Raw genomic sequence first — 125,000 nt, forward strand, 5'->3', positions numbered from 1 at the left:
TGGTTGATCTTTAGGGGAGAGGCAATGGGACGGTTTTGGATCCCATGCAAGTACCACATTGGCATTTCACAGTGGAATATTATTATACCATGAAGCTTAATACCTACAAAACATTACAAAATTTTCCCTACTTTTCGGAGGGAAGGGCACTCCCTCAATTGATCATTATTTTAAATATGAACACAATTTAGCAAAAGTTTCAATTGAAGAACTTGGAAAAAGTAAAATTGTGTGTATTCTTTATCATGTTTCACATAAATAGTTTCATATTTACATGAGGTAATAATAAATAATTTCATGTTAATAATAATAATCCTTGCATTTGATATAGCGCCTTATCAAGTCGTCGAGAGGGGGTTGAGCGACAGAAGGCAAGAGTGAGTGAGGGAGAGAAAGAGAGGGAGCGAGGGAGGTAATGTAAATGGGAATGTAAAGCTTAACATGGGAGTGTATGTTATTTGGTTGTCTGTGCGGGAGAGAGTTTCAATTATAATAAGACACTTTAGTTACTACTCTATCACCTTTAAAAACTTTTACCAATCCAACCCAGAAAGTAAGCGTTTCGCCCACAAAATATAGAATCAATTCACTTTACATTATATTCTGTGAAGCGCTTTGAGACATCTCAAAAATGTGAGACATCTCAAAGACCTGATTAAGGCACTATATCATATGCATGGATTATTATAAGATTAAAACTGCATTTCCACATTTTACTTTCCGATGATTTCTTTGGATTGTTGGAATTTGAACTAAACTAGATTTACTTTACCTCGTTGTCTGTTTGCAATATGCCTGAAAAACTGAACGCAACTATACTGAACGTGATCGCTGGGTTCTATCTAAAGGCTGTATTATCCATTTCATATCTGGGTATAACGTGTGTCTTGTAGCAGCTATTCAAAACTAAAGATAAAATCTAGAACTGAACAGATGTAGGGCCAAGTCACCTTTTGTAACATGTGCACAAAAACAAAGCATAATAACTAGTTTTTCTGGATACTGATAGATGCTGAAGCATAATATGCAGGTCTAATAGCAAAAAATCTTAGCAGACAAAGTACAAACAAAATGTGCTCAGCTGTAATAGATAGTTTTACTTTACAAAATCAACATTCATAACCCTTGTTGCGTGTTCCTTTTTTAATGTATTTTGAGGAAAATATACAGTCATATTTAGTTGATTTTCATGTTAATCAGAGTCCTCACTGCTGAAGTATGAGCTATCGCAGCACTCAACCGTGTGAAGAAATTTGTGGTTTGAAGGGGTCAGCTTTGGAATCCAATGCCTTGGCACCAAGAATGTTGCAAGGTTGAACAGATCGCCAAATACCTTGTATCGATCACTATATTGTTCATTTAAAAATAAGTCAAATTAATAAATATTCATACTGTGTTATTATTACAAATATTATTATAATAAATATTCATACTTGGTTAACCTCCTACCCCTACCCTCCATCGCTCCTGATCCCATCCCCTGGCTCAGGTCAAAAGCCTTGACTGTCCAGCGCCTTGGAACGTCCTCCCAACATGAAAAGAGTGATACAAATGGAATTTGGTGTTGTCATTTATTAAAATTAAACTTAAAGGATGCTGAACTCATTTATGAAGCAGTTTGATAACTAATAGGAGAACGGTAGTGCGGGTATTCCGGAAGGACGAGATCTAGTTGTCCAAAGGACAATTTATAAATTGCCAAACTTTTCTTGTGATTTTGTAAAATGAAAGGCCAGGTTTTTTTTTCGAAGTTACTCCCACCTCCAAATTGAATGGGTACCAAGAGACAGAGGAAGACAGGTATCAACAGCAACAATGCTTTGAATTTGTATCTGCCTTTCACGTCAGGAGGACATACCAAGGCGCTGGTATGGTAAGGATAACATCTCGAAAGATAAAAGGTTAGACTGGATAGGTTTCATTGGTAAAACTCTCACATGCTATAATAAACTTCTCAGAAGCTTTGATCATCACAAAGACAACAACAACACGTCCTTTTGAATCTGAAATAGGAATTGTCCTTTAATCCTACCTCATGGTAGAACGCAAATACTGATAGCCAGAGGATCCACCAGTGCCAAGCTTACTTCCAATCATCCTCTGCACCATGCACACATGGTTGTCTGGAAGAAAAGGGAAAGAAATCTTTTCTTTTAAATGGTTACAGAAGTCTTATTTAAGTGTTTCAAGGTATCTGATCTCCCTGTCTTCTAAACTCTTCAAAATCCCTACCTCTATGGCCATGCCTTTGATCATGTGTTTTACATCATTTCTGTAAAGCACTTTGTGATTTTTGCTTACATGACAGATGTTATAAAAGTATAAGTTGTTGTTGTTGATTCAAGGTTAAACTTACATCTCCATTTAGTTATGAGGGTATCGATATCCATGAGAGAATTCAGTAACTGGAATGGTATCTGGAAGCGTGGTTCTTCTCTGGCAATTAAAAACGCAAAGCAAATTAAACAATAAAATACTATTCCCGGCCAAGTTAATAGACATGTTCCCAGAACTCTGCCAATGCCTGGCTGAGCTGGTAGCACTCTTGATTCAGGGTCAGAAGATGTGGGTTCAAGCCCCATAACAGGACTTTGAGCTCATATTCTAGGCTGACATTCCAATGCAGTGATAGTAGGAGAGATGGATTGTCAGAGGTTCATTTGGACAGCATCTGATCTGCCTGTTCAGGTGGATGTTAAAGATCACAAGGTACTATTCATAAAAGAGAAATGAATTTCTCCCTGTGTCATTATAAAAAATATGATTTACCTCATAGATGTTTGCAGACATTGTTATATTGTTGGTTGCCACATTTACCTACAAATGCACAGGATCTGCACAGAAACCTCTGTGAATCACATTGAGACTTTTTGACATGCTAAAGTTCTATTTCAAAACGGTTCATATAAAAAGCAGTTGGTGATCAATGCAAGGAGCTATGCAGGAGCATTGAGATAAACAGATAACAGCCTGACTGAGATTGGCAACTCAATGTGGTGATAAATTTCAGATTTAAAATGATGTCTGAAACATAAGAAGATTATTTGTTGAACATAATCCCATACTCCTAATACTTCCTTTGTCCTAGCAGAAGAACTAACTAATAGTAAATTCCACCAGATAAAATTGGTCATTCAGTTCATGGCTGTTTGTGGGACATTGTTGTGTCCAAATTGGCTGCCACGTTCACCTACAAATACACAGTCACTACACTTAACAGTAGTGCTCCTGTGAAGAGTTTCAAGATTTTTTCTACAAAGTAATAAGGCCCTATATCAAGTGCAAGAATTATTATTGAAATTGCAAGAATTACTTCCTGGAAATTGACCCCTATGATATCCGAGAAACAGGAAACAGCACCATTTAGATAAAACGTTCATCCCATCAGTCTGGGTAGGAATGAAATCCAGACCCCGAAGGTGAAAGATCACAATGTTCTCAAATAAGTCTCCTCAATGTATTCTCTTGACTCTACTGACCTGTAAAAGTAGATCATAAGAGCTCCCTTCAGTGCCTTATAAGACAGTCTTCGATCACCTGAAGATAAAAAGCACAGCACAAGCAGCCACTGCCAATGAATGAACATGATTGTCAGGGGAATGATGAGGAAAACAGTGCAATTAATCTTGTGTTCATCCTAGCTATTTATTTTTTAACATTTTCTTCCTGAAATAATAACTGCTGGAACTCACTGAATACAGGGCAGGCTTGGGCTGAAATTTCACCTCAGTCTCGATTTATTCTGTTAATATAAAAGTGTATATAATCTGTAAAGTGTTTTGAGACATCCTCCTGATGTGAAAGGCACTATATCTAATGTGAGAATTATTATTACTTTTTTTAATTTCAGTGTACAGAATTTGGTAAATTGTTGAATTTATTTTAACTTTGAAGCCTGTTTCAATAATAATCACTGCATTTGGTATAAGATCTTTCATATCAGGAGGACATTTTTTGTAGTTGCAGCTTAAAAATGCACGATTTGGCCATCTCAGACAGCAAGACTACAGGACAGCAGATGTAAGAAAAGGAAGTATCACGTTGGTGAAGTAGCATTGGGAGTTCCTCTGAGATTGGGGCTGAGCTATATTGTTGAGGACCAGATCAGGAGTAGATTACATGGTTTAGTAAGGGTGGCATATTGCTGATTCTCATTCAGTAAAAGACCACCACTTTTTCAATTCTAATAAAAGTGCAGGATTTGGTGCAGCCCTGATGGTGTAGTGCGGAGTGATCCAACCTATTGGCTGCTGAGGGCCAGGTGACCTATTTGAGAAAAGTCTGCGAGCTGCATAAGCAATATTTTTGTGTTTCCTTTCCAGAAACATAACATGTATTGGTTTATGGAGGGAGTGGGTGGTCCAGATGAAATGGAGGTGGGGGTGGGGTGGTTGGATGCGGCTGCCAGTTGGACCTAACTGGTGTATTGGAGAGAGTTGCAATTGATGGACCAGGAACTCACTAGTTCAAATCCCGGTCCATGCTAAGTTTGTTGATTTGGGGTTTGCATGGAGAAGCTGAATTTGAGCAGGCTTCCCAGGGATAGGGGAGGCTAAAATCAGACAAGGTTACTGCTCCTCATCCCTCTTCAGCACACTCTACTCTTAGTTGTACATGTGTGGCAGCCGGATGACAAGAACTCAGACTTGACTGATGCTTTCTACAGTCAAATGTTCTGCCATCTCTCGGGGCTGAGGCTCACACATGAATAGCCGCTTGAGCCAGATACCAGAGGACAACACGTGCCTATGGAATTGCACTCCAGGAAGAGGAGGCTAAACCAGGAGTAGAGAGGAATTTGCTAATGGAAGAAAGTGACAAAGGATGGTGGGACAGGATACTTTTTTTTAGGATTGGATTTTAACTGATTAAACAAAATAAAAACTGGCCATTGCTACCATTTGCACACAGAAGATACATATTGGCCAACCACTGTGGGTTAATAATTTACTGCCCTTTACGTTAGAGACATGACAGAGATAGTGTCATAATAAGTGAAACTAAATTAATTTGTGTCTTGGTCAGTTTAATAAAGGGATTCACAAACCTTTTAAAACCTCAAAGTTAGTTTCTAGCTACAGTTCTTAACACTTTAGAGCGATTAGGATATGTCATCAAGAATTTGTTTTCCAAATTGAGATTCTTGTTTGCAAATATTTCCTCAAGTCACAAAGTACATTGACATTGATGATGCACAGTATTAGATAGTGATCTTCCAGACTACTATTTGTTCACATGATGAATATTACCAGTCACAGTAATGTAAGGAACTTTGGGTCAAAGTATGACTTTGAATTGTTAATTACAATAGCAGCAGTTGAAATCCATCAAATTCCATATTATAGATTGTCTCAAAGAGTGCTAAATGTGCACATTTCAATCGAACTTAAGTGAAAATTACGATTTGCATTTTCACAATACTCAGGCTCATTCCAAGTTAAGAGTTATTGATTGGGTAAATATTTACAATGTTCTATTCCACTGCCAATGTTAGCTGAAAACAATATGGCTCTTTTACAAATATTTTGTAACTTAGTATTGCATGTAAATCTGCATATTATTGCAGATTTCAATCTTCCCTTCCCCATTCCCTCTATGGAATAACAAAGCCATTCCAATTATGTTACACTTGATCTCTATTACAGCAATATTAGTTATAAACCTTCAGCAAGGGTGAGCCCTTTGCTCAAACCTCACAAGAATGGAAATTCAAGCAGTTGTCCCCTAAACAATATTGAGCCAGGTCTTGCCCCCCCAAAAAACTACAGTAGAAATGAAGTAAGCTAATGTAAAGTCGCGGAGCTGGAGGAAAGCAGAGCAGGTCATGGCACAGATGTCAGGTAGAAAGGACAGTTGAGGTGTCAAACAAGATGCCAAGGTTCCAGACTGGCTCAGTGAGGTGGAGTGTGCATCCCTGGATCGTGATGCTGTCTACCTCTAGCCCCCACAGCCTCCTGCACTAATGTCCCACTAATCCACTGCCTCTCATCTTAGCGTGCGCATCTTGGCTGCCGCCCCTGACCCGAGCTGGCTCTCCCTCAAAATGCCCCCCTCCCTCAACTCTCCCGCTCTGTCCTGCTCTCTCTCCGCCCTCCTCACCTCCTATCTCTGCTTGACCCCCCACTGCCTCCCTCTACACCAGCCTGGGAATCCTCATCCGGGCTCATCGTGGCACTCAGTGTTGGCTGTCCAGCAGCAGCTACATCGGCTGCCCCACTCCCCACTACCGCTGCAAACCACCCCGGACCCAGACCCCAGGGGCTAACCTCTTCTCCCTCATCCGCATCACCACCCTCCCTGCCAACCAATCCACTACACCTTCCCATCTTATACACCCCCCTGCTTACTGTCCACTCCGCATTGGCCTTCAAAACGTCCGCTCCATCTGCAATAAGATCCTGACTATATTTAAGACATTTAAGATTCTGCCAGTTTTTTTAAATGATTTTTCATAAAGTTGAACTTTACTCAGCAAAATCTTATAAAATGAGAATCATGATTAACCTTCACTTTTCTCTTAAAAGTAAAAAATTAAACTGCACACAATTGGGTATCAATGTCTGCAAGATTCATTACCATACAAAACAGAAAAATTGTTAATATTGCCAAATACCAATGTTTATGTTTATAATGTTTATGGCGCTCGTGGAAACCTGGACCACCCCAGGTGACACCTTCCCCCTCACTGAGGCCACACCAACCCGTTACACCTACCACCATGCCCCACACCCCAACTGTTGTGTTGGTGGTGTGGCCCACCTCTCCAAGGCTTCACTTGCCCTATCCCTCTACTCCACCAGCTCATTACGCTGTTTTGAACACCTTACACTCTACCATCCCTCCCACCTCTCACTAAAAATTCTCCTAATTTACCGCGCCCAAAATCCTCCCCCACCTTCATCTCTGACATCTCCACCTTCCTTGCTTCCCTCTGCCTCTGCTCCTAGGTGATTTCAACTTCCACTTCATCCCCCCTTGCTCCACCTCCTCAGACTTCTCCTCTCTCCTCACTTCTCTCAAACTCTCCTTCCACATCCACTCTGCTACCCACACCCACGGTCACCCGCTCAACTTGGTGATTACTCGGGGCCTCAGTGTCTCGGAAGTCACTATCACTGACAAGGCCATCTCTGAGCACCATTTCATCTCCCTCAACTCCTATATCCCTCTCCCCACTGCCTCGAAACCTATCATCATCTTCTACTGTGGAAGAAGATCTCCCCCGCAATCCCTCTCCGTTGCCCTCGAGTTCTCTGAACTCCTCCCCCTCTGGCCCACCTCTCGCACTAACCCACTCGCTGCGCTTACTCTTCTCCACAGCACCCTCTCCACCACACTCACCGCCCTTGCCCCCCTCACCTCCCAAACTGCCTCCTATTCCCAATCCTCATCTTGGTTCACAAGGGCCTGGTGCGGTCAGCCGAACGTACTTGGCTCAAATCTGGCCTAACGGTCCACCGGCACATCTGGCTGGACCTCATCAAAACCTATTGCTCCGCTCTCGCCTCAGCCAAATCATCCTTCTATTCCAGGTTAATCCTGGAGTCGAAGGGCAACCTCAGGCTCCTGTTCTCCACCACCAATCGGATCCTCTGCCCTCCCTGCCATGCCTCGCAGATTTTTTCCGCCGACTCCCACTTCGAGGAAATGCTGGACTTCCTCGAGTCCAAAATCGAGGAAATCCGCTCAGCTGCCATTGCTCTTCCAACTTCCACCCCCTCCCTACCCCCCTCACATCGACCACTACCCATCACTCCTTCCACACTTTTGAACCTGTCACCCCCTCCTCTATCATCACCACCATATCCTCCATGAAGCCCATCACCGGTTCCCTCGACCCCATCCCCACCCTTCTCCTTAAATAATAATAATAATAATAATCCTTGCATTTGATATAGCGCTTTTCACGTCGGGAGGACGTCCCAAAGCGCTTCACAAAACACACTGTAAAGTGAATTGACTGAATATTTGTGGGCGAACGCGGCAGCCAATTGCGCACAGCAATGTCCCACAAACAGTCGTAGATTTAAAATGACCAATTTATTATTTTTTGGGGGGTTTTGGAGGGATTATTATTAGGCGTGTGGAGTAAGGAAACTTGCCCAAGGTTTCGCACTGCCGGGAATTGAACTCAGGTCTCTCGCTTGCAAAGCGAGTGCTCTAACCACTGAGCTACAGGACTCCACTGTAGCTCCACCTCCTTGCCCCACTACTCGCTGACATCATCAACCTCTCCTGTCATCTGGCACTGTTCCTTCCCCCTTCAAAACAGTTACTATCACCCCCACCTTGAAGAAACCTTCCCTTGACCCATCACAGCTATCCAGCTACCGGCTCATCTCCCACCTCCCTTTTCTGGTTGAGGTCCTTGAGAGAGCCGTTCCCTCCCAGCTTCGCTCTTTCCTCTCCTCCCACTCCCTCCATGAGCCCCTCCAATTGGGTTTCCATGCTGCCCATAGTACGGAAACTGCTCTGGTCAAGGTCACAAATGACATCCTGACCATGTGTGACCAGGGTTCCCTCTGCCTCCTCGTCCTCTTTGACACCGTGGACCACTCAATCCTCATCCATCGCCTCTCCTCCCACCTCAACCTTCAAGGTTCTGTCCTTGACTGGTTCAGGTCCTATCTTTCACACCGCCTCCATTTCGTCTCTGCAAACGGCTTCTCTTCCAGCCCCCGCAGCGTCTCGTGCGGTGTTCCTCAGGGCTCTGTCCTCAGTCCCCTCCTCTTCACCCTCTACATGCTCCCCTATGGTGACATCATCCGCAGACATGGGATAAATTTCCACATGTATGCGGATGACACCCAACTCTATCTCTCTGCCTTTACCCTGAACTCCAGGACTACTGGTGCCCTGACTGACTGCCTATCCGACATCACTGGATGAGGAACAACTTTCTCCAACTGAACGTCAGTAAGATTAAGGCTCTTCTGATTGGCTCGTGCCAGCACTTCCGCACCTCGGACGCTGGCAGCATCAGCCTCCATGGCTGCACACTCAACCTCACTAAGCCAGTCAGGAACCTGGGTGTCTTGTTTGACCCTGAAATGTCCTTTCTCCCCCACATCCGCACCATGACCGGCACTGTCTACCACCACCTCCACAACATTGCCAGACTCCGCCACTGCCTCAACCCTCAGGTTGCTGAAACCCACCTACGGATTCGTCACATCAAGTCTCGATTATGGAAACTCCTTCCTCAACGGCCTTCCCAGCTCTTCCCTTCACAAGATGCAGATCATCCAAAACTCTGCAGCTCATGTACTCTCACGCACCAGGTTCCATGACCCCATCAATCCCACCCTCTCCCGACTCCACTGGCTCCCCATCCCTCAGAGGATCAAATTCAAGATCCTCGTCCTCACTTTCAAGGCATCCATGGCCTTGCCCCTTCCTACCTCTCTAACCTGCTGACTCTCTACCAACCTGCACACTCCCTCTGTTCTGCAGGCTCTGGCCTGCTCCATGTCTCCTGCCCAACCATCGGTGGCCGGGCTTTTAGCCTCTCTGCCCCCATGATCTGGAACTCCATCCCATAGTCCCTTCTCCTTGCTTCCTCCCTTGTTTCCTTCAAGGCTGTTATCAAAACCCTCCTCTTCGATTATGCCTTCAGATGCCCTCCCACCTCTCTGCCTTCCTTCAACCCTCCCCCACCCCTCCCCCATGCTCGGATCTTGACCTCTGACTGTCCAGTGCAGTCAACAAAATGTAATTTTGTTGTTGTTGTGTTGCTGTGAGCGCCTGAGTTGTGGAGGTGCTAATGGGAGCAAATCAGGAGGGCCTTCGTCTTGTTGATGTTCAACTGTAGAAAGTTAGCTATCATCTAGGATGATGTCTGTCAGACATTGTGTCAGGACTGCGGTGGTCCTAGAGTCTGGAGTGAACAGAGTCCATTGCACATGGTCAGCAAACCTTCATGTAATATGAAGTAAAAAAGTCAAGTCATTCTTGAAGCAAGAATGCACTGGCAAAGTTCCACCACTCTGGTCTTAAACTATTCATTTCACTACACTGCTCTTATTAACAAGTTCCAAAATAAGCACAGTTGACTCATTTTTATAAAATGGAGACTTGTGTACCTTTACTCAGTAGATGTTCATGGCGTTTCTCATCAAACAGAGCTGTAAGCACTTCTTTTTTTCTGTTGAGTTCCTCCAACTGCTCTTCCTTCTCCTCAGAATCAGGCTTTGACTATGGAAAACCAAAGAGATTGCATTGCTAATTTCTTTGCTGGTTGAACTCTGAATATCTTTTACAACTTTCAAAATAGTTTCTCTTCAAATACCTGCAAATCCAATTTCAAAGCAAATTTTCTATCACAATGACTCCCCAAAACAGTGTTTTTTTACTTTTCTTCCCATTAGTATGGATTCCTATTTCTGGCCTGACTTCTTGTTGTTGGAGTTTGATTTCACGGGGTGTTAGTTTCCCTTCAGTACAATGCTAAGTGGCCATTATCCATGTATGAGCCTTGACAGTGAGTGTCAGCAGGCCATTCACCAGCTGACTGAGACCAGCAAACTTAACCATTGACTAGGATTCAAATCAGCGAGTCCCAATTCATAAGCTACAGCTCGATTTACTATACCACCCTCGCACTTCACCAAAATAAGTTACAATAAAAATACAACACAAAATTACATTTGTATAGTGCCCTTCACATAGGGAGGATGTCCCAAGGCACTGGAAATTCTTTCAAATAAATACATTTTATTTACTCAGTTATGTTATCTTGTTTGCACTAAATGCTGTTTCACACAGCCCAATGATTCAATTAATCAAATGTCTACTCAGTGTAAAATTGAGCCTTGGCTGGGGCAAGGCAGCAGAATAGAAAGCCATAGGTTTAAATATGCAAAGTGCCATTTCATGACAGACACAGGTACTATTTCTTTATCCAGAGATTAATTAGCAACTGGAACAGGTTATTAGGAAGGGTGGTTGATAAGAGCTCATTTCTGTAATGAGAGAATAGAGTGGGTAAGATCATAGGGCCTTCTTAATCCAAACCAATCTTGTGATTGTATGACTAGGGAGCAGAATGCATTTAGGAATACCATATTTTTCTATGTTAAAGGTGAATACGTTAACATGTGACAATGCTGCTCTATGATATGTCTTCAGATGGTGATGTGTACCTGAACTTCAGCATAATTTCCCCTCAGGCCAATGTCAATGTTGGTATTCAGTTTACCCCAGAAATCAAATCCATCAGGCTCAAGTCCAGGCGTTCGTTCCAGCCATTGCTTTAAAATATTACAACAAAAACAAGATTACATTTGTATAGCGCCTTTCACGTCGGGAGGACATCCCAAGGCATTAAGAATTAAAATATGATTGAAAACTAAGTGAAGCAACATTTAAAAAAAATCCCCAAACTAGGTAGGAAAGCAAGAAGTTACATTGAAACTTGAACATTGCTGGGGTGAAATGGTGATCTGTGATGTGTTAACCAAAACATTGTTGGCAATACGACTCGACTTTGCTGTTCAAGGATCACATAGTGTTAGGTCCAATGTTGTCCCAAAGTGCACATTGGACTTGCTAGCCCATGGATTTGGACTGTTGGGTAATGTGATATGAGTGTCAGTCAATAGTATGTAAATGATTACAGTCCAGAACCATAATAATTCTGCAGACTGATAGATTAATCTGATGCATGACGTGTGCTTCAGTCCAATCCATGTGACAGACTTGGAGAGCCGGTGACATTGGGCTTAACACAACATATATTGATAACATAGCTTACGAATAGGGAAACTTTATTTCTTTTAAAAAGAGAATCCCATGTCCTTCACTGCAAAATGATAATTTAGCTCCATGACAACTTTGTAAAGAATCCACAGCTTCAAGCCCAGACTCTGCTGCTCACTAAACTGACATTATCTTATTCGTTGTCTTGTACTCAAAATCTGTAACAGAAAGGCTTTTTATCACAGTTACTAAGCTGAATACTATTTAAGGGGTCATGTCAGGTACCTCGACAAGCTGTACTAGTGTTGGTTCTTGCTCAGATAAAAGGAGCAGTTCATTCTCCTTCCCTTTGAAGTTGTCCCTGTAGTGCTTTCTACTGTAAGGAACTCGCAAGCTCTCAAGAACTCCAATCTTATTCTCCATCAAGCGAAACTGCATACTCTGAAATCCGGATGCAGGGACTAAATAATTCCTTTACAATTGAGGTAATAGGAAACAATTAGTTTTGAAAGCAGCCAACTTCAGTCATCTAGTTCTGTTACACATATATTTCTGAGCAAATTATATTTCAGAATTAAGATGCATCGTTCATACTTCCAGGACAGTATATGTTTAAAGTACAGAAGGAGGCCATTTACTCCACTGTGCCTTTGCGAGTCCCCTCCCCATTAGAGCTATTCTAATAGGGATATTAGGGGAATATTCATATTCCCTTTCATTTCCCCCTTCCCTTTATTATTTTCCACAATATTTATCCACTACCATTTTGGTGAGGCCTCTGTGTATAGTGGCTTCGAACCCTCTCCCTTTTTTGACCCAGTAAAAAGAACCCATCATCCAAACCATCATCCAAATTAAAACTGAATTTACACATTTTCTCCAATGTAATGCAATCTTAAATGTTAAGACAAAATGGTCTTATCAGTAAGGTTGCCAGTTTTGGATTTGTTGGCTAATTTTGATGGATAGTATTTTTTTTATTTCTTAGTGATCTTTCCGACTACAAAATACTTATATTAAGAAGTTGCAAGATTGCCAGGATATCAATTCCTGTGTGAAGCATGTGAGTGCAAGGCACAGAATAGTATCTCCAATGTCAGCACGCAGGAAGTGACAGCTGAAAACCTTATGACCAGGAAGTCAGCTTTCTTTGTAGTTTAAGCAATTAAAAAAATGCTAAAGAAATCCAATGGGAATTACATTTCCTTGAATTGGAGAAAATTATTTTTACCGATTAAAAATTGGAAACCAGCAAGCCTACTTATAGGACTTGTAGACTACCTGTAGACTAAATAGAACTCGGGGCTTTTTGTATGTCAGCTTCCTCTCCTGAAGTTTTCCTCACCTGAAATCAAAGAAATCCAATGCCGTCATTGTTTCCATAACCGCAAACTGGTCCACCAAGAGTTTAAGGATTACAGCAATGCGATGGATTCTCGAAACCACTTTCAACATATTTCTTTCATCTCTCACCTGCAACACAATGTTTCACAGTTTGGGAGTTGACCAGATTGCCTACATATACTCACTCACTATACTTTACATTAAAAGTCCTGTAGCTCAGTGATTAGAGCACTCTCCAGCAGCCGAGGGGACCTGGGTTCGATTCCCAGACAGGGCGTTTCCTTACTCCACATGCCTCTGTTTATATAGCAGTAAGTAGGAGGAACCCTGTTGTTAGTCGATTGGCGGATAGCTTTTCCATGTGTAATAATCCCTTAAAAATATAACAGTAATAATTAGGTCATGCAATCCACGAATGCTTATGGGATACAGCTGTGTGCAATTAGTTGCCTCCTTTCACCCACAAAATGTAGTCAATTCACTTTGGAGTACATTCTGTGAAGCGCTTTGAGATGTCTCGAAGATGTGATAAAGCAATATAACAAATGCAAGGATAATTATTGTTATTATAAATGCATGGCTAAAAATAGCAATCCTTTTCTCTATGTCTTTATGAAGGCATTTCCCATTATATATATTTAGTGTAAATAATCACTGTTTTTAATGATTACTAGACCCCATTATAGGTTCTACAGAAAAATTATTGAAGTAGGTAGTTAACAACTGGAACAGGTTACCAAGAAGGGTAGTTGAGGCTGGGACACTGTCGGCGTTTAAAAAACAGCTTGATGCTGTGATGGGGGAGTTGATAGGGTGGATATTCTGGAAAATTGAGAACAGATGGGTCAAAGGACCTTCTTCATCCAAATCGGTTTTGTGATCTTGTAATCTATTTTGGAATACAACAACAACAACAACAACAAGATTCCATTTATAGAGCGCCTTTCACGTCAGGAGGACGTCCCAAGGCGCTGCACAGTTGGGTCATGACCCGAGCAGGGGGGAAATGGTCAGGGTGAGGGGAGGGAAGGGAGGGAGAGAGGAGGGGGGAAATGGTCAGGGTGAGGGGAGGGAAGGGAGGGAGCGAGGAGGAGGAAGAGAGTCGAGAGGGGAGCTGAAGGCACGGTCAAAGAGAAAGGTTTTGAGACCGGCCTTGAAGGAGGAAAGGGAGGAAGCAAGGCGAAGGCACTGGGGGATGGAGTTCCAGAGCCTCGGGGCTGAGAGGCTGAAGGCCCGACCACCGATAGTAGGGCGGTTGGGGCAGGGGACGTGGAGCAGACCGGAGCCAGAGGAACGGAGGGTACGGGCAGGTAGGTAGGGGGATAGTAGGTTGGAGAGGTAGGAGGGAGCAAGGCCGTGAATGGCCTTGTAGGTGAGGATGAGGATCTTGAAATCAATCCTCTGGGGGATGGGGAGCCAGTGGAGGCGAGCGAGGGTGGGAGTGATGTGGTCCCGAAGCCTGGTGCGGGACAGTACACGAGCTGCAGAGTTCTGAATATACTTGGCTGGACACAGTGCTTTATCTGCCTGGGTGGCATATACTATGTATGATATCTCATTGGACCAATTGTTACTTCTCACACCTTTTTTTGCTAGAAAATATTTTTTTTCTCAATGAAATCGTAGGTATAAAGCTTTGGGCTAAAATGACAAAAAAATTGTGTATATCAGAACAGCGCAAATGGTTCCGGATTTGCATTTGCCTTGGCTGCCTATCCCAGAGAAAATCGATTTCAAGATCCTCACCCTTGTATTCAAGTCCCTGCACTCCTCTGCACCCCCGTACCTCTCTGACCTCCTCTCTCCTCAAAACAGTACCCATTGCCTTTATTCCTCCGGATCTGGCCTCCTCCTCGTCGTCCGAGTCCTCCGCTCCACCCTCAGTGGCTGTGCCTTCAGCCACTATGCCCCGAGGCTCTGGAACCGCCTTCCTCACTTCCTTTGTCTCGCTCCCTCCCTTCCCATTTTCAGGTCTCTGCTGAAGATCTTTCTTTTCGACCGCGCCTTTGGTCACCTCCCTCCCCCTCCCCCTGGCTCGGTCCCGGGATCCGTTACTATAAAGCACTCTGAGACTCCGTCCGGCGTGGAGGGTGGTATATAAATCCAAGTTGTTGTTGGTGGTGGTATTTTATTCTTGTCTTCATTATGCAGTAATTAACTGCTGTAACACACGTTATGTAAAAGCGCACTATTTATTAATAAATTAGAAATTAATAAATGAGGAGAAATTTCACCTTGGTCTGAATTAATTCTTATTCATTTTAATAATATTCTTTACATGTGTTACAGCACCTTTCACAGCGGGAGAACATCTCAAAGTGCTTCACAAGCTTTAATGTCAAGTGCAGGGAATGTGCACTTTGCAGGCAAATGTGGCAGCAATTTGTACAAAGCAATGTCCACAAATAGCATGAAGTAAATGACCAATTTTGACTCTATTTTCTTAACATTTCAGACAGTCTAGAATTTGGCAAATTGTATAATTCAGTCCTCTTTATACTAAAATCAAACATAACACTGATCCAATTTAAACAGGCTGAAGGGAAAAATTCCATGCTGGTGGTGAGGGGCAAAGGCATAAAATGATTATAGTGTGCTAATTATTACTGGAGATAATTATCAGAATGGATGCCACAATTTACCCTAATGTATAGGTGCTGGGGGTTCACCCACTTGAAGTACAAGGGTGCTGTGCACCTGCTGGTGGTGCAATTGGCTACTCACAGCACCCAGGGCAAGTGCAAACACAAACAGTGAGGGGGCCGGGCTGGCACACAGTGAGGGGGCCGGACTGGCACGGACACAGTGAAGGGGCCGGTCTTGCACACAGTGAGGGGGCCGGGCTTGCACACAGTGAGGGGGCCGGGCTGGCATGAACACAGTGAGAGGGCCGGGCTGGCATGGACACAGTGAGGGGGCCGGGCTGGCATGGACACAGTGAGGGGGCTGGGCTGGCATGAACACAGTGAGAGGGCCGGGCTGGCATGGACACAGTGAGGGGGCCGGGCTGGCACGGACACAGTGAGGGGGCCGGGCTGGCATGGACATAGTGAGGGGGCCGGGCTGGCATGGACACAGTGAGGGGGCTGGGCTGGCATGAACACAGTGAGAGGGCCGGGCTGGCATGGACACAGTGAGGGGGCCGGGCTGGCACGGACACAGTGAGGGGGCCGGGCTGGCATGGACATAGTGAGAGGGCCGGACTTGCACACAGTGAGGGGGCTGGGCTGCCATGGATACAGTGAGAGGGCCAGGCTGGCATGGACACAGTGAGGGGGCCGGGCTGGCACGGACACAGTGAGGGGGCCGGGCTGGCATGGACATAGTGAGAGGACCGGGCTGGCATGGACACAGTGAGGGGACCAAGCTTGCACACAGTGAGGGGCTGGGTTGGCACACAGGGGCAATGAGGGTCGGAAGAGCAGGGCTCGGGATTCTGGCATGAGAAGAGGAGAACAGAAGAGCGTGACCCGAGGTACTGGCACAGAGGGACACAGCCCCTCCCCCAGCATCCTCTTGTCTCCCCCAAACAACACCCCCTAGCCAGCGTCACAGATACCCACTCAGCCATCACCCATCCAACAGCCCCTGTCATACCTCCCAGCCATGCCCCACACTGTCATACCTCCCACTCCCCGCACTATTACTCCCTCCCACCTATTACCACCGCCATAGTCAGAAGCTGGCGTGATAATAAATAATTTATCATTCAGCACCACTACACAAGTTGTTCCAGCATCATTGCCCCCATTGCTTATTAATACAAATAACAAAATAAATGTACAATATTTCCATGTGTTTGTTATGCAACGATGGACTGCTTTATACATACAAAGCTCCTGTGCATATTACAGTGTATTATGGCACTAATCTTGCTTACTTAGGGATTAATAATAATCCCTTCAAAAACCAAAAACAATAATTAAATTGGTCATTTTCAATCTACGACTGTTTGTGGGACATTTCTGTGCGCAATTGGCTGCCGCATTCGTCCACAAATATACAGTCAATTCACTTTACAGTGTGGTCTGTGAAGCGCTTTGGGACATCCTCCCGACGTGAAAAGCGCTATATCAAATGCAAGGATTATTATTATTATTATTATTATTACTCCTCTATCTCAGCATTTAAGTGTCTTAAATTAGAACTCATAGCAGTGATCTTTAATAAAATGCAGTACCCACCTGCCCATACTGGAATATTTCTCGAACTGAATCCAGTTCCCAAAGAATCTGCTTGAACCACAATTCATAAGCTGCCATTTATGTAAAAAAAAGTAATTTCTTCAATTAATCTGCATGAATAATTTGTTCAATCAGTAACACACGTTTCTCCCAACCATGATACTGCTAAATGTCGAATTATTTTCTGTTATTTATCCAGCAATCTCACCTTGGTGGGTAATGATGAAAAGATGTTCATCGTGTACCATATTTCCTTTCTTCACACTTTCTAGTTCCTGTGCATTGATTATTTTATCCAGCTTTAAAAGAGAAAGCATGTAAGTTACATTGGAGCTTGGAGCCATAACTTGTCTATTTTCCCATTGCAAATATTCACATCATCCTATTGCCTATTCTTCATTAGAGTGGTCAGTGGTACATTGCACTATACTGTTATAAGTCTGTTAGCCTGGCTCAATGGTGGCGCTCTCACCTCTGAGTCAGAGGGCTATGGGTTCAGGCCTCATGTCGGGACTTGCAATCATGTAGTTTGAGCTGAGACTCTGGTGCATTACTGGGAGGTGTTGCCTTGTTGGGGTGTCATTTTTCGGATGGGACATTAGACCGAGGTCTTGTCTGATTGTTCGGGTGGACATTGAGGATCTTGTGTTACTGTCTGAAAAAAAGAAGGGAGGTTTCCCGGTGTCCTGGCCAACAAATCCCCAAAAGAGTTGGCCGCTAACTGCATGGCTGTTTGTGGGATATTGCCATGCACAGCTGTCTGTTGGTTTTCGACCACTGAATGAACAGTCAATCCACAGTACATCCTGTGAAGTGCTTTGAGATGTTTCGACAATGTGGTAAATCTATATCAAATCCAACGATTATTATTATTATTATTATTATTATTATTATTATTATATCAAGTACAAATATTATCTTATTCTTAGATTCAACAGCCTCCTGTAGCAAATTATTTCCATGTGCCTTTAGGATGTTAACATTTGAAGATAATTCTTTGGAGTTAAAAAAGAACAGGTAGCCATCAGATCAAAGCCCAGAACTTACCTGCAGATATTCCCCATATAATATTCCTCTCTTACTGGCTTTGTTTGTTCCAGCTTGTGATGCATCACCTTTATCACCTGATGGAGATTTGTGTCTGAAAGAAAAGTCCATTGATTTAGAACAGATGTAACAGATGTACAGCAAGAAAGCATAATTCTTTCCATCGTGGCTGTGGTTTCAGCAAAATAGTTATATCCAAGAATTTCTCCCCTCAGATGCTGTTCCCAATTGTGGGGATCAGCATTTGAGTGAGGCTAAAAATAGGAGAGTGACTTAACTCATTTGAGTGATAGGGGTATCAAAGTGAACAGCCAACCACTTTTCCAATAAATGTAGAAATGTATTGAAGACTACAAATGATATCACAGTATAACTGATCAATCCATTGGTGGGTAAGTATGAAGGTAACACTGAACAACTATATAGAGTACACATAGCCAAAAGCAAACAAAATGGTAGTTCCCAGGTAGGGTGTATGACTCTGTGTTCCAGGCTTCTTAAGATATTTTGTGTAGGTGTGTTAGAATATACACTTTTTGTATACTGCTAGAATCATAATAGATGTTGTGAATGGGTTAACTTTTAAGTTAAGTGTGGGGGACAACTGGACTGACAGTCATGGGATAGAACACATCTGGTTTTCTCTGTTTTTGAAAGAATAACGGACAGTAGCAGGGGGTCACCTCTTATCAGTAAATGACAACAAGCCCACAGAGGTAATGGTCCAAGGTACCAGTTGACACAGGATCTCGACTGAGCAATAAGTCGCTAGATTCTGACAGGGCCAACCGACAGAAGGCAACCCTCAAGAATAGCAACTAATGAGCAAGTTGCTTAAACTAGAGGACCTTGGTACCATCCCGGGATACTGATAAGAAATAACCAGTCACTTAAAAGGAATGTACTAATGATTCCGCACCACAAAACAATGAGCACCAGATACAGCCTTAAACTAATCAATCCTCTATCTTAGACAATTAGATCAGATAACAGGGATCTTAAGGACAATGTGTATGTGTGCTGAGGCACGTATACCTAGCATGATTTCGACCAGGTGATCTAATGTCCGCACCATGATTGGATGAACGTTGGTATAAGAGTTCCAATAACTTTGTGTATGGGGCTGTCCCTGGTCGCGGAGACAAGGATACGGGAGATGGGGCCATCCTGGGCTGCGGAGACAAGGGTACGGAGATGGAAGACTGAGAGCTGGAAACACTAAGACCAAGGATATCAGATGGAAGATTGAAAGCTGTAAGCAAGAAGACTGAAAGCATGAAGAATCAAGCTTGTGTGCTGTAAAGACACAGTGTTGAGCTTGAGATATCTACGGTGGTATTATTCAGTTATAAGATCTGTTGATTGTACCGGCCTTTGGTCTGACCCATCGGGATATTGGGGAATAATGAACGAATAATAATAAAACAGTCTGATATCTGGTTAAAAGAATTAGCGTTATTTCCTTACAGATTTGGCTGATTTTATTTTCTAACAGGTGTTTCCTAGACGCCTGGACTTTATTGACCTGCCAACTGTGCGTCAATCTACATTCCATATTGGATCCTTTGGTTGCAAACAAAGCTGCAATGGGTACAGCTAGTGTCTGATATAACGCCTTAACACATCATTGAAATGTCTCAAAGCGTTTCACAAGAATTGTGCTCTGGTGGGTATTTGTAGACAAACACTGTGGCATATTAATAAGATTATTAATTGATTAATCAGCGCTTTGGGACGTCCTCCCGATGTGAAAGGTGCTAAACAAATGTCATTTTGCATTGTATTGGAATATAGAGAATCTTTGCACATCACACTGATATTTCCTACCACGCTGATTTTCAGGATATTTACAGTATTTACTCACTAGCATGCAGAACCAAGAAATAACTAATGCTGTAAATGTGTGTGCAAATACTTTAGGTTTCTGAAATTAAAAATCTCAAGAAGTCAAGTTTGAAAATAAATGACTTACAAGAATTTTCTTCCTGAGAACGGACAGCCACTCATGGTTTTCTCAGTATCTTCAGTCCCACGTTGAATTTCTGGTGCTTGTCTTATTTCTCCACAGTTTCTTTGCCACTGGTTGAAAACTATCTCTTTTAAAAAGCTTTTCTTTCATCTGTGCCGACCAATCAGCTGTGCTCTGGATACACATGAGGTACATGCGTCAAGATAAATCTGCAATTCAAATAAGAAAAGAGTAAAATTTATAAACCAGTTGCACAACACCAGAAAAGTTCCCCGAATTGTCTATTTATGATTCACAGGTGCTTTACAACTCACTGAAGAAGAGCCAGTCAGTCTAAAAAAAACACATTTTTGTACTTTTATAATTTAAATTGATTATATCATTGGAAGAAAAAATTGTTTTTTACCATCATGAATCCTTATAAGAATTTAATGATTAGAAACACTGCTGCAACATTTTGGAGTTTCAAACACATTGAGATGCAATGAGATCTGGACAAATAACATATTGGTAGGCAAATAATATTGCCAATGCTAAAAACGGAACAGTGCAAGACACCGATGTTTGGCGGAAGGTAATCTTGTCAGAATGGAGAATAGCCTTGTGACGCCTTAGTGTCATTAGTAACTATACTCTTGGAAGGTGGACGGGGGGTGGTAAGTGGGTTCTCCTTGAAGCTGAACTGGCTCCAGGGTGACATGAACTTGCCATCTGTAGCAGTCTAGGTGATCCAGTTCCTGAGCCAGGCACTGTTAATGACTGCACAGGCAGACTGGCACATTGGCAGGACTTGGAGGGCAGACCAGTCACTGGGGCATAGACCCAATTTGGGTCTATATTCTCTAGAATATAGAAGAATTATAAAAACCTATAAGATCATCAAAGGGCATGATTGAGTAGATAGTGGGAGATTGTTTCCCCTGGCTGGAGAAACTAAAACCAGGGGTCACAACCTTAAAATCAGAGGCCAACCCTTTCGCACTGAGTTGAGGAAGAACTTCTTCACTCAAAGGATGGTGAATGTATGGAACTCACTACCCCAAAGGGCTGTTGACGCTCAGTCCTTGAACATATTCAAGACTGAGATAGATAGATTTCTTATTCCAAAAGGGATTAAGGGATATGGGGATAAGGCAGGGTTATGGTATTAGCTAAAGTTAGACTAGAAGATCAGCCATGATTGAATAGCGGGGCAGGCTCGAAGGGCCGAAGGCCTACTCCTGCTCCTACATGTTATGTTATGTTATGTTCTTATGTCCAATGTATTGGTACAAATTCAATTACTTCTTCATTCCATACATACTTGACATTTCAAAGCTTCCCGACTTTGCAAAGAGCTCTGCCTTCTTTGCAGAGATACTGTTGCTGTTATGTATCAGTAAATAAGCAGGGTTTTATGATGAATAGATACTTCATTTTGGAAAGTTACCAACTTTGTTTTACTAAGATATTGAAAGACTTGAGATGTCTTTAAACTGTGTGAATGGTTCTGCTAGTATCACAGAAGAAACTTCTCTGTCATATGTTATGCTGTAGTTAGCATTCTTTCCAACTGTTTTCACTCAAGATTTCAGTGTTGGGACTTTTAACACCTTCAGTGCTCCCAGGTCAGCAACAGCACAGGCTAGAGACGCAGTAAAGCTCCCTTTACACTGTCCTCCCGCACTCCCAAGTCAGGGTTAGAGGTACAGTAAAGCTCCCTCTACATTGTCCATCCACACTACCAGGTCAGGGTTAGAGACACATTAAAGCTTCTTCTATATTGTCCACCCACATTCCCAGGTCAGGGTTAGAGACAGAGTAAGGCTCCCAGGTGACGAGCGATATTTTTTTATTTAATGAAGGGGTCAGCACTGAGGGGAAACACAGTGAGAACTGCACGGAACTTCAAAGATCAGTAAGAATATTTTATTTTGTAAAGCAAACAGATTACAGACACATTGAGACAATGGGTAAGCTATGCGGTTTTGCTGGTTAGACTCCAGAAGTTACCCCAACTCACATTCTGGGCTCTCGCCAAACTGGGCCTATTACTCTCTGGAATTAGATAAGTTGATGCGTACCTCCAGGGGAGGGAGACAGAGAGAGCGCACAGCAGTGTCCCACAACCAGGAAGGGAGAGGGAGGGAGGGAGGGAGTGAGTGAGTGAGTGAGTGAGTGAGTGAGTGAGTGAGTGAGTGAGTGAGTGAGTGAGTGAGTGAGTGAGTGAGTGAGTGAGTGAGTGAGTGAGTGAGTGAGTGAGTGAGTGAGTGAGTGAGTGAGTGAGTGGAGGAGTGTGGGAGAGAGACTCCTTTCTCTTTTCCCAATTTCTGCCTTGCCTCAACAGGCCACTTGGGCTTGCTGTCAGGGATTGTGGACCAGTATCTCAGTGTGGGTCAGTGGCATCAGGTCAACAGGCCAGAGGATTGTAGTGGGAAAGAAAGTGGAACCAGTGTGAGAGATTGGATCTGAACCATTCAAGGTTAAGTTCAAGGTTGAACCTTGAAGGTTAAAGTGTGAGGAGAGGCGGTGGAGGAGAATAGAGTGGTCCACAGTGTCAAAGGTAGGAGAGAGGTCGAGGAGGATGAGAAGGCAGAGGGAGCCCTAGTCACAGATGAACAGATTGTCATTTGTCACCTTGGCATTTACTATGTCCAATGTATTGGCAGAAACTCAATAATTTTAACCTGGGTTCAATTCCAGGCAGCGCGAAACCTTGAGCAAGTTTCCTTATTCCATACATTTAATAATAATCCCTCCAAAACAAAAACAATAATGAAGTGGTCATTTTCAGTCCACGACTGTTTGTGGGACACTGCTGTGCTGCGTTTTGCCGACAAATATACAGTCAATTCACTTTACAGCATATTTTGTGAAGCGCTTTGAGACGTTCTAGAAGACGTGAAAAGCACTATATCAAATGCAAGGATTATTATATTCTCTGATTTGATTCCCCAGCTCGTATTGCATCATGTCTGTGCTGGTGCTTGTAATGTAAAGGTCCTTCTAAAGTGTTAGCCCAGCACTCTCAGGTCAGCATTAGAAACATGGTAAAGTTGTTCAGGTGTATATTAAACATTTCATGCACTAAAGAAGAGAATGGAGTTTCTCCTCGTGTCCTGGCCAACAACCCTCCAAGTAAAATTAATCATTCACTTCATGGCTATTAGTAGGACAGAGCTGTGTGCAAATTAGCTGCCACATTTACCTACAAAAACAGTCATTACACTTTACAGAAAACTCTGTGAAGCACTTTCAAATGTCTAATACTTCAGGCACCTTTATGTTCTAGGCACTTTATCAAAGTCCAGGATTAATTATTATCCCATTAGATTCAAATTTACCAACCTGTGGAGAATCACAGGACTGCAATTAATCTACTCTTAGCCTGAAATAAACATTTTGTCTTAAAATATAAGATATACGATGGCACAGAATTGTGGAAAATTTGTAAAATGGTTCAATTTGGTTCTTTTCAAGAAGCTGCTCACCTGTCAAGATCAGTAAATCTATTGTCAATTGGAGGATCATCCAAATCAAGTTTCATAACTTTATTATTTATCTATCTCATATTTCTTGTTGTGGACATTCATTTAATCATATGTATTTTCAACTTTGATACTGCACACATTCACAGTCTAGGTTGACACCAATGCGGTTTGCTGCACTGTTAGAGGTGAGACTTTAAAACCAAGGTCCTGTCTGCCTGTTGAGGTGGAAATTAAAGATCCCATTCAAAAGGAGAATGGAGTTACTTCTCATGTCCTGACTAATAATCCTCCAGATAAAATTGGCGTGTGGAGTAAGAAAACTTGCCCAAGGTTTCGCCCTGCCTGGAATTGAACCCTGGTGTCTCGCTTGCAAGGTGAGTGCTCTAACCACTGATTTACAGGACTGAGCTACTTCCTAGATGAAGTACTTTAGTTTATCTGTATTGAACTTTATTTTCCAGTTATCAGACTGTGCATACTTCATAAAACTTTCTTTCTATGTGCTTAGCTGTCTTTTCTGATTCCACACCGCTCCCCAACTTTGTGTCAGGTATGAAAATCACAAAAAACATCCACTTGAACAAAAAGTGCACAGTGTCCAGCTCCAACCCTTTAAACCATTCTAATTCTTAAAAGAATAAACATTGTGGCCAGTAAATTAAACCTACATTGCTCTTAATAATCATCCTTAATAACCCTTAATAATCCTTGCATTTGGTACAGTAACTTTCACATTAAAGCACTTTGCATGGTATGCTATAAAACTTACAGCACTATTTTAGGTGAACGCAACAGCCCATTTGCACATACCAATATCACAAAGTGAATTGCAAAGTGAATGATCAGTTTTATTCGGGCAATTATTGGTCAGGACAACAGGAGAAACTCCCTTCTTTTTTTGAATTGCGCTTGGGAACTTTAACATCTACCCGAACAGGCAAGTGAGACGTTGATTTATTGTCTCATCTGAAGGACGGCACCTCTAAAAATGCAGCACACACGGCCAGCAATGCATTGGAGTGGCAGCCTAGACTATCTGAGTTCAAATTCCTAATGTGGGGCTTGAACCCATAAACTTCTGTTGTTGTTGTCAATGTTTTTAGTGTCTTTTGCAATCTTAACACTTGCCTTGCAAGCAAGTGGACCTGGGTTTGATTCCCGGGCAGGGCAAAACGTTGGGCAAGTTTCCTTATTCCATATGCCTGTGTTTACCTAGCAGTAAGTAGGAACTCGATTGTTAGGCGATTGGTGGATTGCTTTTGCAGGAGTAATAATCCCTTTAAAAAAAAATAATAATAGTAACTTGGTCACTCAATCCACAACTGTTTGTGGGACACTGCCGTGTGCAATTGGCTGCCGCGATCCGCCCACACAATATACAGCTAATTCACTTCACAGTATAGACTGTGAAGCACTTTGAAATGTCTCAAAAATGTGATAAGGCAAGGATTATTCTTATTTTTATTTCAACTGTTTCAAACGTAATTGCAATCCCCACAAATGTGTCTCCATATGTTTCCTGATGAATTTTAACAACATGTAACTGTTTCAAGTTTCATAAGATCCCTAAATTGGAAAGTCTCATTTAGAGATTATCTTTCAGATGATCTTCTGACACCTTATCAATCTTTCACTCCCTGAATCCTTGGGAAACCAAAGATCAAGTTTTCTTTTTCTGTGGTAGCTTTTTCCACAGCAGTTGTATCTTTGTGTTTCAGAGACAACTGAGTGGTTACCTATTCAATGGACCACAGAACAGCAAACTGCCTGACTCCTTCTAATTTTTTTTGATAATAATCTCACTTTACATTTTAAACTGCAATGCCCAATACTGAAATTGCAACGATACAAACAATCTAAATTCTCGTGTTCAAACATTTGCATGTAAATATTTGTTCAATGCTTCAACCTGACTAAAATGCCCTTGAATTGCAAAATATCATGTTTTGTAACAAATGTGACGTCCCCAACTTATGTACCTTTGGACTGTGCATTTGTAAATTGATTGTTATATTAACCTGAAAATCATTTTGAGTTGTTTTAAACACACGAGTAAAACATATAGCACAAACAAATTGTAATAGCATTTCTAAAAAAATGATTTAAAATACAGGAGGTTTATTTTGTGCTCACGAAACAAAATTAACAAGCAGTTAACTCAGCAGCAAAAGCAACCAATAAACCAACTGAACTGTATAAACATGGAGGAGTCTCACAAAGGCAGGGGTGGAGTTTGTTATTTGAAATGAAAATATGTGAATGACAAATTTGCAAAAGTTTTTTTTGTGAGGAGTTTGCAACCTTGGTCGACCAAGGCTTGTGATGTTTGTGTTGAGATAGTCAGTCACAACTCAACAAACAGGTTATTACAATCTGCTGTAATGTTGTACTGCAAGAAATTCTATAAGGAGTATAAGACTTCATGTACAGTAACTGAAGACACTCTAATATTAGGAGCTTCATGCATAGCAGCTACAGTCAGATTGATATTGGTCAGTCGCTCCATGGCTGTTTGTGAGACATTGTTAGGTACAAATTGATTGCTGCATTCACCTACAAAACACACAATCACTACATTTTACAGTATATCCTGTGAAACACTCTGAGACAGCATCCCCACGTGAAAGGCCTATACCAAATGTAAGGAATATTATTATTATTATTGATATTGGGAGTTGCATATATGGTAGCTAAAATTACAATTATATTGAAAGATCCATGTTTAATTCATAAGAATTGTACTTCATTAATATTCAGTATCTGACTTCCCTTGACAATTATGTTTTGTTATAACAAGCTTTGTGCTGTACAACAAAAACATAAGTTTTGCTCTTCTCCTGTTTTCACAATCAAACTTTTCCCAAACCAAAGAAACAATGCTATTTAGTTCCACAGCGTATTTATTTGTTTGAAATTGACAAATGACATCAACTGAAATAAATCAAGGCATTGAAAATGTAAACTAAGGCATACAGCCTTCATACTAGACTATTTACAAGCCTGTTGACCTATAGCCCTCAGCCTTGAGAGTGATAGAATTATATAATTTTATTTGAGTACAGGCTCTGCACTTAGTCCTGCATTCGTCAATAGGCTGGTAAACATGTCTGCATGACTGCAATGGTACACTAACAGAGTGGCTAATGATAATCCCTGGTATTCTAGGTATGCTGTACAGCTCCTTTCATACAGGTGAACAAAAATATGACTGGTGTTTTAAACTTTATCACTAAGATTATGAATGCAGATAACTGAATAGCACCTGTAATATTTGTGTAGAAAACTAAAATGGCCACAAAGGTAGAAAGAATTTTTTTGGATTAATAATAGTTAATGAATTATAATTAATAATATTAATCCTTCCTTTTTGTATACAACAACATATTACATTTGTATGGTGGCTTTCACATAGGGAGGACGTCCAAAGGTGCTTCACAGGATATACGGTAAAGTTGAGTGACTGTGTGTTTTGTGAGCAACTTCATCTGAAGAAGACAGCTAAAAGCAGTGTATCACCCTATGAAACTGTTGGGAAGAATCTGACAGCCTTAGTATAAAGAGCATTTTTTTCTGATCTCTGCATTGGGAAATGGGCTGGTATCTGTCATATCTCCCACAGTGAACTGAAGTGAACTATCCACCAAAAATGTACAATATTAGCCAATTTTACAGCCAGTGTTCCGATGCATACTATAGATTGGTCCCGCACATCGTTATCAAAGATTTAGATTAACTAGTACAACTTCCCTGGTCATTATCTGCTGGTGTAAGAGGAAGGTTTTAAAACGATGGAGTTCCAAAGGTTGGGGCAGAAAGGCTGAAGAATTGACTGGGGAGGGAGCAGACTGGTCAATAGGGCATTTGCAGGTCACTGAGGAAGGATCAAGGCCGTGGAGGTCTTTGAAGATGAGAACGAGGATTTTGAACTCTATCTTCTGAGGGATGGGGAGCCAGTGGAGCCGGGCGAGGATGGGGGTGATAGGTTCATGGAGCCTCGTGCAAGAGAGAACTGCAGAATTCTGAATAATCTGCAGTTTATGGAGGTAAGAGTTGTGAAGACAAAGTAGAGAGAGTTCTCTTGACATAATTAAAAATGGTTCTTGACCTATTTTACCAGATGGAATTCAGTAGCACCTAGTCCAACCTATTAATTATTATTTAAGTAAACAGTTATTTAAAAACTTGTGTTTACTGAATTATTAGACCCTCTTCTGCCATTCATGAGGGGTACTTCTGGCTCGTTTATCTCTTTCTCTGCTTCCTATGGTTAGATGTGTCCTTCCAGCACTTATCATCAATTTCTGCAATGGTTTGTACAGTGAAGAAGAACACCCCAAATCAATTGCCAGACACCTGCACTTAAACAAAAGCCCATCAGCAATACCAGCAAAGATGCTACACTTTATAGTGTATCAATTCTTCATCTGATTAATATTGGAGCAATCTGTGCATCAATGACATCTGGACAAACATGATTATTAATGCAAAACATTGAAATGATTCCATTTCAGATGGTAGAGGATAAGGACAAATTAAATAGATAACATGCAGGACTAGCTCAATGTAGCAGGGGGTTATCACCAATAGTAGTATTTTTTATTAAAAAAATGTGGCTATCTTTATTGATCAGCATATACTAATAATAATCCTCACATTTGATATAACGTCCTATCGTGTCACTGAGATGTCTCAAAGCGCTTCACAGAAAATATTGCAAAGTAAGATTGTCTGTGTATTGTCTTATATTAGAGATCTTTAGATCTGCCACAGTATAGCATACAGACCATATAATTCTGTCCAAAAATGGTCACTAAATAGATAGTGATATTGGTAGATATTCTCAAGTTTCACGGAATCCAGCTGAAACCCAGACAACTTTTAAATTAAATAAATGTTCTCTAATCCTTTTTTTAACAAAAATTATGCAAAAGCAAACAGGCACTGTCTAATTCCAGACCAAAACAAAGCATCTATTTTTATGCTTCTGCCCAAGCAATGAGAATTTCCCAATTCCTTTAATTCTTCTGACCACAAGGCAAGTAACAACAACAACAACTTGGATTTATATAGCGCCCTCCACGCCGGACGGCGTCTCAGAGCGCTTTACAGTAACAGATCCCGGAACCGAGCCAGGGGGAGGGGGAAGGAGGTGACCAAAGGCGCGGTCAAAAGAAAGGTTTTTGGAAAGGCCTGAAAATGGGAAGGGAGGGAACGAGACGAAGGGAGTGAGGAAGGCAGTTCCAGAGCCTCGGGGCATAGTGGCTGAAGGCACAGCCACCGAGGGTGAAGCGGGGGATTTGGGGGACGAGGAGGAGGCCAGACCCGGAGAAATGAAGGGGTACTGTTTTGAGGAGAGAGGAGGTCAGAGATGTAGGGGCTGCAGAGGAGTGCAGGGACTTGAATACAAGGGTGCGGATCTTGAAATCGATTCTCTCTGGGATAGGCAGCCAGTGCAGTCTGGCAAGGACTGAGGTGATCGGGGAGCAGAGTTTGGTGCGGATGGGAATGCAGGTGGCAGAGTTTTGAATTATCTGGATTTTATGGATGGTAGTGGAGGGGAGGCCGGTGAGGAAAATGTCAGAAAAAGCAGAGTGGGAAAATGTCACCAAACCACAACCCATGATTTCAGTTTAGCAAAGTTTTTTTTTATTAATTGAGCAATTGAGTTTTTGTTCAGAAATTATGGTTTCTAACTTACCTTATCCGAAGAAAACATCTGTGACTAAATAACTGAAAATTGTGATCTTTTCACATTTTCAGAGAATTCCTCCTGAGGTGATTTATCAACTTCTTCCCCAAATGCTCAGCGAGGTTATTGTGTTGAATTGTGTTTAATGACTTTTCACGCCTGTCTTTGTCTTCTTATTTATAAAGTCTGGACTGGCACTGAGGTTTTCCCAGCGTCCTGGCCTTAGATGTTTCCAATAAAATTGTTCATTCATTTCTTGACTGATTGTGGGACATTGGCTGTTTAATTCACCCATGACATGCACAGTCACTCCACTTTGTAGCATATCCTGTGAAGTGCTTTGAGACATCCTCTCATCCTGAAAGGAGCTATATCAAATGTAAGGATTATAAAATAAGGGTTAGATTTGTAAAATCCACTAGAATATTAGCTGCAAATTGCTTGAAAATTTAGTATCTTTCTTTAGGAAGAGTGAAGTTGACCTTGATTTTGTGCATCCCTCCCACTTAAGCTGATTGTTGATTGGTCCTTGGCTTTATTTTGAAGGCTAGTATTGACTATTTGATGTTAAAATGTTGCAAAAACATGAACTTACTGGCAAATCACATTGGGAATTATGTTGTTATGTGATCACAGGGTTAGAATTCTTACCAGTCATAGGTCTCTGATAATCCAACGATAGCTTTATTAATTTACTTACATAGAATTACATAGAATTACACAGAATAAACTACATAGAAAAAGCCCAACTAATTTGCTCATTTGTGTTTATACTCCACATCAGCTTCCATCCTGTCTCATCTCATCTTCTCCCTTATGCCTCTCTATTTCCTCTCCCTCATGTTTGAATAAACTTTCTTAAATACGTTAATGCTCTCTGCATCAACCACAGCTTGCGGCAGCGAGTCCCACGTTCTGAACACTCACTGCATGAAGACATTCTTCCTAAAATCCCTTTTAGCTCCACAAGTGGCGAGTTTATGCTGTTTGTGGGACATGACTGGTGCAATAACTCACAAAACACATAGTCACTGGATTCTTCAGCATATCCTCTGAAGCACTGTGGGATGTCCTCCTGATGTGAAAAACACTATATCAAATATAAGGATTATTATTATATTCTTGTCCCCTTGTTTTGGAACCACTAACAAGTGGAAACAGTCTATTCCTATCAATGTTCACCTTATCAAAACCTTCATTATAATACATATAATGGTGTTATATAAAATGGTGTCACCTGAGAGGTAAGGCTCATTCTTTTTAAGAGTAGAATGTAAAAATGCAGTGATGAATGATGGAAATTTAGTGCACAGCCCATATGCGCATCTTTTGCATGCATTGGTGAATTACTGATTATTACCTGCATCAGGCTAAGATGCCCCCATTTCTACCCTGAGATTCCTGGTGGTTGATCCTTGTGAGTGGTTTGGTCTCAAAGAGGCCACCATCAGCTGTCTGTCTGTCTTCATGCCTTTTCCCTTATTTTCCTCTGAAAGAATGAGTAGAGTCATTTTTTATCGAGGGGCTATGTTCAGCCACCTTACCCGTCCACAGCCACCCCCACATCACCTCTCCCTCATGACTCACTCCCCATCCATCCCCCCCTATACTCCTTCGACCCTATCTCTCCCTCCTCCCTCACCACAACTGTCCGCAAACTCAAACCTACTACCTGTTCCCTCAATCCCATTCCCACATTTCTCCTCATCTCCCAGCTCCACCTTCTGGCCACTCTCCTGTCCGAAGTCATCAACCTCTCCTTGTCAACTGGTTCAGTTCCAACCCCTCTAAAAACAGCCGTCATCATCTCCATCTTGAAAAAAACCTTCCCTGGACATATCCCTTCTCTTCAGCTACCACCCCATCTCTAACCTGCCATTCCTCTCCAAGGCCCTGGAAGGAGTCATCGTATTCCAGCTCCGCTCCTTTTTTCTTGCCATTCCGTCTTTGAACCCCTCCAATCCGGCTTCTGCGCTGCCCACAGCATGGAAACAGCCCTGGTCAAAGTCACAAATGACATTCTGAACATCTGTGATCAGGGCTCCCTCTGCCTCCTTGTCCTCCTCGACCTCTCTGCCCCCTTCGACGCTGTCGACCACTCCATCTTCATACACCGCCTCTCTGCTTTACTTAACCTTCGCGGGCTTGCCCGGTTCGATTCCTATCTCTCTAACCGTCTCCACTTTGTTGCCTCTAACGGTTTCTCCTCCAGCCCCTGCACTGTCACAATTGGCGTCCCACAGGGCTTTGTCCTTGGTCCTCTTCTCTTTACTATCTACATGCTCCCCCTTGGTGACATCGTCCGCAGACATGGGGTCAACTTCCACATGTATGCAGATGACACCCGACTTTATCTTTCTGCCTCCACCCTCAACTCCAGGACCACTGCTGTCCTGACAGACATCAAGTCCTGCATGAGGGCAAACTTCCTACAGTTGAATGTAAACAAGACTGAGGCCCTCCTTATTGGCTCGCGCCAGCACCTCTGCACCTCAGGCTCTGGCAGCATCAACCTCCATGGTTGCACACTACAACTCACCAAGCCAGTCAGGAACCTAGGTGTCTTGTTCAACCCTCAACTGTCTTTTCTTCCCGCATTCAAGACATGACACGCTCTGCCTTCCCTCACCTCCGTAACATCGCCTGACTCCGCCACTACCTCACCCCTCAGGCCACTGAAACGCTTATTCATGTCTTCTTCACCTCCAGGCTCGACTATGCAAATGCTCTGCTTGTCGGCCTTCCCAACTCCTCCTTCCACAGACTGCAGATAATCCAGAACTCTGCAGTCCATGTCCTCTACATCACCAAACTCCATGACCCCATCTCCCCCACTCTCGCCCGACTCCATTGGCTCCCTATCCTTCAGACCTTGTTTGCAAACCTTAGATCTCAATGAATGTCAGAAGGCTAACGAATCATGGAAACTGCCTCAGCAGAGCTGCAAAATGTCCCCAGCTTAGATCATGTGAATTTCACGTGGAGGTCACTTGCCCATGGTCAAGAACAAGATCAAGATCAGACTGATTTCCACCCTCCCTCATTCAGTGCAGTGGAGACCAAATGTAACCCTTGCTTCCTGCCACCCAAGCTGTGATCGGCTCATTCACTGAACAATGATAATAATAATCCCTCAAGTAAAAACAAACAATAATAATTTGGTCACTCGATCCACGACTATTTGGGGGACACTGCTGTGCGCAATTAGCTGCCATGTTTTGCCCACAAAATTTACAGTCAATTCACTTTATATTATATTCGGTGAAGCGCTTTGTGACGTCTGGAAGTCGTGAAAAGCGCTATAACAAATGCAAGGATTATTATTATCATTACTATAGTGATCTTTGGGAGTATTAGGTCTGCATAGTACATTTAATCATTGATCCATTGGAGTAACTTGACTTGCCAGGGGCAGGGGGTTGAAGAAAAACTTGAATGAGAAAATTGCAGTGTAAATCCTGTAAATTGTCTCAGGACATAAAGTGCATCTCATGCAGAGAACCTCACATACATCACACCAACTAGCTAGTGAGAACTTTGTACTGAACTAAGCTCCTCCCTTGGAGAAGAGTTCTCACAAGTACATTTTGCTTCATTTGTTTCCCAGACCAGGTACTGAGAATTATAATTTGCAAATCTAATTGTTATTTTTAACAAATATATTCAACTATTGGTTGGGAGCAAAACTAAAATTGTGCTTTTCCTCTTTATCTTCTAGATTTCATAGAGAAAGAGGGACTCTGCAAAGCAGGTCCATACAGATCCAACTGCCCCGCTCCGTGTCAGACCCTGTCTGTCAGACATCAAGTCCTGGATGAGGGCAAACTTCCTACAGTTGAATGTGAACAAGACTGAGGCCCTCCTGATTGGCTCGCGCCAGCGCCTCAGCACTTCAGGCTCTGGCAGCATCAACCTCCATGGTTGCACACTACAACTCACCAAGCCAGTCAGAACCTAGATGTCTTGTTCAAGCCTCAACTGTCTTTTCTTCCCCACATCCAAGCCATGACCCAGTTTTCCTTCCCTCACTTCCGTAACATCATCCGACTCTGCCACTACCTCACCCCTCAGGCCGCTGAAACTCTTGTTCATGCCTTCATCACCTCCAGGCACAACTATGCAAATGCCCTGCTTGTTGGCCTTCCCAACTCCTCCCTCCACAGGCAGCAGATAATCCAGTACTCTGCAGCCCGTGTCCTCTCCCGCACCAAACTCCATGACCCAATCTCCCCCATTCTCGGCCGACACCATTGGCTCCCTATCCTTCAGGGAATGGCGGGGCAGGCTTGAGGGGCCGAATGGCCTACTCCTGCTCCTAATTCTTATGTTCTTATGTTCAGAGGATCCTGTTCAAGATCCTGCTCCTCACCTTCAAAATCTCTCCATGGCCTCGCCCCACCCTACCTCTGTGACCTTCTAACCCCCTACCAACCCACCCGCTCCCTCGCTCAGCCGGCTCCGGCCTGCTCCATGTCCCCAACTCACCCGCCCCACCATTGGCGGGAGACCCTTCAGCCACTCTGCCCCCAACCTCTGGAATTCCATCCCCAATCACTCCGCCTCGCCCCCTCCTTAGCCTCCTTTAAGTCCCGTCGCAAGACCCTCCTCTCCGACCATGTCATCGACCACCCCCCTTCCCCTCCCATCCCTTCTCCTCCCTTGACCCCAGCTCAGGTCTGAAATGCTGTACACTGTCTAGCGCCTTGGGACGTCCTCCTGACGTGAAAGGCGCTATACAAATGTAATCTTGTTGTTGTTGTTGTTGTAGAGTCAATGTACTTCCCTGATATCCATTTGGTGAGATCCTCAACCCATCCTTTGGCTGAATGCTTGCTCAAGTGAAGAAACCAGTTTGTCCATGTAAACAAAAGCACACCAGTTGATTTTTATTAAATAAAAAAATTGACTGTGCCTTTGCCCTCCCTTTCAAATCATTGCACTTTTTGTATATATACAACCATAGAATTTAATGCAGACTCATACATGCAAAGTGATACATGTTGGGAGGAGGAGTGAGGATAGGCAATATAAGATAAAAGGTACAATTCTAAAGGGAGTGCAGGAACAGAGAGAGTTGGAGGTTCACATATACAAATTCTTTGAAGGTGGCAAGACAAGTTGACATAGCAGTTAAAAAAAGTATATGGGATCCTTGGCTTTATAAATGGAGGCATAGGGTATATGAGCAAGGAAGTTATGTTGAACCTTTACAAATCACTGTTTAGGCCTCAGCTGGAGTATTGTATCCTACCTACACCACACCTTAAGAAGGATGTCAGGGCCTTGGAGAGGATACAAAGAAGATTTACAAGAATGATACTAGGGATGAGGAACTATAATTATGTGGAGAGACTGGGATTATTCTCCTGAGAGCCGAGAAGGTTTCGGGGAGATTTAACAGAGGTGTTCAAAATTCTGAGCGGTTTTGATAGAGTAGATAGGCAGAAATTGTTTCCTCTAGTGGTTGGATCAGTAACCAGAGGATACAGATGTAAGATAATTGGCAAAAGAACCAGAGGGGACACGAGGAGAATTTTTTTTATCCAGAGAGTTTTTATGGTATGTTATGCATTGCCTGAAAGGGTGGTGGAAGCAGAATCAATAATAGTTTTCAAAAGAGAATTAGATAGGTACTTAAAAAGGAATAATTTGCAGAGCTGTGGGATAAGAGCGGGGGAGTCGGACTAGTTAGCAGCTCTTTCAAAGAGCCAACACAGGCACGATGGGCCGAATGGCCTTCTTCACATGTCCTGCCCTACCCAGCGTAAAATTCAATGATTTTATGATTCTATGTCCTTTCATTAATGCTAACTGCATTGGCTTTTGTTGTAATTTACTTGCATCCAACCCAATAACAACAATAATTGCATTTATATAATGCTTTTCACATCACTCCCAAGGTGCTGAACAGTCAAAGGTTTGCACTCAAACTGGTGATTGGATTCGGGAGGGGTGGAGCCAAGGAGGATGGGGTGGGAAGATAAGCAATGGCACAGTCAAAGAGGAAGGTCATGAGACAGACCTTGAAGGAGGCGAAGCAAAAGGGCGAGGTGAAGGGACTCTGGAATGGAGATCCAGAGAATGGGTGCAGAAAGGCTGAAGTTTCGACCACTGATGTTGGGGCGGGTAGGGCAGGGTATGTGAAGCAAGCCAGTACCTGCGAGTGGAGGGAGCGAGCAGGTTGGTAGCATAATCCACCTTAACTTTGTAGCTCATTTCCTACACTATTACATGTACAATTTATTCCGCTATGTACTTAGCGATAACAGTATGAAACAGCAGTCATATTTTTCTTCCCCAATGATCACCGATAAGCAATAGAAGGGAAAAGGGAAAGGGATTGTATCACATTCCTGATATACTGGGGATTATTATTAACTGCTCCATCATGCAGATATGCATGTCAGGCATCAAAGCTAAACTTGGAGCCTGTATATGTATAAAGTTATATATTTCTGTCACCTCCAAAGCATGAACTTTAATAGTACTAGGATACTGACAGATTCCTACTTTGAAATAGTGAAGCAACATTTGAGGTTGCCAAAGTGAGAGGATGGAGGGAGTATCTTGCTCTCTGGATTTTGTCACATTTTGGCAGCTTTTGGAGATTGTATTTGACACATTGTATCTTTTTGTGAATATGGAACATTAGCCTCCATGGCTACTTTTCATTACTTTTCTTAAGGTTCAAACAGACATAAATATCACTCGTCTTAATCCTTTCCGCTCAGTTAGCTTGGCTCTTCATTTTACGCAATGCCATTTCTTTGTGACCATTAATATTAAAATATAGATTTTATTTAATACTTTATTGCCTTGCTACGCACTTCAGGCAGTAAGGATAAATACCAGACCAGTTCTGGTGCCCTTGAAAGGCCAGAATATCTGAAAAATCTTATATTGTGTTATTAACTTCAGGTTCAAATTAAATCTTTAGAGACACTTTTTTCTCCACAGTAAACCACGGAAACAAAATTGACTATAAAGCCTATGTCAGTACAGTTCATGGTTCTAATTCCGTGTGTTAGTTTGGCTCAGTTGGTAATATTTCACCTCTGAGTCATAAAGCTATGGATTTATCTACTTATCAGGATTTTGAGCTCATAGTCTACTGAAGGCTCGATGGGGCAGAACAGTCAAGAGATCCTACACTTCTATGTGGAACTAGCTATCAATCACTGAGCTAACTGCTGTTAAAGGGAAACGCTTGAATACAAGATTAAGCCCCCTTCCAGTCCCCCAATTTAGGTGAGGAGTTTTATATGGAATTGTGGTATACTCTGGGTATCTTTGGATGTTAGTATAATTGAAAAATCTTATTGCACAACTCTGATGTATCATCAAAACAGACACATGCTAATACTGGATAAAAGTATTTGACACATTTATAGAAACAATCCAAAATAACCCCTCTATGATTTTGTATGCAAACCTTTCCCTTGTTTAGTAATTACAGTGAAAAGAGGGTAATTATAGTGAAATCTCATCCCCTATATTGTAATGAACTCATGAGGTGCATATATGTTTGAACAGCAGCAAGTGCTGCCAGGAATCTGAAATATGTGCTGATATAAAACAGCTCCCAGGCCACTGTAATCTACCTGTACTAACAAGCATTCTCTTCCTCCAGTTATTCAGTCACATCAGTGTTTCTTCTCCTTTGCTCAGCACAACAACTCAGTAAAACACTGTTAGGAGAATTGCTTTATACCCTTCAATGATTTTGTACTACAGCTTAAAGCAAGAGGTAAGTGAAACATTTCTCTGTAATCTATGCATGTTACTAACATTTGTTAAGCTAATGAGTTTTACACTATTCAAATCTCCTCCCTATCCGTTTGAAACACTGGATCATTTAAAAACATATATTTTCCCCAAATACTGTACAATAAATTGAGAAATATCGAGGTGAAACCATTATGAAACATGACAAATTTCACTCTACTTTTGCTCTTTTATAATACTGTTAAGTAGAAAAATGTAGTATCTGAGTTGCGCGAAAGATATATTTAGAGTTTATGTTTTGTTTAACAACAATAAAAATCAATCCTCTAAGCCTAGAGTTAACAGAAACTATCAAATTACTAGCCCTTTTGAGATTAACCAGTTAAAGCTATTCATATTTTTCAATGAGCTGTGGAAGGACTATTGGTTTTGGTGGGGGGAGGGGGAAGGGGTTATGATGTGCCATTTAAGCATGGGATAAGATATTCTTCCTGGGTTTAGATTTTTCCAGTCTTGATATGAACTTGTTTCAGAAGTAGGACAGCTCCACAAGAGTAATGGTATATTGTTGATAAATTGAAACATAACCTCATCAAACATATGATTGAAATTCCACAAACTTGTGTACATTTACATAACTGAATGGCAGAGCATGTTACAATTAGAATGGGTCAGAAGGCAAAATTCCCAACTGATTTGCATAGGATTCATCTGCCCAGAGCCAGAGGTGCATTACACTGACCTAATTACAGGGAGATCAGAGATAGATCTTGTCAGAGCTGTAAAATTCACCCAACACACTTCTTGTTATTAGATAGATTAAATATTGCTAAATCCAGATACAAATGTCATATTTTTGGCCCCGGTATCTGTGATTCATTCAACATTCATTTAATTGTTTTGATGATGCCTGGAGAGAAATATTAGTTTAAGGAAGGTAGATTCTGCTTATAACAAAATAATCTTTGCATTTGTTAATATAATGCCATGCCTCAATCCTTCCATTTTGCCCACTATTCACCTGTCTTCAAATCACACCTGCAAACTTTCCTCTTTGACTGTGCCTTCAGTCACCTCCCCTCTCTTTCCACCTTGGCGTCAAACTACACCGCTGTTAAGAGCTCCAAGATACTATTTACATGAGGGGCGCCATTTATTGTTGTTGTAGAGCCTTTCACGTGGAGATAATGTCTCAAAAAGTGCTCCATAGGATTTGTTATAAAGTGTAATGACTGTGGATTGTGTAGGTGAATAGTAACTTCTTATATTAATTATAATATATTAATATATATGTTAATTAAATATATAATTATGTATTGTATGAAACACAAATACTATATTATGTATTGAATATGTTATATATATTTGTCAGATATTAATCTAATATTGCCTACATAGAGTATTACTTGATTTTACAGTGGATCCAGTGAACCACTTTGAGACATCCTCAAGATTGTAAAGGCACTATAGCAGATACAGTGATTATTACTTATTAGTAGTAAATACAGCAGCACCATGAAAAATTAATGTGTCTCATTCTATAAGACAATTATTCCAATGCATTTAGACTGATTTGACAAAAACAAATCTTTGACTCATATTATACATTGTTAATAGAAAAGATGATTAAAAAATCTTTATTTGTATATGTTACAGCAAAATTGTGAAACCAGGGATTTTGCAAAATTCCTGAAGTTTTCATTAAAATTATGAAACCATGAAATCACTCAAATTAGAAATCAGGGATTTTGTGAAAAAGTGATCATTTCATCATGTTGATAACCTTGCCTTGACAGTTGTTAGCATTAACAGCAAATAAATAACACATTATGAAAATTAATATTTTATTCATCATATACTTCATGTGACATTTTATTCACTGATGAGTCAAATGTTAATTTTATCTTTGCATTCAAACATTTACAATGGTTAGTCTGAAATTTCTTCTGACCGTAGTTACACTTCGTAAAGTCTTGTCCACCACACAAAGTCTGTGCAAAGCTAAAATGTAACTCCTAGTGTCATGGAAGCCTCAATTGTGTTAACAATCCCTTATTGAAAATATCAGGGACGTCCAAAATCCCTGGTTTCACAACTTTACTGTAACATATATGTGTTACAGGCTCTGTGAAACAATAACAATTGGTTCTAAATTGCCAAACATATTAGTATTTGATTTTAAATTAGTTATCAATGTTTACCCCAATCTTGGTATATAATTTGCTCAATATTTATTATCTCATATGATTTAAGATTTGTATAAAATAGCAAGATATGAATGGATAAGGTCAGAGCATGTGGAGTCAGGGGAAAAGTAGTAGAATGGATAGCAAGCTGGCTACAAGACAGAAAACAGAGAGTAGGGGTAAAGGGTAGCTACTCAAACTGGCAGAGGGTGGGAAGTGGCGTTCCACAAGGATCAGTATTGGGACCACTGTTGTTCACAATTCACATTAATGATTTGGACTCAGGGATCGAAAGTACAATTTCAAAATTTGCAGATGACACCAAATTGGGAGCTGTAAATAATACTGAGGAGGACTGCAGCAAATTACAGCAAGACGTTAATAAACTTGCTGAATGGGCATTTAATTTGCAAATTAATTTCAATATAGATAAGTGTGAGGTGGTACATTTTGTAAGAGGAATAAAGAGGTCACAAACTGCCTGGAAAATAAGAATCTAAATGGGGTAGAGGAGCAAAGGGATCTAGGGATACAAATACACAAATCGCTAAAAATAGCGATGCAGGTTAATAAGGCGATTAAAAAAAGCAAACCAAGCATTGGGGTTCATTTATAGAGGGATAGAAATGAAAAGCAGGGAAGTTATGCTAAACCTATATCGAACCTTGGTTAGACCACACTTGGAGTACTGTGTACAGTTCTGGTCCCCACATTATAGAAAGGATATAGAGGCACTGGAGAAGGTGCAAAGCAGATTTAGAAGGATGATACCGGAACTGCAAACTATCACGAAAGGCTGAACAAGCTTCGATTCTTTTCTCTTGAAAAGAGAAGGGTGAGGGATGACCCAATAGAGGTCTTTAAAATGATGAAAAGGTTTAAGGGCCATAAATATAAAATACTCACCAATAAATCAAATAGGGAAGTCAGAAGAAACTTTATCCAGAGAGTGGTGGGAATGTGGAACTTGCTACCACAACGAGTAGTTGAGGCGAACAGCATAGGTGCATTTAAGGGGAAGCTAGATAAGTATATGAGGGAGAAAGGAATAGAAGGTTTTGCTGATAGGTTTAGTTGATGAAGGGCCGGAGGAAGCCCATGTGGAGCATAAATGCCGGCATAGACCAGTTGGGCCAAATGGCCTTTTCTGTGTTGTATATTCTAAGTATTACTATGTAATGAACTGTATTATTGTAGTAAACTTGAAACGCTCTTCACATGTCAAAGCTGCCGTTATTTAAAACCATAAATTCACTGATAGTGTTATTTTCTTTCGGTTGTATCTTTTCAGGAGCATTAAAAAAAGTTTGGTCTTTTGTGGAAAAGCAGTTACATCTATGGAGAACATAAGACACATTGACTATGATTTTGCAACCTCAACCTCTCTCCATGGTTTGCACAATGCACTGCAGAGCAAACCCAGAATCCGCAGAGTCCTCTGGATAGTGATTGTCTCACTTTCTGTAATTGGAGTTTCTTCCCAGATTACCCAACTCTTTATTAATTATTTCACTTGGCCAACATCCACGTCTCTCACCATCAAGTATGTTGAAGATATTGAATTTCCTGCCGTTACATTCTGCAATTTAAACAGGTATTCCAGGTCTCATGTTTAAGATTTAATTCTAACTGCTGTAAAATCAAAGAAATTCCATAAGTGGTGTGATTTTAACAATTAATTAATTTTAACTAAGATATATTTTTTTCTTAAAATGCCATGAAAGTCAAACATAGAATTAAAGTTTCTAAAAAAAAACGAGGATTATCTTTGCTTTGTGACTACAAGATGAATTTTTTTTCCGAGATCATTGCATAGATTTTTTATCAAACTTAATTAATGACAAGCTACATTTTATCCATCAATTGGCTTTCTTAACACTTTTGTTTAAACTCACCAGTGGAGCAAATGCTATATACATTTTCACTATTTAGTTTTCATGCATGTTTCGTCTCACTAATTAAAGTGAAGACAGTCCCAGGTAAATAAACATCAGATCAAAGACCCTATCGTTAATGGAATGAAAAGCCTCCATCAAGATCATAAGAGAGGTTTGGATGAAGAATGTTCTTTGACTCATTTGATCTCATTCTGCCAGAATATCCACCCTATAATCCTCACATTAAAACATCAAGCTTTTTTCTTAAATGAGTCCAGCATTTGCCTCAACCACGCTTCGTAGTCAGTTGTTAATTAACCTCTGTGAAAAGAAATACTTCCTAGTTTCTGTCTTAAAATGATCTTTTGCAACTCTAAACCTGTGCTCTCTTGTTCTCAGCATTTGTGCATTCCACTCTCTTCTGTCAGTTTACACTCTGATTTCACTATGAAGCATTTTGAGACGTCTCTGCGAAGTGAAATTTGGTGTACAAGTATAAATTATATTTTAAATTGTATTGTATCTGAAAGTATTGCTCTGGCTTTACTTTTTTAATCACGTTTAAAATCTCACATATCTATATAAGATCCCCCTCTGAGGCATCTCTTCTCGAGACTGAAGATAATTCAATCTTCAAAGCTTATTTGTCTATAAACAGGTATCTAATGCCCTGTTTATTTGCCTGGCAGCCTCCTATGTCAAGTTGATTCTGACTGAGTCTAAACAACAACAACAACTTGTATTTATATAGCGCCCTCCATGTCGGATGGCATCTCAGAGTGCTTCACAGTAACGGATCCTGGGGCCGAGTCAGGGGGAGGGGGAGGAAGGTGACAAAAGGCGCAGTCGAAAAGAAAGTTCTTCAGCAGAGTCCTGAAAATAGGAAGAGAGGGGGTGAGGCAAAGGGAGTGAGGAAGGGAGTTCCAGAGCCTCGGAGCATAGTGGCTGAAGGTACGGCCGCCGAGGGTGGAGCGGAGGACTCGGGGGACAAGGAGGAGGCCAGACCCGGAGGAACAAAGGCAATGGGCACTGTTTTGAGGAGCGAGGAGGTCGGAGAGGTAGGGGATTGCAGAGGAATAGAGGGATTTGAAGACAAGGGTGAGGATCTTGAAGTCGATCACTTCAAACTAAAACAATCCATACCTTTAAGGATATATTTTCTTGGCGGGACTTGTTGAAACTCCCTTCTCTTTTTGAATAGTGAGATGGGATCTTGAACATCATCCACCTGAACAGGAAAATGGGACATTGGTTTAACATTTCATCCAAAGAATGGCAAAAAAGATGTAAGGGACCATAAACATTAGCAGTCTCTGTGTGCATGAGCAATAAATGCCCTTTCGAAAAGACCACAGATGCACTGCTGTTGGATCTCTTGATTTTGTGTTAGGAACAATTCATTCTGTAATTCGTTCAAATCCTTTAACCATTTGGCATTTGTCTGGAAGTCATGCATTCTCATACAAAGCTGATCATATAACCCATCTGTTTTAGCCTGCAATTTAGTACATAATTGGTCAGTATATTAGCTTTAGTATACCTACATTTTTGGCATCTCTACTGAAACATTTGAAATATGATGCACCATTGATATGTTTTGATACTTTATCTCTACATTTTCTCTACATGTGCTTGCTGCATGATTTATCCAGCTTCCACCTGTCAGTTCCACCAATGTCATTTAAGTTGTTAGATTTCTTGTATTTCTGATTTTGTTATGGCTGAGTTTCATAGTTGATTCACACTATGAGTTTTACAAATCTTATTCCAGGTTTTTGGGGACTAAATTTTGATATATCGTAACAGATTTTTTACTACAACATTTCCCCATATACATTTCTATAGCATCAAATGTACTATGGAAAGTTCATTAGATTCATTACATGCAAAAGAATTACACAATTCATATTATGAAATTTGCGAAGAAATAACCCCTCACAAAATTGGATCCCAGAACAGTTAAGGAAGCCCTCAATTACTATGCCTTGACTTGAATTAATACTACATGTGTACTGCTTGAAACAAAACTGTACAAACTGTACAAATGTGGAAAATAACTAATTGAACACAACTGCTATTTTTATTTTAGCCCAAGTGCATAAATGTGATTCACCGCATGCTATTTGTTACAATATATAAACGGAGTATGTTTCTGTGTGTATGAAAGAGAGGAGAAATCTAACAATTTACAACAGATAGAAATGACAAGTAAAAGATTGGCTCCACATTTAGTGGCGATGGATTTTGGATCATGGAGTCACTTATACAAATGTCCTTATTAAGTTTTCAAATGGTAAGATGGTGATTGTGTTTTGTTCTCTACAGATACCAAGAAAAAGCAGTGGCCAACGTGAGCATAATATATTTATTATGGAAAATTGTGTCTGCAGTTCTGAGCATTGATGCTGGTGATGGAAACAACATTCCCGAAAGTGTCAATAACTTTCTTCAAGGCAATGAAAGTTTCAGCATCAGGAATTTCACCAAAGAGCACGGTTACCAGCTTGATAACAGCACTCTATTACAATGTGATTTCTCTGGAGAGCCCTGCTATCCAAATGTAAATCAAATGAAACTTATCTATCTTGTTTAAGAGGTAAACCTCCTGACAAAGTATTCTAAAGAGAATATGTCTTAATGGCAAAGAGTAAGGAATGGGAATTTACTGTGGAAATAACTAAGTGCAGATGAATTTAAATTACTATTGATTTTAAAAGTTTTATATACATAAATAACATTTTGTGGATTGATCGAAGTCTGGATCCCCTATCCATATCATCCACAATTAATACACTTACTACAGAATTACCTACCTAAAGTGCAGTGAGTTTTGAACAGTCTGAGTATCTGCATATTTATCATAACATTTTTGGGACTCTCAAAATCTACAAGATAAGTAAGTCTAATTTGACTCTTTCCTGCAATGCCCTTTTCAGGATTTTGAGCACGTGTTTACTGAGTATGGCAATTGCTATACGTTCAATCATCAGAATCTGAAAAGCAAACGACGAGTGAAAACATCAGGAAGGGGACTAAGAGTGCTATTTGATATCAAGCAGGTTTGTGTTTCATCTAAAAGTGAAAAAGAAATTTCTCCAGTTTTGAAAATAATTGAATGAATAAAGTCATTTTAGATTTCTCCAATTACAACGTTTGTTTTATATTTTGAGTGATTAATAAAGAAGACTTGACTAAAACTGGAAAACGCTTAAAATTGGAGTAAGTTGATCAGTATCCTGAAAGAAAGGTCTAAGACTTTCACCAGAACTGCAGATTACTTCATTTCTATTTCTTCCTTATGTCTTTGTCTCTATATCAGTTAAGAAGGGTCAGATTTAACTTGAAATGTTACTCTATCTCCTACTTGCCGTCTTTCGGATGAGAATTTAAAACGAGACCCAAAACACTATTTGAAAAGAGGAGGGAGATTTTCCCAGTGTCCTGATCAACAATACAGCTCTAAAAATGTTCCACAACTGTTATCAAATAAAACATTGGGTTAAGTTTGTGGTATTTAATAATGTGTTCCTTGTGTTCATTATGAAATGCTTAAAACTTTACTCCATTTTTATGACCCCTGCCCCCCTCCTCCATTTTCCCCAGTGCAAATTTCTATGCTGCAAGCTACTTTTGCAAGGAAATGTCTACTTTGGATCCAATTATAACCTTTCAGCTAAATTTTCCTTTTTGTTGAATTTACAGTCAGAGATGACAGACAATCCTGCCCTTGGTTATACCGATGCTGGGATGAACTTTGTGATCCATTCTCCCAATGAACTACCACAGGTTGAGACCATGGGCCTGTCTGTGGGAGTTGGTATGCATGCCTATGCTGTAATACGGCAACTGAAGGTAAGCAAAAAAAATTAAACCAACAACATACGGCTATCAACAGAATAAGACTTGGAGTCCTTTGTAATTTTTTCTGACAAGATAAGTAAAATTAACTAAGGAACCCAGATAGTGTAGTGGATAGAGCTGTAATTTACAGAGTGGGCTTTACAACAACAATAGAAACTTGTATTTATAAAATACCCTTCAGCCGGGCTAGCATCCTGGAGTGCTCAACAGTGATGGAACTTGATACCGAGCCGAGGAGAAAGAGATGATCGTAGGCATGGTTGAAGAGGAAGTTCTTCAGGTAAGATCTGAAGACGGGGAATGAGGTGGAAGGCGGAGGGATTAAGGAAGAGAGTTCTATAGTTTTGTGGTGTAGTGACCTAAGGTACGACCGACAATGGTAGAGTGGAAGGGACAAGGGACATGCAAGAGCCCGGAACCAGCTGAGAGGAGGCAACAGGTAGTGGAGTGGGGTGTAAGGAAGTCAGAGACGTTGAGTGGTGCCAGAGCATGAAGTGAGATACAAATGATTATGAAGATCTTGAGATCAATCCATTCTATGACAGGCAGCCAGTGGAGTCTGGCAAGGACTGGGGTGATGGGGCTATGGAGATTGGTACTGGTGAGGATAAAGGAGTGCGGTTCCACAGGCACTGGTTGTGCTTTGATACTCCACCTATTGTTCCTGTGTGCGCCATGGCAATCTATAGTTCAAATCTCCGACTGTCCTAAATGCCTGTTTTCAGCTGGGATCTGTGTTTCTTTACTATAGACAATAAACCAGGAATACCCATGGGGAGAATGTAACCCTCACATAAGCCTGGAATATCACGACACCTATACAACATACAGATGTTTGCAGGAGTGTAAATCAAAGTATATCAAACAACACTGTGGCTGCTTTCCTTTCCTGTTGCCTGGTTAGTACATTTATAATTTTCTGTTAAAAGCAACTAACGGGTTTATGGTCATCAGTGAAAACAATACTTCAAAGTTGTATGTGTCTAACAGTTTATTACGGTGACAATAAGGAAGCTTTGAATATTTGCTATATTTCCTCTTACGGATAGGAATGATGACAGCGTTTTTTAAAGGGGTAGGAACAGTACCAGAGGACAGGCATCCCCAGACCCTAAATTCTACACTAAATTTAATTTATTTAGGAATAATACAAATGTTGCTCCTATAAAAATGTCAAGGTCCCTGCATTTGTTAACATGTCAAGTTAGTACTTTAAACCTGGGTTAATCTGACACTCTGTTGGTGGAGAGTAGAGGCATCAACAACATCAACGGATTTTCTTACAGTCAGGGAAGATGGTGGATAATTGTAATAACTTTCACAACTTCCAAAGCAGGAGTTAAGATGAAAAAAAAGCCTAAGTATTTCAATAAATATAGCAGAGCATTGCTTTCAAATGACTTTAGAAGAGAGGGAGTTCAAATTTACATACAACAACAACAAAATTACATTTATAGAGCGCCTTTCACATCAGGAGGACATCCCAAGGCCCTGGATAGTCAGGAGTCAGGAATCGAGCAAGGGGGAGGGATGGAGTAGGAGTGATGGAAGGCAGAGAGGTGGGAGGGTGACCGAAGGCACAATCGAAAAGGAGGGTCTTGAGACCGGCCTTGAAAGAGGCAAGGGGAAAGCAAGACGAAGGGACTGTGGGATGAAATTCCAGAGTGTGGGGGCAGAGAGGCTGAAAGCCCGGCCACTGATGGTAGGATAGGTCGAGCGGGAGACACAGAGGAGGCCGGAGCCCGATGAATGGAGGGAGCGGGCAGGTTGGTAGAGAATCAGCAGGTCAGAGAGGTAGGAGGGGCCAAGGACATCCCGCAGTCTCTCCACCTCACTCCCTCCCTTACCACCTTTAAGACCCATCTCAAGACCCTCCTCTTCGACCGTGCTTCCGATCTCCCTGCTTTCAATAATGCAACACACCCCGGTGAGGATGACGACAGAGTGGTCGATGGTGGCGAAGCCAGCAGAGGGTCAAGGAGGACGAGGAGGCAGAGGAAGCCCTGGTCCCAGATGGACAGGGTGTTTTCTGTGTTGTGGGCGGTACAGAAGCCCGATTGGAGGGTTTCGAGAAGGGAATGGCGGGAGAGGAAGGAGCGAAGCTGAGAAGCAACAACTTGTTCCAGGACCTTGGAGAGGAAGAGGAGGTTGGAGATGGGGCAGTAGTTAGGGAGTAGAGAAGGGTCTAGGGAGAGTTTTTTTTTTATGGATAAAAGTGATGACAGCGGTTTTTAAAGGGGTGGGAACAGTACCAGAGGACAGGCAGAGGTTAACAATGTCAGTGAGTAGAGGGATAAGGAGGTGGAGCTGGGAGGTAAGGAGTGGGGTAGGGATGGGGTCGAGGGAGCAGGTGGTGTGTATCATATGGGTTATGATGGTGCTGAGAGAGGAGGAGATGAGTTCAAAGATGTGGAGCGAGGGGTGGGTAGGGGCTGGGGTTAGAGGAGGAGTTGGGGAGGGGATTGCAGTTGCAGTGGCAGAGTCAGCTGAGTGGATTCCCTTGACTTTGAATTTGAGGAAGCCAGCATCGCCTCGCAGTTGGCATTTGAGGTGAAGATGGGTGAGGCCTGAGAGAGTGGACGGAGGAGTCAGTTCAGGAAGAGAGGGTAGCGAGGGAATCAAGAGTGGAGAATAGGGAGCTGTGGAGAAGAGTGACCAAGGAGGATAATAATAGTAATAATAATAATAATAATAATCTTTGCATTTGATATAGCGCTTTTCATATCGGGAGGACCGTCCCAAAGCGCTTGACAGAATACACTGTAAAGTTAATTGACTGTATATGTGTGGGTGAACGCGGCAGCCAATTGCGTACAGCAATGTCCCACAATCAGTCGTAGATTGAAAATGACCAATTTATTATTGTTGTTTGTTTTGGAGGGATTATTATTAGGCGTGTGGAGTAAGGAAACTTGCCCAAGGTTTCGCCCTGCCTGGAATTGAACTCAGGTCTCTTGCTTGCAAAGCGAGTGCTATATCCACTGAGCTACAGGACTCCACAAAGGATAGGTCATTGCAGGAGGATGCCCAGAGGGGAAAGAGTTTAGATGACTCCAAGGCAGCCGAGAGGGAGGGGGGGAGATTTTTTTCCAGGGGCAGGAGGAGGTGGAGGTGGGTTGGGTGGCGTTGGGAAGAGTGATTGAGGAGTTAAGGGAGATGAATTGATGGTCCGAGATCGCTTTGTCAATGATGGTGAGGTCCGAGATGGTGAAGCCCCGAGTGATCACCAAGTTGAGGGGCTGACCGTGGATGTGGGTGGTGGAGTGGATGTTGAGAGAGAGATTGAGGGAGAGGATAAGGGAGGAAAAGTCAGCGGAGTAGAACAGGTGGGGTTGAAGTGAAGGTTGAAATCGCCAAGGATGAGGAGGTGTTCGGAACAAAGGGAGAGGGAAGATAGAAGGGTGGAGATGTCAGGGATGAAGGTGGGGGAGGGCTTGGGGGGTTGATAGATCAGGAGAATTTTGAGGGTAAGGTTGGAGGGGTGATAGAGGGTAAGGTGCTCAAAGGAGGGGAAATTTCCAGAGGAGTAACGGGATAGGCTGATCAAGGAACAGGAGTTGAAAGCCACCCCGCCACCATGGCGGTTCAGTCGAGGGGTGGGCAAAGTGGAATCCATGGCTTTAAAAAGGGAATTAGACAAGTAGTTCAAAAGGATATATTTTAAATGACTATATGGAAAAGACAGGGCATTGGAATTAACTGGATAGCTCTGACAGAAAGACGGCAAAGGCAATATAGGTTGAAATAGCCTACAACAACAACTTGCAATGATATTGCATCCTTCACTTAAGATAATCGCTGAAACATGGCACGCTGAATAGACTAGTTCTGTGATGAAAGTCAGTGATTCTATGATACTGCATTATTGGCAACTCTGGGGCTGAAACAGATATTGGTATAATCAACGCATTAGTTATATCAATACAAGAGTGATGTAAAACTTGTCTGTATTAATCTATCCTAATGCCCTTTGTGCTGGCCACAATGAAATGCTTGTGTTGTCATTATTGAATGGGAGGAGGATCAACATAAATCCATACTTTGCTTAGCACTAAATTGCTTTGGCAACACAGATGCTAACGCAGTTTAATGGGTGCACAGGTTGCAATGTAACGTAGCCCTAAATCCCAGTCTATCTCAACTTGGCAAGGCAAATATTTGATATATTATTACGGCAAATGGCATGAGTGCTTACCAGGCGTGGAAGCTTTAATTTATTGAAATAGATTATTTGTCTTTCAAGGACATGGACCTGAATGTGAGCCAGGAAAGTACTACAACTGTGCGTATCCCTTGCTGTGTAAGTAACATCCTTAAATGTAGCATTTCATGGAAACAGCCCTGATCAAAGTCACAAATGACATTCTGAACATCTGTGATCAGGGCTCCCTCTGCCTCCTTGTCCTCCTCAACCTCTCTGCTGCCTTTAACACTGTCTAGCACTCCATCCTCATACACCGCCTCTCCTCCTTACTTAATCTTCACGGACCTGCCCTTGCCTGGTTCGATTCCTATCTTTCTCACCATCTCCACTTTGTTGCCTCTAACGGTTTCTCCTCCAGCTCCCGCACTGTTGCGTCTAGCATCCCCCAGGGCTCTGTCGTTGGCCCTCTCCTCTTTAATATTCACATGCTCCCCATTGGTGACATCATCCGCAGACATGGGGTCAACTTCCATATGTATGAGGATGACACCCAACTCTATCTTTCTGCCTCCACCCTCAACTCCAGGACCACTGCTGTCCTGACAGACATCAAGTCCTGGATGAGGGCAAACTTCCTACAGTTGAATGTAAACAAGACTGAGGCCCTCCTTATTGGCTCGCGCCAGCACCTCTACACCTCAGGCTCTGGCAGCATCAACCTCCATGGTTGCACACTACAACTCACCAAGCCAGTCAGGAACCTAGGTGTCTTGTTCAACCCCTCAACTGTCTTTTCTTCCCGCATCCAAGACATGACACGCTCTGCCTTCCCTCACCTCCGTAACATCCCCTGACTCCGCCACTACCTCACCCCTCAGGCCGCTGAAACGTTTATTCATGTCTTCTTCACCTCCAGGCTCGACTATGCAAATGCTCTGCTTGTCGGCCTTCCCAACTCCTCCTTCCACAGACTGCAGATAATCCAGAACTCTGCAGTCCATGTCCTCTCCATCACCAAACTCCATGACCCCATCTCCCCCACTCTCGCCCGACCCCATTGGCTCCCTATCCTTCAGACCTTGTTTGCAAACTTTAGATCTCAATGAATGTCAGAAGGCTAACGAATCATGGAAACTGCCTCAGCAGAGCTGCAAAATGTCCCCAGCTTAGATCATGTGAATTTCACGTGGAGGTCACTTGCCCATGGTCAAGAACAAGATCAAGATCAGACTGATTTCCACCCTCCCTCATTCAGTGCAGTGGAGACCAAATGTAAACCTTGTTTCCTGCCACCCAAGCTGTGATCGGCTCATTCACTGAACAATGATAATAATAATCCCTCAAGTAAAAACAAACAATAATAATTTGGTCACTCGATCCACGACTATTTGGGGGACACTGCTGTGCGCAATTAGCTGCCATGTTTTGCCCACAAAATTTACAGTCAATTCACTTTATATTATATTCTGTGAAGCGCTTTGTGACGTCTGGAAGTCGTGAAAAGCGCTATAACAAATGCAAGGATTATTATTATCATTACTATAATGATCTTTGGGAGTATTAGGTCTGCATAGTACATTTAATCATTGATCCATTGGAGTAACTTGACTTGCCAGGGGCAGGGGGTTGAAGAAAAACTTGAATGAGAAAATTGCAGTGTAAATCCTGTAAATTGTCTCAGGACATAAAGTGCATCTCATGCAGAGAACCTCACATACATCACACCAACTAGCTAGTGAGAACTTTGTACTGAACTAAGCTCCTCCCTTGGAGAAGAGTTCTCACAAGTACAATTTGCTTCATTTGTTTCCCAGACCAGGTACTGAGAATTATAATTTGCAAATCTAATTGTTATTTTTAACAAATATATTCAACTATTGGTTGGGAGCAAAACTAAAATTGTGCTTTTCCTCTTTATCTTCTAGATTTCATAGAGAAAGAGGGACTCTGCAAAGCAGGTCCATACAGATCCAACTGCCCCGCTCCGTGTCAAGAGACAAAATATGCCACTCGTGTCTCTTATTCCACTTTTCCAAGTAACAAAGGGTTGCATTTTTTTTCCACAAAATTTCAGAAAACCAAGGAGTATATCAGGTGAGTACTATCTGCAGGTTATCAGAGGGAAAGCTTCAAATGTTTGTATTTGTAGCTGTTAAATAAAATGACTAGATAGCATTCCTCAGTTCAAAAGTCACAGAGGTCACCTTCATTGGGTGCTGTTATATGTATGTTCTGAGTCAGATCAGGTTGTCTTATTTCTAATTCCGCATAACAACAACAAGAAGATTACATTTATATAGTGCCTTTCACGTCGGAAGGACGTCCCAAGGTCACTACACTATACAGAAATTGCTTGCAAAATGCTCTGAGACGCAACAATTTGACAAGCCCCTGTGAACATTCTTTCTTGCTTTCATCTTATGCAGAAGGTGGGATATCTCACCATTATTTCTGCAGATTATTACTATTTCATTTTATAGAGTCAGACCCTATAATAACACAATGGTTCGGGCACATAAAACAAGCCCGCTGTCGTAACAGAATGGTTAAAAAATGGCTACTGCTCAGTACTCCTCAGACATCTCTTCAGGTTGTATATTACTATTATTTATTATTATTAAATGTGCTGTATGCAGAGAGGCAGTTAGTCAGCAGCCAAACTCAATTCGGACATTTAGCTTTCAATATAGCATGTACTTGTCAGTACTTGACAGAAAGATAATAAGTCTTGAAGTGTTAGATATTCAGTAACCAAGGAACTTTCTGTTTACTGTATCCATTATTTACACATGATTTCTCAAAGCTTGTAACCATTATTAATCAAACATCCTGGTTATCTTGAGTACAAAAAAATACAAAATGATCAACATGAGCTGTTAATCCACTGATGAAAAGTGCAAATAACCTCTCAGACTTAACCATGCAAAATATAGGAACCAAAATATGTTGCTTGTTTTTTTATGTCAGTACGTAATTATCCTCCCTTATCGGATTTACAAATAGCCAAACATTGCTTACATTGGTGTGATAAATAATCATTAGTCCAGATCATATGGAGAAATCAAACTTCCTCTCAACCTGTGTAAGTCTCCATCTCTCCTGCACACTGCATTCAAAATGTTAGACCAGTCTTCTCAGTGTTATTAACATTTCAATTGAACAAACAAATGGAGAGCAAAAAGAAAGAAAATGACTGAGATTTATAGCTGGAAATAATAATAAAAATCCTTGCATTTTCTATAGAGCTTTATCACGTATTTGAAATATATCAAAGCACTTCACAGGACTTTACTTTAAGGTGCAGTGACTATTTTTTATGTGAACTCAGCATTCATTTTGCACACAGCAATGTCTCACAAACAGCCATCATGTAAATAATAATAATTCTTGCATTTGATATAGCACCTTATCACGTCTTTGAGACGTCTAAAGCGCTTCACAGAATATATTGTAAACTGAATTGACTGTATATTTTGTGGGTCAAACGCAGCAGCCAATTGCACACAGCAGTTTGTGGGACACTCCAATGCAGCACAGGAGTGTGTTTTATTATTGAAGGTACCACCATTTAGATGAGACATTAAACTGAGGTCCTGCCTGCCTATTCACATGGACTTGAAAGATCCCATAGCACTATTTAAAAAGAGAAGGGAGCTTGTCCCAGAGTCCTAGTCAATAATTCCCCAAATTAAATTGGTCATTTACTTCATGGCTGTTCATGCGACATTGCTGTGTTCAAATTGACTGCCGCATTCACCTACAGGGAACATTGTCTGTGAAGCGCTTTAAGTCATCATCCTGATGTGAAAGGCCTTATAAATGCATTATATCAAATACAAAGATTATTATTATTTTTATGACTGAGATCTACAATTGCTTACTAGCTCAGATGTCCTGAATTCACTAGGCAGTGTGCTCGCACCACGTTTTTCAGACTTTGTTGACTTCGGACGGTAGATTCACCATCAAACATGCGCAAAACAGAACTAGTTTGATTTGGCAATGCAAATTTTTAAATTTGAACCAGTTTCAAAATTTAACTAACGTTTTGTCTTATTTATTCTCAAGGGAAAACTTTGTTTGCATTGATATCGCTTACGAAGATCTCAACTCCGAATTAACTCAGCAGCAGAAGAAACTGCCAATATCCGAACTTATTGGTGAGTTGGGCTGCCACTTAAGTAGTCGTTTTGTTTCAGTGTCCAGTGTGGAAGCAAACTCTTTGATGCAGTGATTCCATTTTTACTGGGATATTATACAATCAACAGCAACAACAACAAAATTACATTTATTTAGCGCCTTTCATGTCAGGAGGACGTCCAAAGGCGTGGGACAGACAGAGTTACGGACCCGAGCTGGGGGTCGGGGTGGGGGAGGGTGGAGGGCAGGAGTGAAAGCAGGGAGATCGGAAGCACGGTTGAAGAGGAGGGTCTTGAGATGGGTCTTGAAAGTGGCGAGAGAGGGGACGAGATGGAGGGATTAAGAGATGGAGTTCCAGAGGTTGGGTGCAGAGTGGCAGAAGACCTGTCCACCAATAGTGAAGCGGGCAAGGCAGGGGATGTGAAGCAGGCCAGAGCCCGCTGAGCGGAAGGAGCGGATGAAGCGGAGGATGTGGACCCATATCAGAATATGTTAGCGTCCAGAGGGACTTGGGTGTCCTTGTACACCAATCGCAGAAAGTTAGTCTGCAGGTGCAGCAGCAATTAGGAAGGCGAACAATATGTTAGCATTCAGTATGAAAGGATTAGAGTATAAGAGTAGGGAAGTCTTGCTGCAACTGTATAGGGCCCTGATGAGACCACACCTGGAATACTGTGTCCAGTTTTGGTGGTCTCATTTAAGGAAGGATGCACTTGCCTTGGAGGGGGTGCAGCGTAGATTTACTATGTTAGTACCAGGGATGAAGGGGTTGTGTTACGAGGATAGGCTGACAAATTTGGGCCTCTATTCTCTAGAATATAGAAGAATTAGAGGGATCTTATAGAAACCTATAAGATCATCAAAGGGCATAATACAGTAGATAGTGGGAGATTGTTTCCCCTGGTTGGAGAAACTAAAACCAGGGGTCACAACCTTAAAATCAGAGGCCAGCCCTTTTGCACTGAGTTGAGGAAGAACTTCTTCACTCAAAGGGTGGTGAATGTATGGAACTCACTACCCCAAAGGGCTGTTGATACTCTGTCTTTGAACATATTCAAGGCTGAGATGGATAGGTTTCTTATTGCAAAAGGGATTAAGGGATATGGGGATAAGGTAGGGTCAGGTTATTAGCTGGAGTTAGATTAGAAGATCAGCCATGATTGAATGGCGGGGCAGGCTCGAAGGGCCGAATGGCTTACTCCTGCTCCTACATGTTATGTTATGTAGATATGGGCATAGAACATTTTAAATTAGTCATTTATCACTTTATTTAAATCGTTTACGGTTAGAAAGTTTAGTACTTGTAAAAAGGAATGGTTTGCATAACTTTGGGCATACAAAGGTAACAAATGCACTGCTGTATGCTGAAGCATGATCTCAATTCAAAGTTTAATTGGCAAATTTCACTTGTGTCAGACCCAGTAACCTGATGATCTGTTGCCTTACAGTACATGTAAGTACTTGGATATGTGGGTGTTTGGATGCTGTATATGCATTCTGACATTAAACAAATACTCCTATTTTGCATATTACAAACTTGGCCATCCAAACAGAGATCCCATTTGCCTATTCATTGCAATGTTAAAGATCCTACAGCAGTGTTGACGAGAGACCCCACCTAATAGAATTCCAGCAGCTAATGGAAGCTAATGGAACCTTAAATTTTATATATAGAAGTGCAGGATAGAAAAGCAAAGAGAAAATGCTAAGCCTATATAAATTGTTAGTTAGATGTCAAGGCGATAGAGGGGGAGCAGAGGAGTTTTACTAGGATGATACGATGGATGAGTGGTTTCATCTATGAGCAGAGACTGGATGAACTGGGATTTTTTTGCTCCTCCACAACATCTGTATGCTCCCTCTTGGTGATATCATCTGCAGACATGGGGTTAACTTCCACATGTATGCGGATGACACCCAACTCTACCTCTTTGCTTCCACCCTTGACTCCAGGACTACTTCTGTCCTGACAGAATGTCTGTCAGACATCAAGTCCTGGATGAGAGCTAACTTTCTTCAATTGAATGTTAACAAGACCGAGGCTCTCCTGATTGGCTCCCGTCAGCGCCTCCACACCTCAGGCGCTGACAGCATCACCATCCATGGTTGCTCCAGCTTAGTAAGCCAGTCCCGAACTTTGTAGTCTTGTTCGACTCTCAACTATCCTTTCTATCCCATATTTGCGCCATGATCCGCTCTGCTCAGTCGGGAGCGCAGCGGACAGCGCGGGAGGAGCCTGGCTACTGCCAGGTACTTAAACTCGCGCCGGAGCGAGTGCAGCAGTCGGAGCGCAGCGGGCGGGGAGGAGCCTGGGCCTACTGACCCAGGTACTTAAACTCGACGCCGGAGCGAGTGCAGCTAGGGAGGGGAGGGAGGTGTGGGGGCGGAGCGGGGGAACTGCGACGTCATAGATTAGTTTTCAGGTGAGTGCGCGCGCACAAAAAACAAAAAAAAAAAAAAAAAAAAAAACCTCTGCGCCCCCCCCCCCCCCCCCCAGGGCTCACATCAGAGCCCACTATGGTCCTGTTGGGTTCGATGCCCCAATCTGCGGGATAATGCCATCCACCTGACCGCTCGCTCCCGGTCCCCGCGTGCGCACTATGGCTGCCGCTTTGACCCGAGCCCCCTCACCCCCTCCCTCCCGCCCCCCTCCTCTCTCCCCCCAAACCCTCCCCCTCTGCATCTCTCCCGCTCTCTCCTCCTCTCTCTCCGTCCCTCTCGTCTTCTATCCCCACTTGACCCTCCCACAACCTCCCTCTGTTCCAGTCTGGGAATCCTCCGCCGGGCTCACCGTGGCACTCGGCGTTGGCTGTCCAGCAGCACCACACCGACTGCCCCATTCCCCACCACTCTCGCCACCCACCCCGGACACAGACCCGGGGAGTCAACCTCTCCTCCCTCATCCCCATCTCCCCCACCCCTGCCTCACAACCTGGACCCCCTCCCCTCCCACACACCCTTCTGTCAACCGCTCCCTCCACATCGGACTGCAAAATGTCCGCTCCCTCTGCAACAAGGCCCTGGTCATCAACGATCTCATCCTTGATGAGAACGTTGATATCATGGCCTTGACAGAAACGTGGCTCACCCCAGGCGACACCTTCCCCCTCACGGAGGCCATGCCACCGGGCTACACCTCCCACCACATCCCCCGCCCCAACCGCCGTGGCGGTGGTGTTGCCCTTATCTCAAGGACACCACTTGCCCTATCCCCCTACTCCTCTGGCTCTTTCCCCTCCTTCGAGCACCTCACCCTCTCCCACCCCTCATTCCTCTCCCTTAAAATCCTCCTCCTCTACCGGCCCCCTAAAACCTCTCCCACCTTCATCTCTGACATTTCAACACTCCTCACATCTCTTTGCCTCTCCTCTGATCGCCTCATCATCCTGGGCGACTTTAACCTACACTTCACCCCCTCCTGCTCCATCTCCACAGACTTCTCTTCCCTGCTCTCCTCACTCAACCTTTCCCTACACATAAACTCCCCCACTCACAGTCACGGCCACCCACTCGATTTGGTGATCACCCGGGCCTCAGTGTCTCGGATGTCACTATTACCGACAAGGCCATCTCCGACCACTACTTCATCTCCTTCACCACCTCCACCCCCCTCCCCACCTCCACCGACCCACCACCATCTTCTACCGCCCTTGGAAGAAGTTACCCCCACAATCCCTAACCGATGCCTTGGAGTCCTCTGAACTCCTCTCCCTCTGGCCTTCAACCCTCACCGACCCCTCTTCTCCTCTCTCCCTCCTCCACAATATCCTCTCCTCCACACTCGATACTCTTGCCCCCATCACTTCCCGCACTGTCTCCTACTCCCGCTCCTCCCCCTGGTACACCACCCACCTCCGCTCACTGAAATGCCAGGTGCGGGCTGCTGAGCGCACCTTTGTCAAATCCGGCTTAACGGTCCACCGACAAATCTGGCTGGACCTCCTCAAAATTTACCGCTCCACTCTAGCCTCGGCCAAGTCGTCCTTCTACTCCAGGATAATCCTGGAGGCGAAGAACAACCCCAGGCTACTGTTTTCCACCACATCCCGACTCCTCCGTCCCCCCCGCCACCCCGCGCAGGTCATCTCCTCCAACCTTCACTGCGAGGAGATGCTGGATTTCCTTGAATCCAAGATCAAGGGAATCCGCTCCGCGGTCACTTCCCCTCCAACTTCCACCCACCACCCACCCCTTCCCTCCCACACTCCGACTCCTACCCACCCTCCCCTACACACCTTCGTACCCGTTTCCCCACCCTCTGTCACTGAACTCATCCTATCCCTAAAACCAACCACCTGCTCCCTTGACCCCATCCCCACTCCACTCCTTATCTCCCAGCTCCATTTCTTGCCCCACATATCACTGACATCATAAACCTGTCCCTCTCCTCTGGCTCTGTCCCCATTCCATTAAAAACTGCCATCATCACGCCACCCTGAAAAAACCCTCCCTTGATGCGTCGCAGCTATCAAGCTACCGGCCCATCTCCAACCTCCCCTTTCTCTCCAAGGTCTTGGAAAGAGTTGTCGCCTCCCAACTGCGCTCTTTCCTCTCCACCCATTCTCTTTTTGAACCCCTTCAGTCAGGTTTCCGTGCTGCTCATAGCACAGAAACTGCCCTGGTCAAGGTCACCAATGATATCCTGACTATCTGTGACCAGGGCTCCCTCTGTCTCCTCGTCCTCCTCGACCTATCGGCAGCATTCGATACGGTCGACCACGCTATCCTACTCCACCACTTGTCCTCCCACCTCAACCTTCAAGGCACTGTCCTTGAATGGTTTAGCTCTTACCTTTCCCACCGTCTTCACTTCGTCTCAACGAATGGCTTCTCCTCCACCCCCCGTACTGTCTCATGTGGTGTCCCTCAGGGCTCTGTCCTCGGTCCCCTCCTCTTCACCCTCTATATGCTCCCCCTCGGTGACATCATCCGCAAACATGGGGTTAACTTCCACATGTATGCGGATGACACCCAACTCTACCTTTCCTCCTCTACTCTCAACTCCACGACCACCGATGTCCTGACAGCCTGCCTGTCCGACATCGAGTCCTGGACGAGAGACAACTTTCTTCAGCTCAACGTGCGAAAAACCGAGGCCCTCCTGATTGGCTCACGTCAGCGCCTCCGCACCTCAGGCGCTGACACCATCAGCATCCAAGGCTGCACTCTCCACCTCTCAAAGCCAGTCAGGAACCTCGGCGTTTTGTTCGACCCTGAGCTGTCCTTTCTCCCTCACATCCGCACCACAACTGGCACCGCCTTCCATCACCTCCGGAATATCGCCAGATTACGGCACTACCTCACCCCTCACGCTGCTGAAACCCTGGTTCACGCCTTTGTCACCTCAAGGCTGGACTATGGGAACTCTCTCCTCGCCGGCCTTCCCGGCACCTCCCTCCACAAGCTGCAGGTCATTCAGAACTCTGCAGCTCGTGTACTGTCCCGCACCAGGCTTCGGGACCACATCACTCCTACCCTCGCTCACCTCCACTGGCTCCCCATCCCCCAGAGGATTGATTTTCAAGATCCTCATCCTCACCTACAAGGCCATTCACGGCCTTGCTCCCTCCTACCTCTCCAACCTACTATCCCCCTACTACCTGCCCGTAACCCTCCGTTCCTCTGGCTCCGGTCTGCTCCACGTCCCCCGCCCCAACCGCCCTACTATCCGGTGGTCGGGGCCTTCAGCCTCTCAGCCCCGAGGCTCTGGAACTCCATCCCCCAGTGCCTTCGCCTTGCTTCCTCCCTTTCCTCCTTCAAGGCCGGTCTCAAAACCTTTCTCTTTGACCGTGCCTTCAGCTCCCCTCTCGACTCTCTTCCTCCTCCTCGCTCCCTCCCTTCCCTCCCCTCACCCTGACCATTTCCCCCCTCCTCTCTCCCTCCCTTCCCTCCCCTCACCCTGACCATTTCCCCCCTCCTCGCTCCCTCCCTTCCCTCCCCTCACCCTGACCATTTCCCCCAATGCTCGGGTCATGACCCAACTGTGCAGCGCCTTGGGACGTCCTCCTGACGTGAAAGGCGCTCTATAAATGGAATCTTGTTGTTGTTGTTGTTGTTGCCTTCCCCCGGCTCCGACACTGTCTCACACCGCAGGCCGCCGAAACCCTCATATGCACCTTCATTACATTGAGGCTCGACTATGTAAACTCACTGATGGTCGACCTCCTCAACTCCTCCCTCCACAGGCTACAGATCATCCAGAACTCTGCAGCCCGTGTCCTCTCCGCGCACTAGGTTCCGCGACCCTAACACCCCCATCCTTGCCCAACTCCACTGGCTTTCCATCACACAGAGAATACAGTTCAAGATCCTGGTCCTCTCCTTCAAAGCCCTCCACAGTCTTGCTCCCCCTACCTCTCCAACTTCCTAACCCCTTACCACCCTGTTCGCTCCCTCCACTCAGCAGGCTCTGGCCTGCCTGACGTTCCCTGTCTTGCTCGCCCCACTATCGTTGAGTGGACCTTCCTCCATTCTGCCCCCACTCTTTGGAACTCCATCCCGCAGTCTCTTTGTCTCACCCCCTCCCTCAACACTTTCAAGACCCAACTTAAGACCCTCCTCTTTGTCCTTGCTTTCAATCTGCCTGCTTCCCCCCCTGCCATCCCCCACCCCGACCCTCAGCTCAGGTCCGCAACTCTGTCTGTTCAGCGCCTTGGGATGTCCTCCCGATGTGAAAGGCGCGATACAAATGTAATTTTGTTGTTGTTGTAGATGAGTTTAAAGTCAGTGATGATAGATGTTTCTTTCTATTGCCATTTCACAGGTGACATCGGAGGACAGCTCGGGTTGTTCTGTGGTGCAAGCTGCATAACTATTATTGAAATCCTCGAATACCTTATCATCAAATCCTATTGGCTGGGATTAGTTTGGTTGCTAAAACTGCCAGATGGTGTGAACAACATTTCTGTCATTCAGATTTCTCATCGCAAAGAAACAAAGCAACCAAAAGTCTTTTAAACCAATTGGGTGAGAAGAGAGAATCCTTGTGGGTATTTTTTAACCTGGTCATTTTATTGAACAAGCTGAACAAGCTGTAATTGAAGAGAATGTCCAAGGGAGGGAATATTTACTGGGGGTAAATTTGTGAGATTTCATAACAGATTTGATGTGAGAACACAATGAATCCGGGCTCAAATCTCACACATTTATTCTCAATTTCTGTTTCCTTCATGAATTTTTACATCTATGAAACAAAAATCCAAACAGCCACTTTTATCCATATATTTATCAATAACATAAGAATTTAAGTATTTTATTGTTTAAAAATTGAAGGCAAATCTGAATAAACTTGCGGATGAGCAATAATGTCAATCATATCTCATATCGTCAAATCTGGTTCCAGTTTCAGTCCTTTATTGTATCAAAAGCAGATATTGAAAATCATTGAATGGAACTAGCTACATTTTACCTCCTGCAACTCTCACTTAAATTCTGAGTGATTAAAAGAAAAACAGTGACAATCCTAAACTCAGAGCACTTCTCACAGATTCAGCAACCAGTGGGAATAATCTACCAATATTTCACCTCTCAAACCTTTCAGTCTTTAAGATCTTTAGAAGACCCCTTTCTAACTTTCTGTGTGTTCTAGTGAAAACAATCTACATTTGTCATGTTTATTCTAATTACTGTAACAGTACATGATGTAAATGTATCATTTGCTCTCCTTTTATTCTGGCTATTTTAAACAAACTTTAAACATTTTTGACTCCAGTCACACAATGAGATGCAAAACCTCATGATAGATTTGAGCTGATATTCATCATATAGTGAAATTTCAGTTGATAATTATGCATTGACTTCAGATTCGAGCACTGCATTCCAACCTGTTCACCCTTCAACCATGACTCATTGTGGAGCCCAAAGATTTCAGCACTCCCTTTCCCGTTTTGAATTGCAGGGGTCTATATTTCAACAACAACAACTTTCACTTATATAGTGCCCTCCACGCAGGGTAGTGTCTCCAGAGCGCTTAACAGTGGCAGGGCCTGACTTCAAGCCAGAGGTGGGGTGGCAGGGAGGTGTACGTAAGCACGGTCGAAAAGGAAGGTTTTCAGGTGAGTCTTGAAAAAGGGGAGAGAGAGTGCGCAAGGTGGAGGGATTGAGGGGGAGTTTTCCACAGTTTCAGGGCGTAGTGGCTGAAAGTGTGACCTCAAATGGTGATGCGGAGGGTGCACTTTCAATGGATCTCAGTACTGCTTCACTGGATATCGGTTTAATTCAAACAAGTATCTTATGAAACAACCATCATATCACTCGAATCTGCTGTGGAGTCATAGAATTATACAGCACAGAAGACCACCATTCAGCCTATCGTGTCTGTGCCAGCTCTTTTAAAAGACCTATCCAAATCAATCCCACTCCCCTGCTCTCCCCTTCAAACTTGTCCTCCCCAAATAATTACCTACTTCTCTCTTAAAAGTTATTATCGAATTGGCTTCCACCACCCTTTCAGGCAATGCATTCCAGCTCCAAACAACTCACTCTGTGAAAAAAATTCTCCTCAACTCCCCTCTGTTTCTTTTACAACTATTTTAAATCGGTGTCCTTGGGTTATCAACCCACCTGCCAGTGGCAATAGTTTCTCCTTCTTCACCCTAGCAAATCCGCTCATCATTTTGTAAACTTCTATTAAGTCTCCTCTTAACCTTCTCTGCTGCAAGGAAAATAATCCTGGCTTCTCTACCCTCTCCTGATAACTGAACACAGCACTCTAGCTGAGGCATAACCAGTGTTTTATAAAGATTTATCATAGCTTCCCGACTTTTGTATTCTATGCCCCTATTTGTAAAGCCAAGTATCCTGTATGCTTTGTTTAACAGCTTTATCCACCTGTCCCGCCACCTTCAAAGATTTATTTATATGAACCCCCAGGTCTCTCTGTTCCTTCACCCCCTTTAAGATTGTACCATCAGCTATATTGCCTGTCCTCATTCTTCCTCTAAAAATCCATCACTTCGTGTTTCTCCACATCAAACTTCATCTGCCATGTGCCTGCCTATCGTTTCAGGCTATCTATATCCTCTTGCAGTCTGCTACTATCATTCTCACCGTTTACTACTTTTCCTAGCTTAGTATCATCTGCAAACTTGGAAATTCTATTCCCTATACCCAAGTCTATACCCATTTATATAGATCAAAAAGAGTAGTGGTCCCAATACTGCCCCCTCGGGGACACCACTGCACACTTCACCCCCAGTCAGAAAAACAATCGTTCACCACAACTCTCTGCTTTCTGTATTCCATCCAGTTCTGTATCCATGCTGCCACTGTCCCAACCTCTTCTGTGGCACTTTATCAAACACTTTTTGAAAATCCATATAAACTATATCAACTGCACTACCATCATCCTTCCTGCCTTTAACAAATCCGTGTTGGCTGCCCTTTATTAACCCATATTTTTCTAAGTGAAAATTTATTTTGTCTGGATTATAGTCTCTAGAAGTTTCCCTACTACTGACGTTAGGCTGACTGGATATAATACATTTCTCCCCAATGTTGAGCTCTAATCTGAGGAAACAAGTTTGAATCCAAACCTGAACTAACATTGGACACTGTCAATGCTAGTTCTCAAAGTGAACACTACAATACCACTACCACATGTTTGTGGTATTGGAACATCTCAAGCAGGGTGTTGGTAGCAGTGTCCCACTGTTGAACTAAAACCATTCTAACTAAATTTATATATCAAACCACATTGTAAGTGACTATGGACCTTCTAAAGGGTTACTTTTTGAGTTATCTGATTGAATGACTTGCTTCACTCAAAGAAATAAATGGCCATAGATTATTTTTAATTGATCCTTTAACTTTATCCAATCAAACGTCACTTACAAAACAGCTTGATTCTGTTGTAGGAAGATGGTAGATATGGAAGGATCAGGTAAAGTAGGTCAAAGGGGCTTCTTTATCTGAACCAATCTTTTAATGCTGTTTTTTTTTTGGTCAGCCAGGTATCTGCTACAAGCTGAAACCCATCACCATGCTTAAGAGTATCCAAACCAAGCTGAGAATTCCATGCATCCCACCTGTGCATGGAAATTCCAGAGATAGATTGTTGGAATGGAACACAAACTCTCCCTGGAGGGATGCATCATGTTCATTCTGGAGAGCATTAGGTGCAGGTTGGCAGGAACCAAGGCTTGGGGACCTCAGAGTGTGGGGTGGGGTACTGCTGGAATCTAATCGGCCAAAACTGCATAGTTTGCCATTGATATTGCTGTCTGGCAAGCTTTCCCGCTGCTGGTCCAGCTAGGACCACCCTACCGGTTATGGCTTTGGCTTGCAGGGTTAACAGGAGCTGAGTGGGATGACTCCCTGCCCCCAGTGACTGGTCTGCCCTTCCAGGTCCTGCTGATGAGCCAGACTTGCTGTGCAGTGAACAAGCCTGCAATTACTGGCAATATAGCAGAGTCTGCCCTTTCACTGCTATTGAAAATTGGTCATTGTTGGAATCAGCTATTTCTTGTCTAAGGGATGAGGAAGGATATAACATTTGTGCTCTACACTTTGATCATCACCACTGTCAGGTTTGCAAATAGTAAGTGCTCCAAGTTAGTCAATGAGGAAACGGGTGAGGAAAACAATGGTGTGAACAAATAGAAAATAACTTCAATGCAGTTTATTTTTTATATATACATCCTGTAGATCGCTTAAAATGATTCATCAATGATGAACATGAATCAGTATCTTCATAGTTAGATTTTCTGACGCAGAGAAGATTATGGACTATGTTCCAATGTCACAACTATTATTGCTACCAGGTGGTGACCTTTCTTGACAAACAACACAGACAGAGGGAAGAACAAATTTGATCAAATAAAAGGGATATTGAGAGAGATGATATTTATGGAGAACTCACTGCTAGAAGCTGTTGTTGAAGCAGAAATTATCAATAATACGTGAGAGAGAAGGAAATTGAGGAATATAGGAGAGGAGATTAGGAGGTGTGGAGACTAATGTGGAGTATAAACACTGGCATAGTTTAACTAATTATATATGTGCTGTAACATTCTATATATTTCTATGTAACTCTGCACAATTCAATGTGTGTGAGAGAGGTTGTTGAAGAGTCTTTAGGGAATGAGGATAAGCAGAATCAAGGCATTGAATAGTGTATTGAAACAATACAATATATTGTATTGTACAAAACAATATATTGTCATTCTTCACACCCTCCAGCATTACGCAGATGCAAATGGTCCTTACTTAAAAGAATTTATCCTTCCCCATCTTCAGATTGTACCTGAAGATCTTTAACCGTGCCTACGGTCACCTCCCCACAGCTCAGAGTCATGCTTCGCCACTGTCGAGTGTTCTGGGAAGCTACCCTACATGTGGGGTGCTATATAAATACAAGTTGTTGCTATATACAAGTAGATTTTACTAAAGAAATGACCTGACCCAACTAAAACCCACTGAAGCCATTGCTAACCCCAACACTGAAACTCACCTTCAATTGCAAATACTTTAGTTAAGAAAGTATTATTGGATATTGTAAAAAAAAGTTAGACCAGGTTAATGCAGGGCTTAACAACAACTAAATTGCTTAAGAGTGAATGGAGTTTTATTGGTGCAAGACAGAATAAAGATGAGAGCTAAATAGGGCAGGTACTGAGACCCTGCAGGAGCTTGGTTTGTGGCTTCTCCCTGGATTCATTTGGGTGGCCAATAATAGACTTGAGAACTCAATCAGAGCAGAATCAACAGACAGAATGATGGAGAGGAGACAGAAAACTATGTGACGCCCAGGGGAAATGCTCAAGAGCTGACATGGCAGACATTGCCAGCAAGACCACCCTGAAGATATCAACCCAGAGAGAGTGCCAGGGAGATCGGGTGACTATGGAGAAGAGGAGGTGCTTGGGGAATAAAGGCAAAAGCAGAGTCTGTGACAGTGACAATAAGTAAAAGCAGAAGAATAAAATGTAATAGTTACAGATCAGTTGAAAGACAAACATCAGGCTTTAAATCCCACAACATCTTGGCCTGTAAAACCATTCTGTCATAAAGCGTAAGTTCACATGCAACTGAGGAGTCTTAATTTAGAAGTTGTTTTTTTTATGAGATGCAAAAACATTCCTTCCAAATCAAGCATCTCCCACACTTTGGTGGTATCTTAAATTTTATGACAAAACAACAACAACAACAACAACAAGATTCCATTTATAGAGCGCCTTTCACGTCAGGAGGACGTCCCAAGGCGCTGCACAGTTGGGTCATGACCCGAGCAGGGGGGAAATGGTCAGGGTGAGGGGAGGGAAGGGAGGGGAGAGAGGAGGGGGAAATGGTCAGGGTGAGGGGAGGGAAGGGGAGGGAGCGAGGAGGAGGAAGAGAGTCGAGAGGGGAGCTGAAGGCACGGTCAAAGAGAAAGGTTTTGAGACCGGCCTTGAAGGAGGAAAGGGAGGAAGCAAGGCGAAGGCACTGGGGGATGGAGTTCCAGAGCCTCGGGGCTGAGAGGCTGAAGGCCCGACCACCGATAGTAGGGCGGTTGGGGCGGGGGACGTGGAGCAGACCGGAGCCAGAGGAACGGAGGGTACGGGCAGGTAGGTAGGGGGATAGTAGGTTGGAGAGGTAGGAGGGAGCAAGGCCGTGAATGGCCTTGTAGGTGAGGATGAGGATCTTGAAATCAATCCTCTGGGGGATGGGGAGCCAGTGGAGGCGAGCGAGGGTGGGAGTGATGTGGTCCCGAAGCCTGGTGCGGGACAGTACACGAGCTGCAGAGTTCTGAATGACCTGCAGCTTGTGGAGGGAGGTGGCGGGAAGGCCGGCGAGGAGAGAGTTCCCATAGTCCAGCCTTGAGGTGACAAAGGCGTGAACCAGGGTTTCAGCAGCGTGAGGGGTGAGGTAGTGCCGTAATCTGGCGATATTCCGGAGGTGATGGAAGGCGGTGCCAGTTGTGGTGCGGATGTGAGGGAGAAAGGACAGCTCAGGGTCGAACAAAACGCCGAGGTTCCTGACTGGCTTTGAGAGGTGGAGAGTGCAGCCTTGGATGCTGATGGTGTCAGCGCCTGAGGTGCGGAGGCGCTGACGTGAGCCAATCAGGAGGGCCTCGGTTTTTTGCACGTTGAGCTGAAGAAAGTTGTCTCTCGTCCAGGACTCGATGTCGGACAGGCAGGCTGTCAGGACATCGGTGGTCGTGGAGTTGAGAGTAGAGGAGGAAAGGTAGAGTTGGGTGTCATCCGCATACATGTGGAAGTTAACCCCATGTTTGCGGATGATGTCACCAAGGGGGAGCATATAGAGGGTGAAGAGGAGGGGACCGAGGACAGAGCCCTGAGGGACACCACATGAGACAGTACGGGGGGTGGAGGAGAAGCCATTCGTTGAGACGAAGTGAAGACGGTGAGAAAGGTACGACCTAAACCATTCAAGGACAGTGCCTTGAAAGTTGAGGTGGGAGGACAAGCGGTGGAGTAGGATAGTGTGGTCGACCGTATCGAATGCTGCCGATAGGTCGAGGAGGACGAGGAGACAGAGGGAGCCCTGGTCACAGATGGTCAGGATGTCATTGGTGACCTTGACCTGGGCAGTTTCTGTGCTATGAGCAGCACGGAAACCTGACTGAAGGGGTTCAAAAAGAGAATGGGTGGAGAGGAAAGAGCGCAGTTGGGAGGCGACAACTCTTTCCAAGACTTTGGAGAGAAAGGGGAGGTTGGAGATGGGCCGGTAGCTTGATAGCTGCGACGCATCAAGGGAGGGTTTTTTCAGGGTGGGCGTGATGATGGCAGTTTTTAATGGAATGGGGACAGAGCCAGAGGAGAGGGACAGGTTTATGATGTCAGTGATGTGTGGGACAAGAAAATGGAGCTGGGAGATAAGGAGTGGAGTGGGGATGGGGTCAAGGGAGCAGGTGGTTGGTTTTAGGGATAGGATGAGTTCAGTGACAGAGGGTGGGGAAACGGGTACGAAGGTGTGTAGGGGAGGATGGGTAGGAGTCGGAGTGTGGGAGGGAAGGGGTGGGTGGTGGGTGGAAGTTGGAGGGGAAGTGACCGCGGAGCGGATTCCCTTGATCTTGGATTCAAGGAAATCCAGCATCTCCTCGCAGTGAAGGTTGGAGGAGATGACCTGCGCGGGGTGGCGGGGGGGACGGAGGAGTCGGGATGTGGTGGAAAACAGTAGCCTGGGGTTGTTCTTCGCCTCCAGGATTATCCTGGAGTAGAAGGACGACTTAGCCGAGGCTAGAGTGGAGCGGTAAATTTTGAGGAGGTCCAGCCAGATTTGTCGGTGGACCGTTAAGCCGGATTTGACAAAGGTGCGCTCAGCAGCCCGCACCTGGCATTTCAGTGAGCGGAGGTGGGTGGTGTACCAGGGGGAGGAGCGGGAGTAGGAGACAGTGCGGGAAGTGATGGGGGCAAGAGTATTGAGTGTGGAGGAGAGGATATTGTGGAGGAGGGAGAGAGGAGAAGAGGGGTCGGTGAGGGTTGAAGGCCAGAGGGAGAGGAGTTCAGAGGACTCCAAGGCATCGGTTAGGGATTGTGGGGGTAACTTCTTCCAAGGGCGGTAGATGATGGTGGTGGGTCTGGTGGAGGTGGGGAGGGGGGTGGAGGTGGTGAAGGAGATGAAGTAGTGGTCGGAGATGGCCTTGTCGGTAATAGTGACATCCGAGACACTGAGGCCCCGGGTGATCACCAAATCGAGTGGGTGGCCGTGACTGTGAGTGGGGGAGTTTATGTGTAGGGAAAGGTTGAGTGAGGAGAGCAGGGAAGAGAAGTCTGTGGAGATGGAGCAGGAGGGGGTGAAGTGTAGGTTAAAGTCGCCCAGGATGATGAGGCGATCGGAGCAGAGGCAAAGAGATGTGAGGAGTGTTGAAATGTCAGAGATGAAGGTGGGAGAGGTTTTAGGGGGCCGGTAGAGGAGGAGGATTTTAAGGGAGAGGAATGAGGGGTGGGAGAGGGTGAGGTGCTCGAAGGAGGGGAAAGAGCCAGTGGAGTAGGGGGAGAGGGCAAGTGGTGTCCTTGAGATAAGGGCAACACCACCGCCACGGCGGTTGGGGCGGGGGATGTGGTGGGAGGTGTAGCCGGGTGGCGTGGCCTCCGTGAGGGGGAAGGTGTCGCCTGGGGTGAGCCACGTTTCTGTCAAGGCCATGATATCAACGTTCTCATCAAGGATGAGATCGTTGATGACCAGGGCCTTGTTGGAGAGGGAGCGGACATTTTGCAGTCCGATGTGGAGGGAGCGGTTGACAGAAGGGTGTGTGGGAGGGGAGGGGGGTCCAGGTTGTGAGGCAGGGGTGGGGGAGATGGGGATGAGGGAGGAGAGGTTGACTCCCCGGGTCTGTGTCCGGGGTGGGTGGCGAGAGTGGTGGGGAATGGGGCAGTCGGTGTGGCTGCTGCTGGACAGCCAACGCCGAGTGCCACGGTGAGCCCGGCGGAGGATTCCCAGGCTGGAGCAGAGGGAGGTTGTGGGAGGGTCAAGTGGGGATAGAAGACGAGAGGGACGGAGAGAGAGGAGGAGAGAGCGGGAGAGATGCAGAGGGGGGAGGGTTTGGGGGGAGAGAGGAGGGGGGAGGGAGGGAGGGGGTGAGGGGGCTCGGGTCAAAGCGGCAGCCATAGTGTGCACGCGGGGACCGGGAGCGAGCGGTCAGGTGGATGGCATTATCCCGCAGATTGGGGCATCGAACCCAACAGGACCATAGTGGGCTCTGATGTGAGCCCTGGGGGGGGGGGGGGGGGCGCAGAGGGTTTTTTTTTGTTTTTTTTTTGTGCGCGCGCACTCACCTGAAAACTAATCTATGACGTCGCAGTTCCCCCGCTCCGTCCCCACACCTCCCTCCCCTCCCTAGCTGCACTCGCTCCGGCGTCGAGTTTAAGTACCTGGGTCAGTAGGCCCAGGCTCCTCCCCGCGCTGTCCTGCCGCCGCTCCCCGACTGGCTGCACTCGCTCCGGCGTCGAGTTTAAGTACCTGGGTCAGTAGGCCCAGGCTCCTCCCCGCGCTGTCCTGCCGCCGCTCCCCGACTGGCTGCACTCGCTCCGGCGTCGAGTTTAAGTACCTGGGTCAGTAGGCCCAGGCTCCTCCCCGCGCTGTCCTGCCGCCGCTCCCCGACTGGCTGCACTCGCTCCGGCGTCGAGTTTAAGTACCTGGGTCAGTAGGCCCAGGCTCCTCCCCGCGCTGTCCTGCCGCCGCTCCCCGACTGGCTGCACTCGCTCCGGCGTCGAGTTTAAGTACCTGGGTCAGTAGGCCCAGGCTCCTCCCCGCGCTGTCCTGCCGCCGCTCCCCGACTGGCTGCACTCGCTCCGGCGTCGAGTTTAAGTACCTGGGTCAGTAGGCCCAGGCTCCTCCCCGCGCTCTCCTGCTGCCGCTCCCCGACTGGCTGCACTCGCTCCGGCGTCGAGTTTAAGTACCTGGGTCAGTAGGCCCAGGCTCCTCCCCGCGCTGACCTGCTGCCGCTCCCCGACTGGCTGCACTCGCTCCGGCGTCGAGTTTAAGTACCTGGGTCAGTAGGCCCAGGCTCCTCCCCGCGCTGTCCTGCTGCCGCTCCCCGACTGGAGCAGTCTTACTGGGAAATACTAAACAGAATTTTGGATCTATAAGCATAAAGTTGAGCCCAAAATAGCCATAGTGGTATAACAACAATGGCCCTCCATGCAGGGTAGCGTCTCAGAGCGCTTAACAGTGGCAGAGCCTGACTCTGAGCCGGGGGTGGAAGGTGACTGTAAACACGGTCGAAAAGGAAGGTTTTCACAAGTGACTTAAAAAAGCGGAGGAGGTGGCAAGGTGAGGGATTGAGTGAGAGTCTTCCAGATTTTCGGGGGGTAGTGGCTGAAAGCACGACCTTCATTGATGGGTCGGAGGGTGCGAGGGACAAGCAGGAGGCTGGTGCCAGTCAAGCGGAGGTGCCGGGTGGTGGACTGGGGAGTGAGGAGGTTGGAGAGGTAGGGAGGTGCACCGGGAGTGAAGAGGTTGAAGTCAATCCGTTCGGTAATGGGGAGCCAGTGGAGCGTTGAGGGAGAGTTACTTGAGAATAAGTTCAACACATCTACACTGATTTTTGAAATCCTATTTATTGATTTTGCTTGTTATTTTCATCTCAAATCTTTCTTCTAAGTTGCTGTGGTGTGAAGTCTATTTTGGTGCTGTGCTTGAAGTAATGCTTTTAAATTTGCACACTGAAGATAATCTGATCCAGTAAAAATCATGGAGAGTCTATATGGTTTGCTGTATTCCAGCAGTTCCCAAAGAATACCTGCTAAAATGTACAATACTGAGTGCTGCACAGTAACATAGTTTTGACGAAGAGCAGCAGATCAGAATTTATTAGCCTCTGAAGGATACTGATAATAAAAGGCAATTTAAAACAACATCATTGCCCACTAGGACAAATGGTAACAACATATGTTTGTAATGGATATAACAAGCACAGGGGGGAACGTTAGTTAGAGGAGTGATGTAATGAATGTACATTGCTGAGCATGCAGTAGTGAGTGAAATCCAGGCAACTTTGTTCGATCCTGGATCTAAAAGCAACTTTCAGGATGTCAGGTATCAGTACATTATGAAGCAAACAATTATGGAACCTGAAATACCTAGTGGATTGTAAAATGCGCATCACTGCAACCCGAGACATCTATCTGATATAAGAACATGAGAAAAGAGCTTCCTCTGGTGTTTTGATTGCAGTCTGCCAGTGAGAGCATCACAACAATGTGCTGCTTGTAGTAGAGACTTGACTTACACGGGCCATGGCCAGAGTAGGACCTTGTACATGAATACTTTCACTGCTACCATGGAGGCATTAGAGTCAATGCTTCAAGACATATTCAGGGCAGCTTTAATTCACTTCTTCAATACTACAGGGTGACCAAAAAGTTCTGATACCATTACAATGTCTAATAAGTCTTAAACTATGATATTTTTGTTTTTAAATAATAGGATAGATATCATGACATTTTGGTCACCCTGTACAGGGAGTGACTGGTATCACTTTGATTAGTAAAACAATGTGAACAATGCAAATTGTTAGTGTAATTATACCAGTAGTAGTCATTGCTCTCACACTCACTTCCCACTCAAAATTCTGTGATTTTGTTATCCTCACTAATTCAAGGTTAAAACTAGAGTTGAATACTGTGCCTTTACGGTGCAGAATGTTGAAAGACTTCCTCCTTCATGGCTTTAACAAAGTCGTAACAAATTAATATTTGCATTGCAGTCTGCATTGAGGGCACAACAACTCCCTTCACTGCAGTTACTTGATGACCAGCGATACTTAAATTAGCACCAAACATAGGTCGTTCATCCATTAGTGCAATTTTCCATCATGCTACCCTGATAAACCCCACAAAATACACAGTCACTGCACTTTACAGTATATCATGTGAAGCACATTGGGACATTATTCCTACGTGAACGGCACTATATCAAATGTAAGGATTATTAATATTATTATCATTATTCATGTCTGCATGTTCACTTAAATTAACAATCACGAGGAGTGTTTGCTTGACCCCTAGTATATTTTCAAATAGAACCTTGAATTATTCATAGTATCCTGTCAGGCCTAAGATTTGAATCTGCACATATCATTCTCTAATTGCTGGTACAGGTCTCAGTCTTTGCTAATGTTCACTTTAAAACCCGAAAAGAAAAGGTTGGCAAATTTACCAGCAGCCAAAGAATAATAGCCCAACTCCTTTCCAAGGTCAGATAGAGCAGAATAACTCCTTAATATAAATAAACAGCAAAAATATGGAAAAACAAAGTGAAGTAAAAGATGTTCAACACATTTCCAATCAGTGTGAAATTTCTCCATATATTGTGATGACAATTGTGCGGTGGAGGATAAGGAATCCTACACACACATACATATGTACATATTCACACACTCTTGTTCACTTTGTGGAAATTGGATATATTGTAGCTTGTACACAAACATATACCTTTAATAGTAATAGTAATCTCAATTAATCTTAAATTATAAAAAGCAAATCTGCAAAATGCTGAAAATGGAAATAAGAACAGAAAATTCACATTAAGTACTTAGTGTGTATTTCCAGTACTCTGGGTTTCTATTTCTTTAATTTGTAATGCTTATTTTCATTTGGTGGCCTACATGGATAATTGGCAAAATATGAAAACCAAGATTACATACCATACTGTATATGTCTCAATGGAACAGGATCAAAATTACATAGCCCATCAATTTAGTATGTCAGCAAAACTGTTTTTTTAAGTTTAAAATTGGTCCGCTGAGGGATATGTTTCGTCCACTGCTCAGTGAGTCAGGAACTTGGCAATACACCACAACCAAAGTTCATTGGAGAAACATTGACTGTGAAATTTCTATTAGGAAATTATTGGAAAGCAACGTAGGAATATAGGGACAGGAGTAGGCCATTCAGGCCATTCACATCACTCAATACCCTGACCTAACAATCATCTATCCACCTCAGTCTAGAAAATTTGAATGGATGCAGCATCCACAGACTTTTGGGGGAGAGTTCCAGATTTCCACTACCCTTTCTTTCCATGAAAAAAATGCTGCCTGATTTCCCTCCTAAAGGATGAAAATAAATCCACTGGAAATAGTACCTTTAGCACCCTTTAGTGAAAATCTCACCCGTTAGTAAAAATGTCAGCCTAATTTAGAGAGGGATGCATAAATTATGTACTCAAAATGTCATATAAAGCAAAGTACAATAAGATAAAGTAAGACTATGGGTCCTGAAGCTCAACCATTTCAAAAGAAATTCCTTGGTTAAAGAATCCAAGTTAGGATTCCTTTTGGTAATTGAAAGTACATCAGCGAACTTGCATGAAATCCTCTACAAAAATAGTTTGTGTCGTGTTTCTACAAGCCATTATGATACACTTCTGGATCCTTTATTAAGGATACTTAATAGGCTCTGCTGTATTTGAAATCATTATTTGTATATAATGGGGTGACAGTTGTAATGTGCCTTTGCAGATCTATTGTGATAATTTTGACACCAAATCTATCAACACATTTCATAATTTGCACCACAGTATAATGAGATCTGTCCCTTTATTATGTTACTCGAATATGCCTGTTAGTGAGCGATAAAATACAGTCAGGATTCCCACTTCTGCTCACTATTTAGTGGCTCTAACTGGAAAATCATCTATAATAAGGTGATAACGGAATCATTATTGCCTTGATCCAAATAGTGTTTTAATTTTGCGTGATCCAGTGGGGTTAATTAATTTGGAATGTATCATTTTGTTACAGGTAAATGCGGAGTCCACAAAAATGTGTCCCCAGACTATAAACCAATTCTGTGCCACTCCACAAACCCTATGCTCAGTGTTCCTTTGGTGATCCTGCATCCAAATGGAAAACTTAGCTTAATTCACCCCACTTGCGGGAGCTCTTGGACTTTTATCCAGTTAGTCGTCAATCCATTTTCTAGGCAACATACTACATGTTTCCTCGGCATTGCCGTTAAACTGTTCTTACTTTTTCACTTCTTTATTCTTACATGTCACCACATGTCACCACATGTCACCAGTCTAATAGATTCATGAAAACTTCATGTACAAAATACACAGTCACTCCACTTTAAATCCTGTGAAATTTTTAGATTTTTCCTGACATGAAAGGTGATCTATCAAATGTAAGGATCACCTTATACTAAACCATCACCATTTAAATATTAATATGTAAAAAGTATAAAGTAAGCACAAACATGCATTAACCGAAGGTCAAACACTCAAAATGCTCAGATGAACAAAACTGTTAGAACCAAGAGCAGGTGCATCAAAGCAGATAAAATCCAATGTGGCAGTTTAATGTGATATTGATTTTTTCCCCCTCTGCTCTTAGGAAGGGAAATAGATTTGTTGGCATTTAGCATTACTATATGGATTATTTAGCATTTTTAAGAATCACAGAATGTAGACTGCAATATTTAATTAGATGCACTATAATAGCGGACATCAAGCAGACACAGTGTAAGCTGTTATGGAATGAAAAAGGTAGAGGTAATTGCTTGGGTAGTGTGAAGGACATCAATCTGCCTTTTTATTAACAGCTCTTGTGTGATTAAATGCAGCCAATTCAATTAATTGGTGCAGTTAACACAATTTGGCATGTCCTATTCTCTGACTGAGATATTATAAGAGAGAACAGTGTAATCATAGGGGAGAACAGCACTCAAACGTTTCAGCATGCCATTACACACACTTTCTGCCAAATCTCATCCACACTTCCATTTGTATCAAGGAGAAATAGGACAGCTGCTTGCATCAGGAAAGAGGAGCCCATTTGTCATTCTCTCAGTCTTTTTGTCAATCCATGCACCTCATATAATGAAACAGATTGCCAGAGTTTTGTACTGCAGCGTTAAATTTAAGCCGGTATTTCGCAAATATAAGTAATAAGACGAATCCTTGCATTTGATATAGAGCCTTTAACGTCAGGAGCACATCTCAAAATGCTTCACAGGGTTTACTGTAACGTGTAATGGCTGTATTTCGCAGGTAATTACAGCAGGCAATTGTGCACACAGTCAATTATGAATAATCACTGAAACACTGTGCCCCACAATCAGCAACAACTGTTGGTAGCTCTATTGCCTCTGAGTCAGAAAGTTGTGGGTTCAAGCCCCACAAAGGAACTTGGAACCCGTATAGTCTAACTGATACTCCAATGAAGAGCTGGGGATGGCTGCACTGTTGGACGTTCTGGCCTTCAATTGAGATGTTAAACTGGGGTTTCATCTGCCTGTTCAAGTAGACGTTAAAGATTCCACAGCAAAAAGAAAAGGGACTTTCTGCAGTCGGCAGTGTAGAAATCACAGCTTATATTCACAACAAGATATAGCAATACTCCGAAGATTGAGAAGACAGCCTGTGATTGGTCTCGTCTGATGAGATGGAAGTTATACAGGCACCATAGAGTAATCTGGTGACAGCAAAACTTTACAACAAGTGTTAAGTTAAAGAAATAAACAAATAGAATGAATTTGGGGATAAATCTTGTCATTATTTGTATTTACCTTCTGAGTTAAGCTTCTTTAATGCCAATAAAACAGATATTTAAGTTAGGTGAACATTGTGCACCTCAAATGTAGTTGGCCAGAATACACAACTACTTAAGTTATGTTAGTGGAAATTCAGTAAATCAATTTATCTCTGTCTTTACTTGAAAACTTCTACATAATTGGAAATATTGAAGTTAATGTTGTGGCTCCTCTAGAAATTTGGCAGTGAATTCTTGTCAGTTCTTGCAATAAATCCAGCATCAGATTGCAATTGAACAGCAGAACATACTGATTCCTCTGGAATCTATTTTGCTTTCGATAAGACTCTCTCATAACATTGTGACTGTTTCAGTTCTGATTTAATATGCACAACTAACATTACATTGAATGCAGTCTGGCCAATTACATTACTGGCTTGTGCCAAATTCCGAGGACCTTTTCAGATGATACCAGTACCAAGGCTGTTGTACATGTACTAGGAAAAGCAAGTTGTCCATTCCAAGAAGTCCGAGCTTCAGATAACAGCAACAATGACTTGCAATCGCAAGAGAGGGTAGCTCTGAGATGTTACCCTCACGCAGGGTAGCATCTCAGAGCGTTTGATAGTGGCGGAGCCCGACACTGAGCCAGTGGGTGGGGGTGTGACCATAAGCACAATCAAAGAGGAAGGTCTTAAAGATGGAGGAGCTTGAGGGAGACTTTTCCAGAGTTTCGTGGGATAGTGGCTAAAAGCACAGCTGCCAATGGTAGAACAGAGGACACCAGGGACAAAAAGCTTAAGAACATCAGATATAAGGGAAGCAGTCCTTTTAATTGTCTTGAAATGGAACCATTCTGAAAGATATGGTCATTTGCAAATTAATTTATATGTCACAATCTGTGTGATGTACAAAATGACTGATCACGTCACATCAATACTTTCAATCACAATTTTATTCTGTCCTGATATTCATTTTAATAGGTTTTCATTGAATTAAAACATTTTTAAAAAACACTAAACGAGCCACATATACTTTTATACTATACCAGTATACTGTTACTGCTTATCTTCCTGTCTGTACAGCTACCAGGATTAACGGATGCATGGCCGCAATCTTTGAAAATGGGAATTATGCCAAAGAACTGGAGTGTGGAAAATGTTACATCACTGTTTAAAACAAGAAACAGAATAGCAATGGAATTATAGTCCAATTAGTTTACCTCAGAAAGATCATAATATGGAATGGATTTTTTGAAAGCTAGGAATTGATCTGGTAAAGTCAATATGGACTTGTAAAAACAAGTCATGTCGATTATTAAATGAATTGCCGTGTAATTAATAATAATAATTACATACTTGGCTATGTCAGACTATGTGTATATTGGAAATATAGTTGACGTATATATGGATTTTCACAATGTGTTTGATAAATAGCTTCATACCAGCCTGGTTGAGAAACTTAATGTACATGGTATTACAGGCAAAGTGGTGAGTTGGAGTGATTATTATAGCGGAATGGCTCAAAGCAAATTGTAGGGTGTAAAGGGATGTTTCTCAGGATTGTTGGATTTTATTGGAGTACCCAGGATTTTGTGCAGGAACCTTAGTTTGTTCCATGTGAAAGGCGTTATACAATTGTAATTTGTTGTTGATTTGGAAATAGACATGTAAGGAGAACAATTTATAAATATGTCAATCACACCAAATTAGGGGATAAAGTGCAAGAAGCTGCAAAGAATACCATATACTAGTATTTTTTAGATATTTTTAATTTCCTATTTTTGCAATTCAGAGGTTTTTATGCAATATTTAAATTTCAATATACCATTAAGAAAACAGGATGGAAAAGCACAATCATGTTGTTTGAAAGAAAATAAAGGGATGTGGACCAGAAGTCAAGTCCACTGTACAAAACAATAATGAAAGTATTGGTTTTACAGCATTAATTACTTAGCAAAGTGAACAGATAGGAGGTGGATGCAGTTTAATGTTTCTGAATGCCATATTTGGGGAAAAAGAAGAAAGGAAAGCACTTGGTAAGAATTTTAATGATGTTGAGGAACAGAAAGATCCAGACGTGGACATAGATCTTTAATGGTGTCGGTTTAAAAAAAAGACTATTAAAGAGCAAATGGGATCCTGAGATTTACGTAAAGGACATTGAATAGGCAAGTATGAACAAATTATTACATTTATGCTGATCGTTGATTTGGCCACTGTGTGACATTTTAGGTGCCTCATTATGGAAAGAATGATTCAGAAGGATAATATCAGAGATGAAAAGTTCTGAGGATATGGCTGAAAATTAGGGATTTTACTGAACCAGAGAAGGTAAAGATTGAATCTAATAGAGCATTTCAAAATTATTAAAAGTTTTGAAAAAATAATGAAATAATAGTCCCATTGGTTCATAACCATGGGGGGAGGAGTGATGGGGAACATTATGAGATGTTAAACCGTAGTCCTGCCTCCCTGTTCAGGTTTATGTCAAAGATCCCAGTGCACTATTCGAAAAAAGAGGGGAGTTTCTCCCAGTGTCCTGGACAATAATCCCCCAGATAAAATTGATTATTTACTTCATGCCTGTTCGTGGGACATTGCTGTGCACAAATTGGCTGCCTCGTTCACCCACAAATACAGTAACTCCCCTTCACAGAAAATCCTGTGAAGCGCTTTGGGACATCCTCCCAATGTGAAAGGTGCTATATCAAATGCAACGATTATTATTGTTAGCTGAGGATAGTGACTGGAAGTGTTAAAGAGAAAGTCATAAGCAATCCTCCCATGAAGGTGGTTGTTAGAATATGGAATGCTGCTAATAGCTATTATGGCTGAGAAAATATTTCTTAAAAGAGAATTGAATAAATATTTGCAGAGGGAGAATATTACAATGAATTTGTAGGGAGCTTGGAATTTGGATAAAGTAAGCTCTAATGAAAGACAACCATAGGTTTGCTGAGCCAAATGGCCATCTATTCTACTATGATTCTAGGAACAAATCTAAAAGCGTAAATTGTGTAGACCTTAGACAAAGAGTTAAGAGACCTAAATGTGTACCTGATATTGTATCCAGTCTGCAAGACCATTTTGTCATAAAATTTAAGATTACGCAGAATTGTGGAAAACACTTTAAAAGCTGGTTTCTTTTTAAGAACTGTGTGAAGAACAGTGTTGAAATGGAGACTGAATTGAATATTTTTCCAATTATTTATCTTTAATTTGAAAATGTATCCACAGAGGGCTCCACACATTGAATATGCGCATTTATTTTACAAAGATTTTGTTCATTATTTCTATTAGTCAACTAGGCATATTTTTGCCATCATGGGGGAGAAATATGTTAGGAGCAAAACAGTTAAAAAGTAATAGGAAAATAGTGTAGAAATACTTTGTGGGCAGCGTTCACTTTCGGAACATTGCTATCATCACTGACGATAGCAATGTTCAATAAGTGTGAAGAGTTGCAATCAATTATAGGTTGGGACAGTAGGGGCCCTCTAACAAGGTAGCTGGGAATTGAATAAGGAAGGCAGACTTAGAAACCACGCAAGAGGGAAGAGTACTTGAGATACTTTAACTGCATGTGTGCGCAATTGTTTTCTCATCTCAGTACTGAGGATAATTTTTTTTTCTTGTTTTCTGCAAGGACATCACTATGTATCCCAGCATACTCCAGAAACTTGAGCTGTTACGCACAGTAGGCAAAGGCGTAGAGTTGTTGGAGAGGCTAAGCAAAAAGTTGTACCAGCAACTAACTGCCTCCTTAAAGTTGTTGATCTTGCAAAAATAAAGTGGCATCTTGGAGGGCAGGTGGCAGTTCCAGCAACAGCTTCTTCATCAGCCATAAGATGTTTGGGTACAATTAAGTTCACTCCACAAACCAATGCATCAAACCAGGAATAGCGATATATTCATCTCTTGCTCCCCCCCCTACTTCTCCGACCTCCTAACCCCATATCAAGCTGTCTGCTCATACTGCTTTGCAGACATCAGCCTGCTTCAGGTCCCCCGCACTTCCCACCCCACCATTGCTGGTCAGGCATTCAGCATCTGTGCCCCCACATTCTTCAACTCTATCCCGCAATCCCTCCGCCTCATCCACTCTCTTGCCTTCTTCAAGTCCCATCGAAAGTCCTCACTGTTCACCCGTGCCTTCGGCTACACTCCGCCCCTCACCTCCCCCTCACCGCCCTCCACCCCTCATGACCCCAACTCCCAGCTCGGGTCCAAGAAAAACCTAACTGTCCAGTGCCCTGGGACGTCTTTCCGACGTGAAGAGTGCTATCCAATTGTAATTTGTTGTTGTAATAAGGAACAATCTGCTTAACTCTTATCTTTTAAAATTCCCCCACTAATTTCCCTGCCATCCCAATATAATTGTGTGCCTTATGTGGCTAAAATGTGTTATTAAAATAAGCTAGTAATAATAAGTTAGTGCATTCATACTGAACAAATCTTTCACAAGGATAGCGTTTATGTTGACTAACTGTAAAGTAATTTCACGAAAATGAATCCTCTATATTTGAAGTATTATTGTTATATTATTTTTTATGTTGGTAATTTATATAAATACATTTAACAAAGACACAGAACTCTAAGAAGGCTCCTTAACAAGTCAAAAATTAAAGACATCGGATTTCAATGTTTATGCAATATAGACGGGACAGACACATTGAATTATCATTGGATTAACCTTGTTACAACAGTAGTATGGTATACAACCCAAGACTTAAAACACTCATTTCTCTGTCAAGTACAGTGAACATAATGTTAATTATTGTTCTATGAGTATGTGGAACAGGAATGTTGGAAATCTACCTGGAAGTATATGTAAAATAGTGGATACTATTGGGAAGTTAGAAGGTTTTGAGGTTAGAAATCAGTAAAAGTCATTGTTTCCATTAACATAGAATGGGGAGGAGGTGAACAATGAAATTGTATCATTGTTAGCAGGACTACAGACTGACGTACAGACATTAATTACAACTATAATTTCAAACAACATTCTGACATTTTTGTAAACTTCAAATTGCTGGATGTTACCACTATAACTAGGCTGAGAAGCTTTAGTGAATGGGAAGAATTTAGTTTGGCACTTTCCGTGTCTGTCAGGTGTTCAGTCATGTTAATTCCATCAGTGACAGTTAAAAACAATACTGATCAATGTCATGAAAAGGCATGCAATAAAAAAAATCTAGAGGCAGGTTGTTTCCTGGTATGATTAATTAAATATTTCAGCACTTTGCACTCAATCTTGGCACTGCGAGACTTCACTTGTGACAACTACTTTAAAAAAAGGGTTTGCTGGTGTCAGTCAGTTATTCTCATGATAGAATAAAAATAAGAGGAACAATGTTAAAGATTAAATAGCATCTTGCTACTCATTGGAAATTTATAAAAATGTCCTTCATTGAAAGTAAACGCTTCACAATATATTAAAGAAGTTTTGCATTTTCAGTGTTTCGGGTCCAAGTGCATTGTTCTTGGATGAGTCACACTTCAGTCTCAGTGCATTTTCTGGAGAGAAACCAAACCTTCATTGGCTCCGTCTTGCCCTTCATACTAACCAGACCTCTGTACTCCAGTTGAAACTGTGAGTCTGAATTCTCTGCACCCATCAGACATCTAATTACAAAAAAAGTCTATATTGTAATATCAATCACATATTTCATCTTCAGCATTAAAAGCTAACTCAGAAAGCCAAAGGCAAGAAAGTGAGAGAAGTGCAAATTTATATGTTTTTTTCTGCTTTTCTGGAGGTAGGAATGAAGGCTAGGGTTGACACATTCTTGGCTAAATGATCTCGGTTGTAGGTATGAGCGGTGCCTTATTTGAACCAGGATTGATTGATTTTTGAAATTGGTTTTAAGTCTTTACTTACCTTGATTCTGTAGAAATTGTACAAAATAAATTAGATCTAAATTGTATTTTCTACAGTTTACGATTTAGAGTTAGTAAAATCTTAATTCTGATTTGCAAAAAGGATTTTTTTCAAATGTGCAATTCACTCTGTAGTTATAGATTACTGAGTTTGCTCAAGTATGGAAAAAAGGGGATTTTGTTTCTAAAATAAGGGCATCTTGCTGTGTTATTTGCAGGATTTTACAATAGAATTACTGGGGAGTGCTGCATTGCCAAAGATGCTATCCTTCAGATGAGATGCTAAATGGAGATCCTGTCTGCCTATTTAGGTGGACTCTAAAGATCCCATTGCACTATTTGAAAAGAGATGGAATTTCTCCCAGTGTCTTTACTAACAGTTCCCCAGATTAAAAGAATGATAATTATGGCTGTTTGTGGGACATAGCTGTGGGTAAATTGGTTGCCACATTTGCCTAAAAATACAATCACTACTTTGGAGCAAACTCTCTGGAATGTTTTGAGAAGTTCTCAATTGAATTCTGAATAAGATCAATGAAAGATTATTGTTATTATTGTCATCAAGGATTGCTTACTACAAAATGTAACAAATTAGACCCCACTGTCGCGAGATGATAACTGTATTGTTCATGCAGCTATTCAAGTTTTACTTTTGTGGTTTATGATGACAGCTGTACCTCACAACAGCATTACTGTTGCCTAAATGTTATCTTATATCTAAAATATTTTTTAGAAAAAAAGCATATTCTTAATATCCCTCACCTGTATGTGTACTCTGAGACATTAATTCTCCCTTTTTCTCCAGTAGTCTCTGTCCTGCTGGTTAGATTAACAGTATTTCCAAACAAGCAATAGCGAGGCATCCTCTGACCTATGACACCAGTAACCACTTCTCCAGTGTGAATCCCGATGGTAATCTGAAATGGGAAAAAAAAGGTTAAAGATTATGCAATATCTTGGCACACCAGCAGCAATCGAGTTAGGAAACTGTGACACATATGTAAAATGTAGGAGTTTATGTATTGCATGGTTGTGTACACATAGAAATGTTTGCAGGTTACTGAGACCACAGTGTGTTGTCAACGTATTTGAAACAGTGATGGTAGATTACTTCTCTTGACATCAAAGCAGCTTGACATTCAGTTGAATTACCTGAGTGCTATTTAAAAGGAATTTAGAACAAACAGACAAGAACATAAAAATCAAGGTGAGGGATCCAAGCCAACATATTAGTGTGTCAACAAGGATGAATAGAGTAGCAGGAATAATTAAATAAATCTATTTCACTATTTCATTTTAGGAAGCATTTTTTCACTCAAAGGGTGGTAGAAATCTGGAACTCTCTCCCCCAAAAGGTCGTGGATGCTGGATCCATCCACACCTTCAAGCAAGAGATTGACAGATTTTCGGTATTAAAGGATATGTGGGGAAAGCGGGAAATTGAAATTCTAGTAAAGATATAGATCAGCCATGATCTAATTAAATGGCGGAACAGGCTCAATGGGCTGAATGGCCTACTCCTGTTCCTATGTTCCTATGTTAGTTGATGTCGAGGGTGAGTTTTAACAGGAATTATTTAAAGTAGGAGATGGCGTGGTGAGTTTTGATTGCTACACAGAGAGGACATGAGGTTAAGAAGAGCATATACAACAATCTAGTGAGGAAAGATGAGAATTAAATTGGGTGAAACATTGATCATTATAGTACCGATAATAAAAAAACTGGAATAGACGTGATGCATCCTGAGAATGGAGGTTAGTAATGAGGGGCGCATTAACTGTAGGGTAAGATGTTTTATATTATACCAGCAGTGCAAGAGAGGGATTTTCCTAATGTCAAAGTTGTTATAGTTAACAGCAACTCTTAGCAACTTCAATCTTCAAAGATGGAACCTGTAGCTTTATTCCTTTCATTCCTTTCATGAGGCTTTTACTTAAAAGAGTAGGCGTCATAACAGGTTTAAATCACTTTGAGATTTGTGTCAGAAGCCAGACACAAGCCAGACACACATTATGGGGTATAGTACATAAGTAGTTTGGAATATATGTGCATGCAATCGCCAGGATGGTGGAAGGCGAATTAGATGGACCTTGGTCTTTTTTTGTCTAGCATTTCTTATATTCTTATTAAGCTGTATTAGTGATTTCAATGAAACTTCCAGGGCATTTTCCGTCCGAGATGAGTATGTAATCCTAAATTTTTAATTGCATTTATTGGTAAACAAACTATTTTAAAAATATGCTTTGATGAACATTGCAAAACAAAATTCTGGCACTGACTGAAGAAAAATTTAAAGTGGTTTAAATCATGCGGTACCATTTAAAAACAAGAACTAAAAATAAATCCCTGAAGGAAAAAAGCAGTCTGTTTTCCTTCAGCGACACCACTTAAAAGCTGTTTCATCTCAGCATATCAAACAGTCATAATTTTGGGTACAATATTATTGGCACACGCCACAGTAACACTTTTAAGTTGCTTGTCACTATTTTTTTCCATTGCAAAGCTGAAGATGATGGAGCCTTTATTGGACAACATGCAAACAATATTATGATTTATGCACATACTTCTTGATGCTCAAGAAGCATTAGTCTTCAATTCCAAACATGTCTTTAATGTAACTTATAAACTTTTATTCTCAATTTGGGTTTATTTTTAAAATTAGTTTTGTGCAAACAGTAACTATAATTTTAAAAATCAAATTTGTACGTAACATGGATTTTCTTTTGCTGGATATTGAATGTAATAAACGTTGATCTCTAATAAGAAGCTATTTTGCTTTTAAGTTGTAACATTGTTTAAGAAGATAGCAGACATTTTTTTTTAACTTCAATCACCAAATATTAAAAACTTCACCTGTAGTTAGGGCACTGCTTCTTCAGTGTTAGCTTAACTAAAATAATAATAAGCTTTTCATTTGATATAGTATATTATCACATTGTTGAAATGTCTCAAAAGAATTGCAAAAGATTTACTGAAGAGTGTAGTGACTTTGGACTTTGAACAACAACAACGTACATTTATATAGCACTGTTCACGAAGGTTAGGGTCTCGGAGATAAATATGGCAGTCAAGTTGCATCAGCAATGTCCCACAAACAGCCATGAAGTGAATAACCAATTTTATCTGGAGGATTGCTGACCACGACAACTTCTAACTTACTGTTGCAGTCCCTTACAGATATAGATGTGCAATTATCGTGCTGTCTCGGTGTGAGGGAAGGGGGAAAGGAAGATGGTTATCTCATCCAATGTCTTTAGAATCGATGAGAATCCCAGTCTACCTATCTGTGCTAACATTGGATATATATTGATCATTATATTTTGTACTACAATATACAATGCTGATGTGCAGACTCAGCTTGTAGAAAATGATTACTTTGTGTTTACAGATTTAGGCATTAAATCAAATAACCTCAAACTGATGGAATATCTACATGAGCCTTGGGGTGTGCTCCCGATATGAAAGGCTCCAGATAAATGCAATTTGTTTTTATTCAGGAAATAATCAACAGTAATGAACGCAACAAAACTACTTTTTAAAGCAATCAAAATTTCACAAATAATTATGATTAACGAGAAAATCCATTTTCTTTGTTCTTTCAATTGTTGAATATTAAGAATATAAACAGTATGAACAGTCATGACATCATTGGAGGTCCTGGCTCAGAAATCTTTTTGAGACTGAATATGACTGAGCTAAGATAACATACAATTAATACTGATGGGCCATGAAGATAATGGCACAGATAGCACTTCATCTCCCGATTACCAACAGTAACTCAGTGACTCATTCAGGCCACAACCACCCAAAAATGAATAGCACTCACTGTTCAAGGAAAAATATATAATAATCCTTGCATATAAAAGTCATCAAGAAGTCAAAATAGACAGTATTACAAATCTCAGGAAGTATCTGATTTCTAAAAAGACAATCATTATGGTATGCCTCTTTCCTTAATAACGTAGTCAAAATTGTATCCTTATTTCATTAACTACCTTACTTTGGCTGAATATTTGAAATAGATTAGAATAGGGATCTTTTCACACAGATAATGGATATATGACTCAGAAACCCAGTCAAAATAGTCATTTCTGCCCAAATGAGGTAATGTTTTCTGAGTTCCTGAAGCATAGGAGTTGCATGTGGAGGGAAGGAGATCAGAACTAGACGGTAATTGAGAAATGGGAAAATGAATAATTTTTCCTAAGTGCTTTTGCTTGTTTGGATGTATCTGTGCAATACTGGTATTCCTGTACAGAGTGATGGGTGAAGTCCATAAAAGAGACAGATATTGAGTTGCTACAGAAGGAGCAAAGGAGCCATGGACCAAATGGTGTAACTTTAATAATTTCGATAACGCTTTGTAAAAAGTAGAGTTATACAAGTGTGTTTTGAATAGACATAACAGTGCAAGAATGTTTCCAGAAATAGAAATATTCTCAGCTTTAAAACTTCACCACATAAACAGCAATGCTATGTGGTACAATATATTTGTCAATTATGATAGATGTTTTCTAAGTTTCTGATTCTTGTATTCAGAATTTATAATAATGAAAAGAATAATTTGAAATATGTTGGCAAAGGCATTGGCAAAGCTGTTGGCAAAACACCGATTTGGATCCAATTGTTCAACTAAGGTGGAATATGCTGCTGTTTTGGTATGTCCAAGAAGCCGACAGACTTGTCTGTCACAGACAAACACATAGCGAAATCTAGCAGGAGCACATCATCATGTAATTTTGTCTCATCATCTCTTCAGATAAGAATTAGAATAAGCAGTTAGACCCAATCAATTTGCTATATCCTATGAACCACAGAACTACTGGGCAAAATCTTCAACATTCACAGGGTTAAAAAAACAATGTTAAAATCCAAATTTTCAATCCTGGCAAAAAACTGGTCTTTTGAGACTAAAGTTCTATCATAAAGATCTTATCATTCAAAAGAACTTTGTATGTAATTAATAAAAGCTGTCCTGATAAATTTCTGCAAAAACATTGGAGTGAATGTTGGCATTCCCGCTAATGTTCGGCTAACTAAATCAAATTATTTTCTACTATGGTTTCAAAGTCTATATTAATCTTTTGATGGAAGATTTAAAAGCTTACAAACTTGAAATAAAGTTTCACTAATTTTTCTATGAAGCGTGTTGTTTAACTTTTCAAAGGAATGATGGAAGAGAGGAACAAGAGAAAAATGGTTACGCAAAGCCATGACTGACCAGTTAATATCACTACCATGTAGTTCAAATATGGACTGCCTATTCCTATTAAAGTGACAACAACAACATTACATTATATTTGTATAGGGCCTTTCGCATTGGGAGGATGTCCCAAGGCTCTGGACAGTCAGTGTTTCAGACCCGAGCTGGGGGGCGGAATTGGGGAGGATGGAGGGCAGGGGGGAAGCAGGGTAAACGAAAACACGGTCAAAGCGGCGATGGACATGAAGCAGGCCAGAGCCCGCTGAGCGGAGGTAGCTGGCAGGATGGTAGGGGGTTAGGAGGACGCAGAGGTAGTGGGGAGCAAGGCCATGGAGGGCTTTGAAAGTAAGGACCAGGATCTTGAACTGTATCCTCTGTGTGATGGGAAGCCAGTGGAGTCGGGCGACGAGGGGGTGACAGGGTCATGGAGCCTGGTGCGGGAGGGGACACGGGTTGCAGGGTTCTGGATGATCTGCAGCCTATGGAGGGAGTAGTCAGGGAGGCCGACAAGCAGGGAGTTTGCAAGGTCAAGCCTCGATGCTATGAATGCGTGTATGAGGGTTTCAGTGGCCTGCGGTGTGAGACAGTGGCAGAGCCCGGCGATGTTGCGGAGGTGGGGGAAGGCAGAGTGTTCAAGGCATGGATGTGGGGTAGAAAGGATAGTTGAGGGTCAAACAAGACCCCAAGGTTCCGGATTCGCTTATGAAGGTGAAGTGTGCAACCGTGGATGGTGATGCTGTCAGTGCCTGAGGTGTGAAGGTGACGATGGGAGCCAATCAGGAAACCATCAATCAATTCCCAATTGTGACGTACACAGATGGGTTCTGTAATGCACAAGTGCAAAGAACAATATGGAATTTGTGATGATGTGCAAATACTCATTGGCCATTCACATCATGGCTGCTATGTTTCACAAATTCACAAATTGGCTGCTGTTTTTGTCTACAAAATATGAAACACTGCACTTTACAATAAATTCCGTGAAATGCTTTGAGATGGCTCCGCCATGTGATCAAATGCAAGGATTATTATTTATTGTTATTCATGATAAATGTCTGCAGCATGTGACCGGGATGTCGGGAGGAATGTGTGATTTTATCACACATTAAATTTTCCATAACTTACCTGAACAGGTTCCCCGTCTACCATCACCTGTCCTGCTATCTCCATCATGTCCAGAGCAAGGTGGCAGATAGAGCGAGCGTGATGGACGCATGGCTCTGGCAGGCCACTCACAGTCATGTACTTATCACCAACTGTTTCCACCTGGATAAGACAACATGCCCTTTTATATGTTGGTTAACAGAACAATTGACATTTATATGGCACCTTTCACATCCGCAAGACCCCTCAAAATACTTTGCACTGCTGGCTGGGCACCCAAATTGAGGGGTGGAAGCTGAAGAGGGTGGGGAGAGGAAAGATGACAGAAAGTGTGGCCAAAGAGCTAAGTATTGAGACGAGCTAACTTGGATTCATCATTGGTGTCTCTTCTGAAAATCAGCTGATTAGGTTTGACAGCTTATTTTTCTGTCACACTAGTTCACATTGGTTCACATAGCCTAATGCTGTATATAATGTGCAGTGAATTAACAGAACTGTTTCTTGATTTGGGGGATTTAACCAGAGACACAGAAAACATTTGCACGTGAATGTACTGTATATCTGCTTTGTAGAAAATTTCTGTAGTGGCGTCAAAACAAATTCTTTCCAAAATTATGTGTTTAGATCATTTAAGATGGATTTTTGTGGGGGGTTTTAAAATTGATTGTAATATTGATCTATGAAATAGTAATAATATGAGCATTGCAATTGCTATTCATATCTACAAATTATAGTGAGCCACATTTCACAGTGCACGTACAACCAGCCAGCTCACTTCCTGCACACTGGCTGGTTCCTGTCCTAAAATAAAGGTCAATTTCGAAGCCATTAGGTGCCTGCCAACATCATTTCCTGTTTGCTTCAGATATGTGAAACAAGAAGTTCCATTGGGGCAACCTAATGACCCAGATGTCAGCTATTTTAGCAAAAAAAAAGTTGCCCGGTGAGCAGGATTTACTTTAGGATGCACCAAGACAATAGAACAAGAGGATATAGGTTTATAATTGCAAAGGGAAATTTCAGGAGAGACACCAGGAAGTCTTTCTTTACTCACAAGGTGGAGCAGGTTGCCAGGAAAGGTGGTGGAGGCCAATACACAGGACACATTTAAAAAGCAGCTTGATGCTGTGATGGGAGTATGGTACGGTGGGTGTTCTAGAGGGATGGGATCAGATAAGCCAAAGGGTCTTACGATCTGAACCAATCTTGTGACCTCGTGAAACAAGTGGACTGGCTGTGTGCCTGCATAGTGAATGGGGTTCACACTGAAACTTAGCTAAAACCATATTCCCCCTATGCATAAGTGCATTAGACTCTTCTGCACCACATTCAGATTTATTTCTATGGTCAATGTACATAAATAAAATACTTTAATTCATTAGTGTGATTGTTATCTGTTGTGATGGGTGTGATGTTAAGTTGTATTGACATGAAACTGCAGCTTAAAAAAAAAGCACCAAGGGACATATTAATTTATAAAAGGTTTTCTTTAACATTACAACGAATATACTGCTCTAAACAAAGACCAATCCATTAATCTAAAATGCTTTCTAATATTTCCTTTAGGGATTTCATTGCCTGTATACTGACTGAAGCATTAACTGATAGAGTTCAAGTGAATCATACATTGTGCCAAATAGTGTAACAGCGATGCATCTTTTTAAATATATGAAACTAATGAATAGTAAATGCATTTAACAATATTAAAATGGGCAGCAAATTTAAAAATCAATAACTCACATGTATATTGGTAATTAATCTCCGAAGCCTAACCTAAATGGCCAGATATAATGAATATGTTGTATAAGAATATTCTACCATTGTATTGAACTATATTTAAGCCAATAAAATCTAGTGTCAGAATTATTATTATTATGTAATGGTAGGGCAAAGCAGGAAACTGTAACAAAGATAGCCCTGTGACCTAGGGTGTTTCTTTCAGTGTCCTAGTCAACAAACCCCAAAGTATAAACAAAGGTCATTCATCTTCAACTCAATTCTCTGGGGATAGGAGCCATTCGAGGCCTAGTGTGGCAGAGGACACTAGCTGCAGAGCTCGGGATGATCTGCAGCTTGTGGAGGGAGGAGTTGGGAAGTCTGGTGGGCAGAATTGGCATATTTCTATATTTCTGACATCCATAATCCACTGGTCAGCGAACTGTGCACAAGTCAGTCTTGGAGGTAATGGAAAACAACAAGGTCGCCTCATTGGAAGCCTTAGTTAACGGCTTGGTCTCCCACTCAAATAAAAGACATCGCTCACTGCTGTTCACATACTCTAATTTAGTGGTTACTTAAATCTTGCTCCTAGTGCTTCTTGCAGATACACTGATGGCTCAGGTTATATAAAAGTTCAGAATGTACTAAGGGACACATCCCATATTATTTGTCTCAACTGATGATTTCAGTTCACTCTCTGATAATTTTACACAATTAAGCCTACACTTGTTTATTTAAATAGATGTTAATAATATGCAAAATACATTAATGTCCGAACTACCAATTTCTATATGCAGCTTAAATCAAAAGGCACTAAGGGCTGAATGGCCTTCTTCTGTGCTATAAATTTCTATGGTTTATTTAACAATAATTTAATTAACAATAATTAAATTGGTCATTTTCAATCTACGACTGTTTGTGGGACATTGCTGTGCCCAATTGGCTGCCGCATTCACCCACAAACATGCAGTCAATTCACTTTACAGTGTCTTCTGTGAAGCTCTTTGGGACGTCCTCCCGACGTGAAAAGCGCTATATCAAATGCAAGGATTATTATTATTGTTATGGTTTCATGAGTATTAAGCGAGCATTAAAGTTTTTGCCAGGATTAAAAATTTGATCCATGTTTTCTTAAGATAATGATTAGTTAGACTTTCACATTCCTTTTTGGCAGTCAAATAAATTTAATAGTTTATAAAGTTTAAGAAAATTATAATTTTGGATTATGTGCTCGGATACTGGGCATTTGGGCATCACCAAAAGAACATTATAAAATGCAAAACGTTTAACTGTCTGAGAGAGGTGGCCAAGGTTATTCAGCTGGGAGCTAAAGGACTTTGAAGAATGCTGGCAAGTATATCATGCTGTCATTTTCTGTCTCTGATGATCAGAGATACATTGAAGATTGCCCTGATCAAGTCAATCACTAATGGCTTACTTTTTACTGACAAAAAGCAGTTTAGAATCGTTTTATCATCCAACGAACTTACTTCCACTTCCCAAATGGGTCTGCGGGAACCAGTAGAAAAAAGAAAGTGGAACCTTTTCATTTCAGTGCTCTAAGACGCTATCCTGTGCAATAGGCACCATGTAAACGCAAGTTGTTGTAATATCTGCCGTTTTGATTGGGGGGGGAGGGGTGGTGGGTTGGGGAAACACAAGAATTCTGCACTCACCTTGTACACGTAAGGGTTCTTGCGTGAATCTGTGAGGATGTCAAACCTTGTATAAAGATCGTTGAGAAGATTTACGATTTTCATGGCCCCTTCTGCTGAGGCATGTTTACTGCAGAAAGAATTAAATCCGACAATGCCACTGAAAAGTATTGTGACGTTGTCATACCGCTTCGCAGGAATGGGGCGTTTGTGCCTCAGCTCATTGGCAACAGAATGGGGAAGAACTGAATAGAGCAATCTGAAAAACAGGTGAATGTTTTACTGGAATAAGGTACCTCAACGCACGGAATTCTACTTTGTTACCAATGTTAAACAGTGAGATTCACTATCAGCAAAGCATTCTAAGATCTTAGATACACATTAAAAAAAAACTTTCATCCCAATCAACGGTTCCAACTCAAAACTATTATTGTTTGGAGGAGCTAGTCATTTATTAAAAGGCCGCCTTTTTTTGAAATGTTGTTTGAAATGCTGGTTAGCTTACCTATCTGTCTTTTTCTTTTCATCTTCTAATGCTCGAAGGGTGTGTTGCAGTCGATCAGTCAAGATTTCTAACTCCTGTGTAAGCTTGTACTCCTCTCTGAACTGCTCGCCGAGCAGAACCAGATCACGTGTGGCGTCATGCAGTGGGATATCACTTAGATAAAGGCCCCTTCTGGTCAAGTCATCCAAGTTCATCACACTAAATTACACATGATATTTTTTTAAAACAAAGCATTAACTTCATCAAAACATTCCAATCAGAGCAACTTGCTGCCTTTGTTTTCCCATTGCTGAACCAACTGTACTTGTAAAATAGGTTTCAAATTAATAAATGTTATCAACCATCACTGTTGCAATCGCATAAAAGCCAATGTAAAACATGCCTACTGCTAACAGTTCAAAAAGTAAAATTTATATCCTAATATATAATTAGGACACATCATATTGCAGACATATTATATTGCACCATTTGGGATCTTTAAAATCGCACCCCGTGTTATAATGAAGCATGAAAGTGGGTTTTACTGTGCAGAGAGTGCAAAGAGAAATAAATAGACACCTTCCCAGTCAGCAGGTCACTGCAAAATCACTTCATGTTTTATGCACACAGGTAAAGTGAAAACCCAGAACTTGGCTAAAATGGTCATTAATTTGCCACCGACATCACTTCTCCCTTCACTGTGCAGGAGTAAGGAACCACAAGTGAACCAGAAGTTTCCTATTTTACCATGGAAAGCCAATCCGCAAGTGACAAACGAGCTGGTCAGCTGCAGACACATGCAATGAATGGGCTCCTCAATGCAACCGATTTATAAGTGGTAAGTGTTGAATCTATTTATTTGGGATAAATAATCAAGAAAAACGCAAAGAACCAGACTTCAATATAACTAACTACAGATTTCAATGAAACAATATATTCTATAACTTATTAACTTCATACGAACAAAACTGGGAATGTTTATATTCCAAGAGTTTGGTACAATCCAAATCAAGGTATCATTTCCTTGTTTTTTTTAATTTAACTACATTAAGTTTGACAAAATTTTACTGAAAGCAAAAAATTATGGAAAAAGTTCTGTAAACTCACTTCCTTTTTAATAGCTGCTTCTCTCTCCACACTTTCCTTTCTTTATCTCGCTTCTCTATGTTTTATTTCTTAAGGTCCGAAAGTCCAATTCTTATGATCTCTTCGAGTTAAAATTTAAGAGTACACAGAACTGTGGAAAATTCTTAAATTCAATCTTATTTTATTTGCTAGTTTTCCAGTTCTTAAAAAGGACTGGGTTTACATTTTAGGACAAACCATCTTACAAACTATGACTAGATAGAATTTGAAGCCTCTTGTGTCTTATTTAGACCTCATCATCTGCTGTGCTCAAAACCATTTTACAGACCAAGACAAGATGCAGACAAATTCAATGAACCAAAGAACTATGATATCTGTTTAACTACACCAATGTATATCTGAAAAATCTACCAGGGAACAAAATATATTCTGGTAATAGTAATAAGATCCAGTCTCACCTTTGTGCCGTCACTTAAAAGGTTATTTGTACACTGGGACAAATACCAAACGTGACTATGCATTGAATAATAATCATATTGTGGACTCTCATGAGGAGATCACTAACACTAGGGATGTTATAATAATAATAATCCTTGCATTTGATTTAGCGCTTTTCACGTTAGGAGGACGTCCCAAAGCGCTTCACAGAACACACTGTAAAGTGAATTGACTGTATATTTGTGGGCGAACGCGACAGCCAATCGCGCACAGCAATGTCCCACAAACAGTCGTAGATTGAAAATGACCAATTTATTATTGTTTTTTGTTTTGGAGGGATTATTATTAGGCGTGTGGAGTAAGGAAACTTGCCCAAGGTTTCGCCCTCTGCCTGGAATTGAACTCAGGTCTTTCGCTTGCAAAGTGAGTGCTCTAACCACTGAGCTACAGGACTCCACTGGTGTTGGTGTATTTAACAGCCTCGTGGCTTCATGGGAGCTTGTGGTTCTAGTTCAAACAACCATTGTTTTGAGAGAAAAAAAATCTAATTACACAAATTACCTCTGGGCTGTTTGTCGATTGCCACTAACGTAACCCGCTACATAGATGTTTCACAAGTGAAGTGCATACCTGGGAGAGCACAGGAAAAGGATATTGTCAGCTTCAGGTAGGTAGATCATCTGGCCCTTCAAACGCAAACAGCTGATTTCAGCACCTGTCAGGTCATCATCAGATTCTGCTTTTTCAACATTCAGCAATCCTTCCTAGAGGGAAACACCAGGACATATTTTAATGACCCAAACTAATCCCGAACTAGACATTAGTGGGAATTAGCTCTACGTGCACAAAAAGAGACTCAGGTTACCTTACTTCTTATCACAAAGACTGTGTTGATGTGGGAGAGGATTCCATGGAAGGTGAAGTCAATATGTGGTCGAACCAGAGAAAAAACTGACAAGAGGTTACAGCTTCCAGGCTGCAGCTAAAACAATGAACAAATTAAATACAATTGATGTGACACTACTGTACCTGAAACAATATCACTGAAAATGAATCTATTCCATAGTTAATAAATAAAAAGATAATTTTTTTTAATTCTATCCTTAATTAATGAGCATAAAGATGAAAAAGTAAAACTTTCCATAAAATATAAAACTATTGTTTAGTTCATATCATTCAGTCAAATGCCCCTCTATCAACAATTTGTCCAACAATTTGCTTCAAATCTAAACTTGGAATGACCCTACACGAGTGTAGCATTTGTCCACTGTGTATACCAGCAAGCTTTAGGGCCTACGTGAGTGAGATTACAAATTATTGGCTGTTATGTTCTATCAACTTGCATCCACCAGGTCATGGATGTCATCCAAATTCCTTTGGGACTCTTTTGTCCTTATATTCATAATTGACAGTGGCAGGTGCAAATCCAGTTATGGTGGTTCTTATCGAGATCCGATCCAATTAATGAGAAATTAATTTAAAAAAAGCGCACAAATATAAGCAAAGTTCTAGATGAGGAATGGAGACATTCTTTGAAGTTGTTAAATTTATAAGTTAGTTCTTCTGAATTTATTGTAATCGGTAATATTTTATCTTTTAATACTATCAGTCAAAGGTCTCTTGACTAGGTTCAACAACTTGCTTTAACTAAGCTTGGAACGACACTTCACCTAGATGACATCTTTCCATTACGTATACCAGCAAGTTTTAGAGATTCTGTGAGTGAGATTACCAGTTTACCAATGCAAATGGAAAGGGTTATTATTGGATGGTTACCTGTGGAAGAACACGATATATTGCATTCCCACACTGTGTCACCAGGAACTCCCTATCAAACATAATATGGAAAGGAAATGCTTTGCAAAATGTGTCTGGACTGATCCTGGACTCTTGGGTACCATTCTCTTCAAAACGATCCTGGTCTTCAGAGCAATCCTCTTCTGCTGAGTCTTTCTCTTCAATCAAGAATTGAATGTGATCACACTCTTCAGTCCTCTGCTGAATCACCTTAAAAGTTTAAGCAAGTAGAGAAATCAGCAAGATTTGTTGATCTTTTAAATGTAATCTCAACAGTATCTAAGGATCCTTCATCAGCTGTTTCTTCAATCGGAAGAATGCAGTGACCTTCACAATGCGTTTAAAATCTAATACAGCTGTTCAGTATTTCAATTAACCTAACAACTTTATTATATAAAAAAAATTATAGAGGCATATTTGCTAATGTAAAATATTCTAAAACTGATGTTCTAAAAGTGACATGGTACCTTTAAACTGAAAATAAGAAACATCATAAACCATCCTGGGGGAAAAATAAGGGCATGCTTTTCAAATATTCTCAGTTTGTGAAACTGAATGCAGACGTTTTATTCAAGAGGGTAGTAATAGAAACACATTGGGGTGATTTTCTGATCATTGGTAAATGCACTGACCTTGGTGGATGATGTGTCCGATTTTTATATGACTATTAAATTTACAGACTTTGGCAGTACGAGTGGGATTCTCTATGAGCATAAAGTACTCATGTAGATACCATGTTCACACAGCAACATTCCAAAAGCAGCATAAACTGTAATGCCACAAGCTTTGTCATCATCACTTAGCTTTATATGGCAGCTAAAGTCATGTTAGGTTTACTATCCTATAAACACAACATTTATTCAACGACGGTACTGCCACATCACCACATACGAAGTAGGGCTACATATTTAAAAACTCCTAAATATAATTTTAAAAAATCTAAAGTACATTATCACTTTAGAAATATTTGCCTTTTTTTAAAACTTCTAGCTAAAGTGAATATATAACTGTGCATATAGATTCTATAACAAAAAATATTTAATTGGTAAGATCATTTAAACAGTGAATGTCAGGTTTTTAAGTTAACAGTGAATCTCATTTGATAATGCAAGTGTGTTACCGTACTAGACTGTCAACAGATGAGAATCCAGGGTCAGACTGCTCATTTTTTAAAAAACATTTAATAATAATCCTTGCATTTGGTATAACGCAGTATCACGTCTTCGAGACGTCTCAAAGCACTTCACAAAATATACTGCAAAGTGAAATGACCGTATATTTTGTGGGTGAAGCACACATAAATTACACTGTTCTTCGTATAATGTAATCCAAGCTTGAACTAACAATATGGAGCTGAATCACTCTCTGTCTCATACCTGTTAACCGACTCCAAAATGTTATGTGGCGTGTAGTTAGCTTTGAGTTACATGAGCTAGAATCAATTACACAAAAGAAATTGAAATTCTGAACTGAGGCTTCTTCTCTCATTCCCGCTAATGAATTGTAATACCTGCAGGTCACACTGCAGGAGCCGCACCAATGATCTCAATTGGCAGGATCGGAGCACGCTATTGCCATGGTTACTATACTTTTAAACATCAAGATAAATCATCACTTACGACTTCAAAGATGTCAAACCACTCTCCTTTCTCCTCTGCATCCTTCATAACAAATCTTTTGAGGACTTTGATGTAGTACATTTTTTTCTCTCACCAGAGAAATGCAATGAGTTAATGCCTCGCTCTTTCCCTGACCTTGTTCCAAGATCGGTCACAAGACTTACCTCTTTGATTGAGCTTTCAGTTATCTTTCCCCTCCCCACTCCCCTCAGCTCCCAGCCCAGGACTATAAAGCACCTTGGGACATCCTTCTGACATGAAAAGTGCTATATAAATGTAAAAATTTAATTATATTTTTCTGTTTGAAATAAAGAAATGTTTTCAGGTTTCAGGTCTTCCATCAACTTCAGTTCACAACAGACATTTAAAATTCACAATATATCAGCAATGTGCGCACTCTGTACCTTGACATCCCCTTTCAATTCATTGTAATTCTTCTGTATCTCCAAGCACACAGAAAATATTGTAATATTTTCGGAAGATTATGCATTGAATCTGATTGTTGATAAACTTTCTAACCAGCAAAACAAGAGTGTTAACTTATTCCTCAAACTATCAACGTTAATGAATTTGCAGCCCAACAATCTGACACACTGTCCTGCTAAAATATGGCAAAACTCACCAATCTCTTTGCTCTACCTTTAGCGACTAAGCCTTCAGTCACCATGTCCATACTCTCTGGAACTCTGCTTCAAAGCTTCTATGCCTTGATACCTCTCCATGCCTTCAAAAACCCCTAAATGCTTCTGTTTCATGATATCTTTGGTCAAGATCTTTACAATTCCAATTACCATATTTGGTATCTGTCCATCATACCAGTAAAGCCCATTGGGACATCCTTCTATGTAAAATGCACTGTATACATGTTGTAATTGGATTGTTCTAAGTAAACTCATTGTTTTGCTGTATCCTATATATTTGCAAATAAACAAAATCTTTTTATTTGATATAGCATCTATCACGTTGAGAGAACATCTCAAAGCACTCTTCAGAATTTAATGTGGCCTCTGATGACTAAGTAGATATGTCTGAGGCTCCATGACATCCTCCCTCAGAATAACTTAATTGAAGAGATCTTTCAGGTCATTGACCCACTGCTCCTTCTTGACTCATTTTTGCTATGGTTTCCATTCATGATCATTGTTAATATTAGTATTGATACCAGGGTTAATATACACTAGACATGGGCCTGAGCCTAATAATGACCTTGTTCTCCGGCTCTGGAGTTTCTTTCTGATTAGTTGCTCTTTTGACACTCAGTTCAGTCCTTTCCAGAGACAATCATTCACATGCCAGAGTTGATAGGTGATAACATTCTCACGTAAACAAAAATCATTCGATTAACTTGAAAACCCTATAACTTGTTTAAGGTAAAGCCACTGGAATTTAGACGCTAAGGTGCTCTGCATAATGCAATGCAAATTTAATGCACTAAGTCTCCAGATAACTTTTCAAGATAATATAATAATAATAATAATAATAATCCTTGCATTTGATATCGCGCTTTTCACGTCTTCTAGACGTCCCAAAGCTCTTCACAGAATATACTGTAAAGTGAATTGACTGTATATTTGTGGGCGAATGCGGCAGCCAATTGCGCACAGCAGTTTGTGGGACACTCCAATGCAGCACAATGTTTTTTTTTTGAGGGATTATTATTAGGCGTGTGGGTTTAGGAAACTTGCCCAAGGTTTCGCCCTGCCTGGAATTGAACTCAGGTCCCTCAATTGCAAAGCGAGTGCTCTAACCAATGAGCTACAGGACTCCACTGGGGTTAAGTCACCACATTGTGGACAAGATGGTTTGCTGCAATGCCATCTAGTCTCCTCCACATCAGACAATTCAACATTAAATTTAAGACTGGAATTAATTTAATTTAAGAAGGCAAACATGTGGAAATAATCACTTTGTCAGTGAAGTAATTTGAAGTAATTTTCATTGCAGTATGAATGTTGGCAGTCCAAGCCCAATTGGTCTCAACTAAAATGAATTGTAGCAGTCTTAATGGGGGCATAACATAATTGTAACAGCCAAAACATGAAGCAGTAAAGGCATGATTGTAAACTGAATGACAAAGGTTGCTGTTAATAAACTGCAGTAAAGTGGCAAAAGAAGCCATTCATGTAAATGATCAGCCAAAGGCAGAACATGCAGAGAGACTGAAATTACACGGGGACTAAACAAAGTTGAATTGCTATTTTCCCAATTTAAAGCATGAACCCAAATTGCAAAAAGTGAGCTTAAACTGACCAGGATGATAGTTCAATATAAATTGTCACGCAAACTGATACAGTAATAACTGTACTCAATCAAATGGAGTTTTAGTTGTACAAACGTGCATAGTATCATTTACAAAAAATGTGCAACCCATAATTTACCATAATGCTTATTATAATGAAATGTTCACTCTCAGTTGCTAAGACTGTATAAAGAGAGTAATTTTACCTTCATTTCTATTTCAGTGCCATGAATCTGCTGTGCCACTGTCTTAATTATTCCAATTACAATATCCTGTAAACCCTCCCTCTCCGAATAGTAATGCAAGAGAAGTCCTTTCCCTTTGTCTGCATCTGTGCATCGAAATGATGGTGCACGCATTCCTGGGTAGATTGTAGCCAGGTGATCATGTAAAGCATCTAGGTTCTGAAAAAAATATATCAGTTGTAATTATAACTGAAATTTAACATATGATAAAAGTTATTATTACATAAACAGTGATGTTAATATAAAGTATGCTTTCATAGATGTTTGATATAAGTTCAATTACAAAATCCTTATTGATTAGCATCTTTGTGAAAAATACTGCATTATGTAACAAGGAAATATACTGTGGGTTTTATGAAACTGGCAAGAACTGCTTTGTTGCCTCGCTTATCACATGTGCTGTTACTGGAGATGCACCAGGAAAATTCAGTGTCAAAACCATAGATCAACTGTAAGATGCATTATACAATCTAGCCCATGGCTTCAACTAATATGTTCTTGTTCATTTGGAAAAAAAAGCAATTATATTCCAAAAGTTTTGCAATTCTTCTTTTAACCAAACATTAAAAAAAATTCATTTTCAACAAAAATAATTTGTTGAAAAAAAATGAAAAATAAATTGAAAGCTGAGACTCTTCTGCTATTGGCAATGTTTACCAATCTCTATGCGCCTGCAAATTTTATTTGAAATAAATCTTCATTTACTGCTTAGCAGAAAATGGTACTTTTGCCAGCAAGTGCATTTTTTGCTATTTTACAATCACATCCCATGTTTCTATTTATAACAAACTGACTGCGAAGATATTTTGTGGGACAACCACTTGAAGGGTCACAGCTTTTAAATAGCGGATTTTATGCTAACATTTCATTTCAGTTTTTGTATTCTTCTGCATTCGTTACAATCAGCAAATTAATGAAGCACTTTATCATGGTGCTTATTTGAAAAGTACAACATGTAATATTGTGACTACCTCAAGCCGCTAACAGGCAGTAAGTTCCCAAGTCACATCAATATTGGTCCTCCAAAACCTCATTACAATATTATGATGTTATTACTCTGCTGAAATATTATTAACCAAGGAGGTAAATTATCACATTATATAAACATGTAGAGAAATTTTAGAAATCTGTGCTGTAAAATTCCATGATTCTATGAAGCAATCCACACTGACTTTGTTCAGATTTAGAAATTAAATGCATCGCTTGCATCATTTACCAAATATCCCAAACTTAAAAAATAAGGTTAGAAAATTATTTTATTTATCTATCTTTGGATGAATGTTTTGCTCATCATGATGAGAAGCATCTATGCTTGGAAAAGGAACAGTTTGTTTGATCTATGTTTGATCTCTAACTGTGAGCAATCAGCACTCACAAATCACCACAGGAATAGGCACAGAGTAAAGCTTTGTATACATTTCTTCACCCAATGTTTAAACCCCTTGATGGACTAGTACAACTATTTCCCTTCCCAAATGGTGTGTCCTTAGAGTAACCCTTTTGATTTAGAGCCAGTTGTTTACTCAATTATGTGCTGCCTTGTGCTATAGAAGTCTAGAAATCATAGCTTTTTTCAGGACCGAAGCCTATCAAGTCTGTACTGGCTCTCTGTGAGAGCTACTGTTCAGTTCTACTTCCCTGCCTTTTCGCTATACCCTTTAATATTGTTTCCTTTTCAAATGTTTGTAAAAGTTATTGTGATAATTCACCATCATTCGATTCCTTTCATCCTCCACAACAAACCAGACATGACAGTTTTCTGGTGGATGTACCCACAAGGAGTTAGATTGAGATTGCCTCCAAATCATCTTGCACAGTATTCTTACAGCCAAAAGAGATAGAAAATGCTAAGGAAAGCTGGATTCCTTCCCATGAGAAAGGATGACATCCTAATCGACTGAACTGAAGTTGCTCCAAACCACAATATTCGATCAATCTTTGGTTTGCATTCCTGCTACAAAACAAACCAGCTTTTTCCAGAGTTTGCGGGCTTTCTACCATTATCTTCACTATTTTGTGTTTATGTTTAATTATGTTTAAGTGAAACACAATCCAAAAATAAGAGTAACTTTTGCCCCCCCATACTAATTGATTAATATGATATAAAATAGCAACTATCTGAACTAACAGAGGCAAATTTGTTGGCAGAAATTTTCCTTTGGAAAGAAGGAAAAAAAGGATTTTCAAAAGAACTGTTTTCACTTTACTGCTATTCCTTTAATTTTTCTCCCTGTCCGGTTATATTTGATCGTAAAAAGAATCATTCTTGACTTAAGCAGTCAATGATTCCTAGTCATGAACCCAGCTTTTAGCGGACTACTACAATATATTCGAATACTGTACAACCAAACTGGCTGAAACCCTTTTTGTACAAGATCCTGAAATTAAAAGGATCTGGAAATCACTTGATCTTATTCATTAAATGTACCACTGTATGTATAGGAGTATTATTATTGTCGTCTGATGTGAACATTGGTGAGTGAAAGATTAAGCTCCCTGCTGCTTTAAACTTACTCCCAAACTACAGAATGCAAGTGTAACATACTTTTGATAGTTTTAGGAATTTAACATTATTACAATGATGGCTTGACTCTCAGGACAACACAAATGGGTTTACTCTTCAGCTCGTAATCTCTCCATGGGAAACTCTGACAGGTTTTCTTGTTCACAGCTTCAACTTCCTAGTACAGTAGTTCAGCTTTCCATTAGCTATAAAACAGATCTATAAAGCCAAATTTCAACCACTGAAAAACTATTTTCTATAGAGGCATTTAATTTCCAAAATAAACATTAGGATCAAGGAAGCAGCAGAAGAAAATAACTTGTTTTAGACACAAGTGTTAAAATATGTAGAAAATGATCACACTGAATCAAATCTTTTAAAAATGGGCATGAATGAGACGAAAAAAAAACAGAAGGGGAAAAAGGGCAAGCATAGGTAAATGTAAAAATATTCAGTATTTATTTGTTTTTATTTTTGTCTGTTAAGATTAATATTACCACATGGCAATTCTGTTATAACTTGATCTAAGCCAGGGGAGCCGGGCGCGAGTGGGGGTGATGGGGTCACAGAGTCTGATGCAGGAGAGGACACAAGCTGCAGAGTTCCGGATGATCTGCAGCTTGTGGAGGGAAGAGTTGGGGAGGCTGACAAGGAGGGAGGTAGTCGAACCTTGAGGTGACGAAAGCATGTATGAGGTTTTCAGCGGTCTGAGGGGTGAGACAGTAGCAGAGTCGAGCAATGTTATAATAATATAATAATAATGTTGCGGAGGTGGAGGAAGGCTGAGCGGGTCATGGCATGTATATGGGGGAGAAAGGAGAGTTGAGGTGTCAAATAAGATGCTCAAATTGGAGGCGGTGTGAGAGATAAGACCTGAACCATTCAAGGACAGAACCTTAAAGGTTGAGGTGAGAGGAGAGGCGGTGGAGGAGGATGGAGCGGTCCACAGTATCGAAGGCAGCAGAGAGGTCGAGGATGCCGATGAGGCAGAGGATGCCCTGGTGACAGATGGACAAAATGTCGTTTGTCACCTTGACCAGAGCAGTTTCCGTGCTGTGAGCAGCACGAAAACCCAATTGGAGTGGCTCGTGAAGGGAGTGGTAGGAGAGGAATGAGTGAAGCTGGGAAGCAATGACTCTTTCAAGGACCTTCAAAAGAAAAGGGAGGTTGGAGATGGGCTGGTAGTTAGAAGACAGGGATGGGTGCAGGGAAAGTTTTTTCAGGATGGGAGTTATTGTAGCTGTTTTTAGGGGGATGGAAATGGTGCCAGATGAAAGGGAGAGATTGATGGTGAAGGAGAGTAGAGGGGTGAGCTGGGGATGGAGCTGGGAGGTAAGGAGAGGGGTGGGGGTGGGGTCAAGGGAGCAGGTGGTGTACTTCATTAGACAAGAAGTGCCAACAGCGGCAAACTGACCTCTATTTAAAACATTAGAGTGTGAATAATCAATGGGAAATGCCATTATAATGTTAATTTTTACCAAACAGCATATGATTTACTCACCATAGCATTTTATTTCAGATTTGCTTCTTTTTGCTTTCTGTACATTACTGTCATTGAATATTCACAGAGAAGTCATTTGTTATGATTATCTTTATAATTGTATCTCCAAACAGAATCATATTTACCTGCAAAAACTCCCTAACGTTGGAGCCCAGAACACGAAGGATTGTGTCATAACCAGATTCTTGGCAGAATTCAAAAAACATCTTTCCAAACATTTGCAGGATTTCACCAGCATCAATTTCTGTGAAAGATTAATCAAGCAACAGAAGAATTTTTTGTGAGACTTTATTTCAAATAACTCATAAAGGTTTTTCTCAGAGGTTCCATTTATTTATAAAACATTTAGCAAAGCTGTTGATGCTGACATCTAAAGTTCAGTTCATACAGCTTTTACTTTGTACCGTCTTCAAATACAAAGTATTCACACATCAATGTATTTATGAATGGTTCAAGCTGAACTTTTCAAAGCAATTACTTGTGCTTATGTTAGAAATCATACAATGTCAAAGGGGATTACTGTTAAACCTGATTAGCTACACTAACCTCCCTGCAATGTCAATAGGTTATCAAATAATTGGTTATGACCCACCTGTTCTGTTGATATTCTGACACTAATACAATTGGAAGCCAAGCAGTCAATGTTCTACAGCCTAATCAGTATCTATAATAACTTACACAAGTGTTTTTTTCTGAGAACCAATGCAAGGTTTATTTATTACTTAACACTGCAGAAGTGAGGAGGAAGCTGTTGGTGTACAGTGAGGTACCTTCACAACAGTAGTGCCTTGAGATGCAGTTACAGTGTATTCCTGGGATACATAGAGGTGGGAGGGGTTGAGGTCATGGATTTTCATCCTCTCCTCCTCCCCTCTACCCTGTCGGCACACACCCAATGAGTCCTACTTTCTTAGAGCTATTACTATGCATCCGTTTTGTCTGTGGTAAGTGTACTTTTATGGCTGTTACATTTGGTGATAAATTTCTCAAGCTTTGTCTAAGAAGGACCAAATGTATCAGTGTTGTTTGAGCATACAGTGGGGAACAATTTCCTTTAAGTGTAGAATATTATTTTCAGTATACCCATGAATTAATTTCTCCCTGAGGCCAAACCTGTAGGTCCTCATACTACTACAATCTTATCTATCTTAGCTCAGAGAATAGGAGACTTGTTCCAATGGTACATTCCACAAGCAGCGTATCCTTTGATATGCCCATACCCCAAAATAAAACATGACTAGGTATTAACTCTTTCAACGTTTATTTTCCAGAACCACAAACCTCACATTAATAAGCTTGTGGCTGTTAAACATTTTACCTCAGCCCCACCATTATATTGTTAAAGATAACAATGACGTATTTCCTTCAACTTCAGTTTTACCTGAAAATATATCAGTAACCTAATATATAGCTACATTTCTTAATCTTGTGATTTTAGACAAGATCATGCATATGCACTATACACTTGCAACATTCCTAATATGGAAGTGAGTTCTAGCCATTGTATACTGCAAAAATGATTTTTCTAAGAGTAAAATATTCAATACAAAATTACATTTGTGAAGCGCCTTTCATTTTGGGAGGACGTCCCAAGGCGCTGAACAGTCTTGGATTAGGACCCGAGAGGGGAAGGGGACTTTATTTATATAATAACTTTATTATTAAAATTACCTTTTAATCTGTGAAATAATATTTCCACAGTGATTAGGCTAAATTCATATATGAATATTAATTCCTCGCAAAAAAAACTTGCATTGTCACGTGATAAATAATAGAAATGGACAAATGTATAAGAAAGACAACAATAATAACAACAACTTGCATTTATGTCACGCCCTTCACACAGGGTAGCTCATAACTATGGCAGAGGTTGATGCTGCCAGGATTGTGGGGAGGTGACTGTAGGCATGGTCGAAGGGTAAGATCTTCAGGCAGTCAGTGGATTGGGGTGTAAGCAGGTTGGAGAGGGAGTAGGTGGCAGGGCACGAAGTGTTCTATACACGAATGTGAGTGGAGTCTGGAGTGAGGATCCGGGCAACAGAATTTCAAATTAATTTGATTTTATAAAAGATGGAACTATGGAGACCAGCAAAGAGGGCATTGGAATAATTGAGACGGGAGGTGACGAATGTGTGGATAAAGATTTTGATTGTGTTGGGTGTGAGGTAAAGTCGGAGGCTGGCAATGTGGGGAAGTGGAGAAAATGGTCCTAGATGTGGGGTAGGAAGGATAACTGGAAATCAAACCTTGCAAACAGGTTCAGTAAGTCTGAGGGATAGGCCATGGAGGTTAAGGAGGTCAGAGCCATAGGTGAAAAAGCATTGACAGGAGCTGAGGAGTATAGTTCCCACCTTGTCATCATTCAGTTGCAGTAAGTTGAGCTCATCCACTTATTGATGTCTGACAAGCAAGAGGAAGAACATTGGTGGACCTGGGGTCACAGCGGAGACGGAGTATATTTAGGTGCTATTCACATACATTTGGAAGTTGGCCCCATGTCTACGGATGACACTGTTGAGAGGGAGTATATAAATGAGGAAATGAAGGGGGTCAAGGATGGAACCTTGGGGTATGGCACAGGTAACCCAGCAGGGGCTGGAAGAAAAAAAGTGAGAGGAGACAAAGTGATTTCAGTTGGGTAAGTAGGCGAGTGAGGTCTACCTAAGGTGGTTGAGGGAGGAGAGGCGGTCGAGGGAGGATGCATGATCAACTATGTCGAAGGCATCAGACAGGTCCAGGATGACAAGGAAGCAGAGGGAACCCTAGGTACAGAGACAGAGGTGTAATTATGACTTTGGCAAGCGCCGGCTTGGTGCTGTGGGCAGGGTGGAAACTTGATTGAAGGAGATCAAGTAGGGAGTGGAGGGAGAGGTGAGAGCGAAAGTGGTTGCCAACAACAAATACATATTCCGAGGTAGAATTTCCACCATTTGTGGGTTAAAGTGCTTATCCTCTAAAGTGATGGTAAAGCTGTGTATGATCTACAAACAATGCGTACAGATCTTAAAGCAGGCCTGCAGTAGTTGAGAAGCTGAACATTTCCAGTCACAAATAGTTGAAACTATGACTTGCCTCAAGGATATGTGTCACTCAAATCTATTGGAACAAGGCATAGTTGAGGTTATCGAATGACAGCTTGATAGAACAGTCACAAGGTCACATTCAGTTGAAGAAGACCCATTTGGCCTCATCCCACCATCTTACAAATACAGCATCAAGCTATTTCTTAAATGAGTTCACTATACTGACCTCAGCCACATATCTAAATAACATGTTCCAGCTGTTGAATCCCCTCTGTATAAAGAAATGTGTCTGCCCTACAATTAAATAATTCTTACGTTTGGTACAGCACCTTTCATGTCAGGAGGCCATCCCAAAGCATTTCACAAGATGTACTGTAAAGTGGAGTGAGTATACTTTTTTGTGGGTCAACCAAGTTGCGCAAGGCAATGTCCCACAAACAGCCATCGGGTCAGTGATCAATTTTATTGGGGGACTGTTGGTTAGGTCACCAGAAGAAACTGCCTTCTCTTTTCAAATAATGCCATGGGATCTTTAATGTCCCCCTGAACAGGTAGATGGGGCTTCGGTTTGTTGTCTGATCCGAAGAATGGATTGTGCTTCATAATCATGAATCTGCTCCCACTTATCCTGCGACCTTCCAGTATCTGAACATATTGCTCTGAGTTTATATGCTCTATCCCATTTAGTATCTCACATGCTTCTATAATATCCCAATGTTTGACATTTTGTTTCAAGGCTGAAGAATCCTGGCCTATCTTCTTGTTTTTCATAGCTTATCTGGTGATCAGCCTCTCTGTTCTCCACTGTACTGCTTCTGAGGCTCAGGCATCTCCCATATGTCGTGGTGACCAGAACTGCCTTCAATATTTCGGATGAGACGAACAAAAGCACTGAACAGCTTGAGTATAACTTACTGAATTATTTTGGCAATGTAATCCATCATACTATTGGCTTGGTTAATTGCTGCCTTATGTTGTTTGGAGATGATGAATGGCAAGTCAACAAATAACTGAGGTCTCTTTCAACTCCTTCCCGACCTTTGTCAAGTTCTATCCCATTAATGGAGTTCATGTGCTTTCTATTTTTTACTTCCTATGTGCAGCACCTTGCATTTATCTGATTGAACTTAATTTATCAGTAAACTCTGTTTACTGCATGCTATGCATATTCTTGTGTACAGGTGCATAACCTGTTGTACTTTATGTGCTATCTTCTCTGATTCCACAGTTCATCCTAATTTACCAGCTTCTACAAATTTAATAACCTTGCACTGAGTCAGCGAATCCAGGTTATTGTGTGTACAGGCACAGAGCAGACCCCTGAGCCATTCCCCTCAATACTTCCCCCATTATTCTGCACAAGAGCAAACAATTTTACCACACAAGGAACACTAGCATTATCTGTCTTCTGACAACTTGATCTTGATCAATATCAAACCAACAGGAAATGGGTGGTATAAACAGCTGATGGAAAATGCATTAAACAAATATATTCAGAAATTAAAGTGCCATATTGTGCATGTGATTTATAATTGACATGCTATCATTAATGTTGTCTATATATAAAGGAAAAAAATTATTTCCGCAATGTGTTTTAATCTGGTAATGATTAATGTTTATCCATTGTCTCCTAAAATAGGTCAGAACACTTTGTACAAAATAAAAGTAATGTCATTAATTACATCAATATTTGAGCAAGCATAAAGCGCAGTAGATCATATCAGCGCAGTTAAATAGAGACTTATAAATGTCATATCAAAAGGACATGCCCAAGAAAAAACTGCTAACATGCAAACCATATGTTATCGATACCATTGGTATTCAGTAGAGAAGCTTTTGCTTTAAAACAATAAATACTATTGTTCACCATAATATCCAAAAGGTATAATAAATAGCATACAGATGAATGATAAAATGAAATGCCAATACATTGATTATCAAAGTGACTTTATTTCTCTAATAAAATAATAATCCTTGCATTTGATAAAGCGCTTTTCACGTCTTCTAGACGTCTCAAAGCGCTTCACCCCCCCTTGACCCCCCCCCTTGACCCCATCCCCACTCCACTCCTTATCTCCCAGCTCCACTTTCTTGCCCCACATATCACTGACATCATCAACCTGTCCCTCTCCTCTGGCTCTGTCCCCATTCCATTAAAAACTGCCACCATCACGCCCACCCTGAAAAAACCCTCCCTTGATGCGTCGCAGCTATCAAGCTACCGGCCCATCTCCAACCTCCCCTTTCTCTCCAAGGTCTTGGAAAGAGTTGTCGCCTTCCCAACTGCGCTCTTTCCTTTCCACCCATTCACTTTTCGAACCCCTTCAGTCAGGTTTCCGTGCTGCCCATAGCACAGAAACTGCCCTGGTCAAGGTCACCAATGATATCCTGACCATCTGTGACCAGGGCTCCCTCTGTCTCCTCGTCCTCCTCGACCGTATCGGCAGCATTCGATACGGTCGACCACGCTATCCTACTCCACCGCTTGTCCTCCCACCTCAACCGTCAAGGCACTGTCCTTGAATGGTTTAGGACGTACCTTTCTCACCGTCTTCACTTTGTCTCGACGAATGGCTTCTCCTCCACCCCCCGTACTGTCTCATGTGGTGTCCCTCAGGGCTCTGTCCTCGGTCCCCTCCTCTTCACTCTCTATATGCTCCCCCTTGGTGACATCATCCGCAGACATGGAGTTAACTTCCACATGTATGCGGATGACACCCAACTCTACCTTTCCTCCTCTACTCTCAACTCCACGACCACCGATGTCCTGACAGCTGCCTGTCCGACATCGAGTCCTGGACGAGAGACAACTTTCTTCAGCTCAACGAGCGAAAAACCGAGGCCCTCCTGATTGGCTCACGTCAGCGCCTCCACACCTCAGGCGCTGACACCATCAGCATCCAAGGCTGCACTCTCCACCTCTCAAAGCCAGTCAGGAACCTCGGCGTTTTGTTCGACCCTGAGCTGTCCTTTCTCCCTTACATCCGCACCACAACTGGCACCGCCTTCCATCACCTTCGGAACATCGCCAGACTACGGCACTGCCTCACCCCTCACGCTGCTGAAACCCTGGTCCACGCCTTTGTCACCTCAAGGCTGGACTATGGGAACTCTCTCCTCGCCGGCCTTCCCGCCACCTCCCTCCACAAGCTGCAGGTCATTCAGAACTCTGCAGCTCGTGTACTGTCCCGCACCAGGCTTCGGGACCACATCACTCCCACCCTCGCTCGCCTCCACTGGCTCCCCATCCCCCAGAGGATTGACTTCAAGATCCTCATCCTCACCTACAAGGCCATTCACGGCCTTGCTCCCTCCTACCTCTCCAACCTACTATCCCCCTACCTACCTGCCCGTACCCTCCGTTCGTCTGGCTCTGGTCTGCTCCAATTCCCCCGCCCCAACCGCCCTACCATCGGTGGTCGGGCCTTCAGCCTCTCAGCCCCCAGGCTCTGGAACTCCATCCCCCAGTGCCTTCGCCTTGCTTCCTCCCTTTCCTCCTTCAAGGCCGGTCTCAAAACCTTTCTCTTTGACCGAGCCTTCAGCTCCCCTCTCGACTCTCTTCCCCCTCCTCGCTCCCTCCCTTCCCTCCCCTCACCCTGACCATTTCCCCCCTCCTTGCTCCCTCCCTTCCCTCCCCTCACCCTGACCATTTCCCCCCTGCTCGGGTCATGACCCAACTGTGCAGCGCCTTGGGACGTCCTCCTGACGTGAAAGGCGCTTTATAAATGGAATCTTGTTGTTGTTGTTGTTGTTCACAGAATATGCTGTAAAGTGAATTGACTGTATCTTTGTGGGCGAAACGTGGCAGACAATTGCGCACAGCAGTGTCCCACAAACAGTCGTGGATTGAAAATGGCCAATTTATTATTGTTTTGTTTTGGAGGGATTATTATTAGGCGTGTGGAGTCAGGAAACTTGCCCAAGGTTTCGCCCTGCCTGAAATTGAACCCAGATGTCTTGCTTGCAAGGCCAGTGCTCTAACCACTGAGCTACAGGACTCCGATCTAACCATTTTTACCCGTCCCCTCTTTGACTCTTTTTCTTCTACTGGGGTACAGTTCCACAAGAACAGGTCATCCTCAGTAAATTTCCTAAATTACCATTTTGTATGGGTGTGTTTTTAAAGTGAGAGTTGGCAGACTCTTCGTGGCCGGATGGTTGTGGGGGAGTCACAATTGAGAACAATCTTGTTCGCAACCAAATGTCTATACACATGCAACTTCAAGCAATAGTATCTGTATAGCAATCCTGGAGTCAAAACACTGTATGATGTTTTCCTCCATAACCAAAGGTATTACAGCCAATTGCAGTGCCGTGACTGCTGTGCCAGCAGGATCCGCTAACTCAGCACAATACAATACATAAAAAGAATAATCCTTGCAATTGATATAGTGCCTTATCACATTGTTGAGACGTCTCAAAGTGCACGATACAACAGAATACAATACAATACAAAAGAATACAACAGAATACAATACAATACAAAATTACATTTGTAAAGCGTCTTTCACATCAATAGGACGTCCCAAGACGCTGAACAGTAAGGGATTAGGACCTGAGCGGGGAGGTGGGGTGGGTTGGGATCAGGGAGGGTGGAGGGCAGAAAGGGTAGGAGGGTAGCTGAAGGCACAGTCTAAGAGGAAGGACTTGAGGCATGTCTTGAAGGAAACAAGGGAGGAAGCGAGGCGAAGGGAATGTGGGATGGAGTTCCAGAGGGTGCGGACAGAGAGGCTAAAGGTCCGGATGCCGATGGTGGGGCGGGCCGGGCGGGGGACACTTTGTTTCCTTCAATAGCTTCTTCTCCTGCCCTTACATTGTCATCTGTAGTATCTAACTTCTCTATCCTCATTCCTCTCCCTTTCCTTACCTGCGTGCTCTCCCTTGGTGATATCATTTGTAAACTTGAGATTAATATCCACATGTATGTGGATGACACCCAAATCTACCTCTTTTACCCTGAAGTCTACTGATATTCTGGATAACCTCAACTTTCATCAGCTCACAAATCGAAAGCCATCATCATCAGCTCCCATCAAGAAGCTCTCTTGCTATTAGCTCCAACTTGCTTCACCTTCCCGATCTCTCAATGCAACTCAATAAATCAGTGCACAACATTGCTTTCGGTTCGACCCTCAACTCTCTTTTCTCCCTCACATCTAGCCTCTGATCAAGACTACTCTCTGCATCTTTGTCACATCAACCTACTGTGTTCCTACCGCAGGCCAACCATTCCAAAACCCTCATCCACCCCTTTGTCAAGTCCAGACTCAACGTTTCAAATATCCTCATTGCCAATCTACCCAACTACACCATCCACAAGCTTCAGCTCATCCAAAACTCCACCCTGCTTCCTTACCCACAAGAAGTTTCACATGCTCATCACAGCCAGACTTCACTGTCCCCAAAGAATCAACATCAAGATCCTCACTCTTCCCTACTATTCCTTTTATTCCTTTCAACCTGCCTACCTTTGTGATTTTCCCCGGCCTCATTTTCCTGCTTGGTGCCTCCACTCAGAATACTCAGGTCTGCTCCCCTCCTTTTATCCCACAATTGTTGGACAAGTTTTCAGAGCCTTCCCTCTGAAACTCTCCATCAAGCCTTCTCTTCAAAAGCCACCTCAAACCTTCGTCTTTGACCATGACTATGCTAACCACACTTTCCACCTCACCCCAACCTGGTATCTGTCACCATCTCTCTAAAGTGTTCCAAAACATTAGTCTACATGAAGGTAGGCAACAGCAAGTCGGTATTGTTGTAAAAAAGAACAGCCCTAATGTCAGATAAGACAAGAAAAGATTGGGTAATTGGGCTGACAATGCGATATGAAATTAATCTATCGCCTAGAATTAAATTGTGTGCTATTAAGAAGGAAAAAGATGTGTATTGATGTTAGGTAAGAACAAGTCAATTGAATACACTCTCATGACCCTCTTAAAATTGCCATTTAGGTAAGGAACCGGAAGTTGATCAACATCTACAGAATCAATGGAGCCACAGAATGGAGATGGAGTCAGTATCAGAGAATACAAATAAACAACAACAAGATTCCATTTATTGAGCGCCTTTCACGTCGGGAGGACGTCCCAAGGCGCTGTACAGTTGGGTCAGGACACGAGCAGGGGGGAAATGGTCAGGGTGAGGGGAGGGAAGGGAGGGAGCGAGGAAGGGGTAGAGAGTCGAGAGGGGAGCTGAAGGCACGGTCAAAGAGAAAGGTCTTGAGACCTGCCTTGAAGGAGGAAAGGGAGGAAGCAAGGCGAAGGCACTGGGGGATAGAGTTCCAGAGCCTAGGGGCTGAGAGGCTGAAGGCCCGGCCACCGATGGTAGGGCGGTTGGGGCGGGGGATGTGGAGCAGACCGGAGCCAGAGGAACGGAGGGTACGGGCAGGTAGGTAGGGGGATAGTAGGTCGGAGAGGTAGGAGGGAGCAAGGCCGTGAATGGCCTTGTAGGTGAGGATGAGGATCTTGAATTCGATCCTCTGGGGGATGGGGAGCCAGTGGAGGCGAGCGAGGGTGGGAGTGATGTGGTCCCGAAGCTAGTGCGGGACAGTACACGAGCTGCAGAGTTCTGAATGACTTGCAGCTTGTGGAGGGAGGTACCGGGAAGGCCGGCGAGGAGAGAGTTCCCATAGTCCAGCCTTGAGGTGATAAAGGCGTGGACCAGAGTTTCAGCAACGTGAGGGGTGAGGTAGTGCCGTAGTCTGGCGATATTCCGGAGGTGATGGAAGGCGGTGCCAGTTGTGGCGCGGATATCAGGAAGAAAGGACAGGCTGTCAGGGCATCGGTGGTCGTGGAGTTGAGGGTAGAGGAGGAAAGGTAGAGTTGGGTGTCATCCGCATACATGTGGAAGTTAACCCCATGTCTGCGGATGATGTCACCAAGGGGGAGCATATAGAGGATGAAGAGGAAGGGACCGAGGACAGAGCCCTGAGGGACACCGCACGAGACAGTGCAGAGGCCGGAGGAAAACCATTTGTGGAGACAAAGTGAAGACGGTGGGAGAGGTACGACCTAAACCACTCAAGGACAGGGCCTTGAAGGTTTAGGTGGGAGGACAAGCGGTGGAGGAGGATAGCGTGGTCGACCGTATTGAATGCTGCCGATAGCTCGAGGAGGACGAGGAGGCAGAGGGAGCCCTGGTCACAGATGGTCAGGATGTCATTGGTGACCTTGACCAGGGCAGTTTCTGTACTATGGGCAGCACAGAAACCCGACTGAAGGGGTTCGAATAGTGAATGGTTGGAGATGAAAGAGCGCAGCTGGGTGGCGACAACTCGTTCCAGGATCTTGGACAGGAAGGGGAGGTTGGAGATGGGCCGGTAGCTTGATAGCTGCGACGCATCAAGGGAGGGTTTTTTCAAGGTGGGAGTGATGGTGGCAGTTTTTAAGGGAATGGGAATAAAGCCAGAGGAAAGGATATGTTTGATCCAAAGCTGATCTGGATGGCTGGCTGAGCAGTTCCTATTAAATGCAGTCTGATATACAAATACGGTTGCTGTTTGAGGAGGCTGAGCAAAGCGGATTTAGCTGATGTTCAAGTGCAACTGAAACATGATTGCATTCATCATTGGGGCAGACTGTAAAGCAAGAATGTAGTCGGCCTCACAGCAGCAATGGAATGTGTTTTCTGTTGATGTTACTGAGAGCCTGATCGATTTTATTTGGTCAAGGAATCTGGGGATGTGGGCAATGCTGAATATATGCTTTACAATTGAAAAGCCTTTGGCATTCTCACCTTTTTATTATTTTTATTCATAATAATGACAATCCTTTGCATTAGATGAATTTTTACAGAAAAATATCTCAAAGCACTTCACAAGATTTACTCAGAAACTTAGTGATACCAGGTGCACATCCTTGACTGTCCAGCGCTTTGAGTCATCCTCTAGACGTGAAAGCCGTTATAGAAATAATTTGTTATTATTATGGATTTTGCAGATGAATGTGGCAGCCAATTTGTACGCAGCAATGTCCCACAAACACCCATGATGTGACGGACCAACTTTATCTGGGGTGATCGTTGGCCTGGAGAAATTCCTTTCTCTTTTCGAGAAGTGCCATGAGATCTTTAACGTCTACCTGAACAAGTGGACGGAACCTCAATTTCACATCCGGATGTCACTGTGAAGTGCAGCATTCCCCCAGCACTTTATTCGCGTGTCAGCATAGACAACATGAGTTTAACCACTTTAAGCATGAATCTTTGGAACTCCCTGCCTCAATCGCTCTGTCTTGCCCCCTCTCCGCTCTCTTCAAATCACACCCGAAGGCTTTCCTCTTCGAACATGCCTTCGGTCACCTGCCCTCTCTTTCCAGTGTCAAACCACACCACTTTTAAGCATTCCAAGACACTACCCACATGAAAGACGCTATGTAAATGTTAGTTGCTAATCAAAGTCCCAACTCTGGGCCCACAAATTTCTGACTCAGAGGCAAGAGCGCTACTAACTGAGCCAGGCTGTCACATTAGTGATCAAAGATGGCACAAAGCGAGAATCAAGGATTGAACTGGCAAAAACAAAGATGAAAAGGCAGCTCAGGGAAAAGGCTGGGAGCTGCTTTTCTGACACTTGTGAGATCGAACAAAGTGAACAAAGTTTGAGGAAAGAAGATGTGGAATTGAGGTCAGCGATCAAATATTCGGAAGGATCTACCAACTTCTCGTGACAAGAAGTAAGTTCAGGCAGGTAGAGGCAAAATAAACATAACTGTTGAGGTGCTGGAACAGGAAGCATGGCAAAGGAAGAAGATGACTCAGATAGGAGGGATTAACTACAAGATTAACATGTTTAAGTTAAGTTAAATTAAGATAAAAATTAACATGATGATCACTGAAAATAAATTTATGGTTCAATCATTATTCAATCGCCCAATTTGGAATGAAACAAATTATCTCCTCTTGTTTAAGTGATAATTATTACTCTTAACATTATGTCAAAAACATACTTACTGAGGACTTTGCTTGCTGCACCTACTAGATCGTATGTTTTGGAATCATCATATATAATCCGTACCAGAAATTGCCCTTCCACATCCAGTTGTGCTTCCTTTCTGCAGGATTGAGAAAATGATTTCACAAAATAAGACAGCTTTATGGTATTTTATGCATTTACAGACACTTAATGCTATTAAAAAGCAATAAAAGTTATGTTAATGCTGAATTGTTATCCAATTTCAAACAGTGCCATTATAGATATCTCTACAATATCTGTTGTTTCAGTGGCACTTTGTCACTGTGTTTTTTGCTTTTAAAGTTCTGGTTACATCTGGCCTCTCTCAATAATTCAACTGGCAATGATACTTCAGAGTTTGGAAGGGAGAAAAATGAGCCAGAGTTATCACTCCTTATTAATACTTCGTGAACCCTTCTGATTGAGCAGATTAAATGTGGGCAGGTGCATTGGGTGCCAGCACCCTCTAGTCTAGGATGACATTATAAATGACCACTTGAGTGAGCGACTGGAGAACAGATGACGCCCATGGAACTGCACCCTGGCAATAATGATAATGACTGCATTTGTTATAGCACCTATTCACGTCTTCAAGATGTCCCAAAGCACTTTACAAGATATACTGTAAAGTGAATTGACAGCATTATAATAATAATAATAATCCTTGCATTTGATATAGTGCTTTTCACGTCTTCTAGACGTCCCAAAGCGCTTCACAGAATATACTGTAAAGTGAATTGACTGTATATTGGTGGGCGAACGCGGCAGCCAATTGCGCACAGCAATGTCCCACAAACAGTCGTAGATTGAAAATGACCAATTTATTATTGGTTTTGGTTTTGGAGGCATTATTATTAAGTGTGTGGAGTAAGGAAACTTGCCCAAGGTTTTACCCTCTGCCTGGAATTGAACTCAGGTCTCTCACTTGCAAAGCGAGTGCTCTAACCACTGAGCTACAGGACTCCAGCATATCTTGTGGGTGAAACATGGCAGCCAATTGCGCACAGCAGTGTCCCACAAATAGTCATGGATTGTGTGACCAAAATATTTTTTTTTTAAGGAATTATTACCCCCGGAAAAGTGATCCGCCAATCGACTGACAACTGGGTTCCTACTTACTGCAAAGTAAACAGAGGCGTGTGGAGTAAGAAAACTTGCCCAATGTTTTGCCCTGCCCAGGAACCAAACCCAGGTCCTCTTGCTTGCGAGGCGAGTGCTCTAACCACTAAGCTACAGGACTCCATTATTTCTCACTTTTAGGAGAACAAGTTGAACAACAAATAATGGAACCAGACAGTTCTAGTTAGATACGGCTTGAAAACTCAGTTTTACTCCCTGCATTGTGTTCTGCCCATTGCTCCCTTTAAACCAATGTTTTTTGGTCATGAGGTGTTCCAGTATTAAGGTGAAACAATGGAAATTAAATCACTTTCACCAATGAATACTGAACCAAGTAAACAATGGGAAACTGACAAACTGGGGCAATTGAGATGAAGTTTGAAAAACTCCTATTTCAGATGATTTGGCTTCAATGACTTTCGCTTCAAGAAACTGGCCCACTATTTTTTGGCTTTCACTTATTCCATGACACAGTTTTGTTTTAATGCTCCCATGTCATTTTCACTGTTGCTTCCTGTTTTGATCATCCTGTAAATGCAGCTGGAAGGAAATAACATGTAAATTGTTTATTTTGTTTTTAATGCTACGTGTGGATCTAATCTCAACAAAAGTGCAGCAGGAAAGCATGTGGCCCATTGGATTAATTGATACATACATATCGAATTTCCCATTATTAGATTTGTGGCATGTACAACTCTCAACCTAAAGCACCAACTCTTTATTTTCAGCATATATAAATTTACACAAAGCTTTATCTGAGAATCCATTTCACACGTGTGGAATTTAAACAACAGAGCTGTGGTTTGAAAATCACACATTACATCTAAAAAGGAATTGATGAATTTTAAAATTCAGAATATAATAAAGGCAAAGACTGTAATATACAGCAATGGGGTACATACATTTAATGCAAGCAATTCTATTACACACCATTGCATCAAAAGAACGTCTCTGTACAATGTTATTGTGAAATGTAGGCTTATGATCAGTAATGCATATGCATTTGTATAACAGTACAAACTGCCCATGATATACTGACATGTAGATGAAAGCAAAAAACAGAAGTGATGTAATTATACTGCAATTTGACTATTAGGTGTCCATTCACAAATGAAATACATTAGCATGACTAATATGGTACGGATGCAAGTCAACTAATCTGTGCCGGTGCTTATACTGTACACAAGTCCCCACCCATCCTATTCCCCTTACCTATAACGATTCCCTTTTCCCTCATGTATGCGTCAAGTTGTCTTTTAAAAATACTGATGCTTTTTTTGCTTCAGACACAGCTTCCAGCAGTGAGTTCCATATTCCCACTGCTCTCTGTGTGAATAAGTTCCTCCTAAATTCCCCATTAGATCTACTACTAGCTATCTTATATTTAACCCCCTTGTTTTGGATTTACTAGCATATCAACATCCACCTTATTAAATATGTTCATAATCTTAAACAACTCTATTCAGGTCCCCTCTCTACATTGCTACAATATCCTTCCTGTAATATGGTGACCAGGACTATATATAGGTACTCGAAATAGTCTAACCAAGGTTTTATATACATTTAATATTACTTCCCTACTTTTATATTCTATTCCTCTGGACATAAAACCAAGGAATCTATTTGCATTTCTTACGTCTTTGTTTACATGTGCTGCTATTTTTAAGAGTCCTTTTAAAGTGCCCTTTTAGTAATCCACAATTCATCATCACGATGATGTCACATGGTAGGGAACATTTAAAGTCACTGATTACTTTTTCTTTGGTTAGCCAGGTATCTGACACTATGCTTAAGACCATCCAAAACTAATATAGTTCCCTGTTTGGTTTAGATACTGTTTTGCAGAGACACTCTCCACATAGACATTACTTTTCTTCGTTTGGGGCGAGGAGGGAATTTGTCTAATCTCTACCATCATTGGAGTCTTGTTCACAAGTTTCTTGCTCACAGTACAGGACAAGTAACCGGATTAGTGTTGAGCATTTACAGAATAGTCAGGAGCAGCATTTATGCCTTTTCTACGACCACATGTGCCACTTTGCCAAAATGCAGCAAACCCAGATCAGATTAAAAAAACAGAATAAAATCCCTTTAATAAAATTACAAAATCACAAGATTAGTTTGGATGGAGAAGTCCCTTCAGCCCATACGATCTCATTCTTTCGGAATACACACATTACTGTCCTCGCATTGCAACATCTTCAAGCTGTATTTGTTTAATTAATCCAGTGCCCTGGTGTTAACACCTTTCCTGGCAATCTGTTCTAGTCAGTAATTGCCCTCAGAGTAACGAAAAGCTTCCTGAAATTGCTATTTGCAACTTTAAATCTATCTCATGTTCTCCTATCATGGTGCATCCTAAAGTATTGTTTTGCATTTACTTTTTCAATCACATTTAAAATTGCATACAGCTGCGTTTGTATATACTGTATCATGGTTATATGATTCAAATCAAATCTCCCCTTCCTCTCCAAGGTCCTGGAATGAGTTGTTGCTTCTCAGCTTCGCTCCTTCCTCTCCTGCCACTCCCTTCTCGAACCCCTCCAGTCGGGTTTCCGTACCGCCCACAGCACAGACACAGCCCTGATCAAAGTGACAAATGACATTCGGTCCATCTACAACCAGGGCTCCCTCTGTCTCCTCGTCCTCCTTGACCTCTCTGCTGCTTTCGACACCGTTGACCACTCTATCCTCATCCACCGCCTCTCCTCTCACATCAATCTCCACAGCGCTGTCCTTGATTGGTTCAGATCGTACCTCTCACACCGCCTGGACCTCATCTCCTCAAATGGCTTCTCCTCTAGCCCCCAGACCGTCTCGTGCGGCGTTTCTCAGGGCTCTGTCCTTGGTCCCCTTCTCTTCAATATGCTTCCCCTTGGTGACATCATCCGCAGACATGGGGTCAACTTGCACATGTATGCAGATAACACCCAACTCTACCTCTCTGCCTCCACTCTTGACTCCAGGACCATTGCTGTCCTCACAGAATGTCTGTCAGACATCAAGTCCTGGATGAGAGCTAACTTTCTTCAGTTGAATGTCAACAAGACCGAGGCTCTCCTGATTGGCTCCCGTCAGCGCCTCCACACCTCAGGCGCTGACAGCATCACCATCCATGGTTGCACACTCAACTTTGCTAAGCATTCCCCCACCTCCGCAACGTTGCCTGGCTCCGACACTGTCTCACACCACAGGTTGCCGAAACCCTCATACACGCCTTCATTTCCACCACTAATCGTCTCCCCCGTCCACCTTCCCATAAGTCACCCATCCTCGCCTCAAACTCCAACTGTGAGGAAATGCTGGACTTCCTCGAATCTAAAATCGAGGCCACCGCAGCCCCGTACACAGCCACCACCACATCACCTTTCCCTCATGACCCACCCCCCACCCATCCACCCATATACTCCTTCGACCCTATCTCTCTCTCTTCCCTCACCATTATTGTCTGCAAACTCAAACCCACCACCTGCTCCCTCGATCCCATCCTCACCTCTCTCCTCGTCCCCAGCTCCACCTTCTGGCCCTCCCCACTCCTGACCGATGTCATCATCCTCTCCTTGTCCATCGGTTCAGTTCCCAACCCCCCTAGAAACAGCCGTCATCACCCCCATTCTGAAAAAACCTTCCCTGGATCCATCCCTCCTCTCCAGTTACCGCCCCACCTTTAACCTCCCATTCCTCTCCAAGGTCCAGGTCCGCTCCTTTCTCTCTCGCCATTCCCTTTCAACCCCTCCAATCCATCTTCTGCGCTGCCCAAAGCACGGAAACAGCCCTGGTCAAAGTCACTAATGACATTCTGAACATCTGTGAGCAGGGTTCCCTTTGCCTCCTTGTCATCCTCGACCTCTCTCCCGCCTTGGACACCGTGAACCACTCCATCTTCACACATCGCCTCTCCACTTTACTCAATCTTCACGGATCTGCCCTTACCTGGTTCGATTCCTATCTCTCTCACCGTCTCCACTTCATTGCCTCTAAGGGTTTCTCCTCCAGCCCCCGCACTGTCACATCTGGGGTCCCCAGGACTCTGTCCTTGGCCCTCTCCTCTTTAATATTCACATGCTCCCCCTTGGTGGCATCATCCACAGATATGGGGCAACTTCCATATGTATGCGGATGACACCCAACTCTATCTTTCTGCCTCCACCCTCAACTCCAGGACCACTGCTGTGCTGACAGACTGTCTGTCGGACATCAAGTCCTGGATAAGGGCAAATTTCCTACAGTTGAATGCGAGCAAGACTGAGGCCCTCCTGATTGGCTCGCGCCAGCGCCTCAGCACCTCAGATACTGGCAGCATCAACGTCCATGGTCGCACACTATAACTCACCAAGCCAGTCAGGAACCTAGGTGTCTTGATCGACCCTCAACTGTCTTTTCTCCCCCACATTCAAGCCATGACCCGCTCTGCCTTCCCTCACCTCCGTAGCATCGCCTGACTCCGCCACTACCTCACCCCTCAGGCCATCGAAACTCTTATTCATGCCTTCATCACCTCTAGGCTCGACTATGAAAATGCTCTGCTTGTCGCCCTTCCCAACTCCTCTCTCCACAGGCTGCAGATAATCCAGAACTCTGCAGCCCGTATCCTCTCCCGCACTAGGCTCCGTGACCCTATCACCCCCATCCTTGCCGAACTGCACTGGCTTCCCATCACACAGAGGATTCAGTTCAAGCTCCTGGTCCTCACCTTCAAAGCCCTCCATGGTCTTGCTCCCCCTACCTCTCCAATCTCCTAACCCCCTAGAATCCTGTTTGCTCCTGCTGCTCAGCGGGCGCCGGCTTGCTTCACGTCCCCTGCATTGCTCGCCACACTATCGGCGGGTGGGCCTTTCGCCACTCTGCACCCACCCTCTGGAACTCCATCCCGCAGTCCCTCCATTTCGCCCCCTCCCTCACCACCTTCAAGACCCACCTCAAGACCCTCCTCTTCGACCGTGCTTTCGATCTCCCTGCTTCCTCCCCTCCCCTGCCCTCCCACCTCCCCCACCCTGACCCTCAGCCCAAAAATCTGTCTGTCCAACACCTTGGGATGTCCTCCCGACGTGAAAGGCACTACATAAATGTGATTTTGTTGTTGTTGTTTCAAGGACAACAGTTTCAAGGAATTGAGTCTTGGACCAATGAAAGACTTGGATAAAAAGTACAGAGCCAACAAATATTCCATGGTTGAAGAACACACCAACACCCTGACTCCACAACTCTCTAAATTGGTGAGCAGTCCAATTCTCCACTAGTTAGTAAAGTTAGAGACCTCAGCAATGTGGTTTAATAATCCATGTTTCTGTTACAAAGTTACACTGTTAAGGTAATCAAGTGTTTAATTAATGTTTAATTTGTAGCCCTCCCCACCATCGTTCCTAAAAAAATTCTTATAAATGGAATATTCTTAGACATCACTCTCTGGTTATCTGGTGTTTCAGAACCCAAAGATTTTAATAGAAACTTAATTGATCATTAAAGCTTAATTGAAAAAGCCATGACTGCTGATGTGCTGCAGTCGGTCTGTGTTAATAATAGTCAATATACTTACCGTATGAGAAATGTCTTGCCCTGTATACTCAAACAATACTGGATTAAAATATAATTGATAAACATGCACTGTAGCTGAATTAATTTATAACAGATGATTGTTGTGTATTGGTATTTCCAATTTACCTTCCAAGCTCAACAATCTAAAGTGCCATATGTTCAATGATGAGCCATTGGGGAAAGGGAGGAAGCGGTAAGTGTAGTCTCTGTTAGGTTAAAATAGTTCTAGATTACGTGCTTGGCAACAGAATTTTGGAATCGAGCCAACCCACTGGGAATTCTCAGCAGTCTATTTTCTGATCCGCATTCCTCTAAGATGCTGACCAGTCAGGCTGGCTTTGTCAACAGGACTTGGAGGGCAGACTCGGGGCACAGATTATTCCCATTCAGCTCCTGCCAACTCTGAAAGATAAAACACTAATGGGTAGGGTAGTGCGAGCTACGTAGTTATAACTGATTAAACTCCAGCAGTATCCTAACACACACTTGATTGTCGCCACCCACCCTGTACCTAATACTCTCTGGAATTAGGTAAGCAGAGTATGTCCCTCCCGGGAAAGAGTACACATTCCATTCCAGACGGGTAGATGGCACATGCATGTGTGAAACTGCGAGCCTGGTTTAGATACTCTAAAGGTGATGGGTTTCTGCATGTGTCAGACACGTGGTTGGCCATGAAAAATACTGCTATGTCATACTACTGAAGCAGTATGTTATTTCACTCTCAAATTTATTACAATATGGTATATATTGCATTGTAAAAAGGTCCAGTTTCTTGGACACATATATTTCAGAGTTCGATGCACCTTTTTAGCATAGGACTAAGCTGAACATTTACCAGATCAAAAATCTCACAACAGGGGCCATTCAACTCAATGTGCTGAACATAGTCATTTGTTGATACACGCTGACTATTTTACTTTGTTCATTGAGTATATGGATTATTTTGCAGGGTGCTGAAGATTAAATGTAGATACATTTTAAACTCAGAAGTTGACAGCATCAACTTGTATGGCTGCACACTTCACCATACAGAATCAGTGCTGGTGCAGATCCTCAATGTCTTGTTTGACTCCCACCTGTCCTTCTAACACCACATCCATCTGCTTACCAGTTCAGTTTTCCCTCACCTCTGTAACACTGCCCTCTTCCACCAATAGGTCACCGAGACCGTCAACCATGCTCTCATCATGCTGATGCCCTGCTTGCTAGAATCCTCAGTTCTTCCCTATACATGCAAATTATCCATGGCTCTGCAGCCCGTATCCTGTCTCACGCCAGGTTCTGCAAGCCTATTACCTCCATCCTTGCTTGGATCCATTGGCTCCCCATCCCGCTGCATATCAAATTGAAGATCCTCGTTTTCACCCTCAAATCCCTCCATAGCATCACTCCACCATACCTTTGCATCCTCTTTGAACCCTATCGACCCAGTCACTTCTTTTGCTCAGCAAGCACCTGCAAGCATCATATCCCCACTCTATCCACACTACCATCAGTGAATGGGCTTTCAGCTTATCTGCCCCCACACACTGAAATTTCATCCTGGATTCCCTCCAACTTGCTCCCTCCCTCATCTTGTTCAAGGTCCATCTCAATGTGTAGCTCCTGAACTAAGTTTTCAATCATCTTTCGCCTTTCCACCTCCTGTGGCTTCTACCCCCAGCTCGGGTGCCCAGAGATCAGCATTAAACACTTTGCGGAGTCCCCCAAACATGAAAGGCGATATAAATTGAATTGAGTTGTAAATTCAGAACGCAATTTAATATTTATAGTTTCAGTATTTTTATGATTTATAAATCTCTGAAGATTTTTAATTTAATCGCTTCTATTTCAGCTTTCACTAAGTTTTGCAAACTTAGGCATATTTTATACAGTTCCTTTAAGAAGATCATTTATGACTTACGATCAGAGAACAGGGACCAAATCCTTGGATGTCACCTAGTCAAAGATGCCGTATCATTTTTTTTCTATGATTTAGCCATTTCATTATACAATTTAGAATATCCAAAACAAAACCCTCACTATAGTACTTCCTTTAAATACAAACAGGTATACTGGAGTGATATTAAAATTATATACTCATGATGAGTTTCAGATTCCACAGACATGATTGGACAAAAAACATTCTATGCTAAAATATCTGTTTCTATGGTTGTTTAGTAAAGCCACACTTACAGATTTATGAATCTCACTTCTGATCCAAATGTAACTCATCATGATTCTGAGTGCCAGTTGCCTGATATAACTTGAACCCAAACTAAATTGAACGCTTAACGATTCTAGCTATTAATCTTAAATAATCTTAAATAATATAAATCATGAACAATAAAGACTTGCTTAAAGACACAGACAAATATTAAATGTTTTCCTGTCATGTTATGCTTCCCTCTCATTTACCTGGGTGTAGATTTACCTTTTAATGTAACATTTCAGTTTGCAGAAGTTGGCAAGTTGTTGAATTCAATTTTAAATCTGTAGACTATTTTTTAAAAGAAATTTACAGAAAAACCGCTTCAAATTAAGCTCTGTATTTAGGAATACAAACAAATTCTGGGTATTCTGAAATGTCATGTTAAATGGGTAAATCTAAACCCAAGTGGAATTTCTGCTTAATAGTTTATATCTCTAGAAACCTTAACAATTACTGTCTTTCATTCTCACAAATATATTACGAAGTACAACTTTAATTTGTAAATTACGTGCATATTGTCAACTCATGTAATAAAATGATAACACAACAACTTGCACTTATATATCACCTTCCATGCAGGGCAGTGTCTCCAAGCACTTAGAAATTAATTGATTCATACAGAGCTTTATATCTTAAATATTTAATTTAAAATTATGTTTCTTAATTGTTGAGACCAACCTTTCAATATACAAATGATTTTAAATCCAAAAGAAATTAAAGTTCACAGCAATGCTCATATTTGTATGTGCAGCTATGTTTCCATCTGCATTTTGGTGAATCAAATCTAATGTGACAAATATATACGATCTATTTGAAATTGAAATTATAAAGTTCCATAATATCTGCACTGACAACAAGAACAACAGAATTATATTTGTATAGCATGTTTCACATCGGGAGGATGTCCCAAGGGGCTGACTTTGAAAAGAGCTGGCAGGCCAACAAAAACATTTTGAGTTTCCTCTCAAGCCAAGTAATAGATAATTCAATTAACTAATAAAATAGATTTAGAGCTGATGAGTCTCAATGTTGAACGTGAACAAATTTCATAAACAAACACATATGGTAATACTTAATTCTGAAACAAATGAGTATTTCCACTGTTCTTGCCAATTCTATGTATATGTGGAGTCCTGTAGCTCAGTGGTTAGAGCACTCGCTTTGCAAGTGAGAGACCTGAGTTCAATTCCAGGCAGAGGGCGAGACCTTGGGCAAGTTTCCTTACTCCACACAGAGCCTCATAATAATCCCTCCAAAACCAAAAACAATAATAAATTGGTCATTTTCAATCCACGACTGTTTGTGGGACATTGCTGTGCGCAATTAGCTGCCGCGTTCGCCCACAAATATACAGTCAATTCACTTTACAGTATATTCTGTGAAGCGCTTTGGGACGTCCTCCCGACGTGAAAAGCGCTATATCAAATGCAAGGATTATTATTATTATTATATTCA

General features: G+C 42.1%; 3 protein-coding genes across 5 annotated transcripts in view; 1 reads left to right on the forward strand and 2 right to left on the reverse strand.

Annotated features, from left to right (window-relative positions):
• Positions 1 to 1,128: 1,128 nt before the first annotated feature.
• On the reverse strand, positions 1,129 to 20,372 carry LOC121851514 (tryptophan 2,3-dioxygenase-like). The gene is made up of 12 exons (XM_042345390.1): positions 20,245 to 20,372; positions 18,273 to 18,366; positions 17,434 to 17,524; positions 17,226 to 17,296; positions 13,043 to 13,170; positions 11,983 to 12,169; positions 11,142 to 11,249; positions 10,083 to 10,194; positions 3,480 to 3,537; positions 2,357 to 2,436; positions 2,033 to 2,123; positions 1,129 to 1,346 (listed from the first exon to the last, which is right to left on the reverse strand). Exons 1-12 carry the CDS (start codon positions 20,277 to 20,279, stop codon positions 1,193 to 1,195), a joined length of 1,209 nt encoding a protein of 402 aa, XP_042201324.1. The 5' UTR covers positions 20,280 to 20,372; the 3' UTR covers positions 1,129 to 1,192.
• Positions 20,373 to 40,648: 20,276 nt separating this feature from the next.
• On the forward strand, positions 40,649 to 60,616 carry LOC121851510 (acid-sensing ion channel 5-like). Its single transcript, XM_042345377.1, has 9 exons — positions 40,649 to 40,905; positions 43,514 to 43,748; positions 44,125 to 44,247; positions 44,891 to 45,040; positions 45,801 to 45,948; positions 49,293 to 49,349; positions 51,119 to 51,287; positions 53,262 to 53,353; positions 60,097 to 60,616. The coding sequence occupies exons 1-9, from the start codon at positions 40,649 to 40,651 to the stop codon at positions 60,288 to 60,290; spliced, it is 1,425 nt and encodes a 474-aa protein (XP_042201311.1). The 3' UTR covers positions 60,291 to 60,616.
• Positions 60,617 to 80,005: 19,389 nt separating this feature from the next.
• gucy1b1 (guanylate cyclase 1 soluble subunit beta 1) overlaps positions 80,006 to 125,000 on the reverse strand; it is a 47,766-nt gene continuing 2,771 nt past the window's right edge. For all 3 annotated transcript variants that reach the window (XM_042345393.1, XM_007906572.2, XM_042345394.1), the window contains 11 exons: positions 114,697 to 114,797; positions 102,850 to 102,968; positions 98,682 to 98,879; positions 94,597 to 94,827; positions 93,686 to 93,802; positions 93,451 to 93,584; positions 91,318 to 91,515; positions 90,834 to 91,071; positions 87,460 to 87,600; positions 81,894 to 82,048; positions 80,006 to 80,876 (listed from right to left, as the gene is read on the reverse strand). In XM_042345393.1, coding sequence (XP_042201327.1) covers positions 80,744 to 80,876; positions 81,894 to 82,048; positions 87,460 to 87,600; positions 90,834 to 91,071; positions 91,318 to 91,515; positions 93,451 to 93,584; positions 93,686 to 93,802; positions 94,597 to 94,827; positions 98,682 to 98,879; positions 102,850 to 102,968; positions 114,697 to 114,797 — 1,765 coding nt within the window. In that variant the 3' untranslated portion in view covers positions 80,006 to 80,743. The remainder of the gene's footprint in view (positions 80,877 to 81,893; positions 82,049 to 87,459; positions 87,601 to 90,833; positions 91,072 to 91,317; positions 91,516 to 93,450; positions 93,585 to 93,685; positions 93,803 to 94,596; positions 94,828 to 98,681; positions 98,880 to 102,849; positions 102,969 to 114,696; positions 114,798 to 125,000) is intronic.

The sequence above is a fragment of the Callorhinchus milii genome, unplaced genomic scaffold, assembly GCF_018977255.1.
Source record: "Callorhinchus milii isolate IMCB2004 unplaced genomic scaffold, IMCB_Cmil_1.0 Scaffold44, whole genome shotgun sequence".
NCBI lineage: Eukaryota > Metazoa > Chordata > Chondrichthyes > Chimaeriformes > Callorhinchidae > Callorhinchus > Callorhinchus milii.

Coding starts and splice junctions, on each gene's coding strand:
- LOC121851514 (XM_042345390.1), bottom strand. CDS start 20,279: ATGAGTGGCTGTCCGTTCTCAGGAAGAAAATTCTT. Junction 10,195..11,141: donor GAAATTATGCTGAAGTTCAG/GTACACATCACC, acceptor GGTTTTCCATAG/TCAAAGCCTGATTCTGAGGA. Junction 2,437..3,479: donor CTTATGATCTACTTTTACAG/GTCAGTAGAGTC, acceptor TTTAATTGCCAG/AGAAGAACCACGCTTCCAGA.
- LOC121851510 (XM_042345377.1), top strand. CDS start 40,649: ATGGAGAACATAAGACACATTGACTATGATTTTGCAACCTCAACCTCT. Junction 45,949..49,292: donor CTTTCCTTTCCTGTTGCCTG/GTTAGTACATTT, acceptor TTGTCTTTCAAG/GACATGGACCTGAATGTGAG. Junction 51,288..53,261: donor AAAACCAAGGAGTATATCAG/GTGAGTACTATC, acceptor TTTATTCTCAAG/GGAAAACTTTGTTTGCATTG.